The 144179-nt window shown below is 45.0% G+C and overlaps 1 protein-coding gene across 1 annotated transcript; it reads left to right on the top strand.

Moving 5' to 3' along the window:
- The first annotated feature begins 77789 nt into the window (after positions 1 to 77789).
- Positions 77790 to 142486, top strand: LOC143808685 (cytochrome P450 2K1-like). The gene is made up of 10 exons (XM_077291595.1): positions 77790 to 77845; positions 78304 to 78500; positions 90277 to 90439; positions 106262 to 106411; positions 108766 to 108926; positions 120291 to 120467; positions 130032 to 130173; positions 131376 to 131560; positions 141642 to 141783; positions 142170 to 142486. Exons 2-10 carry the CDS (start codon positions 78318 to 78320, stop codon positions 142346 to 142348), a joined length of 1482 nt encoding a protein of 493 aa, XP_077147710.1. The 5' UTR covers positions 77790 to 77845; positions 78304 to 78317; the 3' UTR covers positions 142349 to 142486.
- The last annotated feature ends 1693 nt before the right edge of the window (positions 142487 to 144179 follow it).

The raw sequence follows: 144179 nt of genomic DNA, 5'->3' as shown, positions 1-144179 counted from the left end.
AGGCTTTGGCCTACACTGTGTTCCTCTGCTCCTCCTGCTGTCCCTGGGCTCCAACACCGCTAGTTGCTGTCCAGAAGTGCTGTCCGAACAGTCCCAACAGTCGCTCCTCTGTTATTGGGGTTCAGTAACATCAGCTGTTCCCCAGCTGTGTGTGTGGCAATCCCTCCTATCTCCTCCACCTCCTCCTCCTGCTGTCCCTGGGCTCCAACACCGCTAGTTGCTGTCCCACCAGTCCCTCCTCTGTTATTGGGGTTCAGTAACGTCAGCTGTTCCCCAGCAATGTGTGTGTGTCAATCCCTCCTGTCTCCTCCACCTCCTCCTCCTGCTGTCCCTGGGCTTCAATACCGCTAGTTGCTGTCCAGAAGTGCTGTCCGCACAGTCCCAACAGTCCCTCCTCTGTTATTGGGGTTCAGTAATGTCAGCTGTTCCCCAGCTGTGTGTGTGGCAATCCCTCCTATCTCCTCCACCTCCTCCTCCTGCTGTCCCTGGGCTCCAACACCGCTAGTTGCTGTCCTACCAGTCCCTCCTCTGTTATTGGGGTTCAGTAACGTCAGCTGTTCCCCAGCAATGTGTGTGTGTCAATCCCTCCTGTCTCCTCCACCTCCTCCTCCTGCTGCTGTCCCTGGGCTCCAACACCGCTAGTTGCTGTCCAGAAGTGCTGTCCGCACAGAGCCAAACACCTCGCCAATGTGTTAGTGGGGTTCAGTAATGCCTGCTGCTCCCCTGCTGTGTATACGGCAACGTGTCATGCGACCGCCACGCAGGCACAACAACATAAATTTGAGGGAACCTGTCCCCCCCCAGGCATTTGTTACTGAAAGAGCCACCTTGTGCAGCAGTAATGATGCAAAAGGAAAAAGTGCCTCTTTTTGTGGTGCTCCTTGCACATGCAGAACCTAACACTTATGAAATGTGTCCCCTCACACCGTTAAACCGTCCGGTCGGTGGAACTTTCCTCTGTCATGTGACGCAGCACAGCCGTCATTCTTACCCCCTTGGCGCCGTGCGCCGCCTCCTCAGCGTTGTTTGAATCTGTCCCAGAGCCTGCGCTATTAGGTTAGCCCTTGGCCATGCACACATTTTGCGCTGCCCGTCTTCTGACATCATTTGGTGTCAGGCTGGCTGCGCCTGTGCGGCTGTGCTGGACGAGATCCCGCCTCGCTGTGTCATCTAATGTAATCACTCTGCGGACCTGGGATCCATGGGCATGAGCAGTGCATATCCTCGCCTCTCACTCCCCTCCCTACGGCTTCTTCAGACTGTGCACCGTCAGCTGATCCCTAATAGCATGCCACGGCCGTGACGCCGCACAGTCTGAAGAAGCCGTAGGGAAGGGAGTGAGAGGCGAGGATATGCACTGCTCATGCCCATGGATCTCAGGTCCGCAGAGTGATTACATTAGATGACACAGCAAGGCGGGATATCGTCCAGCGTGGCCGCACAGGCTCAGCCAGCCTGACACCAAATGATGTCAGAAGACGGGCAGCGCAAAATGTGTGCATGGCCAAGGGCTAACCTAACAGCGCAGGCTCTGGGACAGATTCAAACAACGTTGAGGAGGCGGTGCACGGCGCCAAAGGGGTAAGAATAACGGCTGTGCTGCGTCACATGACAAAGGAAAGTTCCACCGACCGGACGGTTTAACGGTGTGAGGGGACACATTTCATAAGTGTCAAGTTCAGCGTTTGCAAGGACCATAATGAAAAGAGCTAATTTTACCTTTTCCAGCATTAGTGCTGTACAAGATGGCTCTTTCAGCTACAAACGCCTGGGGGGGGGGTTAAAGGTTCCCTTTCAACTTGCTCCAGTGCAGGCTTCGGCCTACACTCTGCTCCACCTGCAGAGCCCGGGCGCCAACAACGCCAGTTGGTGTCCAGAAGTGCTGGCTGCACAGAGCCAAACACCTCGCCAATGTGTCAGTGGGGTTCAGCACCGCCAGCTGTTCCCCTGCTGTGTAGCCGGCAACGTGTCCTGCAACAGCCACGCAGACACAAAGCTGCCGCCAGTGCAGGCTTCGGCCTACACTCTGCTCCCTCTCCTCCTCCTGCTGACCCTGGGCTCTAACAACACCAGTTGGGGCCCAGAAGTGCTGGCTGCACAGAGCCAAACAACCGCCAATGTGTCAGTGGGGTTCAGCACCGCCAGCTGTTCCCCTGCTGTGTAGCCGGCAACGTGTCCTGCAACAGCCACGCAGACACAAAGGTGCCGCCAGTGCAGGCTTCGGCCTACACTCTGCTCCCTCTCCTCCTCCTGCTGACCCTGGGCTCTAACAACGCCAGTTGGGGCCCGGAAGTGCTGGCTGCACAGAGCCAAACACCCGCCAATGTGTCAGTGGGGTTCAGCACCGCCAGCTGTTCCCCTGCTGTGTAGTCGGCAACATGTCCTGCAACAGCCACGCAGACACAAGAACTGAAATTGAAGGGAACCTGTCCCCCCTCCCCCAGGCTTTTGTATGTTTTACAGCCACCTTGTACAGCAGTAATGCTGCATGTGTGCAAGGTGGCTCATAAACTTATTCTCCTTGCACATGTGGAACTGAACACGTCTAAAATGTTACATAGTTACATAGTTACATAGTTATTAAGGTTGAAGGAAGACTTTAAGTCCATCTAGTTCAACCCATAGCCTAGCATGCCCTAACATGTTGATCCAGGAGAAGGCAAAAAAAACCCATGTGGTAAGAGTAAGCTCCATCATGGGGAAAAAAATTCCTTCCCGACCCCACATACGGCAATCAGACTAGTTCCCTGGATCAACGCCTTATCAAGGAATCTAATATATATACCCTGTAATATTATACTTTTCCAGAAAGGTAACCAGTCCCCTCTTAAATTGAAGCAATGAGTCACTCATTACAACATCATACGGCAGAGAGTTCCATAGTCTCACTGCTCTTACAGTAAAGAATCCGCATCTGTTATTATGCTTAAACCTTTTTTTCCTCCAGATGTAGAGGATGCCCCCTTGTCCCTGTCACCGGTCTATGATTAAAAAGATCAGCAGAAAGGTCTTTGTACTGTCCCCTCATATATTTATACATTAACATAAGATCACCCCTTAGTCTTCGTTTTTCCAAACTAAATAGCCCCAAGTGTAATAACCTATCTTGGTATGGCAGACCCCCCAGTCCTCTAATAACCTTGGTTGCTCTTCTCTGCACCCGCTCCAGTTCAGCTATGTCTTTCTTATACACCGGAGACCAGAATTGTGCACAGTATTCTAAGTGTGGTCGCACTAGTGACTTGTATAGAGGTAAAATTATGTTCTCCTCATGAGCATCTATGCCTCTTTTAATGCATCCCATTATTTTATTTGCCTTAGTAGCAGCTGCCTGACACTCGCCACTGAATATGAGTTTGTCATCCACCCATACACCCAGGTCCTTTTCATTGACAGTTTTGCCCAGAGTTTTAGAATTAAGCACATAGTTATACATCTTATTACTTCTACCCAAGTGCATGACTGTCATGGTTCCCAATGGCAGGGACTCAGGCAAAAATGGGCTAGCTCTAGGAATGATGGAATCTCAGATGACCGCGACGCTGAACCTAACACGCAACTAATAGTAGCCAGGGGGTGTGCCTACGATTATCCCTAGACACCTCGCACCAGCCGGAGATCTAGCTTCCCCTAGCAGAGGAATACACAGACCTGGCTTGCCTCCAGGGAAACCCCAAAAGTGATAGTAGCCCCCCACATATAATAACGGTTAGGTAAGAGGAAAACACGTACGCAGTATGAATATAGATTCAGCAAAGAGAGGCCCTCTGACTAGATAGCAGAAAATACAAAAGAGGACTTCGCGGTCACCTCAAAACCCTAAACAGCCATCCTGAAATTACTTTAACTCCGTTATCAACTCATGACACCGGAGTAGTAATTTCAGATCACTAGAGCTTCCAGCAGCAAAGGAAATATAAATGCATGCTGGACAAACAAACACAAAAAATGCCAAAGATCCAACTTAGCTGAATTGCAGACTTGGAGCAGGTAGCAAGCAACAGAGGTGCTCTGGTAACATTGATTGCCGGCACTGGAATGACTGAGAAGCCAGACTAAATAGGAAACTCCCAGTTTCCTGATGGAAACAGGTGCAAGACAAAAGTCAACCAGTACCACCAGTAACCACCAGAGGGAGCCCAAAAACAGAATTCACAACACATGACCTTACATTTATCCCCATTAAAGCTCATTTGCCATTTATCAGCCCAAGCTTCTAGTTTACATAAATCAGCCTGTAATATAAAATTGTCCTCCCCTGTATTGATTACCCTGCAGAGTTTAGTGTCATCTGCAAATATTGAAATTCTACTCTGAATGCCCCCTACAAGGTCATTAATAAATATGTTAAAAAGAAGAGGGCCTAATACTGACCCCTGTGGTACCCCACTACTAACCGTGACCCAGTCCGAGTGTGCTCCATGAATAACCACCCTTTGTTTCCTATCCCTGAGCCAACTCTCAACCCACTTGCACATATTTTCCCCTATCCCCATTATTCTCATTTTATGTATCAACCTTTTGTGTGGCACCGTATCAAAAGCTTTTGAAAAGTCCATATACACTACATCTACCGGGTTCCCTTGGTCCAGACCAGAACTTACCTCTTCATAGAAGCTGATCAAATTAGTCTGACATGATCGGTCCCTAGTAAACCCGTGCTGATACTGGGTCATGAGGTTATTCCTCTTCAGATACTCCAGTATAGCATCCCTTAGAATGCCCTCCAGGATTTTACCCACAGTAGAGGTTAAACTTACTGGCCTATAATTTCCGAGTTCAGTTTTTGTCCCCTTTTTGAATATTGGCACCACATTTGCTATACGCCAGTCCTGTGGTACAGACCCTTTTATTATGGACTCTTTAAAGATTAAAAATAATGGTCTATCAATGACTGTACTTAATTCCTGCAGTACTCTGGGGTGTATCCCATCCGTGCCCGGAGATTTGTCAATTTTTGTGATTTCTAGACTCCGCCGTACTTCCTGCTGGGTTAAGCAGGTAACATTAAATTGGGAATTATTATCACTAGTCATATTGGCTGCCATGGGATTTTCTTTTGTAAATACTGATGAAAAAAAGTCATTTAGCATATTGGCTTTTTCCTCATCCTCATCCACCATTTCACCCAGACTATTTTTAAGGGGGCCAACACTATAATTTTTTAGTTTCTTACTATTTATGTAGTTAAAGAATATTTTGGGGTTATTTTTGCTCTCTCTAGCAATGAGTCTCTCTGTCTCAATCTTTGCTGCCTTGATTTGCTTTTTACATAATTTATTTAATTTTTTGTATTTATTTAATGCCTCCTCACTACCTACTTCCCTTAATTCTCTAAATGCTTTCTTTTTGTCACTTATTGCGCCCCTTACAGCTTTATTTAGCCATATTGGTTTCCTCCTATTTCTAGTATGTTTATTCCCATACGGTATATACTGTGTACAGGTCCTATCCATGATGCTAATAAATGTCTCCCATTTTCTTTGTGTACTTTTATGTCTCAGGATTTCGTCCCAGTTAATTGCACCAAGATCCTCTCTCATCCGTTGGAAATTTGCCCTCCTGAAGTTTAGTGTCCTTGTCACCCCTCTACTACACATCTTATTAAAGGAGACATGAAAACTTATTATTTTGTGATCACTATTCCCCAAGTGACCCCCAACCCTTATATTTGATATGCGGTCTGGCCTGTTGGTTAATATTAGGTCTAGCAGTGATCCCCTTCTTGTTGGGTCCTGAACCAGTTGTGAAAGGTAATTGTGTCTCATAGTTGTCAAAAACCGATTACCTTTACTGGAACTGCAGGTTTCTGTTCCCCAATCTATTTCAGGGTAGTTGAAGTCCCCCATAATAATGACTTCTCCTTGAGTCGCAGCTTCATCTATTTGCTTTACAAGGATATTCTCCATTGCTTCCATTATTTTTGGAGATTTATAACAAACCCCTATCAGTAATTTATTATTTTTTTCCCCTCCCCTTATCTCCACCCACAGGGACTCTACATTTTCATTAGATTCACCTATATTATCACGCAGGATGGGTTTTAAGGACGATTTTACAAACATTTACAAATGTGTCCTCTGTGACCATTTAACTGTCCCTGAGGTGTGACTTTCCTTTGTAATGACACGCTGCAACCCCCTTGGTAGCGCTGCCCATCTTCTGGCTTCATTGTTTGGCTGGCTGCGCCTCTGCGGCCGCCCTGCCCCACACAACGCCCCTCGGTGTCTTATTTATTTTGACTGCGAGGGTGTGATTGATGGGCATGAGCGGTGCATATCTTCGCCCGCCTGTCACTCATCTCCTTCCGCCTTCTTCAGACTGTACGGCTTCATGGCCGTGGCATGAGATAAGGGATCAGCTGACGCCGCACAGTCTGAAGCAGGTGTAAGGACCCGAGTGTGAGAGGCGAACATATGTACTGCGCAAGGCCATGAATCCCAGCCCCGCAGTGTTTTCACAATGTAAAGACACTGCGGGGCTGGGATTCATGGGCATCGCGAACCGCACCGGCCGACATGAAATGATGTCAGAGGACGGGCAGCGCTAACAGCGCAAGGCCAAGGGATAACACGACAGCGAAGACTCCTGTGCAGCAAATAACGATGCTCAGGAGGCCGCGCCCAGCACCAAGGTGGCATTTTTGCCAGCTGTGCTGCATCTCATTATGAAGGGAACTCACGCCTCCAAAACAGTTTGACTGGTTAAGGGCCTAAATGTTATACGTGTTTCTTTCTGCGTGTGCAAGGAGCAAAATTAAAAGACCACCCTCTGACTTGTGCAGCATTACTGCTGCCCAAGCTGTGGCTCTTGTAGTTTGTAACCCCTGAGGGGGGGTTAAAGGTTACCTTTAAAATCGGTTCAATTAGGCTTCGGCCTACACTCTGCTCCACCTGCAGAGCCCGGGCGCCAACAACGCCAGTTGGTGCCCAGAAGTGCTGGCTGCACAGAGACAAACACCTCGCCAATGTGTCAGTGGGGTTCAGCACCGCCAGCTGTTTCCCTGCTGTGTAGCCGGCAACGTGTCCTGCAACAGCCACACAGACACAAAGCTGCCGCCAGTGCAGGCTTCGGCCTACACTCTGCTCCCTCTCCTCCTCCTGCTGAACCTGGGCTCTAACACCGCCAGTTGGGGCCCCGAAGTGCTAGCTGCACAGAGAAAAACACCAGCCAATGTGTCAGTGGGGTTCAGCACCGCCAGCTGTTCCCCTGCTGTGTAGCCGGCAACGTGTCCTGCAACAGCCACGCAGACACAACAGACCCAAAGCTGCCGCCAGTGCAGGCTTCGGCCTACACTCTGCTCCCCCTGCTGACCCTTTGCTCCAACACCGCTAGTTGGGGCTCTAGGAAGACAAGCTTGAATAGGTCCCCATCCTGGTTCCTGCACCGTCAGCTGGTTCTGGGTAGAGCCTTTGGCTTAGGTGCCTCCCTCTGGGTATCCGAGTTCCACCAACATCAGGTGGTCCTTGGTAGTGCTTTCATGCACGGGTACCTCCTGCTTAGTAACCGGGTTCCAGTAACGTCAGCTGGTCCTCGGTAGTTCCATTGGCTCTTGGACCTTCGGCTACCTGTCATGATTCCCAATGGCAGGGACATGGGCAAAAACGGACTAGCTCTAGGAAGATGGTATCTCAGGTAACCGCGATGCTGAACCTAACACGCAAATTAAAGTAGCCAGGGGGTGTGCCTACGTTGTATCCCTAGACACCTCGCGCCAGCCGGAGAGCTAACTACCCCTATAAGAGGAATACACAGACCTGGCTTGCCTCCAGGGAAACCCCAAAAGTTATAGTAGCCCCCCACATGTAATAACGGTTAGGTAAGAGGAAAACACAAACGCAGTATGAATATAGATTCAGCAAAGTGAGGCCCTCTGACTAGATAGATGAAAATACAAAAGAGGACTTCGCGGTTACCTCAAAACCCTAAGCAGCCATCCTGAAACCACCTTAACTCCGTTATCAACTCATGACACCGGAGTAGTAATTTCAGATCACTAGAGCTTCCAGCAGCATGAGAAATATAAATGCATGCTGGACAAAACAAACACAAAAAGCCAAAGATTTCAACTTAGCTGAATTGCAGACTTGGAGCAGGTAGCAAGCAACAGAGATGCTCTGGTAACATTGATTGCCGGCACTAGAGTGACTGAGAAGCCAGACTAAATAGGAAACTCCCAATTTCCTGATGAAAACAGGTGCACTGGAAACACAAGACCAAAGTCAACCAGTACCACCAGTAGCCACCAGAGGGAGCCAAAAACAGAATTCACAACAGCTACCCATCCGGGTTCCAGTACCGTCAGCTGGTTCTCGGCAGTGTCTTTTGCTCTTGTACCTTCTGCTCCCCATCCTGGTTCCAGTACCGTCAGCTGGTTCCGGGCAGAGCCTTTGGCTTAGGTGCCTCTCTCTGGGTATCCGAGTTCCACCAACGTCAGGTGGTCCTTGGTAGTGCTTTCAGGCACGGGTACCTCCTGCTTAGTAACTGGGTTCCAGTAACGTCAGCTGGTCCTCGGTAGTTCCATTGGCTCTTTGACCTTCGGCTACCCATCCGGGTTCCAGTACCGTCAGCTGGTTCTCGGCAGTGTCTTTTGCTCTTATAACTTCTGCTCCCCATCCTGGTTCCAGTACCGTCAGCTGGTTCCGGGCAGAGCCTTTGGCTTAGGTGCCTCCCTCTGGGTATCCGAGTTCCACCAACGTCAGGTGGTCCTTGGTAGTGCTTTCAGGCACGGGTACCTCCTGCTTAGTAACCGGGTTCCAGTAACGTCAGCTGGTCCTCGGTAGTTCCATTGGCTCTTTGACCTTTGGGTAGCCATCCGAGTTCCAGTTCCATCAGCTGTTTCTCGGCATTTTCTCAGCCTTCTTGTACCTTCTGCTACATTTCCAAGTTCAAGAGACTAAAGACGATGACCCGGAAGACCACCCCTAAGATGACGACGACACCAGAGACGACAACCACTGAGATGACAACGACCCTGGAGACGATGACCCTGAAGACCACCCCGATGATGACGACCCCGGAGACGACGGCCCTGGAGACGACGATGACCTGGAAGACCGAGAAGCAGAAGAACAAGAGGCTGCAGAACAAAGAGCCGAAGAACATTAAGCATAAGACTAAATATCAGAGCAAAAGATATTATCTAAATTATAAGCAGAAGAAGACTAAGCAGTGTATGGGGGTGAGTCCGTTCCTCCTCGTGGTGCCCCTGGATAAAGCCTGATGCTGCAGGCCAAACTGAACGCAGACAAATGTAACTCTTTTGTGACAGGCAGAACGGAAGGTGTAATCTTCAAAATTTTATAGATAACAACTACGGGAATGCCTGTCACAAATAAGAATATGATGAAGAAGTTGAATATGAAGAAGATAATAGTTAAATAAAAAGTATATGAACAATGTAACAAAAAAAATAATAGGTAGAAGATGAAGAAGAAGATGAATAAGGTGAAGAAGTTGATGTCAAAGAAGCTGATGATGAGGATAATGAAGAAGAAAGTGTGGGAGACGTAAAAAAGAAGGTGAAGGGCGTGGAAGTAGTGAAACATCAATAGCTGACAAAATAAAAAAAAATTTAACATAGTCAAAATCTTTCTAACGCCGAACGTCATAAAAAAAATTAAATTCCGGCTATTCTATTTGATTGGGCTAAACCTCTGTGCCTTTAATGTCTCTGCCACCTCCCCCAATACATCCTACATTATTCTTAGTTGTTTTCGTTCATGTAGAATGAACCTACTAGGAAAGAAAGGGTTTATTTTAATTCCGATATTTTCGTCCCATTGACTTGCATTGGGATCGGGTATCGGTATCGGATTAGATCCGATACTTTGACGGTATCGGCCGATACTTTCCGATACCGATACTTTCCGATATCAGAAGGTATCGCTCAACACTATGCACGGGACATTGAAGAGGAGGTGATAGATGACCCAGTTGTTGACCCAGATTGGCAGCCATTGGGGGAACAGGGTGCCGCTGCCAGTAGCTCTGAAGCGGAGGAGGATGATCCACAGCAGGCATCAACATCACAACAGCTTTCATCTGGCAGGTCCGTATCTAGTCAAAAACGTTTGACAAAACCAAAAACACTTTTAGGACAGTGTGGCCATCCGGTGAAAGTAGCACAGCGTGCAATGCCTGAAAAGGTATTCGATAGTAGGAAGATTGCAGCGTGGGAATTTTTTAACCAAGTTCTGAATGATCAGTTATCTGTAAGAAATCCCCTAAATTTAAATACAACGTGCATGTGTAGACATTTAACCAGCATGCACTTGCAAGCCTGGACTAACTACCAAATGTCCCGTAACGTTGGTGCACTTGCTCAGAATGAAGGTAGTCAGCAACGCTACATTGCTTCCCTCACTGTAAGCCCACCATTTAGGACACCACCTGCAGCAAATGTGGAGGTATCGTCGCAAGGCCAAAGCAGTCAGGAAATCACCAGGTTCTTGGTAGGAAACACTGTATATAGGCCAACATCAAGAATGCCATCACCAACCCTCTCTCAATCTGCCATGTCCACCAACACCCCCGCTAGTTCCACCATATGCAGCTCTCCAGTTCAGCTCACCCTACAAGAGACTCTCGTTACGAAAAGGAAGTACTCATCCTCTCATCCGCATACACAGGGTTTGAATGCCCACATTGCTAGACTAATCTCGTTAGAGATGATGCCCTACCGTTTGGTTGAAAGCGAAGCTTTCAAAGCCCTGATGCCCTATGCAGTACCATGCTATGACCTACCCAGTCGACACTTCTTTGCGAGGAAAGCCATCCTAGCCCTCCACCAGCATGTCAAAGACCGCATTGTACATGCACTGAGGCAATCAGTCAGTAGAAAGGTGGACCTCACCACAGATGCATGGACCAGTAGGCATGGCCAGGGACGTTATGTGTCCATCACGGCACACTGGGTTAATGTGGTGGATGCAGGGTCCACAGGGGACAGCCATAGTGGGACAGTTCTGCCTAGCCCACGGTCTAGGAAACAGTTGGCAGTAAGCGTTCGACACCCCTCCTGCTCCTCCTCCTTCAGAAGCAAAAGCTCGTCCACAGAACGCAGTCGCACGACAACTCCATCCGCAGCTGCCAGTGTTGCACACGAGCTGTCCCATTATGGAACAGCTAGTGGTAAGCGTGAGTAGGCTGTGTTGGAAATGAAGTGTTTGGGCGACAACAGACACACCGCGGAAGTTCTGGCCAAGTTCTTGCAGCAAGAAACTCAGTCATGGCTGTGCAGTGTACATCTTGAGGCAGGCAAGGCAGTCAGTGTTAACGGAAGGAATTTTATGGCTGCCATAGCCCTTTCAGAACTGAAACACGTACCTTGCCTGGCTCAAACCTTGAACCTGGTGTTGCAGTGCTTCCTGAAAAGTTATCCGGGGTTACCAGACCTGCTCCTGAAGGTGCGAAGACTTTGCTCGCACATCCGCCGGTCGCCTGTACACTCCAGCCGTATGCAGAAACATCAGCGATTGCTGAAACTTCCCCAGAACCGACTAATAATTGACGTTGCAACAAGGTGGAACTCCACACTGCACATGCTTCAGAGGCTGTGCGAACAGAGGCGTGCTGTAATATATTTGTGAGAGTGTAGACATACATGGGCAGGCAGTTGGATGACAGACATGGAGTTGTCAGGTGTGCAGTGGTCGAAGCTACAAGACCTCTGTCATGTCCTTCAGTGTTTTGAGAAATGCACACGGCTGGTAAGTGCAGAAGACGCCATCATAAGCATGAGCATCCCACTAATGCGTCTGCTGATGCAAAGTTTGACACACATTAAGGAGCAGGCGTCTGCAGCCAAGGATGAAAGAAGCCTTGATGACAGTCAGCCATTGTCTGCTCAGGGAACTCACCTAGACAAGGTGGCGGACGAAGAGGAGGATGATGGGGATGAATATTTATGGGAGGAGGATGCTTCTCAGGGGGCAATAGAAACTGGTGGCGTTGCAAGGTCAGGTACAGTTTTTTTTGTGGGAGACATGTGATGTTGATTTGCCAGAAAGTGCTCCTCAACCCAGCACAAGCAGTGAATTGACACCTGGAACATAGGCCCACATGGCTGATTATGCCTTGCGTATCCTAAAAAGGGACCCGCGCATTATAAAAATGATGACCGATGACGATTACTGGTTGGCCTGCCTACTAGATCCACACTATAAAGGGAAATTACAAAACATCATGCCACATGAGAACCTTGAGCAAATATTGGCTACCACACAAGCAACTCTTGTAGACCGTTTGGTTCAGGCATTCCCAGCACACAGCGGCGGTGATGGTTCTCACACGAGCTGTAGGAGCAACATGACAGAGATGTTAGAGGTGCACAAATCAGAAGTGGCGTTGGACAGAGGGGTTTTATGACCAGGTTGTGGAGAGATTTTGCAATGACCGCAGACACGACAGGTACTTGTGCAGTATGGTTACAAACTATTTTTCCTCCCTTATTGATGTTCTCCCTCACACCTCATTCCCCTTTGATTACTGGGCATCTAAAATAGACACCTGGCCTGAAATGGCAGAATATGCATTACAGGAGCTCGCTTGCCCAGCTGCTAGTGTGCTATCAGAAAGAGTCTTCAGTGCTGCTGGTTCAGTACTGACCAAAAAAAGGACATGTCTGGATAACCAAAATGTTGATGATCTAACCTTCCTTAAAATGAACCAATCATGGATTTCAAATTCTTTTGCCCCACCTTCCCCTGCTGACACGTAGTTTGCCTGAAAAATGTCTTGCTTTTGGCCTCCTCTTACTGACTTCTTCAATTCCTCCATTTGCAGCTGCTCCCTAAATGGGCTGACTCCCCCCACAGGGCCGTGGTCACCACCTGGCACAAGCACCCGTGCGAGTGCCATTTGCCTGGACAGGTGGGTGTGCCCACTCTTGGGCGACGGCACTGACACAGGGTCCCTCATAGTACAATGAAGTGTCTCTGACGGTGGTGGTGCACAACCAACGTAAGACACACCATCGTAATATGAGGGGCCCTGTGCCAGTAACGCCGCCCATGAGAGAGTGTTCCCCCCAGCTCGAACAGTGCTCTACCACTTGCAATACTTACCTCTCCCTGCTCCACCACTGTGTAGTCTGTGCTGTTAAATCCTTCAATGGCACTGACAATACAAATTTGTTGAAATTATATATGATAGTTTAGAACAGCTAATACTTTGCGCCTACTACCACTGTTTATTTATGAACAACTTTTTGGGAGACATTTAGCCCACTTTTTTATTTGGGCCTACAAACTGTGTCTGCCACTCATTACAGTTGTCCTCCACTGAACAAAGCAATGCCGCCTGTTTAGTTCTGTTACCAATTTTGAACTGCATGTAGCCTACTGTATTATTTTGGGCCTACTAACTGTGTCTGGCACTAATTACAGTTGTCCTCCACTAAACAAAGCAATGCCGCCTGTATAGTCCTGTTACCAATTTTGAACTGCATTTAGCCTACTTTATTATTTGGGCCTATTAACTGTGTCTGCCACTCATTACAGTTTTCCTCCACTGAACAAAGCAATGCCGCCTGTTTAGTCCTTTTTTCCACATTTGAACTGCATTTAGCCTACTTTATTATTTGGGCCTACTAACTGTGTTTGGGACTCATTACAGTTGTCCTCCACTGAACATAGCAATGCCGCCTGTTTAGTCCTGTTACCAATTTTGAACTGCATTTAGGCTACTTTATTATTTTGGCCTACTAACTGTGTCTGCCACTCATTACAGTTGTCCTCCACTGAACAAAGCAATGCTGCCTGTTTAGTTCTGTTACCAATTTTGAATTGCATTTATTGCATGCCTGAACCAAACGGTCTACAAGAGTTTCTTGTTTGGTAGCCAATATTTGCTCAAGGTTCTCATGTGGCATGATATTTTGTCATTTTCCTTTATATCGTGGATCCAGGAGGCAGGCCAACCAGTAATCGTCATTAGGGTTGAGCGAAACGGATCGTTCATTTTCATAAGTCGCCGAGCCGATCCCAGCGTTGCATCGGCCATGCGGTACGCGACTTTCGCGCCAAAGTCGCGTTTCAATGACGCTAAAAGCGCCATTTCTCAGCCAATGAAGGTGGACGCAGAGTGTGGGCAGTGTGATGACATAGATGTCAGTCCCCACCATCTTAGAGAAGGGCATTGCAGTGATTGGCTTGCTTTCTGCGGCGTCACAGAGGCTATAAAGGGGCGTTCCCACCGACCGCCATCTTACTGCTGCTGATGTGAGCGTAGGGAGAGGTTGCTGCCGCTTCGTCAGAAGCAGGGATAGTGATAGGCAGGGTACATAAAGCTGCAAACCGCTTGTGCTGTAGCGATTTCCACTGTCCAACACCACCTTTTGTTTGCAGGGACAGTGGAAGCTACATTTTTTTTTCCTCAGCGCTGTCGCTCATTGGGCTGCCCTAGAAGGCTCCCTGACCCTGATAGCTGCGTTGCTGTGCCTGTGTGTGTACGACGCTGTGCAAACCAACTGCTTTTTTCAAAGCACAAATCCTGTTGTTCCTTCCTTTCTGCACAGCTATCTTGTGTGTTTGTCCACACTTTTGTGTGCAGCAGTCCTTTTTATAGCTGCCTGCCATACTTTTCTGAGATAACTGCACGGAGATAAATATTGGCAAGTCTGCCTCTGTGCCATTGCTGTGGGTGGCATCTCTCTCTCATTGTGTGCCACCGAAAACCACTGTGTAATACTTGGCCATTTTTTTTTTTTATAAATTCTCCCTTTCCAAAAAAAATAAATTAGTGGGAGATAAATATTGGCAAGTCTGCCTCCGTGCCATTGCTGTTGGCGGCATCTCTCTCTCATTGTGTGGCACCGAAAACCACTGTGTGATACTTGGCCATTTTTTTTTTGGCTAAATTCTCCCTTTTCCAAAATAAAAATTAGTGGGAGATAAATATAGGCAAGTCTGCCTCCGTGCCATTGCTGTGGGTGGCATCTCTCTCTCATTGTGTGCCACCGAAAAAAAACACTGTGTAATACTTGGCCATTTTTTTTTTTTTTTAAATAAATTCTCTCTTTTCAAAAAAAATAAATTAGTGGGAGATAAATATTGGCAAGTCTGCCTCCGTGCCATTGCTGTGGGCGGCATCTCTCTCTCATTGTGTGGCACCGAAAACCACTGTGTGATACTTGGCCATTTTTTTTTTTTGGCTAAATTCTCCCTTTTCCAAAATAAAAATTAGTGGGAGATAAATATAGGCAACTCTGCCTCCGTGCCATTGCTGTGGGTGGCATCTCTCTCTCATTGTGTGCCACCGAAAACCACTGTGTGATACTTGGCCATTTTTTTTTTTTTGGCTAAATTCTCCCTTTTCAAAAAAAAAAAATTAGTGGGAGATAAATATTGGCAAGTCTGCCTCCGTGCCAGTCCTGTGTGGCATCTGTCTCTCATTGTGTGCCACCAAAAAGCACTGTGTAATACTGGGCCTTTTTTGTTTTTTTTGGGTAAATTCTCCCTTTTCAAAAAAAAATAGTTAGTGGGAGATAAATATTGGTAAGTCTGCCTCCGTGCCAGTCCTGTGTGTGCCATCTGTCTCTCATTGTGTGCCACCGAAAAGCACTGTGTAATACTGGGCCTTTTTGTTTTTTTTGGGTAAATTATCCCTTTAAAAAAAAAAAATTATTAGTGGGAGATAAATATTGGCAAGTCTGCCTCCGTGCCACTCCTGTGTGTGGCATCTGTCTCTCATTGTGTGCCACCGAAAAGCACTGTGTAATACTGGGCCTTTTTGGGTTTTTTTGGGTAAATTCTCCCTTTTCAAAAAAAAAAAAAGTTAGTGGGAGATAAATATTGGCAAGTCTGCCTCCGTGCCAGTCCTGTATGTGGCATCTGTCTCTCATTGTGTGCCACCGAAAAGCACTGTGTAATACTGGGCCTTTTTGTTTTTTGGGGGTAAATTATCCCTTTTCAAAAAAAAAATAGTTAGTGGGAGATAAATATTGGCAAGTTTGCCTCCGTTCCAGTCCTGTGTGTGCCATCTGTCTCTCATTGTGTGCCACCGAAAAGCACTGTGTGATACTTGGCCATTTTGGTTTTTTTTGGTAAATTCTCCCTTTTCAAAAAAAAATAGTTAGTGGGAGATAAATATTGGCAAGTTTGCCTCCGTGCCAGTCCTGTGTGTGCCATCTGTCTCTCATTGTGTGCCACCGAAAACCAGTGTGTGATACTTAGCCATTTTTTTTTGTTTTTGGGTACATTCTCCCTTTTCAAAAAAAAATAATTAGTGGGAGATAAATATTGGCAAGTCTGCTTGAGTGCTGCTCCTGTGTGTGCCATCTGTCTCAAATTATTGGGGCACAGAAAACCTAGTGTGTAACATTGGGCCTGATTTTCCTTTCAGTGTCAGGCACCTATAAAGGTATATATAAATCCTACAGAAGTTTGAGTTCAACTTATAAGTTGTTTTACAGTAACAAATAGCGTTACTTTGGTTACGTTTTGCAAACAATGAGGAAGTCTAGTGGAAGAGGTCGTGGCCGTGGGCGGTCATTGTCAGCTGGTAATGATGGTAGTGGTGGTGGAGCATCAGGTGGTCGTGGTAAAAGCAGTACAGCACCTAAGTCTCAAGTTGTTGAGCCAGGTTCGTTGTCTGGCTACACAAGGCCTCGAACGCTCTCTTTTCTGGGAGTAGGAAAACCACTTTTGAAGCCGGAGCAGGAGGAACAAGTATTGGCTTTCATTGCTCACTCTGCCTCTAGCTCTTTCGCCTCCTCCTCGGAAAGTTCCAAATGTCAGAGCAGTGCATCATCAGTGGATGCTCCCGGTCAGGAAAAAGTCGCTTCCTTGTGTCCTTCACCCAGAACAACAGTGAAGGATGCGTCAGTCGACACAACAGGTTACTCCATGGAGCTCTTTACACATACCGTTCCTGGGTTAGACAGTGAAACAGTTAACAGGCCATGCCCATTAGAAGTTGAATCGGACATGGAGTGCACAGATGCACAGCCACAGCCAGATTACTATGCTGTTCCTTTGACTCAGACCAGAACATTGCCCTCGCAGTGTACTGAGGCAGAATCAAACCCAGCGGAGACTATGGTGCCCCGTCACGAACACTATACCACCGGCTTACACGGTGACACAGACGAAGTTGCACATGACATAGAAGAGGAGGTCATAGATGACCCAGTTGTTGACCCCGATTGGCAGCCATTGGGGGAACAGGGTGCAGGTGGCAGTAGTTCAGAAGCGGAGGAGGAGGAGCCGCAGCAGGCATCAACATCACAACAGGTTCCATCTGCCGGGCCCGTATCTGGCCAAAAACGCGTTGCAAAACCAAAACCAGTTGGAGGACAGTGTGGCCATCCGGTTAAAGAAGCTCAGTCTGCAATGCCTGAAAAGTTATCCGATAGTAGAAAGAGTGCAGTCTGGCATTTTTTTAAACAACATCCAAATGATCAGCGCAAAGTCATCTGTCAAAAATGTTCAACTACCTTAAGCAGAGGTCAGAATCTTAAAAGTCTAAATACAAGTTGCATGCATAGACATTTATCCACCATGCATTTGCAAGCCTGGACTAACTACCAAACGTCCCTAAAGTTTGCAGCACCCTCGGCCAATGAAGATAGTCAGCAACGCTACATCCCTTCCCTCACTGTAAACCCACCATTTCCCGCACCACCTGCAGTATCTGTGCAGCTTTCGTCGCCAGGCCAAAGAAGTCAGGGAATCTGTTTTTAGGCTCCCTCTTGTGGTCACTGGTGGTATGGTGTGACTTTTGCTTTGGGCTCCCCCTGGTGGCTTTGTTTGTTGTCCTGCTGGTCTCTGGCTATCAGCTGGTTCGTTATCCTCTGGGAGGTTCCTATATAGCTCTGTTTCACTCCCACTTGTTGCCGGCTGTCGATGTAATCAGTGCTACTCAGATTCCTTCTGACTACCTTGCTCCCAGTCCATCCAGGACAAGCTAAGTTTTGTTTGCTCATTTTTTGATCAGTAATGTTTATCATGTTTTCTTGTCCAGCTTGCTAAAAATGTGATTCCCTCGCTTGCTGGTTGCTCTGGTGGACTGAGTTTCTCCCCACACACCGTTAGTTGGTGTGTGGGTTCTTGAAATCTCAGGATGGATATTTTGTAGGGTTTTTTATTGATCGCATAGACCCCTGCTCTATTTTCTGCTTTCTAGTACTAGTGGGCCTCTTTTGCTGAATCTGATTTCATCCCTATGTATGTGCCTTCTTCTTACTTCACCGTTAACATTTGTTGGGGGCTTCTATATCTTTGGGGATTATTTCTCTGGAGGCAAGCGAGGTCTTTCTTTCTCTTTAGGGGTAGCTAGTTCCTCAGGCTGGCTCGGGACGTCTAGGAATTTTTTAGGCACGTTCACCGGCTACCTCTAGTTGTGTTGGATAGGTTCAGATTTGCGATCAGTCCAGTTACCATCTCCCTAGAGCTTGTCCTAAGTATATTCACTTGCTGGTCTATTTGTGATCCTCAGCCACTAAGGATCATTACAGTACAGCCGGCCAAGAAAGTGTTAATTGCATGGCAGAAGCAGGAGAAAAGAAGCCTTGAGAATTTTTTTTTTTGTGTGTTGTTGCCGTGTTGCTAGCTGCTGTGGCTAGCTTCTCTCCTCCTCTTAATCTTGGTGTGGCTCTGAGTTCAGCTGCTGACATGGATGTCCAGAGCTTGGCTTCCAGTCTGGATCATCTTGCTGCTAGGGTTCAAAGTATTCAGGATTTTGTTGCTCACAGTCCTATGTCTGAACCTAGAATACCTATTCCGGAGTTGTTTTCTGGAGATAGATCTAGGTTCCTGAATTTTAAGAACAATTGTAAATTGTTTCTTTCTTTGAAACCTCGTTCCTCTGGTGATGCCGTTCAGCAAGTTAAGATTATCATTTCCTTCTTGCGTGGTGACCCTCAAGATTGGGCTTTCGCATTGGCGCCAGGGGATCCTGCATTGCTTAGTGTAGATGCATTTTTTATGGCCCTTGGATTGCTCTATGAGGAACCTAATCTTGAGAACCAGGCTGAAAAAGCGTTATTGGCCCTCTCGCAGGGGCATGATGAAGCAGAGGTGTACTGCCAGAAATTTCGGAAATGGTCGGTGCTTACTCAGTGGAATGAGTGTGCCCTGGCTGCAAATTTCAGAGAAGGTCTTTCTGAAGCCATTAAGAATGTCATGGTGGGGTTCCCTACGCCTGCAGGTCTGAATGAGTCAATGACTCTGGCCATTCAGATTGATCGGCGTTTGCGGGAGCGCAAACCTGTGCACCATTTGGCGGTGTCTTCTGAACAGACACCTGAATCTATGCAATGTGATAGAATTCTGACCAGAAGTGAACGGCAAAATTATAGATGGCAAAATGGGTTGTGCTTTTACTGTGGTGACTCAGCTCATGTTATCTCAGCATGCTCTAAGCACAAAAAAAAGGTTGATAAATCTGTCACCATTGGTACTTTACAGCCTAAGTTTATTTTGTCTGTTACCCTGATTTGTTCCCTGTCATCTTACCCGGTTAATGCTTTTGTAGATTCGGGCGCTGCCCTGAGTCTGATGGATTGGTCATTTGCCAGGCGCTGTGGTTTTGATTTGGAGCCTTTAAAATTCCCTATTCCACTAAGGGGAATTGATTCTACACCATTGGCTACGAATAGACCTCAGTACTGGACACAAGTGACCATGTGCATGACTCCTGTTCATCAGGAGGTGATTCGCTTTCTTGTATTGCATAATTTGCATGATGTTGTCGTGTTGGGTCTGCCATGGTTGCAGACTCATAATCCAGTCCTGGATTGGAAAGCTATGTCTGTGTCAAGTTGGGGTTGACAGGGTATTCATGGTGACGCTCCTGTGGTGTCAATTGCTTCGTCCACTCCTTCTGAAATCCCTACGTTTTTGTCAGACTACCAGGTGGTATTTGAGGAGCCCAAACTCAGTTCTCTACCTCCTCATAGGGATTGTGATTGTGCTATAAATTTGATTCCTGGTAGTAAGTTTCCTAAGGGACGACTTTTCAATTTATCTGTGCCGAAGCATGCTGCCATGCGGAGTTATATAAAGGAGTCTTTGGAGAAGGGACTTATTCGCCCATCCTCATCCCCTCTTGGTGCAGGATTCTTTTTTGTGGCTAAGAAGGATGGTTCCCTGAGACCTTGTATTGATTATCGCCTTTTGAATAAAATCACGGTTAAATTTCAGTATCCTTTGCCATTGTTAACTGATTTGTTTGCTCGCATTAGGGGGTCCAGTTGGTTCACCAAGATAGATCTTCATGGTGCGTATAACCTTGTGCGTATAAAACAGGGTGACGAATGGAAAACTGCATTTAATACGCCTGAAGGCCATTTTGAGTACTTGGTGATGCCTTTTGGACTTTCTAATGCTCCTTCAGTCTTTCAGTCCTTTATGCACGACATCTTCCGTGAATATCTGGATAAGTTTATGATTGTGTATCTGGATGATATTCTGTTTTTTTCGGATGATTGGGAGTCTCATGTTAAGCAAGTCAGGATGGTCTTTCAGGTCCTGCGTGACAATGCTTTATTTGTGAAGGGCTCAAAATGTCTTTTTGGAGTCCAGAAGATTTCTTTTTTGGGTTTCATTTTTTCTCCTTCTACTATTGAGATGGACCCAGTCAAGGTTCAGGCTATTCATGACTGGACGCAGCCTACATCTGTTAAGAGTCTTCAGAAGTTCTTGGGTTTTGCTAATTTTTACCGTCGCTTCATAGCTAATTTTTCTGGTGTTGTTAAGCCTTTGACGGATTTGACCAAGAAAGGTTCTGATGTGACTAATTGGTCCTCTGCGGCTGTGGAGGCCTTTCGGGAGCTGAAGCGTCGGTTTTCTTCGGCTCCGGTCTTATGTCAGCCAGATGTCTCACTTCCCTTCCAGGTGGAAGTTGATGCTTCCGAGATTGGAGCGGGGGCTGTTTTGTCGCAGAGAAGCTCCAATGGCTCTGTGATGAAGCCATGTGCTTTCTTTTCAAGAAAGTTTTCGCCTGCCGAGCGGAATTATGATGTCGGTAATCGGGAGCTTTTGGCTATGAAGTGGGCATTTGAGGAGTGGCGACATTGGCTCGAGGGAGCTAAGCATCGTGTGGTGGTCTTGACTGATCACAAGAATTTGATTTATCTCAAGTCGGCCAAGCGGCTGAATCCCAGACAGGCTCGTTGGTCGTTGTTTTTCTCTCGTTTTGATTTCGTGGTCTCGTACCTGCCTGGTTCGAAGAATGTTAAGGCTGATGCTCTTTCTAGGAGTTTTGTGCCTGACTCTCCTGGAGATTCAGAGCCGGCTGGTATCCTTAGAGAAGGGGTGATTTTGTCTGCCATCTCCCCAGATTTGCGACGTGTGCTGCAAGAGTTTCAGGCGGATAGACCTGACCGCTGTCCACCGGAGAGACTGTTTGTCCCGGATAGATGGACCAACAGAGTCATCTCCGAGGTTCATTCTTCGGTGTTGGCGGGCCATCCTGGAATATTTGGTACCAGAGACTTGGTGGCTAGGTCTTTTTGGTGGCCTTCCTTGTCGCGGGATGTGTGTTCCTTTGTGCAGTCTTGTGGAATTTGTGCTCGGGCTAAGCCTTGCTGTTCTCGTGCCAGTGGTTTGCTGTTACCTTTGCCTGTCCCGAAGAGGCCTTGGACGCACATTTCCATGGATTTTATTTCAGATCTCCCTGTCTCTCAGAGAATGTCTGTCATCTGGGTGGTGTGTGATCGTTTTTCTAAGATGGTCCATTTGGTGCCCTTGCCTAAGTTGCCTTCCTCCTCCGAGTTGGTTCCTCTGTTTTTTCAAAATGTGGTTCGTTTGCACGGGATTCCTGAGAACATTGTTTCTGACAGAGGATCCCAGTTTGTGTCTAGATTTTGGCGGACCTTTTGTGCTAAATTGGGCATAGATTTGTCTTTTTCGTCGGCCTTCCATCCTCAGACGAATGGCCAAACCGAGCGAACTAATCAGACCTTGGAGACTTATTTAAGATGTTTTGTTTCTGCTGATCAGGACGACTGGGTTACTTTTTTTGCCGTTGGCCGAGTTTGCCCTTAATAATCGGGCAGGTTCTGCTACTTTGGTTTCTCCTTTTTTTTGTAATTCGGGGTTTCATCCTCGTTTTTCCTCGGGTCAGGTGGACCCTTCTGACTGTCCTGGAGTGGATGTTGTGGTTGATATGTTGTATCAGATCTGGAATCATGTGGTGGACAATTTGAAGCTGTCACAAGAGAAGGCTCAGCTCTTTGCCAACCGCCGTCGCTGTGTGGGTCCCCGACTTTGCCTTGGGGTCTTGGTGTGGTTGTCTTGTCGCTTCGTTCCTATGAAGGTCTCCTCTCCTAAGTTCAAGCCTCGGTTTATCGGTCCTTATAAGATTCTGGAAGTCCTTGGCCCTGTGTCATTTCGTCTGGACCTCCCGGCATCATTTGCTATTCATAATGTGTTCCATCGCTCGTTGTTGCGGAGGTATGTGGTGCCTGTGGTTCCTCCGGTTGAGCTTCCTGCCCCGGTGCTGGTTGAGGGAGAATTGGAATACGTGGTGGAGAAGATCTTGGATTCTCGTATTTCTAGACTGAGGCTCCAGTATTTGGTTAAGTGGAAGGGCTATGGTCAGGAGGATAATTCTTGGGTTGTCGCCTCTGATGTTCATGCGGCCGATTTGGTTCGTGCCTTCCATGTGGCTCATCCTGATCGCCCTGGGGGTTCTCATGAGGGTTCGGTGACCCCTCCTCAAGGGGGGGTACTGTTGTGAACTCTGTTTTTAGGCTCCCTCTTGTGGTCACTGGTGGTATGGTGTGACTTTTGCTTTGGGCTCCCCCTGGTGGCTTTGTTTGTTGTCCTGCTGGTCTCTGGCTATCAGCTGGTTCGTTATCCTCTGGGAGGTTCCTATATAGCTCTGTTTCACTCCCACTTGTTGCCGGCTGTCGATGTAATCAGTGCTACTCAGATTCCTTCTAAGTTCTGACTACCTTGCTCCCAGTCCATCCAGGACAAGCTAAGTTTTGTTTGCTCATTTTTTGATCAGTAATGTTTATCATGTTTTCTTGTCCAGCTTGCTAAAAATGTGATTCCCTCGCTTGCTGGTTGCTCTGGTGGACTGAGTTTCTCCCCACACACCGTTAGTTGGTGTGTGGGTTCTTGAAATCTCAGGATGGATATTTTGTAGGGTTTTTTATTGATCGCATAGACCCCTGCTCTATTTTCTGTATTCTAGTACTAGTGGGCCTCTTTTGCTGAATCTGATTTCATCCCTATGTATGTGCCTTCTTCTTACTTCACCGTTAATATTTGTTGGGGGCTTCTATATCTTTGGGGATTATTTCTCTGGAGGCAAGCGAGGTCTTTCTTTCTCTTTAGGGGTAGCTAGTTCCTCAGGCTGGCTCGGGACGTCTAGGAATTTTTTAGGCACGTTCACCGGCTACCTCTAGTTGTGTTGGATAGGTTCAGATTTGCGATCAGTCCAGTTACCATCTCCCTAGAGCTTGTCCTAAGTTTATTCACTTGCTGGTCTATTTGTGATCCTCAGCCACTAAGGATCATTACAGGAATCGCCAGGTTTGCAGTAGGAAACACTGCATGTAGGCCACCGGCAAGAATACCATCTCCAACCCTCTCTCACTCACCCATGTCCACCGGCACCACCGCTATTTCCACGATCTCCAGCTCTCCAGTCCAACTCACCCTACATGAGACTCTTGTTAGGAAAAGGAAGTACTCATCCTCGCATCCGCGTACACAGGGTTTGAACGCACACATTGCTAGACTAATCTCATTAGAGATGATGCCCTACCGGTTAGTTGAAAGCGAAGCTTTCAAAGCGCTGATGGACTACGCTGTACCACGCTACGAGCTACCCAGTCGGCACTTCTTTTCTATAAAAGCCATCCCAGCACTCCAACAGCATGTTAAAGACCGCATCGTCCATGCACTCAGGCAGTCTGTGACTGCAAAGGTGCACCTGACAACAGATGCATGGACCAGTAGGCATGGCCAGGGACGTTACGTGTCCATCACGGCACACTTAGTGAATGTGGTGGATGCAGGGTCCACAGGGGACAGCAATATTGGAACAGTTTTGCCTAGCCCACGGTCAAGGAAAGAGTTGGCTGTAGGCGTTCGCCCCCTCCTCCTCTTCCTCGTCCTCCTGCAGAAGCGAGAGCTCGTCCACAGACCGCAGTCGCACATCCACTCCATCCGCAGCTGCCACTGTTGCACACCAGGTGTGCCATTATGGGACCGCTAGTGGCAAGCGTCAGCAGGCTGTATTGGCAATGAAGTGTTTGGGCGACAACAGACACACCGCGGAAGTTCTGTCCGAGTTCTTGCAGAATGAAACTCAGTCATGGCTGGGCACTGTACATCTTGAGGCAGGCAAGGTTGTGAGTGATAACGGAAGGAATTTCATGGCTGCCATAGCCCTTTCCCAACTGAAACACATTCCTTGCCTGGCTCACACCTTAAACCTGGTGGTGCAGTGCTTCCTGAAAAGTTACCCGGGGTTACCCGACCTGCTCCTCAAAGTGCGCAGACTTTGCTCGCATATCCGCCATTCGCCCGTACACTCCAGCCGTATGCAGAACTATCAGCGGTCTTTGAACCTTCCCCAGCATCGCCTAATCATCGACATTGCAACAAGGTGGAACTCCACACTGCACATGCTTCAGAGACTGTGCGAACAGAGGCGTGCTGTTATGTTTTTGTGGGAGGATACACATACACGGGCAGGCACTTGGATGGCAGACATGAAGTTGTCAGGTGTGCAGTGGTCGAAGCTACACGACCTGTGTCAAGTCCTTCAGTGTTTTGAGGAATGCACACGGCTGGTTAGTGCAGACAACGCCATAATAAGCATGAGCATCCCCCTAATGCGTCTGCTGATGCAAAGTTTGACGCACATAAAGGAGCAGGCGTCTGCAGCCGAGGAAGAGGAAAGCCTTGATGACAGTCAGCCATTGTCTGGTCAGGGACGTGTTGAGGACGCGGTAGCGGGCGAAGAGGAGGAGGAGGACGAGGAGGATGATGGGGATGAGTACTTTTTGAATGAGGAAGCTTCTCCTGAGCCAACAGAAATTAGTGGCGTTGCAAGACCGGGTTCTGTTTTTTTAAGGGAGACAAGTGACGTAGATTTGCCTGTAACTGCCCCTCCAACCAGCACAACCGCAGATTTGACAACTGGAACTTTGGCCCACAAGGCGGATTATGCCTTACGTATCCTCAAAAGGGACACACGCATTATTAAAATGATGAGCGATGATGATTACTGGTTGGCCTGCATCCTTGACCCTCGCTATAAAGGCAAAGTGCAAAATATTATGCCACATGAGAACCTCGAACAAATATTAGCAACCAAACAAGCTACTCTTGTAGACCGTTTGATTCAGGCATTCCCAGCACACAGCGCCGATAATGGTTCTCACACAAGCTGCAGGGGGCTACATGGCAGAGGTGTTCGAGGTGCACAGATCAGAAGTGGCGTTGGACAGAGGGGTTTTCTGACCAGGTTGTGGAGTGATTTTGCAATGACCGCAGACAGGACAGGCACTGCAGCCTCTATTCAAAGTGACAGGAGACAGCATTTGTCCAGTATGGTTACTAACTATTTTTCATCCCGTATCGATGTTCTCCCTCAACCGTCATTCCCATGTGATTACTGGGCATCCAAATTAGACACCTGGCCTGAATTGGCAGAATATGCATTGCAGGAGCTTGCTTGCCCAGCAGCTAGTGTGCTATCAGAAAGAGTATTCAGTGCTGCTGGTTCAATATTAACCGAAAAAAGGACTTGTCTGGCTACCCAAAATGTGGATGATCTCACCTTCATTAAAATGAACCACTCCTGGATTTCAAATTATTTTGCCCCACCTTTCCCGGCTGACACCTAGCTTTCCTATAAAAAGTGCTTGCTTGTGGACTGGTCTTACTGAGTGTTCCAATCTGTTAATTTGCAGCAGCTGTTTGTCCAGCATACAACATGTTTACACCTCCCGCAATGTGAAAACTTCCCCCACGGGGCCGTGGTCTCCACTTGGCTCAAGCACCCGTTACAGTGATGTTTGTCTGAAGAGGTGGGTGTGCCCGCTTTTGGTCGACGGCACTGCCACTGGGTCCCTCATAGTACAATGTAGTGTCTCTGGCGGTGGTGGTGCGCACCCAACGTCAGACACACCGTTGTAACATGAGGGGCCCTGGGGCGGTACCGCCGGCCACAAGAGAGTTGCCCCCCCCAGATCAAACTGTGCTCTACCACGTGCAAAATTAGCTCGCACAGCTCCACCAATGTTTAGTCTATTCGCTGACATCATTCAATGTCTGGCACTGACAATACCAATTTGTAGACATCTATGATGCTACTTAAAGTAGTCTGGGTCAGTGTCCTATATTGGCACCATTAAATATTTACTGCCAAATTACTATGTCAGAAACTCTGCAGATGAGCCCACCCCTGTACCTAAGTATGCCACCCTTTTTTTTTTTTGGGTTGTTTTGTGAGACATTAACATCTATTTATATTTTGGGAGTACTAACTGTGTCAGACACTCCTTGCAATACTCCTCCACTGACCACAATGCTGCCTGCCTGTGTATCCATGTGACCGATTTAAAACTGCCATGAGCCTATTGTTTGTTATTTTAGGCCTTTGATAGCCTGTCTGCGGTCCCTACTTGCATTACTCCTCCACTGACCACAATGCTGCCTGCCTGTGTATCCATGTAACCGATTTAAAACTGCCATGAGCCTATTGTTTGTTATTTTAGGCCTTTGTTAGCCTGTCTGCGGTCCCTCCTTGCAATACTCCTCCACTGACCACAATGCTGCCTGCCTGTGTATCCATGTAACCGATTTAAAACTGCCATGAGCCTATTGTTTGTTATTTTAGCCTTTGTTAGCCTGTCTGCGGTCCCTCCTTGCAATACTCCTCCACTGACCACAATGCTGCCTGCCTGTGTATCCATGTAACCGATTTAAAACTGCCATGAGCCTATTGTTTGTTATTTTAGGCCTTTGATAGCCTGTCTGCGGTCCCTACTTGCATTACTCCTCCACTGACCACAATGCTGCCTGCCTGTGTATCCATGTAACCGATTTAAAACTGCCATGAGCCTATTGTTTGTTATTTTAGGCCTTTGATAGCATGTCTGCGGTCCCTACTTGCATTACTCCTCCACTGACCACACCATTGCTGCCCGTTTACCCCTGGAACCTATTTTACAGTGCATAGAGCCTATTTTTTTATTTAATATTAATAAAGCCATGATGGACTACGCTGTACCTTGCTATGAGCTACCCAGTTGACAATTCTTTTGCGAGAAAAGCCATCCCACCCCTCCACCAGGTGTAAAAGACCGCATTGTCCATGCACTCTGTCAATCTGTGAGTCCAAAGGTACACCTGACAACAGACGCATGGACCTGTAGGCATGGCCACGGAAGGTTACGTGTCCTTTATGGCGCAATGGGTTAATGTATTGGATGCATGGTCCACACAGGGGACAGCCTGCTAAGTCTGTCTGCAGTCCCTAATTCAAGTTGTCCTCAAATGAATAAATCTGAGCTTCAACCTTCTGGCTTTCGGCCTATAAAATCAGATATTAAACTGCATTTGGCCTCCAACTTTGGTTACGGCCTACTAACGGTGTCTGCCCCTCCCTGGTGTTGACCTCAACTGAATACAGCTGAGCTTCAACCTTCTGGCTCTAATATATATATATATATATATATATATATATATATATATATATATATATAATTATTTATTTTTTTTTTAAGTGCTGGTTGGGGCCTAATAGCTCTGTTTGCTGCTCCCTGGTGTTTGCCCTCAACTGAATACAGCTGAGCTTCAACCTTCTGGCTTTCGGCCTATAGTATCAGATATAAAACTGCATTTGACCTTCAACTTTGTTTACGGCCTACTAACGGTGTCTGCCCCTCCCTGGTGTTGACCTCAACTGAATACAGCTGAGCTTCAACCTTCTGGCTCTCATTAAGTGCTGTGTTTTTAAAAATTGGTGGTTACGGGCCTACTAACGATGTCTGCCCCTCCCTGGTGTTGACCTCAACTGAATACAGCTGAGCTTCAACCTTCTGGCTCTCATTAAGTGCTGTGTTTTTAATAATTGGTGGTTACGGCCTACTAACGGTGTCTGCCCCTCCCTGGTGTTGACCTCAACTGAATACAGCTGAGCTTCAACCTTCTGGCTCTCATTAAGTGCTGTGTTTTTAAAAATTGATGGTTACGGGCCTACTAACGGTGTCTGCCCCTCCCTGGTGTTGACCTCAACTGAATACAGCTGAGCTTCAACCTTCTGGCTCTCATTAAGTGCTGTGTTTTTAATAATTGGTGGTTACGGCCTACTAACGGTGTCTGCCCCTCCCTGGTGTTGACCTCAACTGAATACAGCTGAGCTTCAACCTTCTGGCTCTCATTAAGTGCTGTGTTTTAAAAAATTGGTGGTTACGGCCTACTAACGGTGTCTGCCCCTCCCTGGTGTTGACCTCAACTGAATACAGCTGAGCTTCAACCTTCTGGCTCTCATTAAGTGCTGTGTTTTTAAAAATTGATGGTTACGGGCCTACTAACGGTGTCTGCCCCTCCCTGGTGTTGACCTCAACTGAATACAGCTGAGCTTCACCCTTCTGGCTCTAATATATATATATATATATATATATATATATATATATATATATATATATATTTTTTTTTTTTTTTTTTTTTAAGTGCTGGTTGGGGTCTAATAGCTCTGTTTGCTGCTCCCTGGTGTTTGCCCTCAACTGAATACAGCTGAGCTTCAACCTTCTGGCTTTCGGCCTATAGTATCAGATATAAAACTGCATTTGACCTTCAACTTTGTTTACGGCCTACTAACGGTGTCTGCCCCTCCCTGGTGTTTGCCCTCAACTGAATACAGCTGAGCTTCAACCTTCTGGCTTTTGGCCTTCAGTAGCAGATATTAAACTGCATTTGGCCTACTAGTGTGGTTGGGCCCTTAAAACAGTGTCTGCTGCTCTTGGGTTTGCTACTCCACTGAACAAAGCAAGGCCGCCTGTTTAGTCCTGTTACCAATTTTGAACTGCATTTAGCCTAATTTATTCTTTGGCCCTATATCTGTTTCCTCCTCATCCTGCCCATTGCCCAGCCACTGCTAGATGAGTCTGCTGGTACATTGACCTAGACCACTACATTCCCCTTGCACTCTACACAGCCAGAATCTGACCCTGCTGAAAGTAAGGTTCCCCTTCCCGCATGTTATACCACCTTACACAGGGACAAAGAGGAAGGTGCAGATGAAAGTGCAGGTTCCTTCATCAGGTGGGGGGGGCATACTCGTTGGCGACGTCACTGGCACAGGGCCCCTCAGAGTACGCAAAAGTGTCGCTGCTGGTGGGAGGCGCCCCCGCCATGCAAACACACCGCTGTACTTTGAGGGGCCCTGTGCCAGTGCCAATGCGAACGAGTGGGCCACCCCTGCTTGCTCAGGATCACAGCACTTGCAACGTTGAAATACTTACCTCTCCCTGCTCCACCGCCGTGACGTAGTCCACGATTCCTGGGCCCACTAAAACCTTGAACCAGCCCTACCCCCCACAACTTTTGCCAAATGACCCCCAAGTTCCAATTAACAACTATTATTATAATGTTAATTAAGATTGACAAGCTTCAGAAACAAGAATGGATGTTTTTGGCATTATAATGGCCACTGAAGGTGTTTTCCTAGCCTCCACTCACTGCCGACTATGCTTCCCCATTGACTTGCATTGGGTTTCGTGTTTCGGTCGATCCCCGACTTTTAGCGATAATCGGCCGACTGCACTCGACTCGACTCTGGACAAAGTCGGGTTTCACAAAACCCGACTCGATCTTAAAAAAATGAAAGTCGCTCAACCCTAATAGTCATCGGTCATCATTTTGATAATGCGGGGGTCCCTTTTTAGGATACGCAAGGCATACTCAGTCATGTAGGCCAATGTTCCAGGTGTCAATTCACTGCTTGTGCTGGGTTGAGGAGCACTTTCATGCAAATCAACATCAATTGTGTTCCGCAAAAACTCTGTACCTGACCTTGCAACGCCACCAGTTTCTATTGCCCCCTGAGAAGCATCCTCCTCCCATAAATATTCATCCCCATCATCCTCCTCCTCCTCCTCATCCGCCACCTCGTCCAGAAGAGTTCCCTGAGCAGACAATGGCTGACTGTCATCAATGCTTCCCTCCTCCTTGGTTGCAGATGCCTGCTCCTTAATGTGCGCCAAACTTTGCATTAGCAGACGCATTAGTGGGATGCTCATGCTTATGATGGCGTCTTCTGCATTTGCCAGTCATGTGTATTCCTCAAAACACTGAAGGACTTGACAGAGGTCTTGTAGCTTCGACCACTGCACACCAGACAACTCCATGTCTGCCATCCAAGTGCCTGCCCGTGTATGTGTATCCTCCCACAAATTAATTACAGCACACCTCTGTTCGCACAGCCTCTGAACCATGTGCAGTGTGGAGTTCCACCTTGTTGCATAGTCGATTATTAGGCAGTGCTGGGGAAGATTCAGTGATCGCTGATGGTTCAGCATACATTTGGAGTGTACGGGCGACCGGCGGATGTGCGAGAAAAGTCTTCACACCTTCAGGAGCAGGCCTGGTAACCCTGGATAATTTTTCAGGAAGCACTGCACCACAGGTTCAAGGTGTGAGCCAGGCATGGTATGTGTTTCAGTTCTGAAAGGGCTATGACCGCCATAAAATTCTTTCCGTTATCACTGACTACCTTGCCTGCCTCAAGATGTACACTGCCCAGCTATGACTGAGTTTGTTGCTGCAAGTACTCGGCCAGTACTTCCGCGGTATGTCTGTTGTCACCCAAACACTTCATGTGTAACACAGCCTGCTGATGCTTACAACTAGCTGTTCGATAATGGGACACCTCGTGTGCAACACTGGCAGCTGCGGATGGAGTGGTCGTGCAACTGCGCTCTGTGGATGAGTTTTCACTTCTGGAGGAGGAGGAGGAGGGGTGGCGAACGCCTACAGCCAACTGATTCCTAGACCGTGGGCTAGGCAGAACTGTCCCACTATGGCTGTCCCCTGTGGACCCTGCATCCACCACATTAACCCAGTGCGCCATCATGGACACGTATCGTCCCTGGCCATGCTTACTGGTCCAGGCATCTGTTGTGAGGAGCACCTTTCCACTGACTGATTGCCTCAATGCATGGACAATGCGGTCTTTGACATGATGGTAGAGGGCTGGGATGGCTTTTCTCGCAAAGAAGTGGCGACTGGGTAGGTCATAGCATGGTACTGCATAGGCCATCAGGTCTTTGAAAGCTTCGCTTTCAACCAACCGGTAGGGCATCATCTCTAACGATATTATTATAGCAATGTGGGTTTTCAAACCCTGTGTACTCAGGTGAGAGGATGAGTACTTTCTTTTCCTAATGAGAGCCTCTTGTAGGGTGAGCTGGATTGGAGAGCGGCATATGGTAGAACTAGCGGTGTTGCTGGTGGTGGACATGGCGGTTTGAGAGAGGGTTGGTGATGGTATTCTTGATGTTGGCCTACATACAATGTTTCCTACCAATAACCTTGTGATTCCCTGACTGCTTTGGACTTGCGACAATACCTCCACATTTGCTACTGGTGGTGTCCTAACCGGTGGGCTTACATTGAGGGAAGCAATGTAGCATTGCTGACTACCTTTATTCTGAGCAGGTGCACCAACGGTACGGGACGTTTGGTAGTTAGTCCAGGCTTGCAAGTGCATGCTAGTTAAATGTCTAAGCATGCACGTTGTATTTAAATTTTGAAGATTCTTCCCTCTGCTAAAGGTCTTTGAGCATTTCTTACAGATAACTTTGCACTGATCATTCGGATCTTGGTTAAAAAATTGCCACACTACACTGTTCCTACTATGGAATACCTTTTCAGGCATTGCACACTGTGCTACTTTCAACAGATGGCCACGCTGTCCTAAAACTGTTTTTGTTTTTGACAAACGTTTTTGGCCTGATACGGGCCTGCCAGATGAAAGCTGTTGCGATGTAGATGGTTGCTGCGGATCATCCTCCTCCACTTCTGAGCTACTGGCAGCAGCACCCCCTTCCCCAATGGCTGCCAATCTGGGTCAACAACTGGGTCATCTATCACCTCCTCTTCAATGTCATGTGCACCTTCCTCTGTGTCACCGTGTAAGATGCTATAGCGTTTGGGACGGGGCACCATAGTCTCATCAGGGTCAGATTCTGGCTCAGTACACTGCGAGGGCAATGTAGTCATCTGAGTCAATGGAACAGCATAATAATCTAGCTGTGGCTGTGCATCAGTGCACTCTATGTCCGATTCTTCTTGTAATGGGCAGTTAACAATTTCCCTTTCTAACCCAGGCACGGTATGTGTAAAGAGCTCCATGGAGCATGGAGTAACCTGTAGTGTCTCCTGACGCTTCCTTCACTTTTTGTTTGGGTGAAGGATACAAGGAAATGTCTTGTTCCTGACCGGGAGCATCCACTGACGACTCGCTGCTTTTATATTTGGAACTTTCTGAAGAGGAGGCGAAAGAGCTAGAGGCTGAGTAAGCAAGGAAAGCCAACATTTTTTCCTGCTGCTCCGGCTTTAAAAGCTGTTTTCCTACTCCCAGATAAGGGAGCCTTCGAGACCTTGTGTAGCCAGACGATGAAGCTGGCTCAACACCTGCAGCCTTAGGTGCTATTGTGCTTTTCCCACTACCACCAGAAGCACCACCATCAGTACTAGCTGGCAATGACCGCCCGCCGGCTCTTCCACCAGACTTCCTAATTTTTTGGAAAATCTAACCAAAATAACAACCGTTATATGGTACTGTAAAACAAGGTAGAAGGTGTATATTAACTTGTTGAGAATTAAAATCTCCCTTTTCTTTTTGGGAGACTAAACCAAAACTCAGGCCCAGTGTATAAAACAACACAATGTAAGTGGCAGAAAGTGGCTGGCTGATATACGACAAACTAACAGGACAGAAGTATATCCACTTTGTGAGAATTTGAATCTCCCTTTTTTTTGGGAGACTGAACCAAAACTTAGGCCCAGTGTATAAAACAACACAATGCAAGTGGCAGAAAGTGGCTGGCTGATATATGACAAACTAACAGGACAGAAGTATATCCACTTTGTGAGGATTTGAATCTCACTTTTTTGTGGGGGAGACTGAACCAAAACTCAGGCCCAGTGTATAAAACAACACAATGTAAGTGGCAGAAAGTGGCTGGAAGATATATGAAAAAAATATAAGGACTGTAGTACAATTTCAATCTCCCTACAATGATCTCACGACAAGTATGGCAGCAATAAAAAGGACTGCTGCACACAAAAGTGTGGACAAATAAACAAGATAACTGTGCAGAAAGGAGCAACAGGATTTTTGCTTTTAAAAAAGCAGTTGGTTTGCACAGCAGCATGCAAACAGCAATGCAGCTATCAGGGAGCCTTCTAGGGCAGCCTAATAAGCTACAGAGCTGATGCACAAAAATATGGCCTCCACTGTCCCTGCAAAAAAAAGGTGGTGTTGGACAGTGGAAATCGCTACAGCACAAGCAGTTTGGGGGTTAATCTTCCCTCCCTAACTATATCCCTTCTTCTGATGAAGCTGCAGCAAACTCTCCCTATGCTAAGATCGGCAGAAGTAAGATGGCGGTCGGCGTGCATGCCCCTTTATAGCCCCTGTGACGCCGCAGAAAGCAAGCCAATTACTGTCATGCCCTTCTCTAAGATGGTGGGGACTGAGACCTATGTCATCACGCTGCCCACACTCTGCGTCCTCCTTCATTGGCTGAAAAATGGCGCTGAAAGAGTCGTACGAAACGCGACTTTGGCGCGCAGATCGCCGACTTCATGGCCGATCCCACACTAGGATCGAGTCGGGTTTCATGAAACCCGACTTTGCCGAAAGTCGGCAATTTTTGAATTTGTCCGATCCGTTTCGCTAAACCCTAGTCCTGAGTACGCTGATACCCCATATGTTGGGGTAAACCCCTGTTTGGGCGCACGAGAAAGCTCGGAAGGGAAGGAGCACTGTTTTACTTTTTCAACGCAGAATTGGCTGGAATTGAGATCGGACGCCATGTCAGGTTTGGAGAGCCAATGATGTGCCTAAACAGTGGAAACCCCCAATTCTAACTGAAACCCTAACCCTAGCCCCAACCCTAAACCTAGCCCCAACCCTAAACCTAGCACCAACCCTAACTCTAGCCCCAACCCTAACCCTATCCCTAACCCTAGCCCTAACCCTAGCCCTAACCCTAACTCTAGCCCTAATCCTTACCCTAACCCTAGCCCTAATCCTAACCCTAGCCCTAGCCCAAACCCTAGCCCAAATTCTAGCCCTAACCCTAGCCCTAACCTTTGCCTTAACCCTAACCCTACCCCTAACTCTAGCCCTAATCCTAACCCTAACCCTAGCCTTAACCCTAGCCCTAACCCTAACCCTAGCCCTAGCCCTAACCCTAATGGGAAAATGGAAATAAATACATTTTTTTAATTTTATTATTTTTCCCTAACTAAGGGAGTGAAGAAGGTGGGTTTGATTTACTATTTTTTGCGCTTTTTTAGCGTATTTTTATGATTGGCAACCGTCACACAATAAAAGACACTTTTTATTGCAAAAAATAGTTTTTGCGTCTCCACATTTTGAGAGCTATAATTTTTCCATAAAATATTTGCAGGACGAGTTGACGCTACGCTTTTATTGGTAACATTTTTGGGCATGTGACATTTTTTGATCGCTTTTTATTCCGATTTTTGTGAGGCAGAATGACCAAAAACCAGCTATTCATGAATTTCTTTTTTTTTTTTTTTGGGGGGGGGGTGGCGTTTATACTGTTCCACATTTGGTAAAATTGATAAAGCAGTTTTATTCTTCGGGTCAGTACGATTACAGCAATATCTCATTTATATCATTTTTTATGTTTTGGCGCTTTTATACGATAAAAACTATTTTATAGAACAAATAATTATTTTTGCATCGCTTTATTCTGAGGACTATAACTTTTTTATTTTTTCACTGATGATGCTGTATGGCGGTTCTTTTTTTGCAGGACAAGATGACATTTTCAGCGGTACCATGGTTATTTTTATCCATCTTTTTGATCGCTTTTTTTTATTTTTTTACCGTGTTCACTGAAGGGGTTAACTAGCGGGACAGTTTTATAGGTGGGGTTGTTTCGGACGCGGCGATACTAAATATGTGTACTTTTATTTTTTTTTTTTATTATTTAGATAAAGAAATGTATTTATGAGAACAATATTTTTTTTTCTTTATTTAGGATTTTTTTTTTTGCACATGTGAATATTTTTTTTTTACCTTATAACATTGCCCCAGTGGGGGGGGGCATCATGTTATATGGTCAGATCGCTGATCTGACACTTTGCAGAGCACTGTGTCAGGCTTACCAGAGCTTGCTCTGAGCAGGCGCTGGTAATCTACCTCCCTACAGGACCCGGATGTAGCCCTGCAACCATTTTGGATCCGGGGCCTGCAGGGAGGAGACCCTCAGTACAAAGTGAGCACATCACCTTGTACCGAGGGTCTCAAGGAAGCCCACAGTGAGCCCCCTCCCTGCGCTATGCTTCCCTGTACCGCCGGAACGCTGCAATCATGTTTGATCACAGTGTTCCGGGGGTTAATGTGCCAGGAGCGGTCCGTGACCGCTCCTGGGACATAGGGCCGAATGTCAGCTGCGATAGTCAGCTGACACCTGACCACAATCGGCCGCGCTCCCCCCGTGAACGTGGCCGATCCACTATGACGTACTATCCCGTCACTGGGAATTAAGTCCCAGGTCACCTCGACTGGATAGTACGTCATATGGGATTAAGGGGTTAAAGGGGTTTGCACATTTCAGCAATCACATCTGAGTGCACATAAAATTCTGCCATTTTTGTGGTACTGTAAAAATTTTTGGGAATGTTTTATACGTTTTCTTGACATCATTTGCTGTCAAAAAATATTAAGCTGCTAAGAAAATATTTAGCTTCAGGACAGATATTTTACACTGGGTTTTGTCTGACACACAGATCACATATCATTGCGCTCAAAATTGTGCCATTTCAGACTTCCACAGAATTGTTTTTGTTGTGTCTTAGCCTACTTATTGACACAATATTGCTGGCCAAAAAAAATAAAATTACAGGCCAGATATTTGAAAGTGGGCTATCTCCGTCAAACATCTCATCTCTCTATGGACTACAAATTGTGGCATTTCAGTCCTCCATTGCTGTGTGTTACCCTAGTTCTTGACACTATTTTCCTGTAAAAAATTAAAATACAAGCCAGTTATTAGAAAGTGGGCTATCTCCGTATGACGCCTCATCTCTCTGTGGGCTACAAATTGTGGCATTTGAGGCCTCTATTCAACTGTTTTTGCTGTGTGTTACCCTAGTTCTCGAAATTATTTTCCTGTAAGAAAATAGAAATACAGGCCACCTATTTTACTGTCTGGTATCTCCGTCACACGCCTCATCTATCTGTGGGCTAAAAATTGTGGTATTTCAGTCCTCCATTCAACTGTTTTTGCTGTGTGTTACCCTAGTTCTTGACACTATTTTCCTGTAAAAAAAAAAGCAAAAATGCAGGCCAGATATTTGAAAGTGGGCTATCTCCATCAGAAGCCTCATCTCTCTGTCTGATACAAATTGTGGCCTTTCCAGCTTACATTGAACTGTTTTTGCTGTGTGCTACCCTAGTTCTTGACACTATTTTCCTGTAAGAAAATAAAAATACAGGCTACATAGTTTACAGTCTGGTATTCCGGTCACATGCCTCATCTATCTGTGGCCTAAAAATTGTGGCATTTCAGTCATCCATTCAACTGTTTTTACAGTGTCTTAGCCTAGCTATCCAAGAAGCATCATTTCACCTTGCAGAGATCGACATGCTAAGCATGCTGAGATGAGGAGACTTAAAGCTGCAATGCTCCTCTGGGTAATATGCTAATTATGCAAATTGTCTCTTCAGAGAGGAAGAGAGCTAGAACTTTAGTGCCACCTATTGGAAGGTAGCAATCCTACAATTCAATGTCGACCCTTTAATGAGCCCTGCCATATGACTTAGGATAATAGCCAAACCAGAATCTCAATTTGCAGACTCTGTGCTTCGGGGTACTGCCCCTCGTCAGTGCAAAGCAGAGATCTGGTTTGGCTGTGTGAGAGGCGTCTTACCAGGATCCAAGAAGTATCGTTTCTCCTTGTGGAGATCGACATGCTGAGCTATTTCCTAGCTATTGACACCAGTTTGCTGAAAAAAAAATTGATAGCTATAGGCCAGATATTTTAAGCTGTGGTTTTCCCGCACATGAATCACATATGAGTTTGATCCAAATTCAGCCATTTGTAGTGAACGTGGAAAATATAGTAGTCCATTTAAAATGGGCAAGGCGCGTGGCAAGGGACGGGTAAGTGGATGTGATGGTGATGATGCATGCTGAGGCCAAGGCCATGGGCAAGCTGAAATTGTGCCACAACAAACACCCACATCTTCTCGCCTGACCTTCCTGTCCAAATTGCTAGGGCACCGCAGAACACCACTATTGAACCCAGAGCAGTGTCAAAAGGTTATTGGTTGGATAGCGGATAATGCTTCCATTCACTTTGCCATGAGTCTGGACCACATATTCCTCACCCTGATTGTCCTTCCTCCCACCATGCTGAGTGCCCGGAGACATCTGATCCTACACTTGGACACTCCAAAGAGCTGTTCACATTTCCATTTATAGATTCGGGACTCTCGTCCGGTCCACTTGAAGCGGGGCAAGATTAGGTCACATGTAGCGATGCCCAAATATTTGAGCAGCCACGGTCATATGAAGGTGACGGTGGGAATGTGTTACGAGAGGTGGATGATGATGAGACACAATTTCCAGAAAGACAGGAGTAGGATCAGGGATTGGAAGTTGAAGACGAGGTGTTGGATGATAAAGTAACTGACCCAACCTGACAGGAGGACATGCAGAGCGAGGACAGGAGCACACAGGGGACTGAGATGTAGCACCCCAAAAAGCAGAAAGAAGCAGTGTGTTGACCGAAGACAGAAGGTGGGCAACTGTTCCCCATAACAGCAACACAATGGAAGTTGCCAGTCCAACTGTAAGGTCTTCCTGAGTCTGGTTGTTTTTTAGTGACACTGCTGATAACCCCAAACAGGCCATTTGCAACACCTGACCACCACAAGCATGATCAGGCACATGGCAGCAAAGCACTTGAATTTGTGGGCTGAACCCCAGGGTCCAGGAACACTGTGTGCGGGTGACACCACTGCTTCTTCTGCTGTTGTGTGTGGAAGCCAATCCCCTTCCCATGGTGCCTGCAAAGATGCCTCCTGCTCTGCACCTGTTGTTGCACACACTCAACTAGCACCATCATCAAGCATTTTCACGTCCTTGTCCCAGCGCAGTGTTCAGGTGAACATACCCCAGTCCTTAGAACGCAAGCATAAACACTAGTGACGGATGAGCACTAAAATGCTCGGATGCTCATTGCTCCGGTCGAGCAAATTGGAATGCTCGGGTACTCGATCCAAGCAACGGGCCCAATGTAAGTCTTTGGGAGAGCCAAGCACTTTTGCCGCTATCGCCCAGGGGTCCTTTTAGTCGCTAAAAATGTCTGAAATCCATGGGAACAGTGCTCAAATGACATGGGAACATCATGGGAATACCCCTGGAAGTATTTCTGACTTCCAGGTCACAGTTGTGAACAATGTTGTCAGAGTCTTATGCCACTTTTACAGGCGCACAATAAAACATACAAAAACAAAACCAAAGTGGAATTTCCTGGGAAATACGCTGCTCAAAAAAGTAAAGGGAACACTTAAAGAACAGAATATAACTCCAAGTAAATCAAACATCTGTGAAATAAAACTGTCCACTTAGGAAGCAACACTGTTTGACAAACAATTTCACATGCTGACCACTGGCTCCCTGTGCTCTAAACAGATGAAAGCAGGTTCACACTGAGCACATGTGACAGACGTGACAGAGTCTGGAGACGTCGTGGAGAGTGATCTGCTGCCTGAAACATCCTTCAGCATGAACGGTTTGGCAGTGGGTCAGTAATGATGTGGGCTGGCATTTCTTTGGAGGGCCGACCAGCCCTCCATGTGCTCGCCAGAGGTAGCCTGACTGCTATTAGGTACCGAGGTGAGATCCTCAGACCCCTTGTGAGACCATATGCTGGTGCGGTGGGCCCTGGGTTCTTCCTAATGCAGGACAATGCCAGACCTCATGTGTCAGCAGTTCCTGCAAGATGAAGGTGAAGACATTGAAACTATGGACTGGCCCTCCAGTTCCCCAGACCTGAAACCGATTGAACACATCTGAGACATCATGTCTAGCACCATCCACCAATGTCACGTTGCACCACAGACTGTCCAGGAGATGCTTTAGTCCTGGTCTGGGAGGAGATACCTCAGGAGACCATCCACCGCCTCATCAGGAGCATGCCTAGGCATTGTAGAGAGGTCATACAGGCACATGGAGGCAACCCACACAACTGAACATAATTTCCTTATCTTGAGGAGGCATTTCCACTGAAGTTGGATCAGCCTGTAATTTGATTTTCCACTTTGATTTTGAGTATCATTCCAAATCCAGACCTCCATGGGATATTAATTTTGATTTACGTTGATCATTTTTATGTTTTATTGTTCTCAACACATTCCACTGAATAAAGCTTTGCAACTGAAATATTTCATTCAGTGATATCTAGGATGTGGTATTTTAGTGTTCCCATTATTTTTTTTGAGCAGTGTATATATACACTGCTCAAAAAATTAAGGGAACACTTAAACAACGGAATATAACTACACGTAAATCAAACTTCTGTGAAATCAAACTGTCCACTTAGGAAGCAACACTGTTTGACAATCAATTTTACATGCTGTTGTGCAAATGGAATAGACAACAGACGAAAATTATTGGCAATTATCAAGACGCACTCAAAAAAAAGGAGTGGTTCTGCAGGTGGGGACCACAGACCACATCTCAGTACCAATGCTTTCTGGCTGATATTTTGGTCACTTTTGAATGTTGGTTGTGCTTTCATACTCATGGTAGCAAAGATGGACTCTACAACCCACACAAGTGGCTCATGTAGTGCAGCTCATCCAGGATGTCACATCAATGCGAGCTGTGGCAAGAAGGTTTGCGGTGTCTGTCAGCGTAGTCTCCAGAGGCTGGAGGCGCTACCAGGAGAAAGGCCAGTACACCAGGAGATGTGGAGGGGGCCGTAGGAGGGCAACAACTCAGCAGCAGGATGGCTATCTCAGCCTTTGTGCAAGGAGGAACAGGAGGAGCACTGCCAGAGCTTTGAAAAATGACCTCCAGCAGGCCACAAATGTGCATGTGTCTGCACAAATGGTTAGAAACCGACTCCGTGAGAATGATTTGAGTGCCCGACGTTCACGGATGAGCATTGTGCTCACAACTAGTGTTGAGCGATACCGTCCGATACTTGAAAGTATCGGTATCGGAAAGTATCGGCCGATACCGGCAAAGTATCGGATCCAATCCGATACCGATACCCGATACCAATACAAGTCAATGGGACTCAAGTATCGGACGGTATTCCTGATGGTTCCCAGGGTCTGAAGGAGAGGAAACTCTCCTTCAGGCCCTGGGAACCATATTAATGTGTAAAATAAAGAATTAAAATAAAAAATATCGCTATACTCACCTGTCCGACGCAGCCGGGACCTCAGCGAGGGAACCGGCAGCGTTGTTTGTTTAAAATTCGCGCTTTTACCTGGTTACGTGAAGTCCCGGCTTGTGATTGGTCAGGGCGGCCATGTTGCCGGGACGCGGACCAATCACAGCAAGCCGTGACGAAATTACGTCACGGCTTGCTGTGATTGGTCCGCGTCCCGGCAACATGGCCGCCATTAACCAATCACAAGCCGTGACGTCACGGGAGGCTGGACATGCGCGTATTTTGAAAAGCGCGCGTGTCCAGCCTCCAGTGACGTCCCGGCTTGTGATTGGTTAATGGCGGCCATGTTGCCGGGACGTCACTGGAGGCTGGACACGCGCGCTTTTCAAAATACGCGCATGTCCAGCCTCCCGTGACGTCCCGGCTTGTGATTGGTTAATGGCGGCCATGTTGCCGGGACGTCACTGGAGGCTGGACACGCGCGCTTTTCAAAATACGCGCATGTCCAGCCTCCCGTGACGTCCCGGCTTGTGATTGGTTAATGGCGGCCATGTTGCCGGGACGTCACTGGAGGCTGGACACGCGCGCTTTTCAAAATACGCGCATGTCCAGCCTCCCGTGACGTCCCGGCTTGTGATTGGTTAATGGCGGCCATGTTGCCGGGACGTCACTGGAGGCTGGACACGCGCGCTTTTCAAAATACGTGCATGTCCAGCCTCCCGTGACGTCCCGGCTTGTGATTGGTTAATGGCGGCCATGTTGCCGGGACGTCACTGGAGGCTGGACACGCGCGCTTTTCAAAATACGCGCATGTCCAGCCTCCCGTGACGTCCCGGCTTGTGATTGGTTAATGGCGGTCATGTTGCCGGGACGTCACTGGAGGCTGGACACGCGCGCTTTTCAAAATACGCGCATGTCCAGCCTCCCGTGACGTCACGGCTTGTGATTGGTTAATGGCGGCCATGTTGCCGGGACGCGGACCAATCACAGCAAGCCGTGACGTAATTTCGTCACGGCTTGCTGTGATTGGTCCGCGTCCCGGCAACATGGCCGCCCTGACCAATCACAAGCCGGGACTTCACGTAACCAAGTAAAAGCGCGAAATTTAAACAAACAACGCTGCCGGTTCCCTCGCTGAGGTCCCGGCTGCGTCGGACAGGTGAGTATAGCGATATTTTTTATTTTAATTCTCTTTTTTACACATTATTACATTAATGTTGTTGCGATACCCGATACCCGATACCACAAAAGTATCGGATCTCGGTATCGGAAACTCCGATACAGCAAGTATCGGCCGATACCCGATACTTGCAGTATCGGAATGCTCAACACTACTCACAACCCAACACCATGCAGGGCTCTGGGAATTTGCCACAGAACACCAGGATTGGCAAATTCGCCACTGGTGCCCTGTGCTCTTCACAGGTGAAAGCAGGTTCACACTGAGCACATGTGACAGACGTGACAGAGTCTGGAGATGCCATAGAGAGTGATCTGCGGCCTGCAGCATCCTTCAGCATGACCGGTTTGGTAGTGGGTCAGTAATGGTGTGAGGTGGCATTTCTTTGGAGGGCCGCACAGCCCTCCATGTGCTCGCCAGAGGTAGCCTGATTGCCATTAGGTACCGAGATGAGATCCTCAGACCCCTTGTGAGACCTTATGCTTGTGCGGCTGGCCCAGGGTTCCTCCTAATGCATGACAATGCCAGACCTCATGTGGCTGGAGTGTGTCAGCATTTCCTGCAAGATGAAAGCATTGAAGCTATGGACTGGCCCCCCGTTCCCCAGACCTGAATCCAATTGAACACATCTGGGACATCATGTTTCACACCATCCACCAATGTCACGTTGCACCACAGACTGTCCAGGAGTTTGCGGATGCTTTAGTCAGGTCTGGGAGGAGATCCCTCAGGAGACCATACACCAAGTCATCAGGAGCATGCCGAGGCATTTTACGGAGGCCATACGGGCACGTGGAGGCCACACACACTACTGAGCATCATTTCCTTGTCTTGACGTATTTCCACTGAAGTTGGATCAGCCTGTAACTTAATTTTCCAATTTGATTTTGAGCATCATTCCAACTCCAAACCTCATTGGGATATTAGTTGTGATTTATATTGATAATTCTTAGGCTTTTTTTGTTCTCAACACATTCCACCACGTAATGAATAAAGATGTACAACTGGTATATTTCATTCAGTGATATCTAGGAGGTGGGATTTTAGTGTTCCCTTAATTTTTTTGAGCAGTGTGTGTATGTATATATATATATATATATATATATATATATATATATATATATATATATATATAACATTCACTTATATTTGTTTTGTGTGTGTAAACATTATATTTGAACATGTTATGTAATGATGTTTTGGTCTTCAATGGAGAATGTAAAAGACAAGCTTAGACAGGGAAATTACCTCACAATTCTTTTTTTTTTGGTTAAATAATACTATGTAACATGATTTTTGTCTCCAGCTTTTAATTGCTACAGTATTTTCCAGTTACTCATGCCTAAATAGTCAAGAAAAAACTATTTAAGTAATTATAGACTTTGCTTTTTTGACCATTCAGTTTTACGTATTTGCATAGGGAAATTGAAAACGTTCATCATTTCTTTTTGTTGATACTATTACAAAAACATTTTATATGCATTTAATATTGGCCAAGATGAGCAAGAGTGGCTTATAAGTATAAGTAGCTTTTGTCGATTTACGAATATACTGCAAATCACTTTCACGAATCAACCCGCAAATATAGTCTCCCTTCATGCTCTTGTTATACTGTCCTTGGTAGCATCGTTCAAAGTCCTTTATATCTTGATGAAAGTGCTCGCCTTGCTCTTCTGAGTAAACCCCCATGTTTTCCTTGAATTTGTCAAGATGAGCATCCAAGATATGTACTTTGAGAGACATTCTACATCCCATTTTTCCAAAGTGCTTTATCAGAGTCTTAACCAGTTGCACATATTTCTCATCCTTGTGATTGCCCAGGAAACCATGCACAACTGCAGCAGAGCTGCTCCAAGCTGCTTTCTTTTTTCTAGTAAGCTTCTTTATGAATTCTTCGTTCTCTAGAATCTGCTTGATTTGTGGTCCGATAAAGATACCAGCTTTTACCTTTGCCTCAGACAGCTTAGAAAAGAGATCTTGTAGGTACTTGAAGGCTGCCGATTCTTTGTAGAGAGCTGTGACAAACTGTTTTATCAGGCCTAACTTGATATGCAGGGGTGGCATCAGCACGTTCAGTGGGTCCACCAATGGCTCCCACTTCACATTATTATTTCCCACAGAAAACTCAGTCCTCTGTGGCCATTCTCACCTGTGATAGTGCTGATTGGTGTCCCGGCTGTCCAAAAGGCCAAAAAAACAGCAAACTTTGTAAAACTGCCTTGGAGACCCATAAAAAATGCCATCATTTTGAAGTCTCCAATAACATCCCAACCATAATCCTCGCACTTCAAGATACATAACAGCAGCTTGACACTCATGTAGTCCTCTTTCAGCTGCACCACAGGCAGAGACAGGTACTTGTTCCCATTATGCAGCATCATGACTTTGAAGCTCCTGGATGATTTAACTATGAATAGGCGCTACTCGCACGAGTTGCACGTGATTCCTATAACTTCGAGTAGACCCGCCACATTGTTTCAGAAGCTTAGTCCATCTTGCTGACTGAAGAAGCTGGCAAAGTTTGATGACACTTTCTCTGATCATCTAATTTGACAGTTTTATCTAACAAGTTTCACTGTTTGAGCCTGGACAAGAGAAGCTCAGCATTTGTCTTGGTGAGACTGAGGTCTCTGATGAGATCGTTAAGGTCATTTTGGTTAGGGTAATTTGATGTCCTTTCTTCTTCAAAACTGTATTCTGGATCTGCACTGTCTTCCTCACTCTCAGACTGCCTACATTCTCCTGAAGATGGCTGAACTCCTTCTGGAGGAATGGGTACGGGCAGCTCAGAGCACTGTGAACTTGGAGCAATTGAGGAAGGAATGTCTTGAAAGGTGATAGGACGCTCACGCTTGCCAGTTCGACATTTGAATGGGTCCACCTTACAGAAGTAACAGTTGTTGACGTGTTCGGTAGGCACTCGCCAAATTCGTGGGGTAGCAAACTTAATTGCCCTTTTTTCTCCTCTATACCAGCCTGTAAGGTATTAAACATGATAATAAAGTATATAGTATAAGCGTATTGAACTGTATGATATACAATTATACATGTTCTTCTGTAGCAGCAAAAACATTTGCACTTATTTTAACTCCTTAATCCCATTGGACGCACTATCCCATCAAGGTGACCTGGGACTTAATTCCCAGTGACGGGATAGTACGTCATATGCGATCGACCGCGCTGACTATCGCAGCTGACATCCGGCACTATGTGCCAGGAGCGGTCACGGACCGTCCCCGGCACATTAACCCCGGCACACTGTGATCAAACATGATCGCTGTGTTCCGGCGGTATAGGGAAGCATCGCGCAGGGAGGGGGCTCCTTGCGTGCTTCTCTGAGGCCCTCTTACCTCCCATCCCTGCAGGCCCCGGATCCAAAATGGCCGCAGGGCTGCATCCGGGTCCTGCAGGGATTACTTCCGGGTCCAGAGCAGGCGCTGGTAAGCCAGCAGCACTGTCAGTCAGATCGCTGATCTGACAGAGTGCTGTGCAAACTGTCAGATCAGCGATCTGTGATGTCCCCTATGGGACAAAGTAAAAAAGTTAAAAAAAAAAAAATTCCTAAAAAAAGAAAAAAATATATATTATTCCCATAAATACATTTCTTTATCTAAATAAAAAAACAATAAACAATAGAAGTACACATATTTAGTATCGCTGCGTCCGTAACGACCCAACCTATAAAACTGTCCCTCTAGTTAACCCCTTCAGTGAGCACCGTAAGAAAAAAAAAAGAGCCAAAAAAACAATGCTTTATTATTATACCGCCGAACAAAAAGTGGAATAACACGCAATCAAAAAGATGGATATAAATAACCATGGTACCACTGAAAACGTCATATTGTCCCGCAAAAAAATAGCCACCATACAGCATCATAAGCAAAAAAATAAAAAACTTATAGTCCTCAGAATAAAGCGATGCCAAAATAATTATTTTTTCTATAAAATAGCTTTTATCGTATAAAAGCGCCATAACATAAAAAAAGATAAATATTGCTGTAATCGTACTGACCCGATGAATAAAACTGCTTTATCAATTTTACCAATCGTGGAACGGTATAAACGCCTCCCCCAAAAGAAATTCATGAAAAGCTGGTTTTTGGTCATTCTGCCTCACAAAAATCGGAATAAAAAGTGATGAAAAACTATCACATGTCCGAAAATGTTACTAATAAAACCATCAACTCGTCCTGCAAAAAAGAAGACCTCACATGACTCTGTGGACTAAAATATGGAAAAATTATAGCTCTTAAAATGTGGAGACACAAAAACTTTTTTGCTATAAAAAAGTGTCTTTAGTGTGTGACAGCTGCCAATCATAAAAATCCGATATAAAAAACGCTATAAAAGTAAATCAAACCCCCCTTCATCACCCCCTTAGTTAGGGAAAAATAATAAAATTAAAAAAATGTATTTATTTCCATTTTCCCCTTAGGATTAGGGCTAGGGTTAGGGCTAGGGTTAGGGCTAGGGTTAGGGTTAGGGCTAGGGCTAGGGTTAAGGCTAGGGTTAGGGCTAGGGTTAGGGTTGGGGCTAAAGTTAGTGTTAGGGTTTGGGGCTAAAATTAGGGTTAGGGTTGGGGCTAAAGTTAGGGTTAGGGTTGGGGCTAAAGTTAAGGTTAGGGTTTGGATTACATTTACGGTTGGGATTAGGGTTGGGATTAGAGTTAGGGGTGTGTCCGTGTTAAGGGTGTGGTTAGGGTTACCATTGGGATGAGGGTTAGGGGTGTGTTTGGATTAGGGTTTCAGGTAGAATTGGGGAGTTTCCACTGTTCAAGCACATCAGGGGCTCTCCAAACGCGACATGGCGTCCGATCTCAATTCCAGCCAGTTCTGCGTTGAAAAAGTAAACCAGTGCTCCTTCCCTTCCGAGCTCTCCCGTGCGCCCAAACAGGGGTTTAACCCAACATATGGGGTATCAGCGTACTCGGGACAAATTGGACAATAACTTTTGGGGTCCAATTTCTCTTGTTATCCTTGAGAAAATAAAAGTTTTGGGGGCTAAAAATCATTTTTGTGGGAAAAAAAGATATTTTATTTTCACGGCTCTTCGCTGTAAACTGTAGTGAAACACTTGGGGGTTCAAAGTTCTCACAACACATCTAGGTAAGTTCCTTGGGAGGTCTAGTTTCCAATATGGGGTCACTTGTGTGGTGTTTCTACTGTTTGGGTACATCAGGGGCTCTACAAATGCAACGTGACACCTGCAGACCAATCCATCTAAGTCTGCATTCCAAATGGCGCTCCTTCCCTTCCGAGCTCTGCCATGCGCCCAAACAGTGGTTCCCCCCACATATGGGGTATCAGCATACTCAGGACAAATTGTACAACAACTATTGGGGTCCAATTTATCCTGTTACCCTTGTAAAAATACAAAACTGGGGGCTAAAAAATCATTTTCGTGAAAAAAGAAAATAATTTTCATTTTCACGGCGTTATAAACTGCAGTGAGACACTTGGGGGTTCAAAGCTCTCAAAACACATCTAGATAAGTTCCTTAGGGGGTCTACTTTCCAAAATGGTGTCACTTGTGGGGTGTTTTAATGTTTAGGCACATCAGGGGCTCTCCAAACGTGACATGGTGTCCCATCTCAATTCCAGTCAATTTTGCATTGAAAAGTCAAACGGCGCTCCTTCCCTTCTGAGCTCTGCCATGCGCCCAAACAGTCATTTACCCCCACATAAGGGGTATCAGCGTACTCAGGACAAATTGCACAACAAATTTTGCGGTCCTATTTCTTGTCTTGCCCTTGGGAAAATAAAAAAATTGGGGGTGAAAAAATCATTTATGCGAAAAAATATGATTTTTTATTTTTACGGCTCTGCATTATATACTTATGTGAAGCACTTGGATCAAAGTGCTCACCACACATCTAGATAAGTTCCTTAAGGAGTGTATTTTCCAAAATGGTGTCACTTGTGGGGGGTATCAATGTTTAGGCACATCCGGGGCTCTCCAAACGCAACATGGCGTCCCATCTTAATTCCAGTCAATTTTGCATTGAAAAGTAAAATGGCGCTCCTTCCTTTCTGAGCTCTGCTATGCCCCCAAACAGTGGTTAACCCCCACATATGGGGTATTGTCGTACTCAGGACAAATTGCACAACAATGTTTGGGGCCTAATTTCTTGTCTTACCCTTGGTAAAATAAAAAATAGGGGGTGAAAATTCATTTTTGTGAAAAATATGATTTTTTATTTTTACGTCTCTGCATTATAAACTTCTGTGAAGCACTTGTAGGGTCAAAGTGCTCACCACACATCTAGATAAGTTCCTTAGGGGGTCTACTTTCCAAAATGGTGTCACTTGTGGGGGGTTTCAATGTTTAGGCACATCAAGGGCTCTCCAATTGCAACATTGCATCCCATCTCAATTCCAGTCAATTTTGCATTGAAAAGTAAAATGGCGCTCCTTTCCTTCCGAGCTTTGCCATGCGCCCAAACAGTGGTTTACCCCCACATCTGGGGTATCAGCGTACTCAGTACAAATTGTACAACAACTTTTGCAGTCTATTTTCTCCTGTTACCCTTGGTAAAATAAAACAAATTGGAGCTGAAATAAATTTTGTGTGAAAAAAAGTTAAATGTTCATTTTTATTTAAACATTCCAAAAATTCCTGTGAAACACCTGAAGGGTTAATAAACTTCTTGAATGTGGTTTTGAGCACCTTGAGGGGTGCAGTTTTTGGAATGGTGTCACACTTGGGTATTTTTTATCATATAGACCCCTCAAAATGACTTCAAATGAGATGTGGTCCCTAAAAAAAAATGGTGTTGTAAAAATGAGAAATTTTTGGTCAAATTTTTACCCTTATAACTCCCTAACAAAAAAAAAATTGGTTCCAAAATTGTGCTGATGTAAAGTAGACATGTGGGAAATGTTACTTATTAAGTATTTTCCGTGACATATCTCTGTGATTTATGGGCATAAAAATTAAAAGTTGGAAAATTGCGAAATTTTAAAAATTTTCCTCCAATTTCCATTTTTTTCACAAATAAAGGCAAGTTATATCAAATAAATTTTACCACTATCATGAAGTACAATATGTCACAAGAAAATTGTGTCAGAATCGCCAAGATCCGTTGAAGCGTTCCAGAGTTATAACCTCATTGTTATGACCCCAATGGCGAGGGTCTCAGAGATATCAGCAAGTCTGCGAAGTACAAAAATCCAGCTCATAGGGCACTGGTAACTGGGTTGACCATATATCTACTCCTAACGCCAACCCTAGAAGTAGCGGGGGAACATGCCTACGTTGGTCGCTAGATGTCTCGCGCCAGCCGGAGAGCTAACTACCCCTAGAAGAGGAAAACAAAGACCTCTCTTGCCTCCAGAGAAAAGACCCCAAAAGTAGGATACAAGCCCCCCACAAATAATAACGGTGAGGTAAGAGGAAATGACAAACACAGAGATGAACTAGGTTTAGCAAAGAGAGGCCCACTTACTAATAGCAGAATATAGTAAGATAACTTATATGGTCAACAAAAACCCTATCAAAAAATCCACGCTGGAAATTCAAGAACCCCCGAACCGTCTAACGGCCCGGGGGGAGAACACCAGCCGCCCTAGAGCTTCCAGCAAGGTCAGGATACAGATTATATACAAGCTGGACAAAAATGCAAACAAAAACGAATAGCAAAAAGCAAAAAAGCAAACTTAGCTTAATCAAGCAGGAACCAGGATCAGTAGACAAGAGCACTACAGATTAGCTCTGATATCAACGTTGCCAGGCATTGAACTGAAGGTCCAGGGAGCTTATATAGCAACACCCCTAACCTAACGAACCAGGTGAGCATAAAAGGAATGACTGACATACCCAGAGTCAAATCACTAGTAGCCACTAGAGGGAGCCAAAAAGCAAATTCACAACAGTACCCCCCCCTTAGTGAGGGGTCACCGAACCCTCACCAAGACCACCAGGGCGATCAGGATGAGCGGCGTGAAAGGCACGAACTAAATCGGCCGCATGCACATCAGAGGCAGAAAAATGGCGAAACCAAGGTGGCAGAACTAGCCCGATTATTAAGGGCAAATTCAGCCAACGGCAAGAAGGTCACCCAATCATCCTGATCAGAAGAGACAAAACACCTCAAATACGCCTCCAGAGTCTGATTAGTTTGTTCCGTTTGTCCGTTAGTCTGTGGATGAAAAGCGGACGAAAACGACAATTCAATGCCCATCCTAGCACAAAAGGATCGCCAGAACCTGGAAACAAACTGGGATCCTCTGTCCGACACAATATTCTCAGGAATGCCGTGCAAACGAACCACATTCTGGAAGAACACAGGAACCAGATCAGAAGAGGAAGGCAGCTTAGGCAAAGGAACCAGATGGACCATCTTGGAGAAACGATCACATATCACCCAGATGACAGACATGCCCTGAGACACCGGAAGATCTGAAATGAAATCCATAGAGATGTGTGTTCAAGGTCTTTTCGGGACAGGCAAGGGTAAGAGCAACCCGCTGGCACGAGAACAGCAAGGCTTAGCTCGAGCACAAGTACCACAGGACTGCACAAATGACCGCACATCCCTTGACAAGGAAGGCCACCAAAAGGACCTGGCCACCAGATCTCTGGTGCCAAAAATTCCCGGGTGCCCTGCTAACACTGAGGAATGAACCTCGGAAATGACTCTGCTGGTCCATTTAGCAGGCACAAACAATCTGTCATGTGGACAAGAGTCAGGCCTACCAGCCTGAAATCTCTGCAACACACGTCGCAGATCTGGAGAAATAGCTGACAAGATAACTCCTTCCTTAAGAATACCCACAGGTTCAGCGACTCCAGGAGCATCAGGCACAAAGCTCCTAGACAGAGCATCGGCCTTCACATTCTTAGAACCTGGCAAATACGAGACCACAAAGTCAAAACGGGAGAAAAACAATGACCAGCGGGCCTGTCTAGGATTCAGGCGTTTAGCAGACTCGAGGTACATCAGATTTTTGTGATCAGTCAAGACAACTACACGATGCTTAGCACCCTCGAGCCAATGACGCCACTCCTCAAATGCCCACTTCATGGCCAACAACTCCCGATTGCCCACATCATAATTTCGCTCTGCCGGCGAAAACTTCCTAGAGAAAAAGGCACAAGGTCTCATAGTAGAGCAACCAGGGCCTCTCTGCGACAAAACGGCCCCTGCCCCAATCTCCGAAGCATCCACTTCAACCTGAAAGGGAAGTGAGACATCAGGCTGGCACAAAACAGGCGCCGAAGTAAACCGGCGCTTCAACTCCTGGAAAGCCTCCACGGCAGCAGGAGCCCAGTTAGCCACATCAGAGCCTTTCTTGGTCATATCCGTCAACGGTTTAACAACGCTAGAAAAATTAGCGATAAAACGACGGTAGAAGTTAGCAAAACCCAAGAACTTCTGAAGACTCTTAACTGACGAGGGTTGAGTCCAATCATGAATAGCTCGAACCTTGACTGGGTCCATCTCCACAGCAGAAGGAGAAAAAATGAACCCTAAAATGGGAACCTTCTGTACACCAAAGAGACACTTTGAGCCTTTAACAAACAAAGAATTTTCCCGCAAAATCTTGAAAACCATCCTGACCTGCTCCACATGCGAGTCCCAATCATCAGAAAAAAACAGAATATCATCCAGATAAACGATCAGAAATTTATCCAGATACTTCCGGAAAATGTCATGCATAAAGGACTGAAAAACTGAAGGTGCATTAGAGAGCCCAAATGGCATCACCAAGTACTCAAAGTGACCTTCGGGCGTATTGAATGCGGTTTTCCATTCATCTCCTTGCTTAATGCGCACAAGGTTGTACGCACCGCGAAGGTCTATCTTGGTGAACCACTTGGCACCTTTAATCCGGGCAAACAAGTCTGACAACAACGGCAAAGGATACTGAAATTTGACAGTGATCTTATTTAAAAGCCGATAGTCAATACAAGGCCTCAAAGATCCGTCCTTTTTGGCCACAAAAAAGAATCCCGCACCAAGGGGAGAAGAAGAAGGACGGATATGCCCCTTCTCCAAAGACTCCTTGATATATGAACGCATGGCAGTATGTTCAGATACCGACAGATTAAACAGTCTTCCCTTAGGAAACTTACTGCCTGGAATCAAATCTATTGCACAGTCACATTCCCTATGAGGAGGCAATGCACTTGACCTAGACTCGCTGAAGACATCCTGATAATCAGACAAATACGCCGGAACTTCCGAAGGCGTAGAAGTAGCAATAGACACGGGCAGGGAATCTCCATGAATTCCATGACAGCCCCAACTTGACACTGACATTGCCTTCCAGTCCAAGACTGGATTATGGGTCTGCAACCATGGCAAACCCAAAACAACCAAATCATGCATCTTATGCAGAACCAGAAAACATATCACCTCCCGATGTTCAGGAGTCATGCACATGGTAACCTGTGTCCAAAACTGTGGTTTATTTTCTGCCAATGGCGTAGCATCAATACCCCTAAGAGGGATAGGATTTTCTAATGGCTCAAGAACAAAACCGCAGCGCTTGGCAAATGACAGATCCATAAGACTCAGGGCAGCACCTGAATCTACAAACGCCATGACAGGATACGATGACAGTGAGCAAATCAAAGTTACAGATAAAATAAACTTAGGTTGCAAATTACCAATGGCGACAGGACTAACAACCTTAGTAAGACGCTTAGAGCATGCTGAGATAACATGTGCAGAATCACCACAGTAGTAACACAAGCCATTCTGGCGTCTATGAATTTTCCGCTCATTTCTAGTCAGGATTCTATCACATTGCATTAAATCAGGTGCCTGTTCAGATAACACCATGAGGGAATTTGCGGTTTTGCGCTCCCGCAACCGCCGGTCAATTTGAATAGCCAGGACCATGGAATCATTCAGACCTGTGGGAATGGGAAAACCCACCATCACATTCTTAATGGCTTCAGAAAGGCCATTTCTAAAATTTGCAGCCAATGCACACTCGTTCCACTGGGTCAGCACGGACCACTTCCGAAATTTTTGGCAATACACTTCCACCTCGTCCTGGCCTTGAGACATAGCCAGCAAGGCTTTTTCTGCCTGAATCTCAAGATTGGGTTCCTCATAAAGCAAACCGAGCGCCAGAAAAAACGCATCAATATCAGCCAATGCCGGATCTCCTGGCGCCAGCGAGAAAGCCCAATCCTGAGGGTCGCACCGTAAAAAAGAAATAACAATCTTCACTTGCTGAGCGGAGTCTCCAGAGGAACGGGGTCTCAGGGACAAAAACAATTTACAATTATTCCTGAAATTTCTAAACTTAAATCGGTCTCCGGAAAACAGTTCAGGAATCGGTATCTTAGGTTCTAACATAGGATTTCTGGTAACATAATCTTGTATGCCCTGCACACGAGCAGCAAGCTGGTCCACACTTGTAATCAAGGTCTGGACATTCATGTCTGCAGCAATCACAAGCCACTCAGAGGTAAAGGGGAAAGGAAAAAAAAATGAGAGAAAAAAAAAAAAAAACCTCAAAACTTTCTTTCCTATAATCCCGCTTCTGCAATGCATTTAACACTTAATACTGGCCTGGCAAACTGTTATGACCCCAATGGCGAGGGTCTCAGAGATATCAGCAAGTCTGCGAAGTACAAAAATCCAGCTCATAGGGCAGTGGTAACTGGGTTGACCATATATCTACTCCTAACGCCAACCCTAGAATTAGCCGGGGAACATGCCTACGTTGGTCGCTAGATGTCTCGCGCCAGCCGGAGAGCTAACTACCCCTAGAAGAGGAAAACAAAGACCTCTCTTGCCTCCAGAGAAAAGACCCCAAAAGTAGGATACAAGCCCCCCACAAATAATAACGGTGAGGTAAGAGGAAATGACAAACACAGAGATGAACTAGGTTTAGCAAAGAGAGGCCCACTTACTAATAGCAGAATATAGTAAGATAACTTATATGGTCAACAAAAACCCTATCAAAAAATCCACGCTGGAAATTCAAGAACCCCCGAACCGTCTAACGGCCCGGGGGGAGAACACCAGCCGCCCTAGAGCTTCCAGCAAGGTCAGGATACAGATTATATACAAGCTGGACAAAAATGCAAACAAAAACGAATAGCAAAAAGCAAAAAAGCAAACTTAGCTTAATCAAGCAGGAACCAGGATCAGTAGACAAGAGCACTACAGATTAGCTCTGATATCAACGTTGCCAGGCATTGAACTGAAGGTCCAGGGAGCTTATATAGCAACACCCCTAACCTAACGAACCAGGTGAGCATAAAAGGAATGACTGACATACCCAGAGTCAAATCACTAGTAGCCACTAGAGGGAGCCAAAAAGCAAATTCACAACACTCATAAATGGAGAGTGGTCAGAAAAAATTGGCCCGGTCATTAACGTGCAAACCACCCTCGGGGATTAAGGGGTTAACAACAGTTCTTTTAAGCTGTAATGAGGAATTTAAAAATTAAAATCTTGAGAGCTTAGCTATCAACAATTGTTCACTTTGCTCTCAAGAGTTCTCTTGCAGTATTCATATGTGAAATGAGACGCCCATGGGTTGTCTTGATCCCCTACAGGCGTGCCGAAGATACGTTGTATCTTTTAGCTCATGTTTTTATAAATTCGCCACAAATGTAGCAAAATGCACCCACTGGATATGTACAACCTCTTGATGCCATCAATATTAAATGTAAGTATGTATTAACTGTAAAACAAACAGAAATGGACAATTAAGGATCCTGTATTTACACTACTTTATCGACAGTTCTTGCATTTCCAGAAGCTTCTTGTGGTCTACACAATGTTTCACATTTTGCTAATGTTCGAGAAAACACAGATTTCAAATTATCAATGTCCTGACCACAAACGCAAAACTTCTTGGGAATTTTTGCTATTTTCGTTTCACTTTAGTCATAAGTGATTGGGAAAACACCATTGGTATTCAAGGACAAACAAAAAATTACAATTTGTTACATAGTGTAAATTGTCTCTTCAGAGAGGAAGAGGACTAGAACTCTAGTGTCACCTATTGGAAGTAGCAAGCCTAACAGTCAATGTCAACCCTTTAACGAGCCTTGTCACATGACTTAGGATAAAAACCAAATCAGAATCTCAATTTGCAGACACCGTGTTTCGGGGTACTGCCCCTTGTCAGTGCAAAGTGGAGATGTGGTTTGGTTGACTGAGTTTGGCTCACTCAGCTAAACCAGATCTCCACTTTGCACTGACGAGAGGCAGTACCTCGAAACACAGTGTCTGAAAATTGAGATTCTGGTTTGGATTTTATCCTAAGTCATGTGTCAAGGCTCATTAAAGGGTCGACATTGACTGTTAGTATTGCTACTTCCAATAGGTGGCAGTAGAGTTTTAGCCCTCTTCCTGTCGGAAGAGACAATTTGCATATTTCCCAGAGGAGCATTGAGGCATTAAGTCTTCTCATCTTGACATGCTTAACATGTCACTCTCTGTTAGGAGAATATTACATAGTGTAATATATCTTTATTTAGCTTGTAAATCTGCAGACAAATCCATAGAGAAAACAGCATGAAAATCTGCATCAAATCCGCATCAAATTCCTATCAAAACCACATCAAAACTGCATGGATTTTCAACTGTCTTTCCTGCCAAAAGAAGCAGAATCTTTGAAGATTTTTACAAAGAAAAATCCGCAATGTGCGCACATACCCTTAGAATACCAGCTTCCTGCTGTCTGCTTTAGCAAGGCTGGTTGTCAAAAATTTCACATTGAACTGCAGTGAACTCTCTGAGCTCAGTGCTGCACCATGAGACTTTCTCACTTTGCTAGCTGTTATGACCCCAATGGCAGAGGGTCTCAGGAATAATGCTAAGTCAGTAAATTCAGAAAACCAGCTCATAGGACAGTGGTAACTGGGCTGACCATATAACTAATCCTAGCACCACAAATACCAGCAGCCGGGGAACGTTCCTACGTTGATCCTAGACGTCTCGCGCCAGCCGGAGAGCTAACTACCCCTAGAAGGGAAAAGAAAGACCTTTCTTGCCTCCAGAGGAAATACCCCAAAAAGTTGGATAGAAGCCCCCCACAAATAATAACGGTGAGGTAAGAGGAAAAGACAAACATAAGAATGAGCTAGGAATTTAGCAAAGAGAGGCCCACTAGCTAATAGCAGAATATAGAAAGATAACTTATATGGTCAGCAAAAAATCCTATCAAAAATATCCACACTGGAAATTCAAGAACCCCCGAACCGTCTAACGGCCCGGGGGGAGAACACCAGCCCCCTAGAGCTTCCTGCAAGGTCAGGAATCACATTTAATACAAGCTGGACAAAAATGATAGCAAACAAATACCCCAAAAAACAAAGAAGCAAGACTTAGCTTAATTTAGCACGAACCAGGACCAGCAAACAGGAGCAAACAGAATGTGTCTGATAACACCGATGCCAGGCACTGCACTAAGGTTCCAGGAGGTTTATATAGCAACACCCCTGAAGTAACGACCCAGCTGGGTGCAGACAGAGGGAAGGAAATCCCAGACTCATATCACTAGTAACCACTAGAGGGAGCCAAAAAAGTCTAATTCACAACAGTACCCCCCCCTTAAGGAGGGGTCACCGAACCCTCACCAAGACCACCAGGGCGATCAGGATGAGCAGCGTGAAAGGCACGAACCAAATCGGCCGCATGCACATCAGAGGCAACCACCCAGGAATTATCCTCCTGACCATAACCCTTCCACTTGACCAAATACTGAAGCCTCCGCCTGGAGAGACGAGAATCCAAGATCTTCTCCACCACGTACTCCAACACGCCCTCAACCAACACCGGAGCAGGAGGCTCAGCAGAAGGAACCACAGGCACAACGTAGCATCGTAACAAAGACCTATGGAACACGTTGTGAATGGCAAACGAAACCGGAAGATCCAAGCGAAAGGACACAGGATTAAGGATTTCCAATATCTTGTAAGGACCGATGAAGCGAGGCTTAAATTTAGGAGAGGAGACCTTCATAGGAACAAATCGAGAAGACAGCCACACCAAATCCCCAACACGAAGTCGGGGACCCACACCGCGGCGGCGGTTGGCAAAACGCTGAGCTTTCTCCTGTGACAACTTCAAGTTGTTCACCACATGATTCCAGATCTGCTGCAACCTGTCCACCACAGAATCTACTCCAGAACAGTCAGAAGGCTCCACATGTCCCGAGGAAAAACGAGGATGGAAACCAGAGTTGCAGAAAAATGGCGAAACCAAAGTAGCGGAACTAGCCCGATTATTTAGGGCAAACTCAGCCAACGGCAAGAAGGTCACCCAATCATCCTGATCTGCCGAAACAAAACACCTCAAGTAAGCTTCCAGAGTCTGATTAGTTCGCTCAGTTTGTCCATTAGTCTGAGGATGAAAGGCAGACGAGAACGATAAATCAATGCCCATCCTAGCACAAAAGGATCGCCAGAACCTGGAAACAAACTGGGATCCTCTGTCAGACACAATATTCTCAGGAATGCCGTGTAAACGAACCACATTCTGAAGGAACACAGGAACCAGATCGGAAGAGGAAGGCAGCTTAGGCAAAGGCACCAAATGGACCATTTTTGAAAAGCGATCACATACCACCCAGATGACAGACATACCCCGAGACACCGGGAGATCAGAAATGAAATCCATGGAAATATGTGTCCAAGGCCTCTTCGGGACAGGCAAGGGCAAGAGCAACCCGCTAGCACGGGAACAGCAAGGCTTAGCTCGAGCACAAGTCCCACAGGACTGCACAAATGACCGTACATCCCGTGACAAGGAAGGCCACCAAAATGACCTAGCCACCAGATCTCTGGTGCCAAAAATTCCCGGATGACCTGCCAACACCGAGGAATGAACCTCGGAAATGACTCTGCTGGTCCACTTATCAGGAACAAACAGTCTGTCAGGTGGACAAGAGTCAGGTCTACCAGCTTGAAATCTCTGCAACACACGTCGCAAATCAGGAGAAATGGCTGACAAAATAACTCCTTCTTTAAGAATACCAACAGGTTCTGTGACTCCAGGAGAGTCAGGCACAAAGCTCCTTGAAAGAGCATCAGCTTTCACATTCTTTGAACCTGGTAAATACGAGACCACAAAGTCAAAACGGGTGAAAAACAATGACCAGCGGGCCTGTCTAGGATTCAAGCGTTTAGCAGACTCGAGATACATCAAATTTTTGTGATCAGTCAAGACCACCACACGATGCTTAGCACCCTCGAGCCAATGACGCCACTCCTCAAATGCCCACTTCATGGCCAGTAATTCCCGATTGCCCACATCATAATTCCGCTCAGCAGGCGAAAACTTCCTAGAGAAGAAAGCACATGGTCTCATTACCGAGCAACCAGGGCCTCTCTGTGACAAAACGGCCCCTGCCCCAATCTCAGAAGCATCCACCTCGACCTGAAAGGGAAGTGAGACATCAGGCTGGCACAAAACAGGCACCGAAGTAAACCGGCGCTTCAACTCCTGGAACGCCTCCACGGCTGCAGGAGCCCAGTTAGCAACATCAGAACCTTTCTTGGTCATATCCGTCAAAGGTTTAACAACGCTAGAAAAATTAGCGATAAAACGACGGTAGAAGTTAGCAAAACCCAAGAACTTCTGAAGACTCTTAACTGACGTGGGTTGAGTCCACTCATGAATAGCTCGGACCTTGACTGGGTCCATCTCCACAGCAGAAGGGGAAAAAATAAACCCCAAAAAGGGAACTTTCTGTACTCCAAAGAGACACTTTGAGCCTTTAACAAACAAGGCATTCTCACGCAAAACCTGAAACACCATCCTGACCTGCTCCACATGTGAGTCCCAATCTTCAGAGAAAACCAGAATATCGTCCAGATAAACAATCATAAATTTATCCAGATACTTCCGGAAAATATAATGCATAAAGGACTGAAATACTGAGGGAGCATTAGAAAGCCCAAAAGGCATCACCAAATACTCAAAATGATCTTTGGGCGTATTAAATGCATTCTTCCGTTCATCACCTTGCTTAATGCGCACCAGGTTGTATGCACCACGAAGATCTATCTTGGTGAACCACTTGGCACCCTTAATCCGGGCAAACAAGTCCGACAAGAGAGGCAAAGGATACTGAAATTTTACAGTGATTTTATTCAGTAGCCGATAGTCAATACAAGGTCTCAAAGATCCGTCCTTCTTAGCCACAAAAAAGAATCCCGCACCAAGAGGGGAAGAGGATGGACGGATATGCCCCTTCTCCAGAGACTCCTTGATATATGAACGCATTGCGGCATGCTCAGGTACTGACAGATTAAATAATCTTCCCTTAGGAAATTTACTACCTGGAATCAAATCTATGGCGCAGTCACAGTCCCTATGAGGAGGCAGAGCACTGGATCTGGACTCACTGAATACATCCTGATAATCAGACAAATACTCAGGAACTTCCGAAGGAGTAGAGGAAGCAATAGACACCGGCGGGGAATCAGCATGAATTCCCTGACAGCCCCAACTTGACACAGACATTGCCTTCCAATCCAGGACTGGATTGTGGGTCTGTAACCATGGCAGACCCAAAACGACCAAATCATGCATTTTATGTAGAACAAGAAAACGAATCACCTCCGGATGTTCAGGAGTCATGCACATGGTCACCTGCGTCCAAAGCTGCGGTTTATTTTCCGCCAATGGCGTAGCATCAATGCCTCTAAGAGGAATAGGATTTACTAACGGTTCAAGAACAAAACCACAGCGCTTGGCAAATGACAGATCCATAAGACTCAGGGCGGCACCTAAATCCACAAACGCCATAACAGGGTAAGAAGACAAAGAGCAAATTAAAGTCACAGACAAAATAAATTTAGGTTGCAAATTACCAATGGCGACAGGACTAACAACCCTTGTTAGGCGTTTAGAGCATGCTGATATAACATGTGTAGAATCACCACAGTAAAAACACAACCCATTCTGACGTCTATGATTTTTCCGTTCATTTCTAGTCTGAATTCTATCACATTGCATTAAATCAGGTGTTTGTTCAGACAACACCACCAGAGGATTAGCGGTTTTGCGCTCCCGCAAACGCCGGTCAATTTGAATAGCAAGCGCCATAGAATCATTCAGACTTGTAGGAATGGGGAAACCCACCATCACATTCTTAATGGCTTCAGAAAGGCCATTTCTGAAATTTGCGGCCAGAGCACACTCATTCCACTGAGTAAGCACGGACCATTTCCGAAATTTTTGGCAATACACTTCAGCTTCATCCTGACCCTGAGAAATAGCCAGCAAGGCTTTTTCTGCCTGAATTTCAAGATTGGGTTCCTCGTAAAGCAATCCGAGCGCCAGAAAAAATGCATCAATATTCACCAATGCCGGATCTCCTGGCGCTAGCGAGAAAGCCCAATCCTGAGGGTCGCCCCGTAAAAAAGAAATAACAATTTTAACTTGCTGAGCAGAATCTCCAGATGAACGGGGTCTCAGAGAAAGAAACATTTTACAATTATTCTTGAAATTCCTAAACCTAAATCGATCTCCAGAAAACAATTCCGGAATAGGTATTTTAGGTTCAGACATAGGACTACTGGTAACAAAATCTTGTATACCCTGCACACGAGCTGCCAGCTGGTCAACACTTGTAATCAAGGTCTGCACATTCATGTCTGCAGCAAGCACACGCCACTCAAAGGTAAAGGGGAGGAAGAGAAGGAAGGAAAAAAAACAACTCAGAATTTCCTTTCTTATTATCCCACTTCTGCAATGCTTTAAACATTCAATATTGGCCTGGCATACTGTTATGACCCCAATGGCAGAGGGTCTCAGGAATAATACTAAGTCAGTAAATTCAGAAAACCAGCTCATAGGGCAGTGGTAACTGGGCTGACCATATAACTAATCCTAGCACCACAAATACCAGCAGCCGGGGAACGTTCCTACGTTGATCCTAGACGTCTCGCGCCAGCCGGAGAGCTAACTACCCCTAGAAGGGAAAAGAAAGACCTTTCTTGCCTCCAGAGGAAATACCCCAAAAAGTTGGATAGAAGCCCCCCACAAATAATAACGGTGAGGTAAGAGGAAAAGACAAACATAAGAATGAGCTAGGAATTTAGCAAAGAGAGGCCCACTAGCTAATAGCAGAATATAGAAAGATAACTTATATGGTCAGCAAAAAATCCTATCAAAAATATCCACACTGGAAATTCAAGAACCCCCGAACCGTCTAACGGCCCGGGGGGAGAACACCAGCCCCCTAGAGCTTCCAGCAAGGTCAGGAATCACATTTAGTACAAGCTGGACAAAAATGATAGCAAACAAATAACCCAAAAAACAAAGAAGCAAGACTTAGCTTAATTTAGCACGAACCAGGACCAGCAAACAGGAGCAAACAGAATGTGTCTGATAACACCGATGCCAGGCACTGGACTAAGGTTCCAGGAGGTTTATATAGCAACACCCCTGAAGTAGCGACCCAGCTGGGTGCAGACAGAGGGAAGGAAATCCCAGAGTCATATCACTAGTAACCACTAGAGGGAGCCAAAAAAGTCTAATTCACAACAGCTAGCTGGTATCTCACTGAGGTCACTGCAGTACATTGGTCCTGCTGGGAACACAGCCTCAGTGACCCACGGTAACCACGATGATGTCACCACTGTTCAATGATGCTGCACTCACAGCAGTTCATTCATTAGTGGTTCTCAGCCTGGATGGTCACATCTTGGCACTGTCCAGGTTGAAAACTCTTTGGCCCCCAGACATGCATTGTGGCGTAGGACAGAATGTCGGACAGGTGAGTGATATGTTTTTTTGTTTTTTTTTATTACATGAGAAAAGGGCTTCAATGGAATGGGCGATGACGTGAGTATGGTCTAGTTTAGAATCATTATCTCCTCTCTGACCTTAGATGTACTATCCCGTCAAGGTGACCTGGGCCTATCTGACCGTCGATGGGATAGTACGTCATAGCGATCAGCCGCGCTCACGGGAGGAGCGTGGCCGGGTGTCAGCTGACTATTGCAGCTGACATCCGGCACTATGTGCTAGGAGCGGTCACAGACTGCCCCCGGCACATTAACCCCCGGCACACTGCGATCAAACATGATCGCAGTGTTCCGGTGGTATAGGGAAGCATGGCGCAGGGAGGGGGCTCCCTGCCTGCTTCCCTGAGACCCCCGGAGCAACGCGATGTGATCGCGTTGCTCCGAGGGTCTCTTACCTCCTCCTCCCTGCAGCAGGCTCGGATCCAAAATGGCCGCGGCATCTGGGTCCTGCAGGGAGGTGGCTTCACTATGCCTGCTCAGAGCAGGCCTCGGGAAGCCTCCAGGAGCAGTGCACGTCAGATCGCCGATCTGACACAGTGCACAGCAAAGTGTCAGATCGGCAATCTTACACTATAACATGATGCTCCCCTTGGGGCAATGTTATAGTGTAAAAAAAAATATTCACATGTGTAAAAAAAATTAAAAAAAATTCCCCAAAAATTGCAAAAAAATATATATACTGTATATTGTTCCTATAAATACATTTCTTTATCTAAATAAAAAAAACAATAAAAGTAAACATATTTAGTATCGTCGCGTCTGTAGCGACCCGAACTATAAAACTGTCCCACTAGTTAACCCATTCAGTGAACACCGTAAAAAAAACAATAGGAAAAAAACAACGCTTTATTATCATACCGCCAAACAAAAAGTGGAATAACACGCGATCAAAAATACGGATATAAATAACCATGGTACCGCTGAAAACATCATCTTGTCCTGCAAAAAACAAGCCGCCATACAGTGTCATCAAAGAAAACAAAAAAGTTATATTCCTTAGAATAAAGTGATGCAAAAATAATTATTTTTTCTATAAAATAGTTTTTATCGTATAAAAGCGCCAAAACATAAAAAAATGATATAAATGAGGTATCATTGTAATCATACTGACGCAAAGAATAAAACTGCTTCATCCATTTTACCAAATACGGAACGGTATAAACGCCTCCCCCAAAATAAATTCATGAATAGCTGGTTTTGGGTCATTCTGCCTCACAAAAATCGGATTAAAAAGCGATCAAAAAATGTTACATGCCGTAAAATGTTACCAATAAAAACGCCAACTCGTCCTGCAAAAAACAAGACCTCAGATAACTCTGTGGACCAAAATATGGAAAAATTATAGCTCTCAAAATGTGGTAAAGCAAAAAATATTTTTTGCAATAAAAAGCGTCTTTCAGTGTGTGATGGCTGCCAATCATAAAAATCTGCTAAAAAACCCTCTATAAAAGTAAATCAAACCCCCCTTCATCACCCCCTTAGTTAGCGAAAAATAAAAAAATAAAAAAATGTATTTATTTCCATTTTCCCTTTAGGGTTAGGGCTAGGGCTAGAGTTAGGGCTAGGGTTAGGGCTAAGGTTAGGGTTAGGGCTAGGGTTAGGGTTAGGGCTAGGGTTAGGGCTAGGATTAGGGTTAGGGTTAGGGCTAGGGTTAGGGCTAGATTTATGGCTAGGGTTAGGGTTAGGGCTAGGGTTAGGGCAAGGGTTAGGGGTTGGGACTAAATTTAGGGTTAGGGTTTGGATTACATTTACGGTTGGGAATAGGGTTGGGATTAGGGTTAGGGGTGTGTCAGGGTTAGGGGTGTGGTTAGGGTTACCATTGGGATTAGGGTTAGGGATGTGTTTGGATTAGGATTTCAGCTATAATTGGGGGGTTTCCACTGTTTAGGCACATCAGGGGCTCTCCAAACGTGACATGTTGTCCGATCTCAATTCCAGCCAATTCTGCATTGAAAAAGTAAAACAGTGCTCCTTCCCTTCCGAGCTCTCCCATGCGCACAAACGGGTTTATTCCAACATATGGGGTATCAGCGTACTCAGGACACATTGGACAACAACTTTTGGGGTCCAATTTCTCCTGTTACCCTTGGGAAAATACAAAACTTGGGGGTAAAAAAATAATTTTTGCGGAAAAAAAGGATTTTTTATTTTCACAGCTCTGCGCTAAAAACTGTAGTGAAACACTTGGGGGTTCAAAGTTCTCACAACACATCTAGATAAGTTCCTTGGGGGGTCTAGTTTCCAATATGGGGTCACTTGTGGGGGGTTTCTACTGTTTAGGTACATTAGGGGCTCTGCAAACACAATGTGATGCCTGCAGACCAATCCATCTAAGTCTGCATTCCAAATGACACTCCTTCCCTTCCGAGCTCTGCCATGCGCTCAAACGGTGGATCCCCCCACATATGGGGTATCAGCGTACTCATGACAAATTGGACAACAACTTCTGGGGTCTAATTTCAACTGTTCCCCTTGGAAAAATACAAAACTGGGGGCTAAAAATAATTTTTGTGGAAAAAAAATGAATTTTTATTTTCACTGCTCTGCGTTATGAACTGTAGTGAAACACTTGGGGGTTCAAAGCTCTCACAACACATCTAGATGAGTTCCTTAGGGGGTCTACTTTCCAAAATAGTGTCACTTGTGGGGGTTTTCAATGTTTAGGCACATCAGTGGCTCTCCAAACGCAACATGGCGTCCCATCTCAATTCCTGTCAATTTTGCATTGAAAAGTCAAATGGCGCTCCTTCCCTTCCGAGCTCTCCCATGCGCCCAAACAGTGCTTTACCCCTACATATTGCATATCAGCATACTCAGGACAAATTGTACAACAACTTTTTTAGTCCAATTTCTTCTCTTACCCTTGGGAAAATAAAAAATTGGGGGAGAAAAGATCATTTTTGTGAAAAAATATTATTTTTTTATTTTTACGGCTCTGCATTATAAACTTCTGTGACTCACTTAATGGGTCAAAGTGCTCACCACGCATCTAGATAAGTTTCTTAGGGGGTCTACTTTCCAAAATGTTGTCACTTGTGGGGTGTTTCAATGTTTAGGCACATCAGGGGCTCTCCAATCGCAACATGGCGTCCCATCTCAATTCCAGTCAATTTTGCATTGAAAAGTCAAATGGCGCTCCTTCGCTTCCGAGCTCTGCCATGCGCACAAACAGTGGTTTACCCCCACATATGGGGTATTATCATACTCAGGACAAATTGTGCAACAACTGTTGGGGTCCATTTTCTCCTGTTACTCTTGGTAAAATAAAACAAATTGGAGCTGAAGTAAATTTTTTGTGAAAAAAAAGTTAAATGTTCATTTTAAGTTAAAAATAAAAAAAATTCCTGTGAAGCACATGAAGGGTTAATAAACTTCTTGAATGTGGTTTTGAGCACCTTCAGGGGTGCTGTTTTTAGAATGGTGTCACACTTGGTTATTTTCTATCATATAGACCCCTCAAAATGACTTTGAATGAGATGTGGTCCCTAAAATAAAATGGTGCTTTAAAAGTGAGAAATTGCTGGTCAAATTTTAACCCTTATAACTCCCTAACAAAAAAAAATGTTGGATCCAAAATTATGCTGATGTAAAGTAGACATGTGGGAAATGTTACTTATTAAGTATTTTGTGTGACATATCTCTGTGATTTAATTGCATAAAAATTCAGATTTGGAAAATTGCAAAATTTTCAACATTTTTGTCAAATTTCCATCTTTTTTTCACAAATAAACGCAGGTAATTAGGGTTGAGCGAAACGGATCGTTCATTTTCATAAGTCGCCGACTTTTGGCAAAGTCGGCAACTCATGAAACCGAGCCGATCCCAGCGTTGCTTCGGCCATGCGGTACGCGACTTTCGCGACAAAGTCGCGTTTCTATGACGCTAAAAGCGCCATTTCTCAGCCAATGAAGGTGGACGCAGAGTGTGGGCAGCGTGATGACATAGATCTCAGTCCCCACCATCTTAGAGAAGGGCATTGCAGTGATTGGCTTGCTTTCTGCCACGTCACAGGGGCTATAAAGGGGCGTTCCCGCCGACGGCCATCTTACTGCTGCTGATGTGAGCGTAGGGAGAGGTTGCTGCCGCTTCTTCAGAAGCAGGGATAGTGATAGGCAGGGTACATAAAGCTACAAACCGCTTGTGCTGTAGCGATTTCCACTTTCCAACACCACCTTTTGTTTGCAGGGACAGTGGAAGCCACATTTTTTTTTCCTCAGCGCTGTCGCTCATTGGGCTGCCCTAGAAGGCTCCCTGACCCTGATAGCTGCGTTGCTGTGTGTGTACGACGCTGTGCAAACCAACTGCTTTTTTCAAAGCACAAATCCTGTATTTCCTTCCTTTCTGCACAGCTATCTTGTGTGTTTGTCCACACTTTTGTGTGCAGCAGTCCTTTTTCTAGCTGCCTGCCATACTTTTCTGAGATAACTGCAGGGAGATAAATATTGGCAACTCTGCCTCCGTGCCAGTCCTGTAGGTGGCATCTCTCTCTCATTGTGTGGCACCGAAAAAAACACTGTGTGATACTTGGCCATTTTTTTTTTTTGGCTAAATTCTCCCTTTTCAAAAAAAATAAAAATTAGTGGGAGATAAATATTGGCAAGTCTGCCTCCGTGCCATTGCTGTGGGTGGCATCTCTCTCTCATTGTGTGGCACCAAAAAAACAACTGTGTGATACTTGGCCATTTTTTTTTTTGGCTAAATTCTCCCTTTTCCAAAAAAATAAAAATTACTGGGAGATAAATATAGGCAAGTCTGCCTCCGTGCCATTGCTGTGGGTGGCATCTCTCTCTCATTGTGTGGCACCGAAAAAACCACTGTGTGATACTTGGCCATTTTTTTTGGGGGGGGGGGCTAAATTCTCCCTTTTCAAAAAAAAATAAAATTAGTGGGAGATAAATATTGGCAAGTTTGCCTCCGTGCCAGTCCTGTGTGTGGCATCTGTCTCTCATTGTGTCCCACCGAAAAGCAGTGTGTAATACTGGGCCTTTTTGGTTTTTTGGGGTAAATTCTCCCTTTTCCAAAAAAAATAGTTAGTGGGAGATAAATATTTGAAAGTTTGCCTCCGTGCCAGTCCTGTGTGTGGCATCTGTCTCTCATTGTGTCCCACCGAAAAGCAGTGTGTAATACTGGGCCTTTTTGGTTTTTTGGGGTAAATTCTCCCTTTTCCAAAAAAAATAGTTAGTGGGAGATAAATATTGGCAAGTCTGCCTCCGTGCCAGTCCTGTGTGTGGCATCTGTCTCTCATTGTGTCCCACCGAAAAGCAGTGTGTAATACTGGGCCTTTTTGTTTTTTGGGGGTAAATTCTCCCTTTTCCAAAAAAAATAGTTAGTGGGAGATAAATATTGGCAAGTCTGCCTCCGTGCCAGTCCTGTGTGTGGCATCTGTCTCTCATTGTGTCCCACCGAAAAGCAGTGTGTAATACTGGGCCTTTTTGTTTTTTTGGGGTAAATTCTCCCTTTTCCAAAAAAAATAGTTAGTGGGAGATAAATATTGTCAAGTCTGCCTCCGTGCCAGTCCTGTGTGTGGCATCTGTCTCTCATTGTGTCCCACCGAAAAGCAGTGTGTAATACTGGGCCTTTTTGGGGTTTTTTGGGTAAATTCTCCCTTTTCCAAAAAAATAGTTAGTGGGAGATAAATATTGGCAAGTCTGCCTCCGTGCCAGTCCTGTGTGTGGCATCTGTCTCTCATTGTGTCCCACCGAAAAGCAGTGTGTAATACTGGGCCTTTTTGTTTTTTGGGGGTAAATTCTCCCTTTTCAAAAAAAAATAGTTAGTGGGAGATAAATATTGGCAAGTCTGCCTCCGTGCCAGTCCTGTGTGTGGCATCTGTCTCTCATTGTGTCCCACCGAAAAGCAGTGTGTAATACTGGGCCTTTTTGGTTTTTTTGGGTAAATTCTCCCTTTTCAAAAAAAAATAGTTAGTGGAAGATAAATATTTGAAGGTTTGCCTCCGTGCCAGTCCTGTGTGTGGCATCTGTCTCTCATTGTGTCCCACCAAAAAGCAGTGTGTAATACTGGGCCTTTTTGTTTTTTGTGGGTAAATTCTCCCTTTTCCAAAAAAAATAGTTAGTGGGAGATAAATATTGGCAAGTTTGCCTCCGTGCCAGTCCTGTGTGTGGCATCTGTCTCTCGTTGTGTCCCACCGAAAAGCAGTGTGTAATACTGGGCCTTTTTGTTTTTTGGGGGGTAAATTCTCCCTTTTCCAAAAAAAATAGTTAGTGGGAGATAAATATTGGCAAGTCTGCCTCCGTGCCAGTCCTGTGTGTGGCATCTGTCTCTCATTGTGTCCCACCGAAAAGCAGTGTGTAATACTGGGCCTTTTTGGTTTTTTGGGGTAAATTCTCCCTTTTCCAAAAAAAATAGTTAGTGGGAGATAAATATTGGCAAGTTTGCCTCCGTGCCAGTCCTGTGTGTGGCATCTGTCTCTCATTGTGTCCCACTGAAAAGCAGTGTGTAATACTGGGCCTTTTTGTTTTTTTTGGGTAAATTCTCCCTTTTCCAAAAAAAATAGTTAGTGGGAGATAAATATTGGCAAGTCTACTTGAGTGCTGCTCCTGTGTGTGCCATCTGTCTCAAATTATTGGGGCACAGAAAACCTAGTGTGTAACATTGGGCCTGATTTTCCTTTCAGTGTCAGGTACCTATAAAGGTATATATAAATCCTACAGAAGTTTGAGTTCAAGTTATAAGTTGTTTTACAGTAACAAATAGCGTTACTTTAGTTACGTTTTGCAAACAATGAGGAAGTCCAGTGGAAGAGGTCGTGGCCGTGGGCGGTCATTGTCAGCTGGTAATGATGGTAGTGGTGGTGGTGGAGCATCAGGTGGTCGTGGTAAAAGCAGTACAGCACCTAAGTCTCGAGTTGTTGAGCCAAAAACGTCGTCTGCCTACACAAGGCCTCGAACGCTCTCTTTTCTGGGAGTAGGAAAACCACTTTTGAAGCCGGAGTAGGAGGAACAAGTATTGGCTTTCATTGCTCACTCTGCCTCTAGCTCTTTCGCCTCCTCCTCGGAAAGCGCAAAATGTCAGAGCAGTGCATCATCAGTGGATGCTCCCAGTCAGGAACAAGTCGCTTCCTTGTGTCCTTCACCCAGAACAACAGTGAAGGATGCGTCAGTTGACACAACAGGTTACTCCATGGAGCTCTTTACACATACCGTTCCTGGGTTAGACAGTTAAACAGTTAACAGGCCATGCCCATTAGAAGTTGAATCGGACATGGAGTGCACACATGCACAGCCACAGCCAGATTACTATGCTGTTCCTTTGACTCAGACCAGAACATTGCCCTCGCAGTGTACTGAGGCAGAATCAAACCCAGCGGAGACTATGGTGCCCCGTCACGAACGCTATACCACCGGCTTACACGGTGACACAGACGAAGTTGCACATGACATAGAAGAGGAGGTCATAGATGACCCAGTTGTTGACCCCGATTGGCAGCCATTGGGGGAACAGGGTGCAGGTGGCAGTAGTTCAGAAGCGGAGGAGGAGGAGCCGCAGCAGGCATCAACATCACAACAGGTTCCATCTGCCGGACCCGTATCTGGCCAAAAACGCATGGCAAAACCAAAACCAGTTGGAGGACAGCGTGGCCATCCGGTTAAAGAAGCTCAGTCTGCAATGCCTGAAAAGGTATCCGATAGTAGAAAGAGTGCAGTCTACCTTAAGCAGAGGTCAGAATCTTAAAAGTCTAAATACAAGTTGCATGCATAGACATTTATCCACCATGCATTTGCAAGCCTGGACTAACTACCAAACGTCCCTAAAGGTTGCAGCACCCTCGGCCAATGAAGCTAGTCAGCAACGCTACATCCCTTCCCTGACTGTAAACCCACCATTTCCCGCACCACCTGCAGTATCTGTGCAGCTTTCGTCGCCAGGCCAAAGAATTCAGGGAATCGCCAGGTTTGCAGTAGGAAACACTGCATGTAGGGCACCGGCAAGAATACCATCTCCAACCCTCTCTCACTCACCCATGTCCACCGGCACCACCGCTAGTTCCACGATCTCCAGCTCTCCAGTCCAACTCACCCTACATGAGACTCTTGTTAGGAAAAGGAAGTACTCATCCTCGCATCCGCGTACACAGGGTTTGAACGCACACATTGCTAGAATAATCTCATTAGAGATGATGCCCTACCGGTTATTTGAAAGCGAAGCTTTCAAAGCGCTGATGGACTACGCTGTACCACGCTACGAGCTACCCAGTCGGCACTTCTTTTCTAGAAAAGCCATCCCAGCACTCCAACAGCATGTTAAAGACCGCATCGTCCATGCACTCAGGCAGTCTGTGACTGCAAAGGTGCACCTGACAACAGATGCATGGACCAGTAGGCATGGCCAGGGACGTTACGTGTCCATCACGGCACACTGGGTGAATGTGGTGGATGCAGGGTCCACAGGGGACAGCAATATTGGGACAGTTTTGCCTAGCCCACGGTCAAGGAAAGAGTTGGCTGTAGGCGTTCACCCCCCCTCCTCCTCTTCCTCCTCCTCATGCAGAAACGAGAGCTCGTCCACACACCGCAGTCGCACATCCACTCCATCCGCAGCTGCCACTGTTGCACACCAGGTGTGCCATTATGGGACAGCTAGTAGCAAGCGTCAGCAGGCTGTATTGGCAATGAAGTGTTTGGGCGACAACAGACACACCGCCGAAGTTCTGTCCAAGTTCTTGCAGAATGAAACTCAGTCATGGCTGAGCACTGTACATCTTGAGGCAGGCAAGGTTGTGAGTGATAACGGAAGGAATTTCATGGCTGCCATAGCCCTTTCCCAACTGAAACACATTCCTTGCCTGGCTCACACCTTAAACCTGGTGGTGCAGTGCTTCGTGAAAAGTTACCCGGGGTTACCCGACCTGCTCCTCAAAGTGCGCAGACTTTGCTCGCATATCCGCCGTTCGCCCGTACACTCCAGCCGTATGCAGAACTATCAGCGGTCTTTGAACCTTCCCCAGCATCGCCTAATCATCGAAATTGCAACAAGGTGGAACTCCACACTGCACATGCTTCAGAGACTGTGCGAACAGAGGCGTGCTGTTATGTTTTTGTGGGAGGATACACATACACGGGCAGGCAGTTGGATGGCAGACATGGAGTTGTCAGGTGTGTAGTGGTCGAAGCTACAAGACCTGTGTCAAGTCCTTCAGTGTTTTGAGGAATGCACACGGCTGGTTAGTGCAGACAACACCATAATAAGCATGAGCATCCCCCTAATGCGTCTGCTGATGCAAAGTTTGACGCACATAAAGGAGCAGGCGTCTGCAGCCGAGGAAGAGGAAAGCCTTGACGACAGTCAGCCATTGTCTGGTCAGGGCCGTGTTGAGGACGCGGTAGCGGGCGAAGAGGTGGAGGAGGACGAGGAGGATGATGGGGATGAGTACTTTTTGAATGAGGAAGCTTCTCCTGGGCCAACAGAAATTAGTGGCGTTGCAAGGCCGGGTTCTGTTTTTTTAAGGGAGACAAGTGACGTACATTTGCCTGTAACTGCCCCTCCAACCAGCACAACCGCAGATTTGACAACTGGAACTTTGGCCCACATGGCGGATTATGCCTTACGTATCCTCAACAGGGACACACGCATTATTAAAATGATGAGCGATGATGATTACTGGTTGGCCTGCATCCTTGACCCTCGCTATAAAGGCAAATTGCAAAATATTATGCCACATGAGAACCTCGAACAAATATTAGCAACCAAACAAGCTACTCTTGTAGACCGTTTGATTCAGGCATTCCCAGCACACAGCGCCGGTGATGGTTCTCAGTCTCACACAAGCTGCAGGGGGCTACATGGCAGAGGTGTTCGAGGTGCACAGATCAGAAGTGGCGTTGGACAGAGGGGTTTTCTGACCAGGTTGTGGAGTGATTTCACAATGACCGCAGACAGGACAGGTACTGCAGCATCCATTCAAAGTGACAGGAGACAACATTTGTCCAGTATGGTTACGAACTATTTTTCAGCCCTTATCGATGTTCTCCCTCAAGCGTCATTCCCATTTGATTACTGGGCATCCAAATTAGACACCTGGCCTGAATTGGCAGAATATGCATTGCAGGAGCTTGCTTGCCCAGCAGCTAGTGTGCTATCAGAAAGAGTATTCAGTGCTGCTGGTTCAATATTGACCGAAAAAAGGACTCGTCTGTCTACCCAAAATGTGGATGATCTCACCTTCATTAAAATGAACCACTCCTGGATTTCAAATTATTTTGCCCCACCTTTCCCGGCTGACACCTAGCTTTCCTATAAAAAGTGCTTGCTTGTGGACTGGTCTTACTGAGTGTTCCAATCTGTTAATTTGCAGCAGCTGTTTGTCCAGCATACGACAGGTTTTCACCTCCCGCAATGTGAAAACTCCCCCCACGGGGCCGTGGTCTCGCCACTTGGCTCAAGCACCCGTTACAGTGCTGTTTGTCTGAAGAGGTGGGTGTGCCCGCTTTTGGTCGACGGCACTGCCACTGGGTCCCTCATAGTACAATGTAGTGTCTCTGGCGGTGGTGGTGCGCACCCAACGTCAGACACACCGTTGTAACATGAGGGGCCCTGGGGCGGTACCGCCGGCCACAAGAGAGTTCCCCCCCCCAGCTCAAACTGTGCTCTACCACGTGCAAAATTATCTCGCACAGCTCCACCAATGTTTAGTCTATTCGCTGACATCATTCAATGTCTGGCACCGACAATACCAATTTGTAGACATCTATGATGCTACTTAAAGTAGTCTGGGTCAGTGTCCTATATTGGCACCATTAAATATTTACTGCCAAATTACTATGTCAGAAACTCAGCAGATGAGTCCACCCCTGTACCTAAGTATGCCACCCTTTTTATTTTTTTTTGTTTGTTTTGCGAGACATTAACATCTATTTATATTTTGGGAGTACTGGGTCAGACACTCCTTGCAATACTCCTCCACTGACCACAATGCTGCCTGTCTGTGTATCCATGTAACCGATGTAAAACTGCCATGAGCCTATTGTTTGTTATTTTAGGCCTTTGATAGCCTGTCTGCGGCCCCTACTTGCATTACTCCTCCACTGACCACAATGCTGCCTGCCTGTGTATCCATGTAACTGATGTAAAACTGCCATGAGCCTATTGTTTGTTATTTTAGGCCTTTGATAGCCTGTCTGCGGTCCCTACTTGCATTACTCCTCCACTGACCACAATGCTGCCTGCCTGTGTATCCATGTAAGAGATGTAAAACTGCCATGAGCCTATTGTTTGTTATTTTAGGCCTTTGATAGCATGTCTGCGGTCCCTACTTGCATTACTCCTCCACTGACCACAATGCTGCCTGCCTGTGTATCCATGTAACTGATGTAAAACTGCCATGAGCCTATTGTTTGTTATTTTAGGCCTTTGATAGCATGTCTGCGGTCCCTACTTGCATTACTCCTCCACTGACCACAATGCTGCCTGCCTGTGTATCCATGTAACCGATGTAAAACTGCCATGAGCCTATTGTTTGTTATTTTAGGCCTTTGATAGCCTGTCTGCGGCCCCTACTTGCATTACTCCTCCACTGACCACAATGCTGCCTGCCTGTGTATCCATGTAACCGACATAAAACTGCCATGAGCCTATTGTTTGTTATTTTAGGCCTTTGATAGCCTGTCTGCGGCCCCTACTTGCAATACTCCTCCTCCGCTGACCACAAAGCTGCCTGTGTATCCATGTAACCTATTTTTAACTGCCTTGAGCCTATTTTTAGGTATTTTAGGCCTAGTATGCCTGTCTGTGGTGCCTCCTTGCAATCCTCCTCCACTGACCACAACAATGCTGCCCGTTTACCCCTTGAACCTATTTTACAGTGCATAGAGCCTATTTTTTTATTTTATTTAATATTAATAAAGCCATGAAGGACTACGCTGTACCACGCTATGAGCTACCCAGTTGACAATTCTTTTGCGAGAAAAGCCATCCCACCCCTCCACCAGCATGTAAAAGACCGCATTGTCCATACACTCTGTCAATCTGTGAGTCCAAAGGTACACCTGACAACAGACACATGGACCTGTAGGCATGGCCACGGAAGGTTACGTGTCCATTACGGCACAATGGGTTAATGTGGTGGATGCATGGTCCACAGGGCACAGCCTACTAAGTCTGTCTGCAGTCCCTAATTCAAATTCCTCCACTGTCTAAATCTTACCTTCTACCTTCTGGCTCTCATTAAGTGCTGTTTTTAAATAAAAAAATGGTGTTTAGGGCCTACTAACGGAGTCTGCCCCTGCCTGGTGTTTGTCCTCAACTGAATACAGCTGAGCTTCTACCTTCTGGCTCTCATTAAGTGCTGTGTTTTTAAAAATTGGTGGTTAGGGCCTACTAACGGTGTCTGCCCCTCCCTGGTGTTGCCCTCAACTGAATACAGCTGAGCTTCTACCTTCTGGCTTTCGGCCTATAGTATCAGATATTAAACTGCATTTGCCCTTCAACTTTGGTTACGGCCTACTAACGGTGTCTGCCCCTCCCTGGTGTGGCCCTCAACTGAATACAGCTGAGCTTCTACCTTCTGGCTCTCATTAAGTGCTGTTTTTAAATAAAAAAATGGTGTTTAGGGCCTACTAACGGTGTCTGCCCCTGCCTGGTGTTTGTCCTCAACTGAATACAGCTGTGCTTCAACCTTCTGGCTCTCATTAAGTGCTGTGTTTTTAAAAATTGGTGGTTAGGGCCTACTAACGGTGTCTGCCCCTCCCTGGTGTTGACCTCAACTGAATACAGCTGAGCGTCAACCTTCTGGCTTTCGGCCTATAGTATCAGATATTAAACTGCATGTGGCTTACTAGTGTGGTTGGGCCCTTAAAACAGTGTCTGCTGCTCTTGGGTTTGCTACTCCACTGAACAAAGCAATGCCGCCTGTTTAGTCCTGTTACTAATTTTGAACTGCATTTAGCCTACTTTATTCTTTGGCCCTATATCTGTTTCCTCCTCATCCTGCCCATTGCCCAGCCACTGCTAGATGAGTCTGCTGGTACATTGACCTAGACCACTACATTCCCCTTGCACTCTACACAGCCAGAATCTGACCCTGCTGAAAGTAAGGTTCCCCTTACCGCATGTTATACCACCTTACACAGGGACAAAGAGGAAGGTGCAGATGAAAGTGCAGGTTCCTTCATCAGGTGGGGGGGGGCATACTCATTGGCGACGTCACTGGCACAGGGCCCCTCAGAGTACGCAAAAGTGTCGCTGCTGGTGGGAGGCGCCCCCGCCATGCAAACACACCGCCGTACTTTGAGGGGCCCTGTGCCAGTGCCAATGCGAACGAGTGGGCCCCCCCTGCTTGCTCAGGATCACAGCACTTGCAACGTTGAAATATTTACCTCTCCCTGCTCCACCGCCGTGACGTAGTCCACGTTTCCTGAGCCCACTAAAGGCTTGAACCAGCCCTAACCCCCACAACTTTTGCAAAATGACCCCCAATTTCCTATGCCCAACTATTATTATAAAGTTAATTAAGATTGACAAGCTTCAGAAACAAGAATGGATGTTTTTGGCATTAAAATGGGCACTGTAGGTGTTTTCCTGGCCTCCTCTCACTGCCGACTATGCTTCCCCATTGACTTGCATTGGGTTTCGTGTTTCGGTCGATCCCCGACTTTTAGCGATAATCGGCCGACTGCACTCGACTCGACTCTGGACAAAGTCGGGTTTCACAAAACCCGACTCGATCTTAAAAAAATGAAAGTCGCTCAACCCTACAGGTAATATCAAAGAAATTTTATTACTATCATGAAGTACAATATGTAATGAGAAAACAGTGTCAGAATCACCAGGATGCGTTGAAGCGTTCCAGAGTTATAACCTCATAAAGGGACAGTGGTCAGAATTATAAAAATTGGCCCGGTCATTAACGTGCAAACAACCCTTGGGGGTAAAGGGGTTAAAGGAGTCTGTGTCATTTTTTCAATTCAAGGACTTTCTTCTGGCTGTGTGTTTATTTATAGCTTAACTATAGGATTTGTGAGGGGTAGGTGTCTTACCTCTGCCTCTCCATTACTAAGCCGTGGGCTTGATGTCACCGGAAAGTACAAAGATGACATCAACCCCACAAATTTGAACCCTACTTGCCACACCTAAAGGGCAAGTGGGAGGAGCCAGGCAAAGTGATAGAATTAGCGCATCTGATAGATTCCCCTTTTCTGGGTGGATGCAGGTTCCTCTTTTTAGGCTGGGGAGGCCAATATCTATGGTCCCTTACAAGCCTGAGAATTCCAGCCCCCAGCTGTTTGCTTTAGCAAGGCTAGTTATCAAAAATGGGAGGATCTTGCTTCATTTTGCACTTTAAATAATAAAAAAAACAGTGTGGGGACCTATCAGTTCTTCTACTTGATAACTAGCCTTGCTAAGGATAGGTTCACATTGCGTTAATGTGTGCACGCTAACGGACAGCGTTGCACGGCGAAAATGTCGCAATTAACGCCGTGCAACGGGTCCGTTAGCGTGCCCATTGACAGCAATTTGAAGTTTCCCTCTAGCGCATCGCAAGAGCGTGCCTTTTTTCGGCTCGCGCTAGCGATGTGCCGTTCTTTTGTAGCGCGCCTCGGACGCTGCTTGCAGCGTCTGCGGCGCCCCCGAGGTCCGTTCCCCGCTCTCGCAGATCGGGGATCTGCGAGAGCGGGGACGTTAACGCGACCCCTAACGCGGCCCCTAAAAAAACATTGCGTTAGCGCAATCCGCTAGCGCTAGCGCTAAACGGATTGCCCTAACGCAATGTGAACCTAGCCTAAATCTTACAGCTGAGGGCTGATGATCAAAAATACAGGGGAACCCACGCAAGTTTTTTTTATTATTTATTTAGAGCACAGGGGCCAGCTGATGAATACTCCCATCAGCCCCACCTGCTCTTGCTGTTATTTGCGGCAGCAAGAATAGTAGTCGCGTCAGCCGACTTTATTGAACAGAGGTAATCTTTTTACCTCCGATTACAGCTGCAGGATCATGCTGTCATTTGAGGGAAATGGGGTTCTCTGTCCAGCGGTAATGATTTTACCGCGGATCAAAACCACTGTTTGCCGCGCTGTCATGCACATGACAGCATGGCAAACACTGCATGTTCGGGCCCCCCTTTCAAGTGAATAGTGTATGGTTCAGGTTCAGGTACTTTTCTGGTACCCGAACCCAAACATTTTTTTAATTGTTCGGCCGAACGTGCTGGACTCGAACATCCAGAAATCCGCCCATCTCTATTTATTAATATGCTGTATCAGAATTACAGATTTTACTCCATCACTTTTTAGTAAAGCCTTCTGTAACGCTTGTGGATCATGAACCTATTGCACTACAGGCTGGTCATACCCTGAAAGAGCATAGCAGACCAGCTAATTGACTTATGTTGATCCCCAAGTGACTGAGTGCCGCACAACATTCACATAGCAGCGTGGGGTTTAGTGAAGAACAGCAGCACCAGAGGCCTGGAAAGCTAAGATGATAGAAGACATAAGAGAGGAGACACAGAAGCCGATCGAAGGAACGGTGGCAGCAGGAGAGATCTGAATAGGACTGAGCAGAGGTTAGTAAAACATTTTTTTAAACCTTCCTAGTCTTTAGAATCCAGTAAAAAAGGTTATTAGTTTTATGGAATTCTAGCAAATTGATTATTTTACTTCTAGTTTTCAGTCCTGTTAGAGAAATATAGGTGACCTACATTTTGGTCAGATGAGTTCCCTGTAAGTAGATCACATAGTGCCCAATGTAAAGCTCCCAAGATGTAAAGGCCAGCATGCACATTAGATTAAAGTCAGCTGAACACTCCAATATCGGTGGGATTGACTGACCATCAATGAAGGCCTCCAGAATCCCATTCAGCAGATGATTTGGGGGAAGAGGAGGATCCAGCATTTGAAAATAAACATGCTGCCCTTTTTGTTTTCTTTGGCGATACATCTTTCCCGTAAAGATGTGTCTGACAGTTGTGGTGTCTGACAGAATCTTATTCCTCCCTTCCCATTGGTTGTGTCGAGTGTCGATATGTATGAAGAATAGCAATCCACCAAGCCCACAATTAGCCGACAGCTTCAACATGTGTATAACCAGCCCCAGCTGTAGGAGAACGTAGACCACCAATCTGAAATTCTTCTGCAGCGTCACCACTGGTCTGTGCGATTCATGGACATGTTGGGTCCTCCAGTCAGTTAGATTTTATTTGTAGCTGAACTCTGTTTTGGGAAAACTTTTTTTTCCATAGCACAGCATTCTCAAAGAAAACTATTTCTTGGCCCGAATATCTGGGCGGATTGTAAATATCACATTACATTTTCAGTGTTATGCAATGCGAATCAGAACTGCAAAATCACAAAGAAGAGAAGGATCAGTCGGGGACATTTCATTAACAACGTAAGCATAAATTCTGAAGGATAGAAAAATAATACTGAGAATACAGAAGGATTTTAGGTTAGGTAGGATAGATTTATAGATATTCTGAAGAAAGAAAGAAAGAAAAACGAGAGAAAGACATACAATACATAAATAGATATAGATAAAGGTTATCACTCTTGAAGAGAAACGTTGCCTCTTTTTCACCCTGAATGGTGTGCTGCCTCCATTTTTTAACCTCTACATAAGGTTTGGACTTTGCCTGCGGGGTTTTGCGCCCAACTTTGTGATTGCTAGTGCTGCTCTTACTTTTTTGTTTTTCTATAGATAAATAGATATATATGGGATGGATAGATAGATAGATAGATAGATAGATAGATAGATAGATAGATAGATAGATAGATAGATAGATAGATAGATAGATAGATAGAGTCTGTGGATGTTTGCACATTTAGATGATTCTCTTTGTCTTTCTACAGAAACCTTTCCTGGCATGATGATCCCATGTGATCCCATCACATTGGTTCTGTCTATTATTTTGTGCCTATTTTTTGTCCAGTTTTTGTTTGGACGAAAAAAAAATGCTTATAATTTGCCCCCCGGACCTCGACCGCTACCAATCATTGGAAATCTGCACATTCTGGACTCTAAGAGACCGTATCTGACAATGCACGAGGTAACATTTAGTATATTGACTACATTATACCAAATGGTTATGATTCTGTTGCTTAAAGGGAATGCGAATATAATAGGTCACTTATAATAGAGGGTAAATATTTAAAGGGTTTGCTGACTTTAGACTTCCCACAGTTTGCCAGGCTTTTTTGGTGTGAATATATATACAGCTCTGGCAATAATTAAGAGACCACTGCACAATGTTTAGTTTGTCTGATTTTTCTCTTTATATGTATTTTTTTGAGTAAAATGTAAATTGTTCTTTTATTTTATAAACTTCTGACAACATGTCTCCGAAATTTTCTAATTTTTTTCTGACAAAGAAAAATGGTCAAAATAAAAAAAAAACAGTGCTTTCAGACATCAAAAAATGCAAAGAAAACAAATTCGTAATCATTTAGAAACAAGAATACTAATGTTTTAACTCAGGAAGAGTTCAGAAATCAATATTTTGTGGAATAACCATGATTTTTAATCACAGTTTTCATGCGTCTTGGCATGCTTTCCACCAGTCTTTCATACTGCTTCTGGCGCTAAAATGTAAGCAGTTCTTCTATGTTTGATGGCTTGTGACTATCCATCATCCTCTTGATTACATTTCAGAGGTTTTCAATGGGGTTCAGGTCTGGAGATTGGGCTGCCCATGACAGGGGTTTCATGTGGTGGTCTCTTAATTTTTGCCAGAGCTGTATATATACACAGAGAGAGAGAGAGAGAAGAGAGAGAGTTTTTAAAATGTGATCATTTTTTATGCTTCTCTATGTGACTTGAAAAATGTGCAAGGAAATGTATATATTTTTGGCCTGAATATACAGATATATATTGATTATATATATTAATATATATAACATATCATATATATATTATATTAATATATAATATGTTCAGCCAGACCGCATATTCGGCCAGACAGGCAAGGTCAGACCGCATGTCAAATATAAGGGTTGAGTGTCACTTGGGCAATAGTGATCACAAGATAATAAGTTTTCATGTATCCTTTAATAAGATGTGTAGTAGAGGGGTGACAAGGACACTAAACTTCAGGAGGGCAAATTTCCAACGGATGAGAGATGATCTTGGTGCAATTAACTGGGATGATATCCTGAGACGTAAAAATACACAAAGAAAATGGGAGACGTTTATTAGCATTCTGGATAGGGCCTGTGCACAGTATATACCGTATGGGAATAAACATACTAGAAATAGGAGGAAACCAGTATGGCTAAATAGAGCTGTAAGGGGCGCAATAAGGGACAAAAAGAAAGCATTTAGGGAATTAAAGGAAGTAGGTAGTGATGAGGCATTAAATAAATACAAAAAATGAAATAAATTCTGTAACAAGCAAATCAAGGCAGCAAAGATTGAGACAGAGAGACTCATTGCCAGAGAGAGTAAAAATAATCCCAAAATATTATTTAACTACATAAATAGTAAGAAACTAAAAAATGATAGTGTTGGCCCCCTTAAAAATAGTCTGGGTGGAATGGTGGATGAGGATGAGGAAAAAACGAATCTGCTAAATGACTTTTTTTCATCAGTATTTACACAATAAGATCCCATGGCAGACAATATGACTAGTGATAACAAAAATTCCCTATTAAATGTCACCTGCTTAACCCAGCAGGAAGTACAGCGGCGTCTAAAAATCCCTAAAGTTGACATATCTCCGGCCCGGATGGGATACACCCCCGAGTACTGCAGGAACTAAGTACAGTCATTGATAGACCATTATTTTTAATCTTTAGAGACTCCATAATAACAGGGTCTGTACCACAGGACTCGTGTATAGCAAATGTGGTGCCAATATTCAAAAAGGGGACAAAAACTGAGCTAGGAAATTATAGGCCAGTAAGTTTAACCTCTACTGTGGGTAAAATCCTGGAGGGCATTCTAAGGGATGCTATACTGGAGTATCTGAAGAGGAATAACCTCATGACCCAGTATCAGCACGGGTTTACTAGGGACTATTCCTGTCAGACTAATCTGATCAGTTTCTATGAAGAGGTAAGTTCCGGACTGGACCAAGGGAATCCAGTAGATGTAGTGTATATGAACTTTCAAAAGCTTTTGATACGGTGCCACACAAAAGGTTGTTACATAAAATTAGAATAATGGGGATAGGGGAAAATATGTGCAAGTGGGTTGAGAGCTGGCTCGGGATAGGAAACAAAGGGTGGTTATTAATGGAGCACACTTGGACTGGGTCGCGGTAAGCAGTGGGGTACCACAGGGGTCAGTATTGGGCCCTATTCTTTTTAACATATTTTTAAATGACCTTGTAGGGGGCATATAAAGCAGAATTTCAATATTTGCAGATGACACTAAACTCTGCAAAGTAATCAATACAGAGGAGGACAATTTTATATTACAGGAAGATTTATGTAAACTAGAAGCTTGGGCTGATAAATGGGGATAAATATAAGGTCTTGCACTTGCGCAGAAGACATAAGATGTATAATTTTGTGCTTAATTGTAAAACACTTGGCAAAACTGTTACTGAAAAATACCTGTGTGTATGGGTGGATGATAAAATCACATTCAGTGGCCAGTGTCAGGCAGCTGCTGCAAAGGCAAATAAAATAATGGGATGCATTAAAAGAAACATAGATGCTCATGAGGAGAACATATCGTATAAAAACACACCCAGAATAAAGTCCTTTGATTAAAATAATTACACAGACTCCTTTAATAAATCTTAATTAAACCATACTTATGGATCTAGCTCTGCTACATATAGATGGAAGGTTGCATTATTGCATGATGGGACCATACAGCCTGTCATTCAGGGGAAACTCTGAGCAGCGTGTTTTCAGTGTCGTCTCATTGTGAACTCCTATTCCCTGTCTGAGGGCACCGCAATCATGACAAAGTTCTCCTGCTCGCGGTCAGACAGGTCCTGGGAGTTCATAGCCAATTGACTCACTTCACCTATCTGACATCAGTGGGAGCACCCCGGGAAAAATTCTCCTCACCCTCGCACTGACGTCACATAGGTGTAGTGAGTTCCATGGCTGTGAACTTGCAGGACTTGTCTGATGGCACTGCAAGCAGGAGAACTTTCTCACGCTCGTGGTGCCCTCAGGCAGGGAATAGGAGTTCACAAGGAGTCACTTTGCACATGCTGCTCAATGTTTCTGCTGGACGACAGGTCAAATTATGCATCCATGCAGCCTGCCAACTAGATGTAGCAGAGCTGGACCTGTCATGGGACAAATGGATTATCATCATGTCTGTGGAAAAGTGAAGAATATTGCAAATTTGCAAACGTTGATGGCGTCAGTGGAGTGGGCGAAGTAGTACGTATGGTTTCATTAGGATTTATTAACCCCTTTCTGCCATTGGACGTACTATTCCGTCCATGTGGGGTGGGCCCTAATTCCCAAGGACGGAATAGTACGTCCAGCACGATCGGCCGCGCTCACGGGGGGAGCGCGGCCGATTGCGGCCGGGTGTCAGCTAACTATCGCAGCTGACATCCGGCACTATGTGCCAGGAGTGGTCACGGACCGCCCCCAGCACATTAACCCCCGGCACACCGCGATCAAACATGATTGCGGTGTGCCGGCGGTACAGGGAAGCATCGCGCAGGGAGGGGGCTCCCTGCATGCTTCCCTGAGACCCCCGGAGCAACGCGATGTGATAGCGTTGCTGTGAGGGTCTCCTACCTCCTATCCCTGCAGGCCCTGGATCCAAAATGGCCGCGGGGCTGCATCCAGGTCCTGCAGGGATTACTTCCGGGTGCTGTGCAGGTTCTTGTAAGCCTGCACGGCTGTAGGTGAGATCGGTGATCTGACAGAGTGCTGTGCACACTGTCAGATCACCGATCTGTAATGTCCCCCCCTGGGACAAAGTAAAAAAAAAAAATTTCCCCATGTGTAAAAAAAAAGAAAAAAAAAATCCTAAATAAAGAAAAAAATATATATATTATTCCCATAAATACATTCCTTTATCTAAATAAAAAAAATCACACAAAAAAAGTACACATATTTAGTATCTCCGCATCCGTAATGACCCCTCCTATAAAACTATATCACTAGTTAACCCCTTCAGTGAACACCGTAAAAAAAAAACAAGGCAAAAAACAACGCTTTATTCTCATACCGCCAAACAAAAAGTAGAATAACACGCGATCAAAAAGACGGATATAAATAACCATGGTACCGCTGCAAACGTCATCTTGTCCCGCAAAAAACGAGCCACGAGATAGCATCATCAGCGAAAAAATAAAAAAGTTATAGTCCTCAGAATAAAGCGATGCCAAAATAATTATTTTTTCTATAAAATAGTTTTTATCATATAAAAGCACCAAAACATAAAAAAATGATATAAATGAGGTATCACTGTAATCGTTCTGACCCGAAGAATAAAACTGCTTTATCAATTTTACCAAACGCGGAACGGTATAAATGCCTCCCCCAAAAGAATTTCATGAATAGCTGGTTTTTGGTCATTCTGCCTCTCAAAAATCGGAATAAAAAGTGATCAAAAAATCTCCCGTGCCCGAGCATGTTACCAATAAAAATGACAACTCGTTCCGCAAAAAACAAGACCTCACATGACTCTGTAGACTCAAATATGGAAAAATTATAGCTCTTAAAATGTGGTAACGCAAAAAATATTTTTTGCAATAAAAAGCTTCTTTCAGTGTGTGACAGCTGCCAATCATAAAAACCTGCTAAAAAAACGCTATAAAAGTAAATCAAACCCCCCTTCATCACCCCCTTAGTTAGGGAAAAATAAAAAAATTTAAAAAATGTATTTATTTCCATTTTACCATTAGGGTTAGGGCTAGGGTTAGGGCTAGGGCTAGTGTTAGGGTTAGGGCTAGGGCTAGGGTTAGGGCTAGGGTTAGGGCTAGGGTTAGGGCTAGGGTTAGGGTTAGGGCTAGGGTTGGGGCTAGGGTTAGGGTTGGGGCTAGGGTTGGTGCTAGGGTTGGGCTAGGGTTAGGGCTAGGGTTAGGGCTAGGGTTAGGGTTAAGGCTACAGTTAGGGTTGGGGCTAAAGTTACGGTTAGGGTTGCGGCTAAAGTTAGGGTTAGGGTTGGGGCTAAAGTTAGGGTTTGGATTACATCTACGGTTGGGAATAAGGTTGGGATTAGGGTTAGGTGTGTGTCTGGGTTAGAGGTGTGGTTCGGGTTACCATTGGCATTAGGGTTAGGGATGAGTTTGGATTAGGGTTTCAGTTAGAATTGGGGGTTTCCACTGTTTAGGCACGTCAGGGGCTCTCCAAATGCGACATGGCATCCGATATCAATTTCAGCCAATTCTGCGTTGAAAAAGTAAAACAGTGCTCCTTCCCTTCCGAGCTCTCCCGTGCGCTCAAACAGGGGTTTACCCCAACATATGGGGTATCAGCATACTCAGAACACATTGGAGAACAACTTTTGCGGTCCAATTTCTCCTGTTACCCTTGGGAAAATACAAAACTGGGGGCTAAAACATAATTTTTGTGGAAAAAAAATATTTTTTATTTGCAAACGCAATGTGACCATTCCATCTAAGTCTGCATTCCAAATGGCGCTCCTTCCCTTCCGAGCCCTCCCATGCGCCCAAACGGTGTTTCCCCCCACATATGGGGTATCAGCGTACTCAAGACAAATTGGACAACAACTTTTGGGGTTCAGTTTCTCCTGTTACCCTCGGGAAAATACAAAACTGGGGGCTAAAAAATAATTTTTGTGGGAAAAAAATGTTTGTTTTATTTTTACAGCTCTGCATTATAAACTTCTGTGAAGCAGTTGGTGGGTCAAAGTGCTCACTACACCTCTAGATAAGTTCCTTAGGGGGTCTACTTTCCAAAATGGAGTCACTTGTGGGGGGTTTCAATGTTTAGGCACATTAGTGGCTCTCCAAACACAACATGGCGTCCCATCTCAATTCCTGTCAATTTTGCAGTGAAAAGTCAAACGGCGCTCCTTCCCTTCCGAGCTCTTCCATGCGCCCAAACAGTGGTTTACCCCCACATATGGGGTATCAGCATACTTAGGACAAATTGTACAACAACATTTGTGGTCCAATTTCTTCTCTTACCCTTGGGAAAATAAAAAATTGGGGGCGAAAAGATAATTTTTGTTAAAAAATATGATTTTTTATTTTTACGGTTCTGCATTATAAACTTCTGTGAAGCACTTGGTGAGTCAAAGTGCTCACCACACCTCTAGATAAGCTCCTTAGGGGGTCTACTTTCCAAAATGGTGTCACTTGTGGGGGGTTTCAATGTTTAGGCATATCAGGGGCTCTCCAAACGCAACATGGCGTCCCATCTCAATTCCAGTCAATTTTGCATTGAAAAGTCAAATGGCGCTCCTTCGCTTCCGAGCTCTGTCATGCGCCCAAACAGTGGTTTACCCCCACATATTGGGTATCGGCGTACTCAGGACAAATTGTACAACATCTTTTGGGGTCCATTTTCTCCTGTTACCCATGGTAAAATAAAACAAGCTGAAGTAAATTTTGTGTGAAAAAAAGTTAAATGCTCATTTTTATTTAAACATTCCAAAAATTCCTGTGAAACACCTGAAGGGTTAATAAACTTCTTGAATGTGGTTTTGAGCACCTTGAGGGGTGCAGTTTTTAGAATTGTGTTACACTTGGGTATTTTCGATCATATAGACCCCTCAAATTGACTTCAAATGAGATGTGGTCCCTAAAAAAAAATTGTGTTGTGAAAATGAGAAATTGCTGGTCAAATTTTAACCCTTATAACTCCCTAACAAAAAAAAATGTTGGTTCCAAAATTGTGCTGATGTAAAGTAGACATGTGGGAAATGTTACTTATTAAGTATTTTGTGTGACATATCACTGTGATTTAATTGCATAAAAATTCAAATTTGGAAAATTGCAAAATTTTCAAAATTTTTGCCAAATTTCCATTTTTTTCACAAATAAACGCAGGTAATATCAAAGAAATTGTATGACAATCATGAAGTACAATATGTCACGAGAAAACACCAGGATGATTGTCAGAATCACCAGGATCCGTTGAAGCGTTCCAGAGTTATAACCTCATAAAGGGATAGTGGTCAGAATTGTAAAAATTGGCCCGGTCCATAACGTGCAAAACACCCTTGGTGGTGAAGGGGGTTAAAGGAGTCTGTGTCATTCTTTCAATTAAATGACTTTTTCTGGGTGTCTGTGTTTTTTTTACAATATGACTAAGGGGTTACTAATGGGGGCATCTTATTGACGTCACTTCATTAATAACTTCGGGCTTGATGTCACCTGACAATACAAAGGTGACATTAACCCCCCAACTACCACCCCACTTGCCACCGCTACAGGACAAATGGGAAGAGCGAGGCTAAGTGCCAGAATTGGCACATCTTAAATATACGCCTTTTCTGGGGTGGCTCAGAGCTGATGTTTTTATCCTGGGGGGCCAGTATCCATGGTCCTTTCCAAGGCTATTAATATCAGCCCGCAGCTGTCTGAATAGCCTTTGCTGGTTAATAATTATAGGGGGGCCTTACATCATTTTTTTGGGAGAATCCCCCTATTAAATAGTCAGTAAAAGCTAAGTATACAGCTGTGAGTTGATATTATTAGCTTGGGAAGCTCCATGGGCATTATACCCAGCCCAGGTTATAAACATTTGCACCTAGCCATGGGCTTTCCCTCTGCTGGTTAAGAAAATTACATGGGAGCCCACACCACTTTTTCAGAAAAATAATCTTTTAATAATTAAAAACATATACAGTAAGTTGCATACACACTGTACTAATTGTCTATGTCACTGTAGTTATATGTCTACCTATCCTATGTGTATTCACTGTACGTAATCCATCTTTTTTATCCTTTCAACTCCTGCAGAGATTTTACAGTACACGGCAGATGAATTGTCTACTTTTCTTCTTTCTGTCTATTTAAGTAAGACATATATATATATATATATATATATATATATATATATATATATATATATATATATATATACATATATATATATATATTTATTTATTTATAAATCTATATATAAATATATATATACCATATATTAGGGCTGGCGGAACACACCGAGTAAATATTGAGATAATATAGGTGCGTTCGCAGCTCGGGGTCCACCGTGCAGGAATGGAACCTGCTGCTAGTAAATGGCAGCACTATATGGCGGAACAACGCCTGAATAGACACGGGTTTCTTCACCCGGTCTGTATAGGAGCGAACTCTGTTGCTTCACAGAGTCGCCGGGATTAGGATAACACTGTGCCCTGTTAACTTCACAGAGAATCACAGCTCACTAACAGAGCAGGTAGCATACAGTGGTCATACAGTCAGCATCAGCACACAAACAACTCTTCTCCGGAGGTGCCGGAATTCTAGTGGCTATACGCCAGCCCTAAATTCACACACACAAACTCCCCTCCAGAGGTGCCGGAATTCTAGTGGCAATACAGCCGACCCTGAGCACATGCAGACACAGACCACAAGGCAGCTAAGCTCATAAACATAGGTTAATACTAGCGCATGGCCGTGCGGCCATGCAAACCTTTTATAGAGAAAGCTCTCCAGGACCTTCCTAGTGGTTCAATAGGAACTGCTTCAGGACCTGAGCATGTGACCCCCGACCTCCAATGAGAAGTCGTCCCTTGGGCATGCTCAGTAGCAGAATAGCAGGACTTAGTCCCAGGAGCATCTGCTCGCCATAGAAAAGTGCTGGCTACAATGGCTGAGCCTGGAAGATCAGCACTAACCAAGCGCACAGTATCTGCCAGAGCCAGATGCTGGGACCCACATCTCCACTGAGCAGGCTCCACTGTGGCTGAAAAAGAATGGGAGACCGCAACGGAGGTGGTTTGAGATTCCCCCTGTGCAGCGGTGGGAACTTGACACCTAACACCATATTGTTTGGATTATAAGACGCATTTTTTCTCCCAAATTTGGGGGGAAAATGGGGGTGCATCTTATAATGCAGATATACCTTACTGGTACCATTGCTGCAGGCCACAGGCTGTGATGAGGGAGTGTCCAGTGGTGATGCGGGTGCATGGCGGTGCTGCTGGGGTGTCTGGCGCTGCTGCAGGGGTCTCTGGTGCTGCTGCGGTGGTCTCCAGTGCTGCTGGGGGCTCTGCCGACATTTTGTGAAAGGCCAGAGCCCCCCGCAGTTCCATGGTTTCCTGTGTGAGGAAGGAGATCAGCACTCATCTCCCGAGATCTTGGCGCCGAGATCTCCATCTGCACATGCGCCGCCCCACGGCGGCCATTTTCCCAGAGTCAACCGCACAGGAAACCATGGAACTGCGAGGGGCTTTGGCCTTTCACAAAATGTTGGCAGAGCCCCCCGCAGTACCGGAAAACCCTGCAGCAGCAGCGGAGACCCCTGCAGCTGTGTCAGAGACCCCCACAGCACCACCAGGCACTCCCACAGTGCCAGACACTTCCGCAGCACTGGACACCAGCCGCAGCACCGCCAGCAACCTGCAGCAGCGCCGGGCACCAGCAGCAGCACCGGACACCCGCAACGGCTCGCCACACATCGGAGCACCCCCTCCTCTCAGTTTGCGGCCTGCAGTTTCACCCCACTTTTACCTCCTTTAGCAGCGACCCTGGGACCCTGCTTCACCGCAGCCACCACCCCCGGAAAGCAGTAAGATGCATGGAATATAAGAAACAACACCATTTTATTAAAAAATATATATTTTTCTCCTCAAAATTAGGGGTGCATCTTATAATCCGGAGCATCTTATATTCCGGAAAAAATGGTATATATATATATATATATATATATATATATATATATATATATATATATACAGCTCTGGCAAAAATTTAGAGACCACCACATGAAATCCTTGTCATGGGCATCCCAATCTCCAGACCTGAACCCCATTTAAAACATCTGGAATGTAATCAAGAGGATGATGGATAGTCACAAGTAGTGTTGAGCGATACCGTCCGATACTTGAAAGTATCGGTATCGGATAGTATCGGCCGATACCCGAAAAATATCGGATATCGCCGATACCGATACCTGATACCAATGCAAGTCAATGGGACACAAGTATCGGAAGGTATCCTGATGGTTCCCAGGGTCTGAAGGAGAGGAAACTCTCCTTCAGGCCCAAGAAAACCTCAAGAGAAAGAGAAAGAAAAGTGACTTCACCCCTTAACGACTTTTGACTTACAGTACATATACGTCAAAGGTCGTGTCTGCCTTTGATGCCGACTCGTACCCCAAACCCGCATCTTTTCTGGCAAATGATGGCTGATTTAATCGGCCATCAGGTGCCTTTATCAGCCACAAGTGGAGTGGAGCACATCCCACTTCTGTTAACCTGTTAAATGCCAGTGTCAATCTCTGACAGCAACATTACCAGGCATCGACAGAGAGAGCTTCATTCTATGTGCCCATCGGCCCTGTGATGTGATCGCTGCTGCTGTTGTGTTGCCAGGACAACTGTGGGTCTGCTAAAGACCCCTGTGCCTGTCACTACAATCCTCCTGTCACAGTCAGCATTAATCTGGCGTTCATAGGAGATTGGGAATTTCGTTATTCATAGCAGTACTCATGCAGTGATATTCATAGCACACGAGATGATCGCAGCTTCAAGTCCCCTAAGGGGACTATCAAATGCATTAAAAAGTTTTAAAAAATAGAAAAATAAAACTTTTAAATTACCCCATTAAAAATAAAACAATGTAAAATAAAAAATACACATATTTGTTATCACCAAATTCATAAAAGTCGCAGCAATCAAAATATAAAATAAATTTGTCTGATTTGTAAAAGGCGCAGTGGAAAAAAATCCAAACACCAGAATTAAGTTTTTCTGCAGTAAATTCAATAAGAGGGAATCAAAATACTGTATTTACACCAATATGGTACCAGTAAAAATGTCAGATCAGGGAGCAAAAAATAAGCCCTCATCCAGCCCAAGATTCCAAAAAATGAAAATGTCTCGGAAAATGGCAACAAAAGCAAAAAAAATTTTCACCAATGAAATAAAAAAAACAAAACTATGTTTGCTGTCTGTGCTCGTACTGACCTGGAAAATCATATTGCCAGGTCAATTTTACTGTGTAGTGAACATGGTAAATAAGACTAAGACAACGGAAAAAACAATTGTGAAGTTGCACTTTTTTTTTGCAATTTCAATGCAATTGGAATTTTTTTGCAGCTTTACAGTGCATCGAGTCATAAAATGATGATTTCATTTAAATGTACAACCGGTCCCGAGAAAACAAGCCTTCATATGGCTATGTGGATAGAAAAATTAAACCGTTATGGATGTTGGAAAAACAGGAGGAAAAAAGTAAAACAAAAAATGGGAAAATAGCCCAGGAATGAAACGGGTTAAAGAAAGTGCAAATGATGAATAGTCCTAGTCTATGAAAATACAGTAGACACACCCTATTGCAGGAATAATATGGGCTATTTACCTCAAATCCTAATACTTACAGAATTAGGCCAGACACTGATTCTGATATCGAGTCATATTTTTCATATAAGTAAGTGATTTAAAAAAATGTTTTGGGTATCATTTTGGTATATCTCCTGCCAATGACTCGTTATCACTAAAATGTATGTAAAACAACTATATTCCTGGAATTTATATAATCGCACTGATCTTCAGGTTCAAGTTATGGCTCTTGGAGAAGAGGAGAAAAAAGTAAAAGCACAAAAATTAAAATTGGCCCAGACGGCAAGTGGTTAAAGTTCATTAAGATAAATTCAGAAAACGTCTGAAATAAATTTTGCTCTACTATTAGAATTTGTTCACCATAAAAACGAGACAAAAGATCATCAAGAAATTCACTAAAAAATACTCATTTCACTTTTCAGCTGTCTAAGAAGTATGGAGCCTTGTACACCTTACAATTAGGAGTAGAGAAAGTTGTTGTCATATGTGGGTACGAGGCTGTAAAAGACGCCCTTGTCAATCATGCCGATGAATTTTCAGGAAGACCGAAAGTGGCATTGCTCGACGAAATTGTCCGAGGACACGGTAAACTTCATAAAATTGCTACTAATTGGGGATGGATTGATCTTGCTTTACAAGTTATTTTCCTTTGTAAATAGGTTGTCTGGTCTGGAAATCTTCACCTAAAATTGTGGGTCCCTAAAGTCAAGTTGATCACATGTGGAAACCAGATCTATCCTCCAAGATCAGTGTCATGATCCATTTTTGGATTTGTGGCAGCTCTGATTCAACTTTGTTTAAATGTAGCTTTTTTTTCCTTTTAGTCCATAGGGGGTTAATGTCAGTTCCCCCTGCTGGCAATCTGGTGTAACTGCAATGTTGGAGGGTCAGCTGATGGGAGTGGTGACCACTCCCACTATCTTTAAATGATCACCTGATGCATCAGCTGACTGTCGGTGATAGAGCAATATTCTGTGACCAAGCCTGAGTGAGGAGCTCTCTGGGTGCAGTGGTGCTTCTGCTGGGTTCATTATACTGGTGCCTTTATTCTGCTGTGCGTTGCTTTGCAGCAGAGAAAGCTAAGTGTTTATTTTCCCGTCCGTTTCATGTTCGTCACTTTCCCAGTGTGGTAATATCTGCAGTTGGTGAGGCTAGCGACCCTCGCCGGCCAGTGCACTAGCCAGGGCAGAGTTAGCTGGCAGTTAGGGACAAGGTATCCTGACAGCGGTGGGGGAAGGACCCACTTAGGGCGTTAAGTGAGTGCAAGAACAGGCTCAGGCTTGAGCTCAGGGGTGTCCCTTCCTTCTTTTCCCTATTGGTAGGGCCTTCCTCCCCCTTTTCCATCCCATTGTTGGTGTGTTGTGCCATCCGCTTACTGACCCCCCCCCCCCCCCGTAGGGGTCACTTTGTATACCGTGACAATCAGCTTGCTATAACAACAATATACTAGAACTACCTATCTTGGTTCTGAAATGGTAACATCAGCTCCTACTTTACATGATCAACCTGTCCTATTTGGGAATATAAAAATGGATTGATTACAATGATTCCTTTTAAATAACACTAAAATTAAAATAAATTAAACAAAAGGTACTAGTAGGAAAAATTTCCCTTGTTGCATCACATTTATTCAAGAAGTTAAAAAATGAAAATCTATTAAGAAAATCACCACTCAAGCTTGTGTTTGCAAAACATTTGTGAATTTTCTTAGCGTTTTATGTCAGAATTCTGGCGAAAGAGCTTTTAAGAATTCAGGTCCTTATTAGAGATGAGTGAATATTTCAATGTTCGGTTCGGATTACGATCGCCAAATTTGTAATATTCACTGATTTATTCGCCGAACATAACTGAACGCTAAAATAAAACGCATGCGGAACCCCTTTTAACAACCCTAAAAGCTGCCAAAACATATCAGATGAGGGACAGACACCAGGAAAGTGGCCTCAGGTCAAATTCTAGCATGGCACTGCAGCAATCAGCCATGCATGAGGTATCATGGTCAGCATTTACACCTTTCAACTGAACTTCAAAGTAAAATGAGTTGGGTGAGGGATCTGTGTAGTCCTGGTGTGCTAGGAGCCCTGATACCACATACAGCAGCTCAACCTGACTTCATGCTGAGCCACACTCAGGTGGCACAAAATTTAGTTTTGTAGACTACCATTGTCAGAAAAATCTAAGGATAGTGTAACATGGGTAGTTCACTTCAATGAAATGGAGGTTTGATGGTCTCAGAGGCCTACTGCTGCAGGCAAAACACATGAAGAAGACACAACCAGTAGTCTACACATTTACAAAAATGAGTGGCACACATCAACAAAGTGCCATCAATTTCGCCACAGTAGAAACAACATAATAGGGACCGACAGGTCTTCCACTACTCCCAATCCAGCAGATGAACACCTAACCAGGAGTGTTCACATATAAATAAAATATTGGCAGACACCACCAAAATGGCATCAATTTCACAACAGTATAAATCATATAATAAGGACTGAAAGGTCTTCTACTACACCCAAACCAGCAGATGGACACTCAAACATGAGTGTTCACATTTCCAAAAATTATTAGCAGACATCACCAAAGTGGCATCAATTTCACTAGAGTAGAAATAGTATAAAAGGATTGACAGATTTTCCACTACACCCAACCCAGCAGATGGACACCCAACCAGGAGTGTTCACATTTCAAAAAATTATTGGCAGACACCATGAAAGTGTGATCAATTTCACCACAGTATAAATAGTATAATAGGGACTGACAGATCTTTCGCTACACCCAATCAGGAGTTTTCAAATGTAAAAAAATTAGGGCCTGACACTAGAGATGAGCGAATATGTTTGGCTCCCTCCTTATTCGGCAAGCTATAGCGTTTACCAAATAAGCTGCAGAGGGAACTCAGCTACCTGGATCGCTCCTACTGATCATCTGTCTGGCGCAGCAGCTGCATGTGTCACGTCTGTTTCACAGTCACAACACATGCATGGAGAGCCCAACAAACAGGAACTCCATGCATGTGTTGTGACTGTGAAATAGCTGCAAGACATGCAGCTGTGGCGCCGCACAGCTGATCAGCAGGAGCAATCAAGGTAGCAGGGTTCCCTTCACAGCTTATTTGGTAAGTGCTGTAGCTTGCAGAATAAGGAGGGAGTCTAACATATTCGCTCATCTCTACCTGACACCACCAAAGTGGCGTAAATTTAACGAGAGTAGAAATAGTATAATAGGGAACAAAAGGTTTTTCACGACACCCAACCCAGTAGACGGACACCAAACCAGGAGTTTTCGCATTTAAAAAAATGAGTGCTTGACACCACTGAAGTTGGATGAATTCACGAGAGTAGACATAGTATAATTGGGACCAACATATCTTCCACTACAGCCAACCCCCAGCAGATGTAGACCAACCGTGATTGTTCACATTTCTACAAATTTGTGTTAACATCTGCAGCACTAACAGCAGGTACAGAAGCCACACTAAAGATATCACAGGATGCATTTACGCAACATTAATGCAGCATACTAAAAAATGCAATATTGCCAAGTCTGTACAGTCTGCGATTAAGGTGCAAAAGTCCTTTGAGATCCATGACTTATTCTTCTTGATGAAAGTTAGGAAGTCTACACTTTCAGGAGACAGCCGGCTGTGCTTATCTGTCAGGACAACACCAGCAGCGCTGGAGACATGTTCTGAGAGAACGCTGGCTGTTAGGCATGATAACACCTACAATGCATGTGAGGCGAGCTCAGGCCACTCATCCATTTTTAAAGACCAAAATATGAAATGGAGCAGGTAAAGAACCCAAGGTTCTGCGGTCAAAGTCCTGTGTCTCAACAGTTGGCACGAAAACAGAGGAGGAGGAAGAAGCAGAACATGTGTTTGATGGGGTGGCTGATTGTTGTTGACATCGTCTGGTCTGAATTTTGGCACAGTGGGATTCCCAGAGTAACGCATGTTGATTGCGCATGTGAAGGTTCATGCATATAGTAGTCAAATTATTGCACTTTTTACCTCCACGATTTTTTTTGCAAAGTTGGCAGATTGCGTGAGTTGGCTCATCCTTTACAATATCAAAAAAAGGTCCAAGCTAGGTAACCCTTGCCACTCCTGCGAGCTGCAGACCCACGGACACTGCTGATCACAGTCAAAGTTATGGCTGATTATGCATTGCTCGGCGTGGCTGCATAACTATGTGTCTGCGACGTACAGCACAACGTAACCTCCTCATTTACCTCCTCAGATTACCTACTCAGCTGTGTGCCTCTATGTTCAACCCAACTGGGATCTACCACCTCATCATAATCATCCTCTGTTTTATCACATTCTTCACCCTTGGAGTAGCCTTCCTCCTCTTCCCACCCTGACAGCACAGTACAGTCCGTGTGAACCTCAAATATCTGAGTCTCATCAGGATCACCTTCCTCCCTGAGGTTTAACGTCTGATGACGAGGGTCAGAATGCTGCTTTGACTCTACTTCTTCCTGCCCAGAAACCAGCTAAAAAAATGTTGGGCACCAGTGCAGATTTCCTCCTCTTGGCTCTGTGAAGCTTTGGAGTACAATTCTGATGACCATGGCATAGAATGTGTGTGCAGCTTTTCAGACTCTCCCATCTGTGGTTCGGTACTTCAATTGTCTGGTGTAGAGTTTGGACATGGGGTGGAGCAAGTGTAATTTGGGTGCCTCCTCTGTGGACTGTACTGGGTGTGATGTTGAGGTGGAGGAAGAGGAGGAGAGGCTACTTGAAGCTGCGCTTACCATCCATTCAAGCACATGGTCTTTCTATGTCTCATCAACAAGATGTACCACTGTGCATCTGACAAAGAAAGGTAGTGGAGTAGCCCATCATTTAATAGAAGTTGTCTGTTGTCTTCCTGTAGGACGTGACATTGTTGGTTCACTAGTGCTTCACAAACATTACCACCTACCCCACGTACACCTTTAAAACCAAGCCTAATCCCCATTCCATCACTGTGTTGTTTTTTCCCAGTTATGTTGTTCAGATAGTGTGGAAAGAGCACAGGTTTAGCAACAAAAAAATTTGATTTTAAACTCTTCACCAGCTCTGAAAAGAGCTGAATTTCAGCCACAGTAAATTGCAAGGTGAAATATGGCATGCTAAATTGTGTTGGTCACAGAAGAAAGAATTGTTTGTGTGGATGAAGCCTTTATCAAAAAAAAGATATGTTACAAACAATTTGAAATTGAGATGTCTCCTACTGGGCAAAGTTAGTAACAGAAGAATTTTCCTTTTGCCACAACAGCACCCTACTGACAGAGGGTATCCTCCCACCAGGACAGGAACCTACAGGTTAAAAGGGGGTGGCCCCCCTCGCCTCCTGAGTTGGTTTCCTGCCTGATTAGAACCTGTGGAGAAAAATCTTACCTGGGTCCAATGAACCTCTTTGCGATCTCTGTGGGAATGATAGAGCCTGGGATTCCAGAAGCAGCCTCGGCGGTGCTCTGCCTGTTCAGGCCCCTCCTCATCTGGTGTGGATGGTGCGATCCAAGGGTCTGGGTAGTGCCGCCCTGGGTTGCGTGGGCACTTCACAGGTGAAGAAGGGGCTCCCTGTGTACATCCAGAGTGCGGCCCTGCACCACTTGCAATCCATTTCCAGGATCAGCTTCCATGCATGTGCTCTAGTCAGTGATGCGCCCGTGACCTGGAAGTACTTCCTCTTGACTTCCAAGGGGGACCAGGGAGCTGCATCATGAATGGGGAAGTGAGGGGGTGTGGCCAGACCTTCTTAGTCTGGCCGCATGCTGCAGGTGTGCTGAAAAATGTCTTCCCCAAGAGATGTTGAAGAGCACGCACCACCTAAAGTGGTGGTCACCGAGCAGCACAGAAGTGGCAAAGGCAGCAATAGTCGTAGCTGTAGAGGGAGTGACACAACTGATACCAGAAGTGAACAGAGTAGGCAAACATCTACAGCCTCCAAATCGCTCGCTGTATCTCCACCTCCTGAATCGGTACCCTATTAATAAACTTCAGATGGTGAGTGCATATGATGGTCATCTGTAAGATGAATCCCCCTTCTGTTTCTATGTGTTCCCAGGTAAAGAAATCTGTTAAAACCAAGCACAAACAGTGTCCTTTGTGCACAAAGACACTGCCTGAAGCTTATCTCAAAAGGCTCTGTCAGTCATGTATATTCCAAACCCTGAAGGAGGAAGCTCCTGTACATACGTTTGAAGAACATTTATCATAGAAGAGATTGGGAGCTCCCTTAAGGGGGGAAAACCCGTAGAAAGGAGGCTGGCTGTGTAGAGTCTGAATCAGAATCTAGTTGGTCAGCTAGAGGGTGGCAAATTGAATCTACAGAATTTTCTTTATCTTCATCTTCCTCAGACAAGGAGGAGAGGTTATTGTTTTCCCATTGAGAATATGGATACATTGGTCAGATCAGTCCAGTCCACCATGGGGATGGCTGACAGGAAAGGGCCAAAGTCTGCTCAGGACCTTATGTTTGCAGGCCTATGCCAGAGGAATTGAAAATCCTTTCCTGTGAATGTCATGGTAAAAAGCCTCATGAGAAGGGAGTGGGAGTAGCAGGACAGCCAGGGGTTCCTGCCATCCTCCTGAAAACATAAATACCCCTTTGATGATGACTTGTTAGCGGAAAGGGTTAAAGTCCCCAAAGTCAATGCTGCAGTGGCCTCTTCATCAAAATGGTCAGCATTACCCCTAGAGGACGGAGGTCTCCTAAATGATCCGATAGGAAAGAAGAAATGTTTTTGATGCAGGCCTGGGAGTCATTGGCCGGAGCATTCAAACCAGCTATTGTGAGCACCTGTACCGCCAGGTCGATGATGGTCTGGCTGGACCAACTGGAGGACCAGATATGACCTGGAACAGCTAGGGACAACTTACTGAACTCCTTACCACAGATCCATGGAGGAGCAGCCTATCTGGCAGATGCTTTCGTCGATTCATTGCAGTTAGCTGTTAGGTCTGATGGTCTGTCCAATGCTGCCTGCTGAGCCCTCTGGTTAAAGATCTGGAAAGGAGATGCACTTGCTAAGTCCAAATTGTGTGCCATTCCATGCGGGGATGAGTACTTATTTGGCCCTGTGCTAAATTAAATCCTCACAAAGGCAGGTGACAGGAAAAAAGAGTTTCCTAAACTATTTACCCCTACTTTCAGGAACACCTTTAGAAAACGGTCATCTTTTCAGAAGAAGTATAGAGACCAAGACTGGGAGCCAGCAGAGCCGAAACAGAAAAGTGCCTACTTCAGTGGTGCCTCATCATCCAAGTACAGGCACAAGTATTGGTAGCCCGGATCTCCCAGTGGGCAGTAGAAATATTTCTTTACACAATGGTTCTGTATAATGCCCAACACCTGGATCCTCAATATATATGTCATCCGGGCTAAAGTTAAGGGACTCCCCCGATTGGCAATGGGCCCTAGAATTGGAAATGCTGCATTTAATGGGCAAACGGGTCCTAATTGAGGTTCCTAAGGACCAAGATGGTAGGGGGTTTTATTCTCCTCCTTTATTGGTCTCCAAACCTGATGGTCCCTTCAGAACCATTATTAATTTGCCGAAGCTGAATTCATTCCTACGGTCTCATACCTTTAAAATGGAGCCCATAAAGTCTGCAACCAAACTTCTATTTCCCAGGTGCTTCATGACAGTTCTGGACCTAAAGGACACCTGTTATCACACCAAAATGAAAAAGGAAAAAACACTTCCGCACTGCTGTTATAAGTTAGACCCTTGAGTCTCCCTATGTTATTGCCAATTGCCGCTTCAGCCTGAAAAAATGGAACAAATCTACCGGGGTGCTGCTATATAATAGTCCATAAATGATATCCAAAAAAGAAAAAAGATGAAGCGCACTCACCGGTAGTGAATCCAAGTCTTTATTCCAAGTCTTTATTCGGACATAACTTAATGTGCTGCAGGGAGGGTGGTGAACACTCGGACGACAGCTGTTTCGTGCTTAATGCACTTCAACACCTGTTATCACCTGCCTATATACCAGGACCACCAACAATACCACAGGCTGTACAGCTGGGCGATCAGTTCGCCGATATTCCATTTAGTCTATCCATGGCATCACTTGTGTTCACCAAGGTGATGGCCCATTTGAGGGAACAAGATACCCTGTCTATTCCATACTTGGATGATTTCCTTATAGTAGGGAGGTTGGCCGTCCAGTGCAGTACCCAACTGAGCCATATAATATCGTCCATACAGGGTCTGGGTTGGATAATCATTCTGAAAAAATCAAGACTAGTTCCCTAGACCCATTACAGGTTCCTTGGCCTCCTCTTGGATTTGGTAGCTCAAAATTGCTTTCTTCCAGAGGACAAAATCTAGGCATAATCTACAAAGTCAGCAACATAATAGACAATCCGGATTGTCTATCTTTTAGAGATGCAATATCCCTCCTGGGTTATCCGACGTCTTGTATGCCGGCTGTGCAATTTCACACCATAGCTCTGCAGAACAAGGTGCTCAAAGCAGAAAAGAGGTTGTGGGGCTACCTTGACAGGAGAATGTGGCTGTCAGTCACCACTGTGGGCAATCTATCATGGTGGCTAAACCTGGTACACTTGTCCAAAAGGGTGCCGTGGCAAATAAAACCCAACAGTATAGTCATGACAGATGCCAGTCCCTCAGTGTGGGTAGCTCATGGAGACAATCTAGCCCAGGGGAAGTGGACAACCAGGAAAGCACAGGGTTCCTCATACCTGAAAGAATTAAGGGCGGTGAAGTATGAGCTTCTTCAGTTTCTACTGGTTCTGTGGGACACCCACGTATGGATACACACCGACAACACTATGGTGGTGGCCTATTTGAATTGTCAGGGGGACAAGGTCACAATCACTAATGTCTGCCACAGATTACATACTTACCTTGGCTGAGAATCACCTCCTCTCCCTGTCGGCAGTTCACATCATAGGGGAACACAATGTTCAGGCAGACTATCTCAGTCGACACTCCCTACACCAAGGGGAATGGTCCCTAGACTGACAGATTTTCAGACAGATGGTACGGTTATGGGGCCTCCTGGACATAGACCTTTTCGCCACAATGACCAACAGGTCAGGAGGTTTGCATCACTACAAGCATCAGATCAGCCAAAAGAAATAGACTCCCTTCAGGTGGAATTATACTCTGGCCTACGCATTTCCTCCGATGTGTCTGATTCCGCTAATGGTCAGAAAAATCAGAGAGGGAGCGAGAGTAATTCTGATTGTCCCCTTCTGGCCCAAGAGACCTTGGTTTTCTTGGCTGAGGGCAATGTCCGTGACCGACCCTTGGGTGCTACCAATGTGCCCGGGTCATCTCTCTCAGGGTCCAGTCTGTTACCCACAGATGGTGGGTCTCCACTTGACAGCGTGGAATTTGAGAGGGGGCTACTGAGGCATAGAGGGTTTTCAGAAGCCCTAGTTACCACCTTCCTAAAGAGTAGAAAGGAGGTTACCACAAAAATGTATTGTAAAATTTGGAGGAGGTTTTGGTTATTCCACGCAGCTCCCCTTTGGTACCATGTTCCAATTCTGGCAATTCTGGAATTTTTGCAGAAAGGTCAATTATTGGGATTTTCGGTTAACACCCTTAAAGTACAGGTCTCTGCTCTTGGCACACTGTATAACTATACTGTAGCAGGGGACAGGTGGGTCAATAGATTCATAAAAGCCTGTGAATGCAGTAAGGCCAGGTCCACATTAGTGTTCAAAGGCTTCTGCATGCTTCTGCATACGTCCTGCGTACCTATCTTTAACATTGGGTATGCAGTACATGCGGATGTATGCGGATGAGTCGTTTCGACGTGCCCACCGTCCGCACAAAACGCAACTTGTTGCATTCCTATATGGTCACTGGGCACGTCAAAACAAGGATTCGCATACATCTGCATATCCTGCATACCCAATGTTAAAGATATGTACGCAGGATACATGCAGAAGTACGCAGGACACATGCAGAAGTATGCGGAATTAGGCAAGGCTTAGCGGATGACTTACACAGCCCTCCGCAAAGCCCCCGAATGCTAATGTGAACTTAGCCTAACCTAGTGCGGATTGCTAGATTACCTCCATGGGATTTAAACCTTGTGCTGGACGCATTGCCAGGTCCCCCCTTCAAACCCTTAGATTCTGCCTCTATTTAGGTTCTAGCCCTCAAAACAGCTTTGTTAGTAGCCTTAACTTCTGCAAGACGAATCAGTGACATTCAGGCACAATCAGTAGATACTCCTTTGTGATCGTTTATCAGGATAAGATAGTTCTGAAATCGGACCCGGCTTCTTTGCCAAAAGTCGCTTCTAGGTTTCATAGGGAGAAAAAAAGGAAAAGGCAAAGAGATATAATTACCATCCTTCCTTGATAGCCCCACTACAGCGGAGGAATGAAGGTTCCATATTCTAGATGTCAGAAGAAAGCACTATCGCCCGGTGGATAAAGGACATGATTTGCCTAGCTTATTCATCCAAAGGTGAAAGCCCATTCAGCGCAGGCCATGGCATCCTCCTGGGCTGAAAAGGTGGACTTCTCCATTGATTTGATTTGTAAGGCGGCAACATGATCTTCACCTTCCACCTTTTATAGACACTACCATCTTGATCTATCATCCACTTCTAGCCTAGTCTTTGGGCGATCAGTTCTTAATGCTGTGGTCCCTCCCAGCTGACAGTCTCTGAAAGTCTCTCAATAGGATGCTGTCGTGGCGAAAGGAAAAGCAGACATTTGTTACTGGTAATGGGATTTTACAGAGTCCATGACAGAACCTGCACATTCTCCCCTGTAATTATTCACTTGGTTTCCTCCGCAGTTTGTGATGTTAACTATTGCCTAGTTTTGTGCACATTTTTTTTTTTTCCATATTTTTGGGGGGCTGTTGTAACATTTTCCCAGCCCTTTCATTCTTTGTGCACATCCCTTGCATATCTTTGTCATGTGGTCTTAGTTCTTAACTAGCTAACATCTCTGCACGAACGTTATGCACCTTACTATAGGGTTATCATTACCACAGGGCTGTATGGTACTGCAATATCTATGCTAGTATATTTTTGCTGGTATACCTGTTATATATATATAGTGGGTATTTTTCCCCGCTTTTATATTATTACTGCTTGTATCATTCACTCATTCAAATTTTTTGGGGGGCTCAGCATATGTTGTGGGTTGTCTCTTCCCTTATTTCAGGGTATGACATACTAATAGGTAGTTTTTGCATGTTTGCATTTTTTAAGTGGTTTTATATTGTTTTGTGTTGTTGTTTTCTGCATTTGCATGTCTTTTGAGGTCTTTTGCCATTTAATAAAATATAACTTTAATATTGTCATATGTGGAGGTGTTCCCGTTTGTGTGGGCATGATCTTTTTTTTTTTTTTTTCTTGTCTTTTTATGTCATATTTACAAGCCCATGGTAAACCTTCCCCTCCTCTTTTTTGATATTGTGTTTGCGGTGCCCTCCATTTTTCTATTTATTTATTCACTTGGTTTCCTGCACTCTGAGAGAAAATGTGTTGATAAATTTTCACTATTTAGAGCTGATGGTATTTTGTGATTTAAATATAACCATTATTGTGTACTAATCCGGTTGGCGGTTCCTCTCATACTCTGAAACACAACTGCGAAGGTGAGGGGGACCACCATTTTTAACCTGTAGGTTCCTGTCCTGGTGGGCGGATCCCCTCTCTCAGTGGGGTGCTGTCATGGACTCAGTAAAATCCCATTACCGGTAAGTAATGTCTGCTTTATTATGCCTGTGGATCAGGCCTCTTTATAAGACTAGATGCTACAAACAATTTAAGAGTGAGAAGTCCCCTACTTTACGATGTTAGTAACAGAAGAATTTTTCTGGTACCTGTGGATTATGCCTCTATAACAGACTAAATGCAACAAATATTTTGAAATTGAGATGTCTCCGACTGTATGACATTAGTAACAGCATAATTTGGGGGAGGCCTGTGGATCAGGCCTCTCTAACAGACTAAATGCTACAAACAATTTGAAAGTGAGATGTCCCCTACTGTATGATGTTAGTAACAGAAGATTTGTATTGATGCCTGATGATTAGGCCTGTATAACAGACTAGGAGCTCCAAACAATTTCAAAATGAGATGTCCTCCACTGTATGACTGTAACACTCTAGATGCTACTAAAATTTGAAAGTGAGATGTCCCCTACTGTATGACATTAGTAACAGAAGAATACTTTGAGGGCCTCTGGATCAGGCCTCTATAACAGACGAGATGCTACAAACAATTTGAAAGTGAGATATCCCCTACTGTATGATGTTATTAACAGATTCATTTTTTGGGGGGGCTGTGAATCAAGTCTCTATAACACATGCGTGTGTCCCTGTGCCCATGCCCAGGTTGTCCACCGACTCTAGGGTGGAAGACTGGGTGGTAGAGGCACATGACATTTGGGACCGCACATAGGATGCCTCCTGGGCCACCAAGGAGAGAATGAGGGTCCCCGCCGATACCCATCAGCACCCTGCTCGGACTTTTGCCCTGGCGACTTAGTGTGGCTCTCCGTACGTAATATCAGGCTGCGAGTTGAGTCCACTAAGTTTTCTCCTCGCTACATAGGTCCCTTCAAGGGCCTGGAACAGGTCAACCCTGTAGTCTATCGTATGGCTCTTCCTCCATGCCTAAGTATGACTGACACTTTTCATGTGTCCCTCCTAAAACCCGTTCACATGTCCCGGTTTTCTGAGTCATCTGCTGGGACATCGGGTTCATCCGCAAATGATTATGAGGTGAATGCCATTGTTGGGTTCAAGGTGGTACATGGCAAAAAGTTATATCTGGTGGACTGGAAGGGTCACGGCCCAGAGGACAGGACCTGGGATCCTATTGAGCACATTAGAGCTCCTCAGTTCATTGCAGCATTTGAGCGTAGCAAGGCCATAGAAGGGGGGTAATGTTAGGCCTCGAGATTCCGCCACGGCACAAGGGGAATCTTGAGCCATGTCCTCTGTGGTCTCCCATTCTTCTTCATCCACAGAGCATCCTGCTCAGCAGAGACATCAGTCCAGGCTTCTTGCTCAGGCTAATGCTGTGCGTTTGGTTGCTGCTGCCATCCCCGGTTCAGCTATAGCAACCAGCATTAGTCAGTGGCGAGCAGACAATCCTGGGACTAAGTCCTGCTTTTCTCCATATGAGCATGTCTGTGAGATGACCGTTCATTGGTGTTCAGAGATCACATGCTCAGGTCCTCAAGCAGCTCAGATTGGGCCATCAGCAAGGCTCCAGAAGGCTGGGGCTTTAAAAGTATTGCACAGTGGCACGGCCATGCACAAGAATATCGTAATTATGGTGTGTGTGCAAGCATGTCTGTCTCTGGTGAAAGCTCCTAATGATCCTCTTCTGCATCACCCGCCAGGGCCATGGGGCACCCGGTACCGTGTCCGGTGTTCACAGGGGGATGTCATGATGGCAACCCGGTCCATGGCCCTGGGATCCCATGTAAAAGGAGAAATTTGAATAATTATGTTCGTGACGCCACCTGTGGTATTCGGTCAGAGGGGACCGACGCTGCTTTAAGGGGTCCTCTGGGGTGATGTTATAGCAGCTAGATGGTATAACTTCCCACAGGTGAAGTATATACCCAGGGCGCCTGGTGTGTAGATGGAAGATGGGTGAATAGTGCAGTGTTGTAGTCCCTTACTGCCTATGGCTTCAGATAAGGTCCTCACAGTTATTCTTTCTGTCCCCCATATAGGATAGGACAATACCTGCATGACAGGTAACTCAAGCCTTTTTACAGGGACTCTAGCACGCCCCTGGCTCTATGTGTTACTGTGTCTCAGGTGTGTGTGTGAAAGGTAACTTGCAGTTCAGCTGTCCTACCGGTCTCTGCTGTAAGTCGTAGAGTCCCTTACAACCTTGGTGTCCCGGCTACCGGTTATTTGCGCTTCATAAGGAGGCAGCCTGCTCGTAGCTGGTCTCCCCTGATATATACTCTCCTGTGCTTCACTCTCCTTCACGCTCACTGAACAGTGCCCTTTCCTTCTGTATGTCTCTTTCCAGGAGCTGTAGACTACATGGCCCCTTATATGTTCTTCCTGCCTCACACTGCTCCAGTCTGCTTCCTGGCACTTTCTGACAAACTGATCTCTCTTTCTCTCCAAACCACAATATATAGGGGAGTCACCTAGAAATAGGATCATAAGCTCCCCCTTGTGGCCTGGAGTGTGAACATGTTGTGTGCATTGTGGTTACCTGATGAGAGTTATCCTTCATTGCTTCCAGGCGTAACATCACTCTCCCCATGAGGAAAGCAATGCTACTGTGACGACCAGGACCCTGGGGCGCCACCCTTCCCTCTGGTTGTGTATGTGAATAGGGTGATTGGAGCAAAGGATAGTGCCTAGTATTGGCACAACACATTGTGTGCAGTGTCAGTTAGAGGTGTACGCCTGTGCGACGCCACGTGCATTCAGTGTGCTAAATCTAAATTCTGTAGGTCAGCCATGGAGTAGCACCTGGTGCCACCTCTTTGTACATCCTTGGGTCAAATTTTTCACTTGTTGGCACTTGTCCAAGTAGGGATTTGGTAGGCCACCTAGTTATGCCCCTTCCAGGCATTCAGAGGCATACGGAACAGTGATTCTACCACCTTGACCGTTAAAGTCTCCATCCGCTGGGATGGCTGTAGTGGAAGAGGTGTCGATCCCCGCTATACTAATTCTACATTCTTGCAATTCATGCCACTTTGTTGGTGTCTGTCACTAATTTTTGTTAATATGTAGACTCCTAGTTGGCTGTCCATCTGCTGGATTGGGTGTAGTGAATGAACTGTCGGTCCCTATTATACTATTTCAACTGTGGTGAAATTGATGCCACTTCTGTAGTGTAAGGCCCTCATTTCTTTAAATGTGAACACTCCTTGCATGATGTCCATCTGCTGGATTGAGTGTAGTGGAAGAAATGTCGGTTCCTATTATACTATTTCTTCTGTGGTGAAATTGATGCCACTTTGGTGGTGTCTGCCAATAATTTTTAGAAATGATTGGGTTTCCTTTGTGTGTGTTGCCTGTTGAAGTAGGCCTCCGAGACCATCAGGCCTCCACTTCCTTGGACTCAACTACCCGTGTTACTGTCCTTAAATTTTTTGACAACGGTAGTCTACTAAACTAATATTTGTGCAACCTGAGTGTGGCTGAGCATTAAAGCAGGTCGAGGTGTTGAATGTGGTATCAGGGCTCCCAGCAAAGGGACCATACGCTGATCCCTCACCCACCTCCTATTATTGTGACGTTCAATTGTGCACATGTAAAGTTTTGAAAAAAAAAGAAAAAAGTACTGTTTACAAGAACGCCGCTCCTCTGAGTTCTGAAATCCCCCACCCCTCATCATACATGTGCCAAACACTCATGATACACCACCATTATTGTAGCTAAAGTGCTGAAAATACTTTTGTGCCAACGCAAATATTTTCCTGCACTTTGTACTGAATATTACAGATTTTTCACAAATTAATTAAATTTTGCTCTTGTTTCCGATCATAGATTTGACTGTGCCATATTCATGCCGAATTTATGTTTGACGGTCTTGTTCTGAGGAAATTCGCTCATCTCTAGTCAAGACCTTTGCAAATATACATGAAAGTGGTAATTACACAGCAGACTGGTGTGAGGCTTAAATGTATTCCATTATTAGAGATGCAAGTGTGGAAAATTCTAAATAATCTTGGGAAACAGTGAGGTTTAGGGAAGAGTCAGACAGCTGTATACTGCAATGTTAATGAGAATTGCAATGGAATGTTCAGACTGGTTCTCCTGGCCAAGCATGATAGCTTCATAGAAATACATGCTGTTAAGCTTGGGTTAGGAGGGCTGATGGCCAGTCCGAGCATTATGTTGCAATCCCCTTCTGCAGTCATCTGACTCTTCACATACACTGGCAAATCTCTTGACAGCCAAATCAATTCACACCAACTCAACTAGACCTCACATCTACTCAAAAATCTTTTCTGGCAGGTTGGTACAAGCATCTACAAGATGATTTGTGGCCTGATGAATTGGCATGTGTCCTCTGGTTTTATTCCTTTTCTCAATTCTTGATCTACTGTTTGCTTTAACTTATTGTTCAACTGGTTAATATTACAGTGACTTCATGTCTATATCATATCAAACTTCCCAACTTCTGCCAAAAATGTAAATTTACTGACCAGAGAGAAATATTTTATTGTACGGTAAAACAGTGATTGGGTCTGCAAGAGATACAATTTCAAAATTTTGCACACCCAAAGTCACTCACATAGGACTTTCTTCAAAAATGTCTAATTTAAGAAGTCACTAGTTTGATAGTCATCGCAAAATATTAGAAATTTTGCCTTTTGAGTCTTTAAGGTGTTGTGAGTTAACCAGTAGATATAAAGTATTGGTTGCCATCTTCCTTCTCTCACCTTTCCTTCTTATATAATGTGTCCTCAGGAATTCTTTTTGCTTCCAATGATAACTGGAGAGCAATGAGGCGGTTTACTCTGTCAACACTTCGAGATTTTGGAATGGGCAAGGACGCCATCGAAAACAAGATTTCTGAAGAATCTGATTTTTTGGTACAAAAGTTCAGATCTTACAAAGGTTGGTGAATGGCTCCATTACAGTTTGTGCACAGCTTCAAGAAAATAACTTATTTTGTCATGAGCCCATCAGGGGAGATAATTCTGAAGTCCACAAAAACAGAACCCTATTAGCCTTGAGTGGTTAGTAGAGATGAACAAATCTCTTCAATGTCTTTTTGATCCAATTCACTCAAATTTGGCAAATTCGGAGATTATGTTTATTCCAAATTGAAATTACCACAATTGCTGTTAGGACAGGGAAAAGCAAAATCTTTATACTCTCTTTTCCTCACCTGTTCTGCCGCCTCTGCCAAAGCGCCAAGCCTCTTTGCTTCGGCCACAAAAGCCACTCCATTCCAGCTCCAAGGCCAATCTGATAACTGTAAATGGTCTCACGTGGTCACAAAGTAGGGGTGAAGTGATGCACATCTTGAAATGAACATATGAAGCTGTAATGGAGACACCACCCATGCAAAAAAAGACCAAAGTGTAAGATAGGAGCTGCGGTGGAGGAGGCAGAACAGATGAAGAAAGGGGGTAAAGTGTTTATTCATTTTAACCTTTTCCTGACCTTCATTAGAATCTTATCTTTTTTTTATTCATAAATATCAAATCCTCAAATTGTCTGATTCTGGCATATCCACATTTTGGGGGAAATTCATAACCAATCATAATTCATATTACCTCCCTTAACCTAAGGCTGTTTTTAACCCCTTTCTGACATTTGTGATAATAATATGTGACTATGCCCTTGGTCTATCTGATCAGGGATGTATTATTAGTGACTAGTGAGTGATTCCTACCTGCTTTTTATATTTTTCATTAAAAAGAATACCAGCTGTATAATACTATCCAATTATTCAGATTACTCATGCATAATTTATATAAATAGGAGAACAAAGACTTTTACAATATTATTTTGAACTCACAATGTTGAGGGAATTCATAGAAGTGACCTCTTCCGCAATTATATCCTAGTGTAATTTATCATTTGTTTTTTTATTATTGATGTATGGATAATATTATTAGTGGTATGTTTATAAATGTCACCATTTATATTATAAGCACTTAAAGCACTTTTTCATATATGGTCATTAACCATTTGTTTTTTTGTAATTAATGTATGGATTATATCATTGGTAGTATTTTATTGTATGTTTATAATGTCACCAATTATATTATAAGCACAAAAATGCACTTTTTCTCTTAGATAAAACATTAGCACTATATCACTTTCATGCCTTTTAGTATGGTTTAACATGCCTGTCAGCTGTTGTTCTCTGCGCACGTTGTGATTCCCGTCCTCCTGGGGGCGTGGTGCGAGCCTGGCGCCGGCTCGCTCACGTGACCCGGGTGGGCGGGGTTACGACGTGTGGATTGACGAAGCGGGGATATGTAAGACTAGCGCTCTGTAATAGGCCATTAGATGTGTTTACCTTGGCGGTGAGACACGAGCGAGATTTGCCACAGCGGCATTATACCGCGACTATATGAGGCATCTGTTGGCAGTAAATGCACATCGGTACAGGGACGGTGAACCAGACCATAGGTAACCATGGCAATGGAATGCCATACAAACGCTTGCGCACTTTAATTTAACACTGATAGGTAGCCGCAGGGTCAGGTGACCGGAACGGCCTACTATTAAAACAGGACTAGGATTGAGATTAAGCCACGCCCCCTGAGGAAGCGAGGCTACTGATAGCACGCGAAACGCGCGTTGGGGAGACTGAGGCCCACACAGGAACCTGACAAATACCACATGGGTAAATATTATTGTTAAATCTTTATGTGGACATTTGCCAATGCAGTTGATAAGATTGTAATGTAGTGATTAGTGGCCCACCAGTAAAATGCTGAGGCATAGGTGTAAGGTCCAATCACACAAATTATACTGAGACATTGGGATGTCATTATTACTGTGCACAAGCAGGTTTTGTCTTGGTTTTCTGTGTGGCTCATAGGTCATTGAACACTCACCTGGGTAGTTCACTCTTTTTTGCATTTGATATGTATTATCCATTTTTACTATGTAAACCTGGTATTTTTCTTTGGATTTAATAAAGTGTATGTTCAGTAAAACTCTTTGTACTGCTTTTTATATTTGTAGCTTTTAGCCCTGGAGAGGTATGGTTGATAAATATTAGGTTTGGGACCCATCAAGAAAAGGTACATCTTATCGTGACTGAAATATGTCATATATTTGGTGCTTGCATAATCTTAGCATTTACAGAGGCGGTGGTATTCTTTTGTTTGTATGTATTCAGTCATGGCAGTTTGCACCTGTTCACACTTGCTTTGTTCTGTTCAGAGGTGCTTGTAATTTTTTTGCTTACTGCAATTATGGCTCTCGTTTTCTCAATGTTTTTCTAGGTGAACCCTTTGATAATGTCATGAATATAAATGCTGCTACAGCTAATATAATTGTCTCCATCTTACTGAGTAAGCGATTTGATTATGAAGACCCTACACTTTTGAAGCTGTTAAAGATGAATAATGAAAATACCCAATTAGCTGGTACCCCAATGGCTACGGTGAGCAGCTCAACTCTGCACTGTATTTGAGAAATAGTATTTTAGGTCATTCACAAGATATGTAATATGTGATTGGTAGGCTTCAACCCATATTGTGCCCCTACTCTTAAGAAATATGTTTGTAAATTTATTAGTTTAAGTGTGTTGTCCATTGCCAGTCGAAATTTTGGAATGCTCACCAAGCAATGTTTTCCCTTGTTTGTATTGGAATGTACAAATTATAAATTCAGACTGATGGCAACAAACCAACAAAGAAACACATATGGAAAAAATAAGTAAAGAAATAAGCCACACCAGAATTTTTTATTAAGCTTAAACTTCCTTAAAGCACCACCACCTTTTATTCTGATGACAGCTTTACACCCTTTACATAGAAGCAGCTTTGTCAGGTGAAAATGCAATGGCTTTACAGCAGTTTTGAAGAAGGTTCCAAGATGTGCTGAGCATTTGTTGGCTGCTCTGCCTTCATTCTGCATCCAACTCATCCCAAACCAAGTCAAGTGGGTTGAGATCGGGCGATTGTGGAGGTCATGTCATCTGTCACAACACTCCATCCCTCTCTCTCTTAGTCACAAAGCCCTCACATAACCTATATATGTGCTTTTTTTTGGTCCTTGCCTTGTTGCAAGACAAATTATAGTCCCAGTAAGCGTAAAACAGATAGAAAAGCATTTATTTGCAGAATTCTGTGGTAGCCATGCTGGCTAAGTATGCTTGAATTTGGAATAAATCATCATCAGTGTAACCAGCAAAGCTCACCCTCACTTTCACACCTCCCCCTCTATGCTGCTTGAGGGGCACAACAAATATGGAAACCATCCAACCAACAAAGTCATTGCTGTCAGTACCAAAATCTGAAATGTTGAGTCCTCAGAATACAGAATGGATTTCCTCTGATCCGATATGCAGTTCTTGTGTTTTTCATCCCAAACAAACCTGCTCATCTTGTTTGCAGTGCACTATAGTGGCTTCTATGCAGAAATTCAACCATAAAGGCCACTTCTCAAAGACTTATGTAAAACCCCAGGTAACCGGTTGTTACAGTGGCAATGTTTTTCTCAAGGGGAGAGTGATGTCATGCTTGGAAGCAAGGAAGGATCCTTTTGACAGGTATTCAGCACACACAACACTGTTCTGACTCCAGGCCAGAAGAGGGAGCTCTACATCCAATTTCAGGTGAGCTGCTCTCTCTGGTCAGGAGGAGGAGTCAGTTCCTAGGCAGTTAGAGTTAGACAGTTGGTGAGAGGAGAGCGAGGTGAGAGGAAGGAAAGCTAGGGTCATGGACCCGAGTGATTCTGCAGCTCCTGGGAAGAAAAAAGAAAGCAGAACAGTCTGTAGGAGACTGAGAGGGAGAAGAAGCACAGGAGAGTAAGGAGCTGGAGAGAGAAGTTGCGACAGGGCTTCCTCCACGCTGAGAGCATATGCCGGTAGCCAGATTAATGAGGTTGTGCAGCACTTTAGGTATCACAGCAGAAACCAGGGGATGCTGGACTTCAAGTCACCCGACCACCATTGGCACCTGAGGACAAAGTAGCAAATAGAGCCCGGGTCATGATAGACATCCTGTAAAAAGGCTCGAGCTACCTGTTGTATGGGTAGTGTCCTACCAAAAGGGGGACAGTGAGAACGTGAGGACCTTGTGTGAGGCCTAAGGCAGCAAGAGACTACAACACCACAGTGCTAGAAGGAAGGCTTCCAACCTCACCTGGTTACAGGGATTCCCAATTCTCTTCCAAGTCAGCCGGACCACATCAGCATCCCTGATTCGGTACCCTGGACTGTGGCTGCCTTGAACCAAATAAAGAGGTAAAGAGTAGACCCCTTTGAGCAGCGTCGGTCACCCCTGACTGAATACCACAGGTGGCATCACAAACTTTTATTATTCAACTAACCCCTTTAAAGACCATCCCTTTAACATGGGCGCTCAAGGCCATGGACTGGGTCGCTGCTGCCGTGACATATCCCTTTAAGTACCGGACTCAGTACCGAGTACCCCACTGCCCTGATGGGCAACTCATCTTGGGTCATGAACAGAATGGACCGACCCATTAAAATGGCCTTGTGTTGTGAATTCCGTTCTCGGACTCCCTCCTGTGGTCATGAATGGTATTTTGGTTAATTCTGCTCTTGGACTCCCTCTGGTGGCTTTGAGCGGAACTGCTGGTCACTGAGGTTGGCTTTCTCAGCTGCCCTCGTTTATTGCTAGGCTGGCTTCCCTATTTAACTCCACTCAGATCGTTACTTCATGCCAGCTGTCAATGTCTCAGTATTGGTTCAGATCTCTCTAGGACTTCTCTGAGGACCTGTCTACTCCAGCAGAAGCTAAGTCCTTGCTAGTTCATTTGTTGTTACTGCTTCCTGAATATATTTCTTAGTACTGCTAAATTCTAGTCCAGCTTGCTATCATGATATTTCCTTGCTAGCTGGAAGCTCTGGGGGTGCTGAGTTGCACCTCCACACCGTGAGTCGGTGTGGGGGTCTTTTTGCATACTCTGCGTGGTTTTTGTAGTTTTTTGTGCTGACCGCATAGTTCCCTTTTCTATCCTCTGACTATTTAGTGAGGTCTGGGCTCCTTTGCTAAAACTTGTTTCATTCCTGTGTTTGTGACTTTCCTCTTGACTCACAGTCAATATATGTGGGGGGCTGCCTTTTCCTTTGGGGAATTTCTCTGAGGCAAGGTTAGGCTTCTATTTCTATCTTTAGGGGTAGTTAGCTCTTAGGCTGTGAAGAGGCGTCTAGGGAGAGTTAGGTACGCTCCACGGCTATTTCTAGTGTGTGTGACAGGTGTAGGGTTTGCGGTCAGCAGAGTTCCCACTTCCCCAGAGCTTGTCCCGATTTCTGGTTTAATCATCAGGTCATTCCGGGTGCTCCTAACCACCAGGTCCATAACAGTACAGCTGGCCCACAAAGTGTTAATGCATCTCAAAAGAGGGATAAGAGAAGTTCTGAACCCATTTTTTTTTCTTTGCAGAGTGTTTTGTCTCTCTTTTCCCCTTAACCTCTGGGTGGTTCAGGACTCAGGTGTAGATATGGATATTCAAGGTCTGTCCTCTTGTGTGGATCAACTCACTGCAAGGGTACAAAGCATTCAAGATTATGTAGTTCAGAATCCAATGTTAGAGCCTAGAATTCCAATTCCTAACTTGTTTTCTGGGGATAGATCTAAGTTTCTGAATTTCAAAAATAATTGTAGACTGTTTCTTGCTTTGAAACCCCGCTCCTCTGGTGACCCCATTCAGCAAGTAAAAATTATTATTTCTTTGTTGCGTGGCGACCCTCAAGACTGGGCATTCTCCCTTGCGCCAGGAGATCCTGCATTGCTTAATGTAGATGCGTTTTTTCTGGCGCTTGGATTGCTTTATGACGAACCGAATTCAGTGGACCAGGCAGAGAAAATCTTGCTGGCTTTGTGTCAGGGTCAGGATGAAGCTGAGGGATATTGTCAGAAGTTTAGAAAATGGTCTTTGCTTACTCAATGGAATGAGTGTGCCCTTGCAGCAATTTTTAGAAAGGGTCTTTCTGAAGCCCTTAAGGATGTTATGGTGGGGTTCCCCACGCCTGCTGGTCTGAATGAATCAATGTCCTTAGCCATTCAAATTGATCGGCGTTTGCACGAGCGCAAGGTTGTGCACCATTTGGCGGTGTCCTCTGAGCAGAGGCCTGAGCTTAGGCAATGTGATAGAACTTTGACCAGAACTGAACGGCAAGAACACAGACGTCAGAATGGGCTGTGTTTTTACTGTGGTGACCCCACTCATGCTATCTCTGATTGTCCTAAGCGCACTAAGCGGTTTGCTAGGTCTGTCACCATTGGTACTGTACAGCCTAAATTTCTTTTGTCTGTTACTCTGATTTGCTCTTTGTCGTCCTACTTGGTTATGGCATTTGTGGATTCGGGCGCTGCCCTGAATTTGATGGACTTGGAGTTTGCCAGGCGCTGTGGTTTTTTCTTGGAGCCTTTGCAGTATCCTATTCCACTAAGGGGAATTGATGCTACGCCTTTGGCCAAGAATAAACCTCAGTACTGGACTCAGTTGACCATGTGCATGGCTCCTGCACATCAGGAGGATATTCGCTTTTTGGTGTTGCATAATTTGCATGATGTGGTCGTGTTGGGTTTGCCATGGCTACAGGTTCATAATCCAGTATTGGATTGGAAATCAATGTCTGTGTCTAGTTGGGGTTGTCAAGGAGTACATGGCGATGTTCCGTTGGTGTCAATTTCTTCTTCCACTCCTTCTGAAGTCCCCGAGTTTCTGTCGGATTACCAGGATGTATTTGATGAGCCCAAATCCAGTGCCCTACCCCCTCATAGGGATTGTGATTGTGCTATAAATTTGATTCCTGGTAGTAAGTTTCCTAAGGGCCGACTTTTCAATTTATCTGTGCCAGAACACGCCGCTATGCAGAGTTATATAAAGGAGTCCTTGGAGAAAGGGCATATTCGCCCGTCTTCATCACCGTTGGGAGCAGGGTTCTTTTTTGTGGCCAAGAAGGATGGTTCTCTGAGACCCTGTATAGATTACCGCCTTCTCAATAAAATCACGGTCAAATTTCAGTACCCTTTGCCTCTGCTGTCTGATTTGTTTGCTCGGATTAAGGGGGCTAGTTGGTTCACCAAGATAGATCTTCGAGGGGCGTATAACCTTGTGCGTATTAAACAGGGTGATGAATGGAAAACAGCATTTAATATGCCCTAGGGCCATTTTGAGTACCTGGTGATGCCATTCGGGCTTTCTAATGCTCCATCTGTGTTTCAGTCCTTTATGCATGACATCTTCCGAAAGTATCTGGATAGATTCATGATTGTATATTTGGATGATATTTTGGTCTTTTCGGATGATTGGGAGTCTCATGTGAAGCAGGTCAGAATGGTATTCCAGGTCCTTTGTGCTAATTCATTGTTTGTGAAGGGGTCTAAATGTCTCTTCGGAGTTCAGAAGGTTTCCTTTTTGGGCTTCATTTTTTCCCCTTCTACTATCAAGATGGATCCTGTTAAAGTTCAGGCCATTTATGATTGGACTCAACCTACATCTGTGAAGAGTCTTCAGAAATTCCTGGGCTTTGCTAATTTTTACCGTCGCTTCATCGCTAATTTTTCTAGTGTGGTTAAACCTTTGACTGATTTGACAAAGAAAGGTGCTAATGTGGTGAATTGGTCCTCTGCGGCTGTTGAGGCTTTTCAGGAGCTGAAACGTCGTTTTTCTTCGGCCCCTGTGTTGCGTCAGCCAGATATTTTGCTCCCTTTTCAGGTCGAGGTTGGTGCTTCTGAGATTGGAGCAGGGGCTGTTTTGTCTCAAAGAAGTTCTGATGGCTCTGTGATGAAGCCTTGTGCCTTCTTTTCTAGAAAGTTTTCACCTGCTGAGCGTAATTATGATGTTGGCAATCGGGAGCTGCTGGCTATGAAGTGGGCATTCGAGGAGTGGCGACATTGGCTTGAGGGAGCCAAGTACCTCGTGGTGGTCTTGATGGATCACAAGAATATGACTTATCTCGAGTCTGCCAAGCGGTTGAATCCTAGACAGGCTCGATGGTCGCTGTTTTTCTCCTGTTTCAATTTTGTGGTCTCATACCTTCCAGGTTCTAAGAATGTGAAGGCGGATGTCCTTTCTAGGAGTTTTGTGCCTGATTCTCCGGGTGTCCCTGAGCCGGCTGGTATTCTCAAAGAGGGGGTAATTCTGTCTGCCATCTCCCCTGATTTGTGGCGGGTGCTGCAGGAGTTTCAGGCTGATAGACCTGACCGTTGTCCAGCAGAGAAACTGTTTGTCCCTGATAGATGGACTAGCAGAGTTATTTCTGAGGTTCATTGCTCGGTGTTGGCTGGTCATCCTGGGATTTTTGGTACCAGAGATTTGGTGGCTAGGTCCTTTTGGTGGCCTTCCTTGTCACGGGATGTGCGTTCTTTTGTGCAGTCCTGTGGGATTTGTTTTCGGGCTAAGCCCTGCTGTTCTCGTGCCAGTGGGTTGCTTTTGCCCTTGCCGGTCCCGAAAGGCCTTGGGCGCATGTTTCCATGGATTTTATTTCAGATCTTCCTGTCTCTCAAAGGATGGCTGTCATCTGGGTGGTTTGTGATCGCTTTTCTAAGATGGTCCATTTGGTACCCTTGCCTAAATTACCTTCCTCCTCTGATTTGGTGCCATTATTTTTTCAACATGTGGTTCGTTTGCATGGCATTCCGGAGAACATTGTGTCGGACAGAGGTTCCCAGTTTGTCTCTAGGTTTTGGCGCCCTTTTGTGCTAAGATGGGCATTGATTTGTCTTTTTCTTCGGCTTTCCATCTTCAGACAAATGGCCAAACCGAACAAACCAACCAGACTTTGGAAACCTATCTGAGATGCTTTGTTTCTGCTGATCAGGATGATTGGGTGACCTTCTTGCCATTGGCTGAGTTCGCCCTTAATAATCGGGCTAGTTCGGCTACTTTGGTTTCGCCTATTTTTTGCAATTCTGGTTTTCATCCTCGTTTTTCTTCAGGGCAGGTTGAGCCTTCTGACTGTCCTGGTGTGGATTCTGTGGTGGACAGGTTGCAGCAAATTTGGACTCATGTAGTGGATAATCTGACGTTGTCCCAGGAGAAGGCTCAACGTTTCGCTAACCGCCGTCGTTGTGTTGGTCCCCGACTTCGTGTTGGGGATTTGGTTTGGTTGTCTTCTCGTTATGTTCCTATGAAAGTTTCTTCTCCTAAGTTTAAGCCTCGTTTCATTGGTCCTTATAAGATTTCTGAAATTCTCAACCCTGTGTCATTTCGTTTGGTCCTTCCAGCTTCTTTTGCCATCCATAATGTGTTCCATAGGTCGTTGTTGCGGAGGTACGTGGCGCCTATGGTTCCCTCCGTTGATCCTCCTGCTCCGGTGTTGGTTGAGGGGGAGTTGGAGTATGTGGTGGAAAAAATTTTGGATTCTCGTATTTCGAGACGGAAGCTTCAGTACCTGGTTAAGTGGAAGTGCTATGGTCAGGAGGATAATTCCTGGGTTGTTGCCTCCGATGTCCATGCTGCCAATTTGGTTCGTGCCTTTCATTTGGCTCATCCTGATCGGCCTGGGGGCCCTGGTGAGGGTTTGGTGACCCCTCCTCAAGGGGGGGGTACTGTTGTGAATTCCGTTCTCAGACTCCCTCCTGTGGTCATGAATGGCATTTTGGTTAATTCTGCTCTTGCACTCCCTCTGGTGGCTTTGAGCGGAACTGCTGGTCACTGAGGTTGGCTTTCTCAGCTGCCCTCGTTTATTGCTAGGCTGGCTTCCCTATTTAACTCCACTCAGATCGTTACTTCATGCCAGCTGTCAATGTCTCAGTATTGGTTCAGATCTCTCTAGGACTTCTCTGAGGACCTGTCTACTCCAGCAGAAGCTAAGTCCTTGCTAGTTCATTTGTTGTTACTGCTTCCTGAATAGATTTCTTAGTACTGATAAATTCTAGTCCAGCTTGCTATCATGATATTCCCTTGCTAGCTGGAAGCTCTGGGGGTGCTGAGTTGCACCTCCACACCGTGAGTCGGTGTGGGGGTCTTTTTGCATACTCTGCGTGGTTTTTGTAGTTTTTTGTGCTGACCGCATAGTTCCCTTTTCTATCCTCTGACTATTTAGTGAGGTCTGGCCTCCTTTGCTAAAACCTGTTTCATTCCTGTGTTTGTGACTTTCCTCTTGACTCACAGTCAATATATGTGGGGGGCTGCCTTTTCCTTTGGGGAATTTCTCTGAGGCAAGGTTAGGCTTCTATTTCTATCTTTAGGGGTAGTTAGCTCTTAGGCTGTGAAGAGGCGTCTAGGGAGAGTTAGGTACGCTCCACGGCTATTTCTAGTGTGTGTGACAGGAGTAGGGTTTGCGGTCAGCAGAGTTCCCACTTCCCCAGAGCTTGTCCCGATTTCTGGTTTACTCATCAGGTCATTCCGGGTGCTCCTAACCACCAGGTCCATAACAGTCTTGTGCGCCTAAGAGACTGTACTTAAAAGAGAGACTTTATTAAATTGTGGCCAGAGAAGTTGCCAGACTTGGTAGATCTGTATAACCATATCCCGGTGAATTCTACCTACTGCACTCCAGCCTACATAATGAGAGTAAGACCTGGCAAACTACCTATTGACTTGGACATGGGATTCTTAACACCTGAAGTCACATCACCAGATGCAGACTGGGATTCAGAGCGGCAGCAGTGATACAGCAAAGTGCAAGAGTTTGTAAAGAGAAGTTTGTCTCAAGCAAGACAGAGGCAAGAGAGAAACTATAATCAACATGCCACTGCAATTTCCTTGTCACCTGGAGAACAAGCTCTAAAATGAAAAAGAAGAGTCCACAAGAGTCACCTCTGACCAAATACCACAGGTGGCGTCACAAACTTTTATTATTCAACTAACTCCTTTAAAGACCATCCTTTTAACATGGGTGCCCAGGGCCACGGACCGGGTCGCTGCCGCCGCTGTGACACATCCCTTTAAGTATCAGACCTGGTACCGAGTACCCCATGGCGGGCGTTACATTTATCTAGACAGTTGATGTTGATGTTATCTGAGGGGCAATCAATTTTTAGTTTCAGAGACTTGTAACTCTGATGAACTTATCCTCTGCAGTAAAGCTAATTATTTTACTTCCTTTCCCGTGGCTGTCACCAGGGTATGAATTTATAGTTTTCATGACTAAACTTGAAGATACCTTCAAAGTTCTAACAATTTTCTAGATTGACTGACCTTGATATTTCATAGTAATGATGAACTGTCAAAGTTTACATTTTTAATTGAGTGGTTCTTATTATATCCTGGCTTAGAAAAGTCATGTAATAGAGACTGTGTACCAACACTGCCTTTCCAAAACACAACAGATTGCCGCAGATGCTTTCTAAAGGCTTGTTCTTCCACAAATAAACTCTAAATGAGATAGACCTATTTATTGGAAGCCATTCCAGGTGACCACCTGATGAAGCAGCATGATAGAATGCCAAGGGGATGTAAAGCTGTCATGAGAGTAAAAGGGAGATACTTTGAGGTATCTAAGCTTAAACTCATATTCCGGTTTATATCAATGCAAAAAGCTACTGCGCTACTGCACAGCATACGATAGTGATTTATATTTGAGTAAAGACCGTCAACCACTGGAATTATCTGTATATAATGCCACATATACAGAAGCACTGTTCAGAGTTCGGTACTTACTAGAATGAATGAGTTGAAACTTCTATCTCAGCACTGGATACTGGCAAGGTCCTACTGGAGCGAGCAATGTTTTTTCAGGACTGTCCACCTGCTAGCATGTCTCCCTGGGGCTTACAAAAGTTGTACGAACACTGCTTGCTTTTGCTGGAAGCGCTGCCGCTGAGTATCTAAGCAATCAGGGAGCGTGGCAAGGGTGACGTCACTGGCACTTAGATTGGCTAGAAACCGATGCGCTTCGAAGGAGACGTGGTCCTTCTTCATCAGAGTATAGTTCACCCCAGTAAGCCACTTATTCATAGACTTGCTCCCTGGCATTGTGTATTAGTGACAGATGGAGTCAAACGCAAGAAAAAAGGGAAAACATAAGGAATTCCATAGAGTGTGAAGGATAGATAAAAAAAGGCATTTCTGGAGAATCCCAGATGAATAAATGTCAAATAAAAATGATTAAAAATTATATGTTTATTGAAATCTGTTTAAGGCTACGTTCACATTTGCGTTCGGCGCCGCAGCGTCGGGCGCCGCAGCGTCGCCGCATGCGTCATGCACCCCTATATTTAACATGGGGGCGCATGGACATGCGTTGTGATGCGTTTTTTGACACATGCGTCTTTTTGGGCGCACGCGTCGGGGCGCACAGGACGCAGCAAGTTGCATTTTTTGTGCGTCCTTTTTCATAGAAAAAAGGGCGCATGCGTCAAAAAACAATGCGTTTTGCATGCGTTTTGCATGCGTTGTGCGTTGCGTCGCCGATGCATCGTCGACGCAACACACAACAACGCAAATGTGAACGTAGCCTTAACTATTTTCATGGCCTAAAAAGTACTCTGTATGAGTTGGACTTGTATAGCAAAAGGTGTTGCCTGCAAGTGTAACAACATCCCTAACAATATAAGGGGTGTGTTGACTACATTTTTGTTTCCACTTCCATTTTATTAGAAATATAGCTTCTTTCAACCCTGAGCAATTAGTGAAAGGCCTCCATGCAGATGTTTTTCATTTTCATTTTCTTATTCCCTACAACAGCTGCAGCTTAAAAAAAATTGAATTGTTAAGCGCTGCGATTTATGTTGGCGCTATATAACTAAAGATTATTATTATTATTATTTTAAATAATTGTAATTTTTAATCATTTAAAAAAAATCTATATTTATTATGCATTTTATATGGAATATGTACTATTTTGGTCTGTGAGTCCAAGAGGCAATTATTCACTCTGATGCAGAAAATTTAGGAAGGTTGTTAGACTTGCAGGCTGCACCTTTTGCTATACAAGTGATACGTTTCACTGAGGCTATTAGCTTCAGTGATTTGAAACCAAGAAGTCTTCTCCAGCACACTGTGTTGAGAGGGGCTAATCGGCTATTTTGAGGGCTGGGTTTTTGTGGACAACCATAGAGCAGGTGGGAGGTTGCCCACCTTATCTCCAAAGGGTGTGACCTGAGGTTTAAATAGTCAGCCTCCAGAGGCATTCGGTGTGTCTCAAGAGGCTAACTCCAGACAATTGTTTGTGGTTGTGTTAACTGTGTGTATTTGCTAACCCTGAGCGGGCAGATCCCCGCTACCACAAGGACTGTGCTTTCTGCTATCACTTTGTTTTGTCTTCCTGTTTTTGGCCAAATGTGTTTATTTTTACTTCACCATGGATTATGCCGCATATATAATAAACTAGTGAAGCTCTTAAAGGGACATTGTTCTCATGTCTACCTCTGTGTACAGCTGAGGGAACCGATCTACCTCAACATATATGCAATTGACTCAGCTCATGTTTACTTATCTCCTCTATAAACCTAGGATTGGGTATGCTGAAACCTTACTTCCCTGCCATGTCAAATTCCCAGATTCCTGGAATCTGGATAAAAACAGCTTTAAGACATCCTGACATTTAAGACAGCTGGACATCCTTAAAAATTGATAAAAAACTATGGACCAACAAAACACCCAATCCTTCTGTCACATGATAGCAGCTATTGGGGATAAGTTGACCAATTTGGATATGAGGTTGCTGTGCTGTAATGAAGAATCCTTATGACCGAGATGAGTTGAAGGTTTTTATTTCCACAATGCGTTTCAACACTGGACTAGCGTCTTTTTCAATTGAAAAGAAAACAATTGCAACCATCCTGTGTGTAAGTGGAACTTTTGTATTTTGGATAACAGTTTTAGGAATATACCTGGTTAGAAATAGAAATACTGAGGTCATCTATTTCTTTCTGTGCAGCTTTATAACACATATCCATCTGTGATGCGCTGGTTTACGAGTGTGTCAGAAAAGGTGAACAGGAATGTAAATGAAATGCACGCATTCCTTCAAGAGACCTTCACCATCCACAGGGAACAACTGGACGTAAATGACCAGAGGAACCTTATCGACTCGTTCTTGGTGAAACAACGAGAGGTACTAAAATATGCACTGTTACATGTGTGATAGATCTGATCTTGTCGTCTGGCATAATTAACGTTTTAGAAGTGTCAATTTTGTAGTATTATAAATGGCACATGGTAGCTGGGGCTGTTGAAGATTACAAGAAACGGAAAAAGTAACTGTTGTGATAATTTTTATTTCATACATCAATAGTACACATGAAAATCTGTAATATATCTTATATTACATACCTGTTCCGGTATGCTTGTCTCCATTTCCTTCCCCTGAGTGTGCTGCCCTCTGTTGTGCTCTACTTTGGGTTTTAGAAAACTAAGAAAAAATGGAGTAGCAGCAAAGCATATTATATGAATAAACATACAAGTTTTATTAAAAAAAATCGCAGTAAAAATTATTTGGACAAAATACATGTAGAAATAGTACATATAAATGGAGGAGAAATGAAGGTATGCAAGGGGAAGGTGTAGGGTGAAAAAATGACTGTACCTGGGAAAGCTGGGAGAATGAATATCATTAATGCACATGGACAGTATTAAATAAGAGTCAGTGCAAGAATTAATAAAATGTACCCATGTGCCAATGCCACAACAAAAAACACAACAGCCCTTCAGAGGCTTACCCATGGTAGGTCCAGACCGTTGCAGCACACCCTGGCAGCCCCTGACTCGTTGACTTTTTCAATATCTACTCCCCTTTGAAAAAGCCAATATGCAAATACACACCTCCACCCCAGCACCAAGCATGGTGGAGGAGTTGGTTTTCTCCTGTCAGATAACTGCTCCTTCACCCAAATTCAACTGCTGCCTTCTACTATTCTCCCTTCTTTTAAGGTGCATTCTATGCACATCTACTCCCCCTCAAACCCACAACTGGATGTTATCTACCACCACCAAGGCCAGCAACCACCTTCTTCAATTACTTCACCACCTGGTTACTTCACTTCCTTTCTGTTGTCATCCCCACGATCGTCATGGGTAAGTTCAACATCCCCATTGAAACATCCCACTCAGCTGTCTCTAAGCTTTTATCTCTCACTTCCTCCTTCGGCCTCCCTCAATGTTCTTCCGCAGCCACTCACAAAGATGGCCATACACTGGACCTCATTTTCCCCCAACTCTGTTTCCTATCTAACCTCTCTAACTCACCTCTCCTTCTTTCTGACCACAACCTACTTACATACCCTTCTATCATACAGGTGAACCATCCCAGCTTCACAAACTTGCACACCATCACATAAATCTCAACCACCTTGATCTACACTCATTTTCTGAATCCCTTCTCCCTCTTGCAAATATAAATTCCTCAAACAATGCAGGTGCTGTTGCCACTTTGTATAACACCACAACAGCTGCAGCTCTCAAATCAGTCAACCCCCCCACACATACCAAAGCTTGTACAATCAACAGTCAGCCTTGGCCTGACTAAAGAACTGAGGCAGGCTTCCAGGGTTGCAGAGATGGAAAAGATCACATTCCAAAGAGCATTTCATCACTTTGAAACAGTACCTCTCTACTTTCAAATCCACACTCACTGCTGGAAAACAAACCTGTCATGATCTCAATGGCAAGAGAACATAGCATAAGCATATATAGGAACTAGCTCTTGGAAGATGGGAACTGAGCTGACCATGAACTAAACCTAACGCACAACTAGCAGTGGCCGGGTAGCATGCCTACGTTGATTCTAGATGCCCAGCCCAGCCGGAGGACTAAATAAAGCTAGCAGAGGAAAATATTAGTCCTAGCTCACCTCTAGAGAAATACCCCGAAAGGAGACAGAGGCCCCCCACATGTATTGGCGGTGAGTTGAGATGAAATAACAAACGTAGTATGAAAATAGGTTTAGCAAATTTGAGGTCCACTTACTACATAGCAGAAGACAGAAAGGACACTTTCATGGTCAGCTGAAAACCCTATCAAAAACACCATCCAGAAATTACTTTAAAACTCTGGCATTAACTCATAACACCAGAGTGGCAATTCCCGTTCACAAGAGCTTTCCAGACACAGTAACGAAACTACAGCTGTGAACTGGAACAAAATGCAAAAACAAACATGGACAAGAGTCCAACTTATCTAGTAGTTGTCTAGGAGCAGGAACAAGCACAGAGAGGCTTCTGATAACATTGTTGACCGGCAAGAAACTAACAGAGCAGCAAGGTTATATAGCGACTCCCACATCTTGATGGGAACAGGTGAACAGAGAAGATGAAGACACCAGTTCAATTCCACCAGTAGCCACCGGGGGAGCCCAGAATCCAAATTCACAACAGTACCCCCCCCTCAAGGAGGGGGCACCGAACCCTCACCAGAACCACCAGGGCGATCAGGATGGGCCCTATGAAAGGCACGAACCAGATCGGAGGCATGAACATCAGATGCATTCACCCAAGAATTATCCTCCTGGCCGTATCCCTTCCACTTGACCAGATACTGGAGTCTCCGTCTGGAAACACGAGAGTCCAAAATTTTCTCCACAACGTACTCCAACTCACCCTCAACCAACACCGGAGCAGGAGGCTCAACGGAAGGCACAACCGGTACCTCATACCTGCGCAATAATGACCGATGAAAAACGTTATGAATAGAAAAGGATGCAGGGAGGTCCAAACGGAAGGAAACAGGGTTAAGAATCTCCAATATCTTATACGGGCCGATAAACCGAGGCTTAAACTTAGGAGAAGAGACCCTCATAGGGACAAAACGAGAAGACAACCACACCAAATCCCCAACAGAAAGCCGAGGACCAACACGACGGTGGCGGTTGGCAAAAAGCTGAGTCTTCTCCTGGGACAACCTCAAATTGTCCACCACCTGCCCCCAGATCTGATGCAATCTCTCCACCACAGCATCCACTCCAGGACAATCCGAAGATTCCACCTGACCAGAGGAAAATCGAGGATGAAACCCCGAATTACAGAAAAACGGGGACACCAAAGTGGCAGAGCTGGCCCGATTATTGAGAGCGAACTCCGCCAATGGCAAAAAAGCAACCCAATCATCCTGGTCAGCAGACACAAAACACCTCAGATATGTCTCCAGGGTCTGATTAATCCGCTCGGTCTGGCCATTCGTCTGAGGATGGAAAGCGGACGAAAAAGATAAATCTATGCCCATCCTAGCACAGAATGCCCGCCAAAATCTAGACACGAATTGGGTCCCTCTGTCAGAAACGATATTCTCAGGAATACCATGCAAACGAACAACATTTTGAAAAAACAGAGGAACCAACTCGGAAGAAGAAGGTAACTTGGGCAGAGGAACCAAATGGACCATCTTAGAAAAACGGTCACACACCACCCAGATGACAGACATCTTCTGAGAAACAGGCAGATCTGAAATAAAATCCATCGAGATGTGCGTCCAAGGCCTCTTAGGAATAGGCAAGGGCAACAATAATCCACTAGCCCGAGAACAACAAGGCTTGGCCCGAGCACAAACGTCACAAGACTGCACAAAGCCTCGCACATCTCGTGACAGGGAAGGCCACCAGAAGGACCTTGCCACCAAATCCCTGGTACCAAAAATGCCAGGATGACCTGCCAACGCAGAAGAATGAACCTCAGAGATGACTCTACTGGTCCAATCATCAGGAACAAACAGTTTATCAGGTGGGCAACGATCAGGTCTCTCCGCCTGAAACTCCTGCAAGGCCCGCCGCAGGTCTGGAGAAACGGCTGACAATACCACTCCATCCTTTAGGATACCTGTGGGCTCAGAGTTACCAGGCGAGTCAGGCTCAAAACTCCTAGAAAGGGCATCCGCCTTAACATTCTTAGAACCCGGTAGGTATGACACCACAAAATTAAACCGAGAGAAAAATAATGACCAGCGCGCCTGTCTAGGATTCAGGCGCCTGGCGGTCTCAAGATAAATCAAATTTTTGTGGTCAGTCAATACCACCACCTGATGTCTGGCCCCCTCAAGCCAATGGCGCCACTCCTCAAAAGCCCACTTCATGGCCAAAAGCTCCCGATTCCCAACATCATAATTCCGCTCAGCGGGCAAAAATTTACGGGAAAAGAAGGCACAAGGCCTCATCACGGAGCAGTCAGAACTTTTCTGCGACAACACTGCCCCAGCTCCGATCTCAGAAGCGTCGACCTCAACCTGAAAAGGTAGAGCAACATCAGGCTGACGCAACACAGGGGCAGAGGAAAAACGGCGCTTAAGCTCCCGAAAGGCCTCCACAGCATCAGGGGACCAATCAGCAACATCAGCACCCTTCTTAGTCAAATCGGTCAATGGCTTGGCAATATCCGAAAAACCAGCAATAAATCGACGATAAAAGTTAGCAAAGCCCAAAAATTTCTGAAGACTCTTAAGAGAAGAGGGCTGCGTCCAATCACAAATAGCTTGAACCTTGACAGGATCCATTTCAATGGAAGAGGGGGAAAAAATATATCCCAAAAAGGAAATCCTCTGTACCCCAAAAACACACTTAGAACCCTTCACACACAAAGAATTAGACCGCAAAACCTGAAAAACCCTCCTGACTTGCTGGACATGAGAGTCCCAGTCATCCGAAAAAATCAGAATATCATCCAGATACACAATCATAAATTTATCCAAATAATCGCGAAAAATATCATGCATAAAGGACTGGAAAACTGACGGAGCATTAGAAAGACCAAAAGGCATCACTAAATACTCAAAGTGGCCCTCGGGCGTATTAAATGCGGTTTTCCACTCATCCCCCTGCCTGATTCGCACCAAATTATACGCCCCACGAAGGTCAATCTTAGAGAACCACTTGGCCCCCTTTATGCGAGCAAACAAATCAGTCAGCAACGGCAATGGGTATTGATATTTAACAGTGATTTTATTCAAAAGCCGATAATCAATACATGGTCTCAAAGAGCCGTCTTTTTTTGACACAAAGAAAAAACCGGCTCCTAAGGGAGATGACGATGGACGAATATGTCCCTTTTCCAAGGACTCCTTTATATATTCTCGCATAGCAGCATGTTCAGGCACAGACAGTTTAAATAAACGACCCTTTGGGTATTTACTACCCGGGATTAAATCTATGGCACAATCGCACTCTCGGTGCGGAGGTAACGAACCAAGCTTGGATTCTTCAAAGACGTCACGATAGTCAGACAGGAACTCAGGAATTTCAGAGGGAATGGATGATGAAATGGAAACCACAGGTACATCCCCATGAGCCCCCTTACATCCCCAGCTCAACACAGACATAGCTCTCCAGTCGAGGACTGGGTTGTGAGATTGCAGCCAAGGCAATCCTAGCACCAAATCATCATGTAGATTATACAGCACCAGAAAGCGAATAATCTCCTGGTGATCCGGATTAATACGCATAGTTACTTGTGTCCAGTATTGTGGTTTATTATTAGCCAATGGGGTGGAGTCAATCCCCTTCAGAGGAATAGGAGTCTCCAAAGGCTCTAAATCATACCCACAGCGTTTGGCAAAGGACCAATCCATAAGACTCAAAGCGGCGCCAGAGTCGACATAGGCGTCCGTGGTAATAGATGACAAAGAGCAAATCAGGGTCACAGATAGAATAAATTTAGACGGTAAGGTGCAAATGGAAACAGATTTACCAAGCTTTTTAGTGCGCTTAGAGCATGCTGATATAACATGAGTAGAATCACCACAATAGAAACACAACCCATTTTTCCGTCTAAAATTCTGCCGCTCGCTTCGGGACAGAATTCTATCACACTGCATACTCTCTGGCGACTTCTCAGTGGACACCGCCAGATGGTGCACTGGTTTGCGCTCCCGCAAACGCCTATCGATCTGAATAGCCATTGTCATGGACTCATTCAGACCCGCAGGCACAGGGAACCCCACCATAACATCCTTAATGGCATCAGAGAGACCCTCTCTGAAAGTCGCCGCCAGGGCGCACTCATTCCACTGAGTAAGCACAGACCATTTACGGAATCTTTGGCAGTAAATTTCCGCTTCATCTTGCCCCTGAGATAGGGACATCAAAGTTTTTTCTGCCTGAAGCTCCAAATGAGGTTCGTCATAAAGCAACCCCAAGGCCAGAAAAAACGCATCCACATTGAGCAACGCAGGATCCCCTGGTGTCAATGAAAAAGCCCAGTCTTGAGGGTCGCCCCGGAGCAAGGAAATCACAATCCTGACCTGCTGTGCAGGGTCTCCGGCAGAGCGAGATTTCAGAGACAAAAATAATTTGCAATTATTTCGAAAATTCTGAAACCCGGATCTATTCCCCGAGAAAAATTCCGGCAAAGGAATTCTCGGCTCAAATACAGGTGCATGACAAACAAAATCTTGCAAATTTTGTACCTTCGTGGCGAGATTATTCAAACCTGCAGTTACACTCTGAAGATCCATTACAAACAGGTGGACACAGAGCCATTCAAGGGTTAAGAGGAGGTAAGAAGCAGCTAGACAGCAATTAAGGGCTAGGCAGCAAAACTCTGAGGGGAAAAAAAAAAAAATTTCCCTTCAACACTTCTTTTTCTCCTGCTTCAGCCCAAACAATTAACACTTTGCGGGCCGGTCAAACTGTCATGATCTCAATGGCAAGAGAACATAGCATAAGCATATATAGGAACTAGCTCTTGGAAGATGGGAACTGAGCTGACCATGAACTAAACCTAACGCACAACTAGCAGTGGCCGGGTAGCATGCCTACGTTGATTCTAGATGCCCAGCCCAGCCGGAGGACTAAATAAAGCTAGCAGAGGAAAATATTAGTCCTAGCTCACCTCTAGAGAAATACCCCGAAAGGAGACAGAGGCCCCCCACATGTATTGGCGGTGAGTTGAGATGAAATAACAAACGTAGTATGAAAATAGGTTTAGCAAATTTGAGGTCCACTTACTACATAGCAGAAGACAGAAAGGACACTTTCATGGTCAGCTGAAAACCCTATCAAAAACACCATCCAGAAATTACTTTAAAACTCTGGCATTAACTCATAACACCAGAGTGGCAATTCCCGTTCACAAGAGCTTTCCAGACACAGTAACGAAACTACAGCTGTGAACTGGAACAAAATGCAAAAACAAACATGGACAAGAGTCCAACTTATCTAGTAGTTGTCTAGGAGCAGGAACAAGCACAGAGAGGCTTCTGATAACATTGTTGACCGGCAAGAAACTAACAGAGCAGCAAGGTTATATAGCGACTCCCACATCTTGATGGGAACAGGTGAACAGAGAAGATGAAGACACCAGTTCAATTCCACCAGTAGCCACCGGGGGAGCCCAGAATCCAAATTCACAACACAAACCTACTTCTCATCTCTCATATGCTCCGTGTCTCACAACCCTAAACAGCTATTCCCCAAACAACCCCTCCCTCTCCTTTCATTTCAGATGAAGACTTTGCCTCATTGTTCAAGCAGAAGATTAATAACATCAGACAAAGCTTTTGCCTAATGTCTCCAAAGCTCCTCCTAACAAGTACTCAGCCCTCCTCCTCCAATACAAACTTCTCCACCATTACGGAATATCAATTTTTCTGTCTACTTTTCATATCACATCTCACCACCTGTTTACTTGACTCAATCCCTTCCCACCTCATAGCAAACTTCACCACAGTCTGAGTCCCAACCATAACTAATATTTTCAACCTGTCACTAACAACTGGTGTCTTCCCCTCATTCTTCGAACATGACTCGATCGCATCCATCCTTAAAAAGCCCTCTTGCCTGACTAAAGTCACCAATGACATACTAACTAAATTTAAGCGACAGTACTCTGTCCTCCTACTACTGCACCTGTCCTTTGCCTTCAACACAGTGGATCATTCCCTCTTACTACAATTTCTCTGATCTCTTGACATGACAAACTTGGCCCTATCTTGGATTTCATAATACCTTACAGACCGGACATTTAACATCTCCCGCTCATACATCACCTCCTCATCTTGCCACCTATCTGTCGGTGTCCCCCAAGGTTCAGTTCTAGGACCCCTGCTCATCTTCATCTACACCTTTGGTCTGGGACAGCTCATAGAGTCTCGTGGCTTTCAATATCACCGCTATGCTGATGACACACAGATTTACCTCTCTGATCCCGATATCACCTCCTTATTAACCAGAATCCCATAAAGTCTGTCCTCTATTTCATCTTTTTTCTCTGCTAGATTTCAAAAACTTAACATGGATAATACAGAAATAATTATCTTTCCCCATCTCACTCAACTCCCCAATAGATCTATCCATCAAAGTCAATGGCTTCCCACTCTACCCGCTCACGTAAGCTCATTGCCTCAGGGTAACCCTTGACTCTGATCTCTCCTTCAAACCACATATCCAAGCTCTTACCACTTCAGGTGACTACAACTCAAAAAGATTTCCCAGATCCTCACATTCCTTAACCAAGAATCTGCAAAAACACGAGTGCATGTCCTCATCAACTTCCACCTTGACTACTGCAAACTACTGCTTTGTGGCCTCCCCTCTAACAATCTAGTACCCCTCCAATCTATCCTAAACTACGCTACCCAACTAATCTACCTATCCCCCGCTTATGTCCTGCTGCTACCCCATAACATTCTGTAGCACATACAATCCTGGGAGACTAAGATGCTCTGTATAAAAGATGAGCGATATTTTCTGCATTTATAGAGTAGGGATTGGAAGGTCAGAGTTCACAGCGCTTACGGCCTAGGGACAAAAAAGACACTACAGCTGGAAAAACAAGTAGATGACGGTATTATTGATCCAAGTGCGATATGGCAGATCATTGGATCGCACTCGGACCAATGTTAGTCTGTGGGACCATGACCATGTACAATTTCATTCTTGGACAGTGCCAGTCCGAATAAAAAATCTATGCATGCCTGAGCATGATCCAATATTCGGATCGCAGTTGGCCATGCAAGCCAATGAGTCCATGGAAAACATAGGACCGCACTTGGATGACATCCAAGGGCAATCCAATTTCTGTTGACTGACAGAATGGAGAAGATGGAGAAGTTTATTTTCTCCATTTTCACCTCATCAGAGAGAATGGAATCACGCTGTGATCAAAGTCTGTTAAAACTCTGATAAGAAAGTGATTTTCATAATAAATCAAACTCTCTAGGACGAGAGAAAATACGGGTTACTGCACCTCCTCTTAGTAACATCAGTTGTATCAATAGCTACACCGAGATACGAAAGGTGGTGTCAGAGGATGAATGATTGATGCATTCAAGTATCCACACATTTCTTTTCATATTTGCAATGCAAAAGCTTGGGTTTAATCTCCCCCTCACCCACCTTTTTACTCTTTCTACCTCTTTTTCTCTTTTCTCTCTTCCTTTCTTTTTCTCTCTCTCTTTCCTTTTTACAAAAATTCAATTGGCTTGGAAGTCAAACTGTTATCAACTGTTATAACGCGAATGATTTAAAGCAATGCTAAAAATGTTGGTTTTACTACCAAGTTCAGTTTAGAAGCTGCTTTGATCTGCTGATTTGGCAAGAATCCATGTCCAAACAATATTTACACTCTCCTATTGTTAGCTTCTCTGCCCCCCTCCTCCATGCTCCATGTTTGTAACTAATGTTTGAGTTTGGATTCTTGCTAGAGCAGCAATTCAAAGTGGCTTCTCAAAGAACATGTTTTTGGTGTATTATATACATTAGGAAAAACCAAATCCTAAATTATACTTCACCAATGAAAACCTAACAATCCTGGTGTCGGATCTCTTTGATGCTGGCATGGAAACAACCTCAACCACCCTGAGATGGGGCCTTCTACTGATGATGAAGTATCCAGAAATCCAAAGTAAGAGACCCACTTTATGTGTGGGAATGTATCATTTTTACTTCAATTTGCTTTTTCTAATTAAAGTCAGAGAGTAATACACATTCTTTTCTCATTATCTGTATTTACATTATTTTCTGTGGATGATTATTGTGGCAGCCATATTCCCTCAACTGTGCTCCGCAGGTCAGAGATTTTTAAAACACCAGCTAGATATGCCTTGCCCTCTTTGAACACCTCATAAGAAGAGAGCAAACACTCAAGAAGGACATTATGGTCGTAAGAATAGAGGGAACCAGACGAAGAGGAAGTCCAGCATTCCGGTGGCTCAATACTATCAAGATGACGGTGGACCTTTCTAGGCTTGCACAAGATCCAACTTCCTACAGATCATTCATCCTTCAAGTAGCTATGGCCCAAGATTGAGCTGCAGGCCTCTAAATAAATAATAAAAATATCAGACATAAGAAACCTGAGTCACAAAATAGTCTTTAGATTTCTATAAAAGAATGTAGCGGGCATAATCTAATTTACATTCTATAAAAGAATGTAGCGGGCATAATCTATGACAACTGGAGAGGGAGGAGACGTCCTTATTTCCTATTACTAATGGTATATTTGTAGTATTCTTTTGAATTTGGCAGTTTGCTTGAATTAGAACAGGAAATTTAATTCACATTTAAGTTTTCCAATGCAAATACGTAGAATGTTTCTTATTATTGGGGGCCTTCTGAGACCCCAGATGATAACAATCATACCATAAAAAATAATAATAATATTCACCCCTTTGCTCATGCTTGCTGCTGTCTATCTATAGCTGGCCTTTTTTTCCGTCAAAGCATGACAACAGGGATCTGTTCTCCTCCAGCTCTGATTAAGCCTCTAACATTCCAACACACGTGTAGTCATGATGTGTCGCCTAAGGAAATGTGAGAACGTTAGGAGATGCACATTGTGATGTTACAACCTCATGGTGTGTCATGACATCAGGGGCCTTCTTGGCACCGAAAGCCTTGGTGAATAGTTAAGATGCCCAATGTTGTGCACTAAAGGAAAAAGGGGCTAGACAGAGAATTTCTGAGGACCAGATTAGATTTCCCTACAGAAGAAAATAGAAATAATTTTGACTAAAGGAGAAAAATTTAAGGTTATGTTATTGATGAAAGTTCTCACCAAATATCTTTTGTTTAACGTATAGTTTTATGTATTTGTGTTGGAATTAGAAAAGGTCCAAAGTGAGATCGATAAAGTTATTGGGGCAAATGAGCCCCAAGTCATTCATCGCAAAGAGATGCCGTATACTGATGCCGTCATCCATGAGATTCAACGATTTGGAAACATTGGTCCAGGCAGTATGCCCCACGCTACTACTCAGGATGTAAACTTCAGAGGCTTTCTCCTTCCCAAAGTAAGTAAAAAAAGAAATAACGAACCTTATTTGTTAGTAACATCAAATTTAAGTGGTCACCACTATTTATTTTTACTTTGGCATAGATAATCACTTAGCAGCCTTTGACCAGTTTCCCCAGCCAGTCTCATTGTTTCCTTTTCCAGTAGGGAATGTCATGTTTTGCTTCAACCAGCATGGATGGAGTATTTTGTTATGCAATTAGGCATAAAAGAAAGAGGGAGATTTGAGACATGGGCAGTAGTGCAGACGAATGGCAGAGGTCCAAGGGATGATTTTTATTTTTTTTTTAATTTTGAAATCACCTTGTGCCTATTTTTTTATTTATAAGTATTGGATGACCCCTTCTGGACATCATTCTTTTTATCAGATCAAAGAGGCTGGAAGCCAATAATATGCATTTTTTAACAGGAATGAAGTCAAATGCCTTATGTGATTTGCAAGGTTTCATAACTTTCCATGCTAAACAAAATTATTATTTTTGTTTTATTACATTTTAACTACTCTGTAATGGTAATACCAAATATGTATAATTCTCACTGTTCTTTGTTTGATTACTTTTTCATAATAAAAATGTCTTATTTGATATACAAAAAAACACTTCCTTCTCACCCCAATGGGGGTGGTCTTTGTTGTCCTTTCTCATTCTCAGGTCCTCTACCAGATGCCTGGGAGTTTGAGGGTTCTGCGCAATGCAATTGGATATTCGTGGTTCCCGTGAGCTTCACCCCCTTTTTCAAAATCCCCCTTATCAATTCATCCCACCAATTTTAATTCCATATCCCATGGAACTCATCAGACATTCTTTGGATAAATTGGCCACAGCAGCCTTTTATTAACATTTAACATAACATTTTTAAACATTTTCACAAAGGGGGGACGGTCCTCGAAGCCTCAAATTATGATAGCTTCAGGTCAATATCCAACCTTGGCCCCAGGCCGAGTCCTGCCTCAAGCAACTAAATACCAGCTCAGAGACATCAAAAGACTCGACTGGCCAGTTTCCGCCACTAATAACCACGGATTCCATTTACCCTTTCCTTGTGACCATCACATTCCCGTCCACTTAGTCCACCCAATGGGGAGTCCTGGACCTCTTGAGATCCCCCCATCGAACTGCCATTTAACTGCCATCACCAACTGTGAGGACCTCCCCCCCATGCAGCCAACATAAATGATCTGACCCCCTCAAACATTTATGACTCTCCACACCTTCAAGCTTTTCTCAATGCCCTCCTGAACTGCTAAACACCACATGTCCAGCACAATCGCATTCAAATGAATTCCATTCTTCCTCCAAAAATCCCCTTCACATGATTCCAGATCCACATGGTGCACACGACTGCCCCATTCCTCACCATAAAGCGAGACACCGCTCTGTTCAATTTGATCCTGGCTCTATTTATAACCTGCACCAACCTGGCCCCATACTACACCTTCCTAGGGATGATGTCCGATCACACTACCAACAGCCTTGGAAACATGGACGATAGCGGTAACATGTCAAACTTGACATCCTTAATTAAATCCCTGCATGGCCGCTTTCCCAAATCGTTCCCACCTAAATGTATTACCAAAACATCCGACATCCGGCACCCGGCCAAGTCAAACGAACCTATGAAATTCAGGCAATAGCTTGAGCTGGCAACTCCCGAACACGATCCCACTGTGAACAAGAAAGAGCTTCAAGAATAGGGTAATTTACCTTAGTCCCCAACGACGCAGTAATCCACAAGTTGAAACTTAAACCTGCCCACACCAGGTGCTATAATGCTCTCAGTACTGCTTGATCAGGTGATGACAATGATTTTTTTTTTCTATTTTCAACACTTCCGCCCCATAATGTTAATGCCACCACAATGGGGAACACCTCCCATAGGACCCAATTAGCCAAGAAACCCTTATCATTCCAAATTTGTGGCCACTGCGCCACCAACCACCCTAGAAAAACAAACTGAATCCCTGCTCATCCGCCAAATTCCCTAGAATGCCCAGAAACTCTGCTGACACCACAGGTGCGATCCAAATCGACCTCCCATTGTAGGAATCCAAGAACAGTACCGAAACCTTCAAATCAACCTTCAACTCTTTTTTAAGCCTGAAAAAATGCACAGGAGCCTTGACCCCCACCGTAGCCAAAGAAAGCTGCAGACAAAATGCTCTACTCATTGGCATAATCCGAAAAGCGAAGTTCAATTTACCCAAGAGTGACTGAACCTCCCTCAGAGTTACCTTCTTCAGACTGCAGACCCACCCAACCTCTCAAGTCCAATAATTTGTCTTCAGGTAATCTACACTCCATCGCGATCAAACCACTTTCGATACTCAAAAAACTCAACGAAGTTATCGGGCCCACCATTTTTCAGCCACCAAGGGTTCTCCGAATTTCCTGGCTACCCCTTCCAACAAACAAAAAATCATCCAAGTAGTGAATACAGGAACTTAGCCCAGACACCTCCTTAACCGTCCATTCCAAAACACATGCTGAACATTTCAAAATATGTGCAAGACAGCGAACTCCCCATAGGCAAACAGCGATCCATGAAAAAAAAAACACCCCAATAAATGCATGCTATCGGGGTGAACTGGAAACAAGCAAAAAGCCACCCCGATGTCAGTCTTTGCTAACAACACCTCCTGTCCAGATATCCAAATGAAAACCATGGCAGCATCGAAAGATGTGTACAAAACAGAGCATAACTGGGGGTCAATCCCGTTATTAACTGATAAACCTTTTGGAAATAAAAGGTGATGAATCAACCTGAATTTATTAGGTTACTTTTTTGGCACTACCCCCAATGGTGAGACCCTCAAATTACTGATAGGAGCCGACTCAAATGGTCCAGCCATTCTGCCCAAGGAAACTTATTTTTCCATTTTCTCCATGACCACCTCTGGGAATTCCATGGCTGACTTCAAATTCTTGGTTGATAACTTCACCTTAACATCTACAAATGGAATTCTAAACCCATCTCTGAAACCCTCTCTCTGTAATGTTGCTGCTACCCTGTCTGGGTATTTATTTAGAAATCACTCCATCTCTCCCAGACATATTGGTGTCATTCCTTTTTTCAGTACCCTCTGACCTCTTTTGTCTCCCTCCCCTAAAACATTTTGATGCCCTATGGCTACCTCCACAGGAAGAACATTTGTGCTTAAATTTGCATTTGGCCCCAAATCTACATGCCCCTTCATTAAATGAGAAGCACAGTCCTTTCTGCAAAGCTACCAAATTCCCTGACTGTCCTGGACCCCCCCCACGGTGCCCCCATGGAACAACTGAGTCCCTTGTCCTGTTCTAACTGGGGCCGTCACTCTCATCCATAAAGCTATATCTTTATGATCCCATCAGATGCTGGGACGTACTGCTTTCCATTGGTGGAATTGCTCGTCATATCTGAGCCATCCTTGCCACCCATAGACTCTATGAGCTTCCCCAATTTCATCCATGTAACAAAAGAGGGCCGAACAATTCTCTGGAAACTTTTCTCCAATGACACTAGCAAATATAGCAAAAGCCTGAAACCAATTAACGAACGTGCGGGGAATTAACCAAAACCTCCTCTTATCCTCATCCTCTTTCTTAGAGTCATCTCTTCTTACCCTATCCAAATTAAAATGCTCTAGGGGAAGCAAAGAAAATATATTCACGTATTCCCTTTTTCATATCCTTTCTCTCACGTCCTGTTTCAAATGTGCCCCCAATGGCCCTTCAAAACAAACATAAACCTCACCCTTAGCTGCATCGTCCAGCCACACTGTTTCATCCTTCTGTTTTTCTCCCCCGTCGCCCAAAGAAGACCCCTGCCCCATCAGCTCACCTTCAGTTGTAGATACCACCCCGACATTCAACAAACCCTCTGCCATTGCAACAGATGCCTTGCTAGATAGACCTGCCACGCTGCTACTACCCGGAAGCCCTTCCCACACATTACCTATCCATGCTGAAAATGGCGAAGACTCGCCCTGACCCAATCCAGATTCCCTCTGTCTAAAGGTACCTTCACACTAAACGATATCGCTAGCGATCCATGACGTTGCAGCGTCCTGGCTAGCGATATCGTTTAGTTTGACATGCAGCAGCGATCTGGATCCTGCTGTGATATCGCTGGTCGTTGGTTAAAGTTCAGAACTTTATTTGGTCGTCCGATCGCCGTGTATCGTTGTGTTTGACAGCAAAAGCAACGATACCAGTGATGTTTTACAATGGTAACCAGGGTAAATATCGGGTTACTAAGCGCAGGGCCGCGCTTAGTAACCCGATGTTTACCCTGGTTACCAGTGTAAAATGTAAAAAAAAAAACAGTACATACTCACCTTCGCGTCCCCCGCCGTCCGCTTCCTGCACTGACTGAGCGCCGTAAAGTGAAAGTGAAAGTACAGCACAGCGGTGACGTCACCGCTCTGCTGTTAGGGCCGGCGCTCAGTCAGTGCAGGAAGCAGACGCCGGGGGACGCGAATGTAAGTATGTACTGTTTGTTTTTTTTACATTTTACGCTGGTAACCAGGGTAAACATCGGGTTACTAAGCGCAGCCCTGCACTTAGCAACCCGATGTTTACCCTGGTTACCCGGGGACCTCGGCATCGTTGGTCGCTGGAGAGCGATCTGTGTGACAGCTCTCCAGCGATCAAACAGCGACGCTGCAGCGATTGGCATCGTTGTCGCTATCGCTGCAGCGTCGCTTAATGTGAAGGTACCTTAACTAACTCCCTTAGGTCTTGCAAAACAACACCCATGCCGACACCAGCCCCTCCCGTAAACATACCCCCTCTCATATGAACATTAAAAGCTAGTATCTCTCTCACCTGGGTGCTCTGTTCCAAGCAGATGCCAATCAGGAATCCTGAAGCATCCAATCCACATTCGGCTCCAAGATGTACCGCTGCCAGCCTCCATGGTCCGCTGCGTTATCTGTAGGTGTGCTGCTCCACCGTGACACACTCTGTGTGCTTATAATGTCAGGGCAAGCTGGCCGCTGCCCGTGATGACCATAAGTCCTATATCCCTCCCCCCATAATGCCAAATTATCCCCTGCCCCTATCCCTGGGAGATCCCCATGCCGCTGTTTCCCCCTGCCCCTCCTCCCCACTGCTGTCACTGTTGCAGCAGAGTATTGCCCGCCATTATTTTGAATTCCAGCAGCAGTCAATGAGTGGGCGGAGCCATCTTGTCACCTCTCACCAGCCACTCCATGTCTTGGGGCCTGTACCGCCTGTCCCCATCATGTTCCAGTACGTCGCTGAGCAGCGTCCTGTTCATGTAGAGCCACTGCCACACCTGGGTCCGGATCCTGCTCCAACACCACTGCCGGTGAGTAAGTGGAGCCATCCTCTGAGTCCCCATTGAAGGCGCCTGCACTGCAGACCTCCGTACCGACCAACGAGCCTCCTGCTGTCGCTGAACGGGTCTTGTTCCCAGTTGAGCTCCCGCCATACCTGATCCTGTTCCTCACCCGCCACCGCCGTACTTGTCGAGGGGGAGGTCAACACCTCCCCTTGCTGTAGGTCCCGCCATGTTGCTGGATTCCTCCCAGCTCTGGCACCGGGTTCTCTCAGCCTGCCGCATGCAGCCCCTGCCAGAGGGTCTCTTGAGGGGCTCCTTATGTGATGCCGGACCTGGGGATAGCCTCAGGACTGAGGCTCTCCGGAGGCCTGGTTCTCCAAGGCCATCATCCTTCACATTGGGCCTGTGGGTGCTCTGCCCCCCTCCTTGCAGCAGGCCCTGGATGAATGCCTGTAGCCAGCCTGTGCCACTGGAATCTGCAGCTTCCCTCAATTGTTGTAGGATCGTCTCAACCTCCATCACCAAGGTACAGAGCTTGTTTCAGCTGTACTGGTGGCCTTTAAAATGGTTGCCCCACTAACATGGCCACCCCCTTTTATATCAACCCCCTTAACCCCACTTCATAATCCCTTCAACTTCTCAAAGCCCTATCCCGGCCCTACTATTATTCAAATCCTTTCGCCCTTAACACACTGCCCATATCACCATAACCAGCTCTCTATTGGCCCCCTCAGCCCAGTCATGTCGTCCTCTCTTCAAAGGCCTGTGGCCTAGTATGGCCTTACTGGATCCTAGTTGTTGCCAGCATTGCTCTTTTCTGGACAGAGAGCTCTGTGCTGTTTCATGTATGTTCTTCATGGTATGTGTGTTGTTAGGCTTTTTTCTGCTGCCACCCAATGGTCTTTTTCCGTATGGCAGCTTGTTATTCATTTATTTTTGTGGGCATGTCTTTCCCTTCCGGTTCAGGGGTCAAGTCTTCTCTTCCTCTGGCAGCCATTTCATTTTCAGTTTCATGTGAGAGGACACGCTATTGAACCGGGCTTAGGAAGGCATCAGTCTTTCGACCACACTCTCTCTTTTGTTGCTCACACTTGCAGTCATACTTGGTGCTACATCTTACTGTACCTGGTCTACACCTGCATTTCTGGAGGAAGTACTTTATTACCAGTTATACGCTGTATGTCCAGATTTACAAATAAACAAGTCTGGATTGCACTATCCCTGGTGCGCATCATCTCTCCGGACGCTGAGCAGCATCGGTCCTGTCTGCCTCAAAATACAGAAGGAGGAAAATACGGAAGGTACGATTATCTTTCTCACAACACCTATTAGTCACTCACACCTCCATTCGCCTCATGTGGGGACAGAACAAGCTCAGATATTGCTCCTGGGATCTGTTGTAGGCATTTTCCCAACTAAAGGCCCCGTCTCACATAGCGAGATCGCTAGCGAGATCGCTGCTGAGTCACAAGTTTTGTGACGCAACAGCGACCTCCATAGCGATCTCGCTATGTGTGACACGTACCAGCGATCAGGCCCCTGCTGCGAGATCGCTGGTCGTGTCGGAATGGCCTGGACCTTTTTTTGGTCGTTGAGGCCCCGCTGACATCGCTGAATCGGTGTGTGTGACACCGATCCAGCGATGTCTTCACTGGTAACCAGGGTAAACATCGGGTTACTAAGCGCAGGGCCGCGCTTAGTAACCCGATGTTTACCCTGGTTACCAAAAAAAACAAACACTACATACTCGCCTTTCGGTGTCCAGGTCCCTTGCCGTCTGCTTCCTGCTCTCACTGACTGCCGTACAGTGAGAAGTGAGAGCACAGCGGTGACGTCACTGCTGCTCTCACTTCTCACTGTACGGCCGGATCTCAGTCAGAGCAGGAAGCAGACGGCAAGGGACCTGGACACCGAAAGGCGAGTATGTAGTGTTTGTTTTTTTTGGTAACCAGGCTAAACATCGGGTTACTAAGCGCGGCCCTGCGCTTAGTAACCCGATGTTTACCCTGGTTACCCGGGTGCTGCAGGGGGACTTCGGCATCGTTGAAGACAGTTTCAACGATGCCGAAGTCGTTCCCCTGATCGTTGGTCGCTGGAGAGAGCTGTCTGTGTGACAGCTCCCCAGCGACCACACAGCGACTTACCAACGATCACGGCCAGGTCGTATCGCTGGTCGTGATCGTTGGTAAATCGCTTAGTGAGACGGGGCCTTTAGGGTGTCACTGCTTCAAGTGCTCCTATCAACACTGGAATCACTGCTGTCTTAACCTTCCACATCTTCTCGAGTTCTTCTTTGAGGCCCTGGCATTTCTCCAGCTTCTCATATTCCTTCTTTCTGATGTTACTGTCACTTGGTGCTGTCACACCTATTATCATTGCTATCATTGTCTTCTGATCCTTGTCTACTATCACAATGTCTGTTTGGTTAGCCAACACCTGCTTATCCATCTGGATCTTGAAGTCCCACAGGATTTTAGCCCTTTCATTCTCCAACCCTTTTTCTGGGGTCTCCCACTTGGACTTAGGGGGACTCAGCCCATATGCTGTGCAGATGTTCCTGTTTATAATTCCCACTACTTGGTTGAGGCATGCGGTGTACGCTGTTCCTGCTTGCATTTTGCATCCTGCCACCATGTGATGGACGGTTTCTGAAGTTTCTTTGCATAGTCTGTGGTAGATTCCTGCTTCTATGGATCTGGTGCTTAGTGCTTGCTCTTGTGCCGCTATGATTAGTGCCTCTGTACTGTCTCAGAGTCCAGCTTTCTCCAGCCACTGGTAGAATTTCTCCATGTCAGCCACCTCCATTATCTGTCGATGGTACTTCCCATGCAGTGGCTTGTCTTGCCATGGCGCTTCATGTTGCTGTTCTTCCTTCCAGATCTGTTGTTGTTGCTGACTTAGGCTTCCTCTCAGCATCTCGTCTTTTGGTGCGATTTTTCTGATGTATTCCTGGATACTCCTTGTTCCATCCATGATCGTGGCTTCGATGCTTATCAAGCCTCGCTCACCTTCGTTGGTATACAATCTTTGGGTGCTAGACTTAGGGAGTAAACCTCCATGTATTGTGAGGAGCTTTCGTGTCTTCGCATACACAGCTTCTATCTCTTCTTTTGGCCAGCACACTATGCCAGCAGGATATCTGATAACTGGCAGGACATATGTATTGATGGTGCAGATTTTATTCTTCCCATTGAGCTGGCTCTTCGGGACCTGCCTTACCCTTTGATGGTATTTGGATGTTGCTGCTTTCCTTACCTCCTCATCATGGTTACCGTATCCCTGTGGGATGCCGAGGTACTTGTAGCTTGTCTGTACATCTGCTATGTGCACTGCTGGTAATTATAGTCTCTGATATAGTGTAACGGTTAAGTGCACTGCCTATGACATGGTAAACTGGGGTTCAAAAAAACTAAAAATAAATAAATTATATACCAAGGTTCCTAACACTGTAATACACTATAAGGCTGGGGTCAAACTTATGAGTGTGATGTGAGAAACTCGCGCCAGTCTCTCGCATCAATACCTGGCGCTGCCGCCAGCACTCGGGACTGGAGTGTGCGGCTGCATAGAAATACATGCAGCCGCACACTCCGGTCCCTAGTGCTAGCGGCAGTGCCAGTTATAATGCGATAGACTCATGTGAGTCTCACACCTACCCTAGGTGGCTGTTATAGTGCCCTGTTGGAAATAATATACCAGTAGTGGTCCTTGGGCAAGGCTACTAACACTATGGTGCCTACCTCAATAAACATGAGAGTGTTACGAACAAAGAGAGTCATTACGGCTCGGACGTTGCCCGGACTAACAAGGTCCGCATCAGATGTTGAGAAACCAGGACAATCTGATGATAAATGGGATACTGGAATACACCATACATGAACAAGGCAAGAGAACCTGGATCTGATGGAATGCTACTATAACAGCAGACCAAATGAGAGAGTGTATATATATATATATATATATATATATATATATATATATATATATATATATATATATATATATATATATATATATATATATATGTATATTCTGCTACTACATTCTAAGGCCCATAACTTTTTCATTATCCCTTTGACATTGACATGTGGGAGGGAATATGTTCTATTGGCATTTAATTATTTCAACACAAACTAGCCTTAATTTTTTTGCTTTAGTATGTTATTCTTAGGCTGTGTGGTTTAGATTACAGTTTGCCATCCATTTTGGTTGCATAAGTATATGTGTTTTTTTATTGCTCACTATTTGAGAACATTCAAATATTTTATTTCCAGAAAAAAATATTTTTTTTTAGTAAACTTCAATTGCATTACCAGCCTTAAAGGGAATCTGTCAGCAGGTTTTTGCTAGGTAATCTGATGACAGTACGAGACCGGGGTAAAAACACAGATTTCAGTGATGTGTCACTTATCAGGCAGTGTGCTGTTGTTTACTTACAGGGAAGGACATTATCTTTGCTGTGATTATCTGGTAGTGTGAGCACTGGCCTGACTCCGCCCCCTCCTGTGATAAGTACGCTTTCAATAGACAATGAAAATACTGAACATGGTGGAGGTGGGGTTAGCTGTGGTGGGGTGAGGGCAGCTTTCTCAGCTCTGCTTCACACTTAACTGATTATGTCAGAACCTCTTAACCCAGTAAACTAAGTGGATATTTGGATTTAAGGTCTCTATGCCTACACTATGCTGCTCTCAGATGAGATAGCAAAAAATGTTGACAAATTCCCTTCAAATGAATAAAGCCTAAGGAGGGGGGTCCCAATTAAATATGACTTATATAAATATTGCAACTTTCAGGGAATCCAGGTGATCCCACTGCTGACCTCAGTACTTTATGATAAGGATCACTTTGCAAAAGCCGACGAATTCTACCCAGAACACTTTATGGATTCCGGTGGAAATTTTGTAAGGAAAGAAGTGTTCATACCTTTTTCAGTCGGTGAGTTATTCTTTTATCAATTTGGAGGAGAGATGAGAGCAAATAAGAACATTTTACCATCAACACATTCACTAAATTAATAGAAATGTTGTTTAAATCTTCTCCCTATGAGGCTGTTCCATGAGGGCACATTTATGATTTATGTGGGTTATGCTTTGGGAAAATGTGAGAATCTGAATGGGGACAGTTTCTTCATTTGGGGAATCTCTGTGAGGTGAGGATGGTTGTGTCTCCGTATCTAAATGTTGAGTTGACACTTCTCAGATTGGATTCAACGACTTACAATTTCATTATAACAGCCTATTTTGAATTGATATAGTATCTTTTGCTTTAGCCATGAAACAATATAAACTTTTTATCCTTTTCCACATATTTCATTGCTGTAGGTAAGAGAAGTTGCGCTGGAGAAAACTTGGCTAAGATGGAGCTGTACATGTTCTTCACGAGACTGCTGCAGAACTTCACGTTTAAGGCTCCTCCTGGGGCTGCACTAGACCTGACTCCTGGGGTTGGATTCATAGCTGGTCCAATGCCCTATAAGATGTGTGCTATTCCTCGTGTGTGAATACTTTGTCACCTGCACTGAAAAACATTAAAATGGGTTCTCTTGTGAAAACAAGTTATCATTATGTATCCGCAGATTAATGATTACTTATTAATTGGTGAGCTCCTGTCACTGGGAACCACGAACCTTAGCAGAATAGGGAACTGAAGCTAAAGTAATTGTTTTAATTAAGAAATAAACAACATGATTGATATAATTTTCAAGATCTGTTAAAAACATTTTTTTACTATTTTAAATGGAAATAAAATGCACTTATAGCCACCTGATGAGGAATTTATGTGTATAATCATACTACATTGCACCCAAACTATGAATATTGAGAGGACCATTTCAGGTCATTTAAAATATGTAAAATGTCACCCGTGTCCTTAATGAAGCCTGGGACTCTCTGGACTAGAGTTTACAGGAGAGAATCGAGCTACTCTGCCTGTCTCTCATCAAGTGAGTCAATACCAGATGAGAATTTATTAATTGATGGGAACCTCACCCAATAGCAGAACATGACACTTCTATCCTCTTTGGAATAGATCTGTAATGTGTATACACGACCACTTCTCTATGTACTCCTTATTGGCCTTACAAGAGCTGCTCTTGGCCCAATAGAGAATGACTAGAGCAGTGGTTGAGAAACCGACCTGATGGTTTATATTATATTGGCGATAATACGGCAAAACTGTCAAATTCAAAATTAAAAAATTCACTCTTCTCTAGGGAGCATTCATTTTTTATTTTATTTTCATATACTCTTCCCAACCCTTTTAAGCCTGGTAAGATGGCCGCCACTTTTCTAGATAAACATAAATCAAATTGCAAGATATTCATGGCAAATTCATCTCTACTATCCTCCACCCATTTTTAGTATACAGTTAGTTTCAGTAATAGTTAAAATTATCAATTTACATACTTGTATCTGATGCTTGCAAATTATCATAATTTTTCTCACATGCAAGATTCTTACTGTTGCACAAACGCCTTCTGTCAGTGATTTTACAGAATCAAATTGTAGTTCACATTTTAATGGTTTGCACGTTAATGACCAGGCCAATTTTTACAATTCTGACCACTGTCCCTTTATGAGATTATAACTCTGGAACGCTTCAACGGATCCCGGTGATTCTGACACTGTTTTCTCGAGACATATTGTACTTCATGATAGTGGTAAAATTTATATGATATCACCTGCATTTGTTAGTGAAAAAAATCAGAAATTTGGCGAAAATGTTGAAAATTTCGCAATTTTCCAACTTTGAATTTTTATACAATTAAATCACAGAGACATGTGCAGCACCCCAGAGTCCTGGTCGTTGCAGTAATGTCGCTCTGCCACTAAGGGGAGTGATATTACGTCCGATTGCACTAAAGGAGTTCATCTGACCAGGTAACACTCACACTACACTTCACACTCCGGCCACCAGGGGGAGTGGTTCTATCTAGTAGGCCACTCCTCACACTCTGGTAAAACTGGGGGTTGGACAGGAAGACAGTGAGAAGTAACTGGGAAGAGCTAGAGAGAGGACCTGTCAGGGATGGGATCCTGGCAGACTCCTAAGGATAGCACAAACCAGTGAGCAACGGGGATACAGCAAAGAGGCAATAGTACCAGAAGGAGTCGTGCTGTAAGATCGAGGCAACATCCTTCTGAGGAGCAAACAGTCGGTGGCCGGAACGCCGAACAAGTAAGAGACTACAAGCATTACTTCAAACCACGGCAGGACAGCCAATTATAGGTCGGCTGTCTCACTAAAACACCTAAGCAGACAACGGAGGCAGCTGTGGGAGAGGGGCGACTCTAGGGTCCCGGAAGAACTCCAGGCCTACCCCGTCATACGGG

Source organism: Ranitomeya variabilis, chromosome 2, assembly GCF_051348905.1.
Source record: "Ranitomeya variabilis isolate aRanVar5 chromosome 2, aRanVar5.hap1, whole genome shotgun sequence".
NCBI lineage: Eukaryota > Metazoa > Chordata > Amphibia > Anura > Dendrobatidae > Ranitomeya > Ranitomeya variabilis.
This window is presented reverse-complemented; position numbering and strand designations above follow the sequence as displayed.

What these genes read in the sequence shown, in the direction of transcription:
- LOC143808685 (XM_077291595.1), top strand. Translation starts at nt 78,318, where the DNA reads ATGATGATCCCATGTGATCCCATCACATTGGTTCTGTCTATTATTTTG. An exon ending in CGAAATTGTCCGAGGACACG is followed by an intron (nt 90,440 to 106,261) that starts GTAAACTTCATA and finishes ATGTGTCCTCAG; the next exon opens with GAATTCTTTTTGCTTCCAAT. An exon ending in GAAGTATCCAGAAATCCAAA is followed by an intron (nt 130,174 to 131,375) that starts GTAAGAGACCCA and finishes TGTTGGAATTAG; the next exon opens with AAAAGGTCCAAAGTGAGATC.